This window comes from Peromyscus eremicus, chromosome 3, assembly GCF_949786415.1.
Source record: "Peromyscus eremicus chromosome 3, PerEre_H2_v1, whole genome shotgun sequence".
Taxonomy (NCBI): Eukaryota; Metazoa; Chordata; class Mammalia; order Rodentia; family Cricetidae; genus Peromyscus; species Peromyscus eremicus.
This window is the reverse complement of record NC_081418.1, coordinates 138,372,420-138,514,490: the sequence shown is the minus strand read 5'-3', so window position 1 is coordinate 138,514,490 and position 142,071 is coordinate 138,372,420. Positions and strand designations below refer to the sequence as shown.

The following is a 142,071-nucleotide window of genomic DNA, read 5'->3' as shown; positions in this document are numbered from 1 at the left end:
TCTGCAGCCCAGGCTGTCCTTGAACTCACAGAGATCCACCTGCTTCTGCCTCCCAAATGCTGGGATCAAAGGTGTGCATCACCACCGCCACCTAAATGGACCTCTTAGGAGATGAATTTTCAATCCCTTGCTTCAGTTAAGCTCCCTCCAGATCGCAGCAGCCTCTCAGGGGAAGACAGCTGGGTCTGGAATATTGGCTTTTCCCCTGTTTGAGGGAGGACGATTTCCTAGGAGTCCTTTCTGGAATGTCTAATTTGTTCTTGATGTGTGTTTTCCCAGGAACAATATTTTGTTCTGGTCAGAATTATTCTTAGTGTCTCAACATGTGTAAAAATATGACTTTCCAAGGTTGACTGAGTTTAGAATTTGGACAAGGTGAATTTTATTTAATTTCATTTGTAATTCTAGCTGCTTGGGCTGCTAAAGCAGAGTGAAGCTGGTCTCAAACTTACAACAGTCCTCCTGCCTCAGCCTCCCAAGTGTGGGGTCATTTTCTGGAAGGAAAGTTCGTACAAGCCCAGATCAGCCTGAGCAACATAGGATGACACTATCTCATTAAAACAAAACAAAACAAAAAGTGATTAAAGCCAGGAGAAGTTCCAGGATAGCTAGGGCTACCCAGAGAAACCCTGTCTCGAGAAGAAAAAAGTTAATTTGCATATTAGAGTAAATACTGTAATAACCAAGGTTTTGTAACTAATACTTTGTGGATGAAAATAAGCATACTGCTTGTTTACTTCAGGATGTGACTGAGGATTGCCTCAGAAACTACCATAAAAGAAACCTTGATGGATGTGTTGTGCTTGTCTGTAACCCTATCCTTGGGGGTAGAGATAGGAGACTCAGGAGTTCGAGGCCAGCCATGGCTCCATAATGAGTTTAAGGCTAGCCTGAGCTACATGACTCTCAACAAGAAAAGGGGGAAATACATTTTGATTGATAGTTGCTGAGTTCAAGAGTTCTGGCTAGCAAAATATAATTTTGTATAAAATTTAAACATAGAAAGAGGTAGCACATTGGCTGTACTAGGGTTCATCAGTATTCAGCTCTCAAGTGACATTTAATCAAGGACTCTGAGTTATTTAGCAGTACTCGAAGTTTAATAACGTGTTTAAAAACCACCCTTACCACGATAATAGACTCCTAACCCCATGCTGACTAATCAGAGGCAGCAGACACTTCTTACCTGGTAGATGCTGCGGCATGGCTGAAAGGCTACACTTACCCATTTAACTGGCAGAAGAAAGCAGAGGAGGAAACCAGAGAACAGGGAGGAAGCTGGTGTCCTGGCAGTGGGCAGCTTGGCCACATCTCTGATGCGGATAGTCGGGATAGACTCTAGGTTCGTCACCACTAACAGAAGTATGCACAGTTTGCTTGAGACTTCAAACCAAAGTTTGATTTTAAAAAGTGTTTTTTAATCATAAGATAAAACCCTGCAAAAAGCATACATCATCACCCTCTCTTGAAATTATTTTTTTGTAATTAGTCAAGATAATCAGAAGATTCTTCCTAACGGGGATTTCAAAAATTCCTGATAAACCTCTATATTCCTACTCTGCTCTCTTTCTCTCTCCTCTCTCTGCTTTCTTTCATTTAAGAAATGCATGACTTTCCGGGCGGTGGTGGCTCACACCTTTAATCCCAGCACTCGGGAGGCAGAGGCAGGCGGATCTCTGTGAGTTCGAGGCCAGCTTGGGCTATCAAGTGAGTTCCAGGAAAGGCTCAAAGCTACACAGAGAAACCCTGTCTCAAAAAAAAAAAAAAAAAAAAAGAAATGCATGACTTAAACATTGATTTAAATGGTCTATGTTCTGTACACCATGCACCATTTACAAGGTTTCTATGGTTAGAAAGTCCTGCTGTTTGAGTTCCTTTTGAATTCTGCTTTTCTTTTGAGCGTTCCAAGTGTCTTGGGTCTTCTGATTGCTGTGCAGGTCAGTGAAGGGCTCAGCAGATCATTGTTTTGGAAGTTGATCTGTCGTAGTGAAAACAAGAATTCCCAGAGAAGTGCGCAGTATTTCTCCTGACACCACAGCTGTAACATAAACACAGTATAAAAGATGTGGATGTCGGCTGGGGAGGCGAGGGTACCGGGATGCCTGTGCTGGCACAGGCCACACCTCCTCCCCAGCAGAGCACATACATTTTTTAAAGGACACTGCTCAGAGTCCTTTAAAAAATTATGTATTTTAATTTTATGTGTGTGAATGTTTTGCACGCGTGTATGTCTGTGTACCATGTGAGTGCCTGGTGTCTGCAGAGCTCACAAGAGGGCATGGGGTCATTTGGAACTGGAATTACAGATGGTTGTGAGCCACCATATGGTTACTGGGAACTGAACCTGGGTCCTCTGTAAAAGCAGCAAGTGTTCTTAACCACTGAGCCATCTCTCCAGCCCCAGTCCTTCTTGAGCATGTTCTGGAGTTCATGTCATTAATGGCAGTAATGGTATGAGTTTTAGATTTCTAGCTTATACAGCAACATTTCTGCTTTTTTTCATGTTAAAAAGCAATTATTTGGGGTTGGGGATTTAGCTCAGTGGTAGAGCGCTTGCCTAGCAAACACAAGGCCCTAGGTTCAGTCCTTGGCTCGGCTGGGGGTGGGGGGCACAACTATTTATTTTATTTTATTTTTTTAACAAGGCCTTGCTATGTAATCCCGGCTAAATATTGTGCTCAACTTGCAAATACATCTATGTGAGAGACTTGCAGAATGTGTGGAGGGAGCATGTGTCCGTTAGTGAGGTGCCCAAGTAGATAAGCTTGTGACACTCACATTGCTAGTTCCTAGGTTCCTAGACTGATACTCTTTTAAAAAGACTTATTTATTTTTATGTTATATGTGTGTTTCGCCTGCATGTATGTATGTGCACCACATTCATGCCTGACACCCTGAGAGACTGGAAGAGGGCATTGCATCTCCTGGAGCTGGGGCTCTAGGTGGTTAGGGGCTGCCATGGAAACTGTCTGACCACATGTACACCATGGCATGCAGGCCCAAATGCACATACATACAAAATGTAGTAAAACTCAAAAAATAAAATCAATATTGTGCCGTGTGTGTGTGTAGGAGGGACAGCATGACTGTTGAGGGAGAGCGGTTCTACTGGCAGATCTGTTTTTAAATACATTGCTTTTGTCCTTTCTGTATATTTTATGCATCAGTTTAGTTGCGTTTTTTTCCTCCAGTAAGAAAACAGTTCACAAGGAGGCGTGTGTTGTTTGATCTCAGCGAGGAGGCCACAGGAAGCAGGCATGGTTATTTATACTGGCCTGCTGTTGGTTGTTTGTGTTTGTCTCTATGCCAACTGCCGGAGAACCTTCCAGGAGGCCCTGCTTGGGCTCCTGACTCTTTGTAGGCATCTTTAGATCGGCTCCAGGCTTCTGTGTCCATGTACTGGAGACTTGAAAGGCCTCTCTGTTTGACATTTCGTTGTCTAACTTCCCTTAGGAGGGTGTGAAATTCAGAATGTCCTTGGTAATTGAAAGAATTATAGAAGAGAAGGAATCCCTAAGAAACAAAGACCAGGGCTGTGTGTGGGCCGAGAAGGAATCTGTCCCCTGTTGTCTGTGCTGTGGGTGACTTGTCTTTATTACTGCTTCTGCTTCCTCTTCCTGTGTCTTGCCTGGCCTCTTGGGTTCATCTAGACTCCCTTCATGTCTATTATTTGCTTAGTTTGGGGTTTTTGTTGTTGGAATTTTTATTTTGTTTTGGGGAGACAGTGTCTCATTTATCCCAGGCTAACCAAAATGACCTTGAGCCCCTGATCTTTTTGCCTCTACCTCCAGAGCCCTAGGATTACAAGCTTGGCCACCACACATGGCCTTGTGAGAGACATTTTTTTCTGTCAAAGGTCTGTCTCAGCACTTGGGAGGCAGAGGCAGGTGGATCTCTGTGAGTTTGAGGCCAGCCTGGTCTACAAAGCAAGTTCCCCGGACAGGCACCAAAACTACACAGAGAAACCCTATCTCAAAGAACCAAAAAAAAAAAAAAAAAAGGTCTGGCCAGACAAGGGTATTCCCTGAACTTCCTGCTAGTTGTCAGATTCTGAAGTCAAGTTCCCACCAATGGGGTGAGGCGTAATCTTTACCTGCATCGGGGATAAAAGACAGAGGCCATCTTGGCCAGGTGTGCTTGCTAAGTGCTTGCTGGCACACACGTTCTTTTTACAAAAGGAAATTGCCCTCCTGGGTTGTTTTTGTTTTGTTTGTTCCTTTGTGCAGCACCCAAATTATTTGTAACAGCCCCATCCGCATGTCTTGTCAGTTCACCCACAGCCAAGTTTCCAGAGGTTGGTCATAAACATAAATTAATGAAGCTAGCTGTGTGTTGTTTAAGAAAGTATTCTTTTTTACACATGTCAGGTAGTATCTCACATGATACCTGCCAGGATCCCTTGGCAATGGGAATAACAGAGCATGAATCAGTGGTTGGAAATACACAAAGCGCTGGTACATTAATTTGAAAAGCATATGGAAATTTTCAGAACTTAAGAAGGGATTATTAGGAAAATGTAAAGAGTCATGTCTGGAAAGAATACAGGGTGTAGGATTCGAGAGCGACACTGAGATGGACTGTTGGGGGTAAGAAGTTTATTGTCAGAGTAATTAATGCCACGGGCGGACAGAAAGTCAACAGTGCAGCAGGGACTCTGAGGGACTCAGGCCCGTGCAGCAGAGTTGGGGTCCTTCCTTACAGATCTCAGAGGGGCCTGCTGGCAGGCTGTCTGGCATTCCCCAGCAGGCAGCAGGGAGAAGAGAATGTGTCGGCATATTGTAGTTCTTTGATATGTCTGGTTGTCCAGTCCGCCAGCAGAAGGTGCTTACTTGGGGAACTAAGAAACCAAGTACCTGGAAGTCTGTTAGCTGGAGATTCAGGGGATGGTCTTAGGAGGATGCCCGCCAGTTTCTGTCTGACTGGGGATTGGGGGGGGGTGACTGCCACAGGTACTGTGTCCTGAGCAGCAGCATGGTCTGGATTCTGAAGAGCTGGAGAGATGGCTCAGTGGTTTACAGTGCTTGCTGTGCAGGCCTGGGGACCTGAGTTCAGATCCCCTGGCACCCGTGGAAAAGTCTGGAAGTGACCGTGCACGGGCCTTTGTCTCCGACATTATATAAGGAGACAGGGAGGATTGCTGGGGCTTGCTGGCTGCCAGCATAGTTGCAAATTCAGTGAGAGACCCTGTCTCGAGGAAGTAAGGCAGAGAGTGAGAGAATGGGACACCAAATGTTCTCTGGCCTCCACATACATGTACACAAGTTCATGCACCTATATATACATAGGTGCATAAACCACATGGGTGCGCCCCCCCACACACCCGAAAAAGCTGTATCTACTTTCCTAAAGTGTTCATTTTCTTTAGATTTCCACTCATTGCCCATCTTACCCAGGTTAGAGGGATACTGCAGGTCTGTGGGGTGTCAGTTATTTGCAGGTGGCCTAGTGTTCTTGATTACTACTGAAATGTAAAGCGACAGTCACCTTGAATACATATTTCAGTGGAGTAGTTGAGAGCACAGAGCAGGACCAGAATGCCTGTCTCTTATATCCCACAGTTGCTGCTTAGTGATTGTAGAACCACATAGCCCCGCTTAGATGTGTCTCAGTGTCCTCAGAGAGCCCGTACGAAACTGGATCCCTGAGATCCAATGTCAAAATCACAGGCAGGGGAGTCTGATTGCTCATCTCAGGTATCTTCTGCATGCGTTGATTGATGGTCATGGAGACATAGTGCAGAATAATCAAGTTCCCTTCCCAGGATAGGCCAGCAGTGTAGCTGAGGCTGGCCTTGCACAACACAGAATCTCCTTAGTGTGCTGGGGTGTAGGCTTGTGCCACCACACCCATTCACATACTACGTTTGCCTTTTCTTTCTTTTTTTCTTTTTGAGACAGGGTCTCTATATATCCTGGCTATCCTAGAACTTGCTATGTAGATTAGGCTGGCCTCTAACTCACGAAGATCCTCCTGCCTCTGGATGCCACTCCTCACACAATAGATAAGTAAGTGTACTAAGAGTCATTTTAAATGAAAACCTTTTCTTTTGTCTTTCCCATAACATCTTACCAGTACTTCCTTGGTGCACACCAAGCGGTTTATTTCTCATAAGCTTTGTCACTGTGGCTTCACCCCAGTGTATTTCTTGCATTTAGTGTCCAGGATAAGCCATTCCTTCTCACTTGTCTCCTCACTGTTCATGTCTGAGACTGACAAGCAGCGTTTGTGATCTTCAGGACCAGTAAAGGAACTATTTGCTCCAGTCCCTCCTAGGAAAGCCATGACTGGGTCTCATGGCCCTCACTTTCTGCAAGCCTTATCCTGTTCCCTTCCTGCAGAGTAGCTTTGCTCTCCCCAGGACCTCAGGGGCTTGCTGAGCCTCTCCATCCTTGACTGCAGCACTCAGTCACTGGGCATCCTTCTCTGGTGGAGCAATCACTCCTGATTGTTCAGCTGCACTGAGCTCCCGAGAACTCGCAGGGACTGTGCGTGTGGCCTCGAGGTGGGGGCAGTTGAAGATTAGTGAGTGAAACAGGCAAGCTGTCTGTCAGGAAGTGCTCCACAGCAGCAGTAGAAAGGAGAGAGGTCTCCAGTGATGGAGCCACCTCACAGTTCACCCTCTCTCAGCTCCCCGGAAATACCCGAGTATAATTGGTTGTAGTATTCAAGGGCAAGCTGGCCGTGGTGGTCCACTCCTTTAATCCCAGCTCCAGGGAAGCAGAAGCAGGCAGATAAAGGGCAGAGGAATTGATAAATTACTCAGGCCATAGTTACAAAATAAACATTTATCAAAATATCCTATTTTGTAACTCTTACTGTTTTATTTGGAAAAAAATTGACTTTTGCATCTCTGCCTTTCCCTAGCTCACTAGCCACACCCATTCTTCCTAATAACTCTGTCTATCATTATTACTTAAAAGAAAGAAAGAAATTAAATTTGCAACGAAAGTTACCAAAAAAAAGTTCAAAGGTAACCTTTGTCCTTCACCCCATTTATCTCTCATCTAATAGTGGTCCCTCACATTAAAGAACAAACAGAAAACCCCAAACATTTAAGCTGGGCAGTGGTCAGGCATACGCCTTTGATCCCAGCACTTGGGAAGCAGAGGCTCGTGGATCTCTGTGAGTTCGAGACCAGCCTGGTCTACAGAGCGAGTTCTAGGACAGGCAAGGCAAGGCTTTTACACAGAGAAACCCTGTCTCGAAAAACAACAACAACAAAAACAAAACAAAAGAACATGATGCCTCAACACCTCATTACTAGACATCTTAATTGAGTGTTTGGCTTGGTTGTTTAGACAGGTTTTACTGTGTAAGTCTAGGCTGGCCTCAAGCTGGAAGAGTCCTGGGAAGCACGATGCCCAGCTTGGCAATCTTCACCATAGTTAAGTTCTCACTCAGCTTTCTCCTTTACCACTCCCCTCTGTGGTCACCAACCATCTTCTGTGAAGTCCTGTGATGTGAACGTGTGTGTCCCATACCCTTCCGCCACAGTTAGTCAAGTCAGCAAATTTATGGTCTCAGGAAGTGGGGCTTTGGGGAATTGAGTAGGTCATAAGGGCAGAAGCTTCCAGAGGATGTAATAGAAAAAGAAAGAAAAGAAACTGTTGAAGTTGTGGGGCTTGGGGCTGGAGAGAGGGTTCTGCCATTAAAAGCACATTTCAGTTTCTGCTAAATGAGAGTTTCAGTTTACTTTTTCTTTATTTTTTCAGGGCCTTGTGCATGTTAGGCGAGCACTCTGCCACTGAGCCCCGTCCTCTGCCTATGGTTTGATTTAGAACAGCTGTAGCTATGATGCGTACGTGTTATAGTCCTACAGCGTCTATTTTCTGTTCTGTTCAGGTCAGAATGCTTTCATGATACCCTGTTATTTACATCTGCTCAGCTTGCCCAGGCTTGCTGGAAGGAATTGAATGGTGTCTGGATTCGGCCTTGAAGACACGCCCAGCGTGCTAACTCTTAGAGAACCTGAAAGGACTGCTTGAGGCTTCTGGGGTGTTCAGTCCGAGTGTAGCATTGTTGAGGTTTCAGCACTTGGGAGGTGTGGTGAGGAGAGGGGATGGTCTTTATCCGTGCCAGGAGGCAACACAATTTTAATTTAGTGTTGAGGACAGAGAGTGAGAGCTTTGAGCAAAAGCAGGTTTGCAGCATTGGTTGGGAAATACTGAGCTGTCGCCTCAGAGTCTTTTCTCCTGGTTAACCCTTTCCCAGAAATGAGCTGCAGCTGGGAGGAGGGGCTGGTATTGTAAGTGCTCCATGGTTTTCTTGTGTGTTCCTTTGTTTAGTTTGTTCTGCAGTGCTGGGTTTGAACCCATGGCCTTATGTCTGAAGCCTTCTACCACTGAGCTATACCCATAGCTAGGTTTGTTCTGTCTTTGAGACAGGGTCTTATTGTATAGTGCTGATGACCTGGAACTCACTCTGTAGACCAAGCCAGCCTCAAGCTCACAGAGATCTGCCTGCCTCTGCCTCCCCACTGCTGGGATTATAGGTGTGTGCCAACACTGCCTGGCCTTTTTTTTTTTCTAACAAGAAGTCTGTCTCAGAGCTGGGAGTGTGGCTCAGTGGTAGATTACTTGCTTAGCCTGCCCAAGGCCCAGGATTCAATCCCTATCACTACCCCAAACACTAGATGGATGGATGGATGGATGGATGGATGGATGGATGGATGGATGGGTGGGTGGGTGGGGGTGGATGGATGGGTGGGTGGCTGGGTGGGTACATTAAAGGGGAGCCTGGAGAGATAGTTAAGTGGTAAGAGTACTTGCTGCTCTTCCAAAGGACCTGAGTTCAGTCCTGCCAACACCCACATGGCAGCTCACAACCGCCTGTAACTACAGCTCTGGGGATGTGATGCCCTCTTCTGGCTCCCAGTGGTGTCAGTCTGTGTATTCCTTAGTATTTCTCTGCAGAACAAATGTTACTAATGCAGACCTAGTTGATTTTGAGACACCATGACGCCCCAGACTGTCCTCAAAGTCAGGGCCATCCTAGCTCCACCCCTCTGGTACTGGGATTGCGGGTGTGAGCTGCCATGTATGGCCCGGATGGCAGATCTTAGGGAAGTCAGACAAGGTTAGTAGCTGTGACACCCAGACCCTGTTTCTTTCTCATAAAAGTAGCTCCAAAAAAGAGGTAAATTAATCTGATTTTTAGGTACAATTTGGACTCTAGCTGGTCTTTGTTTGTTTGTTTGTTTTTTTCAAGACAGGGTTTCTCTGTGTAGCTTTGGAGCCTGTCCTAGAACTTGCTTTGTAGACCAGGATGGCTCGAACTCACAGAGATCCGTCTGCCTCCAGAGTGCTGGGATTAAAGGCGTGCGCCACCACCGCCCGGCAACTCTAGCTATTAAACTTTGGCATGACTCTCCAAGCCTCTGCTTCTTCATCTTCAGTATGAGAAATCAGTCCTGATTAATAGGGTTGCTTTAAGGAATCAACAAAAGAAGACACACACAAAGCACTTAGGCCGAGTTGTTTTGGAACAGGAGGAGTATTGGTACACAGTTTAAAACAAAAAGAAAGGGCTGGGTGTGGCTCACTGCACAGGCTTAGAAGGCTCAAAGCCCTGGGTACCATCCTCAGCACAAAACAAAATGGGAGGAGGGAGGAAAGAAGGCAGAGAGGGGAAGACAAAGAAATCTCCTGTGCATGGGTTTGTGTTAGCATCTTCTTCTTTGTAGACTCTGGTTTCCTCTGGGCTTCTAGAGCCTGTGTGGTAGTGAGTGGGCCTGTGTGGTAGTGGGTGGCCTGTGTGGTAGTGAGTGGGCCTGTGTGGTAGTGGGTGGGCCTGTGTGGTAGTGGGTGGGCCTGTGTGGTAGTGGGTGGATCTTGCTTGAGTGTAGGCAACACCTGGAAACAGGCGCTTCCTCTAAGGCAGAATCCATTGTTTCCAGTTAGCCCAGTGAATGCGTGTATGGAAAACACGAGATGGACAGGCTTTTGGAAAGACTGTCTTTATGTGCTCTCTTCTTCTGTTTTGAGACAGTGCCTTTGAAGATGAGACACTGAGGCTTCGACAGCTGAGGCTGGACAATCAGGTGAGTGGGGCTCCTGGAGGACCGCACTGACTGGAACCAACATTCTCGGCTCTGAAGTCATGACAGGTTCTCACAGAAAGATAGGAGCGCAGGATCGCTCATGGCTACTCATTAAACAGTGTGTGAACTTAGTTGCCGAGCCAAAGCTCTGGGCTGTGGCAAGAGCAGGGTGATTTGAAGATGGTAGCTATAAACTGGCTTTGTTAATAATCATTGAAAACCTCCTGGCACCTTCTACAAGAATAAAAGAATGTTGTAGCTGGGCATGGTAACACTAACTGGTAATCCCAGCTCTAGAGAGACTGATCATTGCAAGTTCAAGGCTAGCCTGAGCTACATAGGGAGACCCTACCTCAAAACACTAAAATAATGACAATAATAAATAAATAAACAAAAGTTGTATTGGCCTGTTTCTTGTTGCCATAACAAAATACCCGAGACTGGGTACATTATTTTTAAAAAGAAACCTATTTAGCTCACAGTTTTGGAGGCTAAAGTCTAAGATCTAGCAGCTTTGTTCGGTGTCTGGTGACGCCCCTGTCTTAGGTTGCTATCGCTGGGATAAACACCGTGACCATATTCATCTTACAACTAAGTACACCATGAAGAACGTGCACTGTGGACTTGCCTAAAGCCACATTTTATGGAGGCATTTTCTCAGTTGAGATTCCCTCCTCCTACATAACACTCTAGCTTATATCAGAGTGACATAAAATCAGCCAGCACAGCCCCCTTCCTTATATCACGGCATGCAGAGAAGCAGCAAGGGAAATAGCTGTGTACAGAAGAGATGTCACATGACAAGGCAGGAAAATAAAGATTTTTTTTTTTTCTTTTTGGTTTCTTGGTGGGTGGGTGGGGGGGCATAGCAGGCCTTGGCTGGCCTCAAACTGCAGAGATTCACCTGCCTCTGCCTCCTGAGTGCTGGGACTAAAGGCGTGTTCAACCACACCCAGCTTTTTGATTCTTGAAATAGGTTCTCACTGCTGTTGCCCACCAGGGGCCTCAAATTCATGATTCTCCTGCCTCCACCTCCTGAGTCCTAGGTTTATAGAAGTGGGCCACCACAGCCAGGGCTACACAGAGAAACCCTGTCTCAAAACAAAATTTTGGCCTGTGCTTGTTGCTGTGCTGTTAAATTTTTTAATAGTGTTATTCACAGTTTTTTTTTTATATATACATTTCATTTATTTAATTTCAATGTGGGAAGGCATTGGGTTTGTGAGATGGTCTGGTCTCTCCCTGCAGCCCAGGCTGTCCATAGACTCCCAGCAGTCTTCCTGCTTCAGTCTCCCAAGTTCTGGGATTGCAGGCTTGTTCCACACCGCCTGCCTGTGTTTGTTTCCTTTACTGGACTCATGGAATAAAATCCAAGGACAGATTTTATTTATTTATTTATTTATTTTTTCGAGGCAGGGTTTCTCTGTGTAGCTTTTCGCCTTTCCTGGAACTCACTTGGTAGCCCAGGCTGGCCTCGAACTCACAGAGATCCGCCTGGCTCTGCCTCCCGAGTGCTGGGATTAAAGGCTTTTTTTTTTGATTGACACATAGTAATTGTACATATTTATGAGGCACTGTGATATTTCATACCCTGTTTGTTTATTTGTGTGCTTGTTCCTGTATAAGGAAATAAGAAGGCCATCTTTGGGTCTCAGTCCTCACCTGTCTCCTGTCTACCTTGTTTGAGACAGGGTTTCTGGATGGCATAAGCCATCTAGCCATCGAGGTTAGCTGGCTCAGGATTTCTGCAGAATCGCCTGTCCCTGCCTCCCATCTCCCCATATGGACACCCTAGGATTACAGACACTTGAACTGCATCTAGATTTTATGTGAGTTCTGGGCATCTGAGTTTAGAGCAGACTTGCCTAGCAAGCACTTTTACCCATTGAGGCATCTCCCCATCCCATCCCCCAGTTCCCCTTCCCCCCATGAAGAGTGAGAATGTGTGTGTGTGTAAGTGTTTATTTATTCATTTGTTTTTAGTTTTTTGAAACAGGGTCTCTCTTTGAGGTCCTGGCTGACCTGGAACTCACTATGTAGGACAGATTGACCTTGAACTCTCAGAGCTCTGCCTACCTTTGCCTCTCAAAGTGCTGGGATTAAAGGCATGGCCAGCATGCCCAGCTCCCACTAGGTATATTTTTGATGATCATTCCATCAGAATTCCCTAGCCTAGGGACACACAGCAGTCTCTCATCACACGTTTGAAGGGAGGGAGGAGTGTGCAGTGCTCTGTAGTAACGTGCTGTGATGATGAGGCAACTTAGAACTAGACCTGACATCCATCGCCTTCACGTTTGCTTTCTTACTTGATTTTTTTCAACATTTGTCAAAAACATTGAATCATCACGTGAGGTTGTATGGGATCCACAGTGACAATACTGATGGCATTACCAGCAAAGTGAGTCTAGCCAAGACAGTGGTGAGTTCTGAATCTAGTCAACACCTGAGGACAGGCCTGGGGAGAAGGCCCAGGGTGTGGGCTGAATCCTGCAGTACAGTTGCCGTGGTCACCAGTGCATCCAGAACTCAGTGGTGGGAGGAGGGCGGCCGCAGAGAAAGAGCAGGTCACATGCAAAGCACAGAGGCAGAGCCAGCAAAGATGGGATGACTCTTTCCACCGTGGAGGTCAGCAAGGACCAGTCCCCGTCATGGATACCAAACAGGACAGTATCTCTCTTCAGCCATCGATTATGATCCCTTTGATCTTGCCTGAGATTCCCCTAGAATCTTTAAAAATTACCAAAGGTTAGTGGAGCATGCTGGTGCATGCCTGTAATCCCAGCACTGAGGAGATAGAGGTGGGATAGTCACAGGTTCAAAGCCAGCCTCAGCTGCATAGCCAGACCTTGTCTCTAATACAGAAATGGTGTAGCATTTGCTCATGGCTTCTGCCTGCCCTTTGTAGGCTTAAATCACCCCTAACTTCTGCAAGACTGGGTACAGTGCAGATGGGATGCTGAACCACTTGAGTTCCCACTGATGCAGGAGGCTTCTTTGTGGTCTCCAGCACTTACTGGCTCCTGACATCTCAGTGTGTGTGAAGTGGCAGCTGGTTTTCATCTCTCTAACGACTAACAGTGCTAAGCTGGTCATAGTTTAAAACAACACAACAAACAACAACAACAAAAACAGACTCGTCTATGTGACTCTGGCTGTCTGGAATTCCAGTCCCAGGAGGTCTGCCTCCCTCTTCTGAACTCTGTGGGTACCAGGCATGCATGTGGGCATGCATACATGTAGGCAGATTATGCACAAAATAAAATAAATATAATTTAAAAATGGTATATGTGACAGTGCTGTCCTTTCTATCTTACTGGGACATTTTCTTCATATCCATTATGACTTCTTGCCTGACTTTCTTACTTTATCTTGCTGTTGTTTTGGTTTGGTTTGGGGGTACTTAATCTCGCCCTATTACCCAATCCGGCTATGAACTCCTGAGATTAGTGTCCTCCTGCGTCAGCCTCCCGAGGAGCTGAGACCAGTGAGTGGCACCGCACTCAGTGTCCCCCCCCCATAACCATGACTTTACACATGTGTGGTGTGTAGGTTGGTTTTGGCTGACAACACAAACAGGAGTCATCAAAGAGGGAACTTCAGTAGAGAAACTGCTCCCATCAGATTGGCCTGTAGGTGATGCCATCCCTGGATGGTGGTCGGGGGTGTAGAAGAGAAAACTGAGCCAGCCGTGAGGAGCAAGCCTGTAAGCAGCGTTCCTCCGTGACCTCCTCTAGTTCTTTTCTCCTCTTTCCTGTCCTGACTTGCCTTTTCTGGAGGATTGTAAATGGAAATGAAGCCTTTCCTCCCAAGTTGCTTTGGCTCATGGTGTTTATCACCACAACCAAGCAAGCGGTCTGCAGGGTTGCCCCCAGCCCCGACTCTTTATCTTGCTTTTACCTGTAAACTCACTTGTCCTCTGCTCGGAGTGTCCCAGCTACCTTTACTTTCTTCTCAGCTCTGGCCCAAGTTCATTTGATTTCAGCTTTTGTAAGGTGAACAAGAATGCAAAACTGAGGTTGAGGGTTGGGGATTTAGCTCAGTGGTAGAGTGTTTGCCTAGCAAGCGCAAGGCCCTGGGTTTGGTCCTCAGCTCCAGTAAAAAAAAAAAAAGAAGAAGAGGAAGAAAACTGAGGTTGGCTGTGGCAGTACATCCCAGTAATCCCAAGATTTGGGAGGTTTGGGCAGGAAGATCATTAGTTGAAAATCAGCCTGGAATACATAGGAAGACCCCATCAGTAAAGAGGAAAAACCCTGCCTGAGTGTTTCCAAGACCAAGCTGGTCTCAAACTCGATCCGCCTGCCTCCTACATGCTGGGATTAAGGATGTGCACCACCATGACCAACTGGAGTGTTAGTGTTTCTTGTGAAACAAAAAGGAATTCGCAGTAGTTCTTAGGATTAGGTTTGTTTTTGTTTTTGTTTTTTAAAGCAGTCTAAGCTATTCCAATATGGTAGGCCCCTTGCTGTAATACTGAATTTTCTCCCTAGAGGGCGCTGCTGGAGAAGAAGCAGAGAAAGAAGCGCCTTGAGCCACTTATGGTACAACCAAACCCAGAAGCCAGGCTGCGACGGTTAAAGCCGCGAGGTGGTGAGGAGCACACGCCTCTGGTGGACCCTCAGACGCCTCGAAGCGATGTTATCCTACATGGTGTGTATTCAGACAGTGCCACATCTGGCTTAAGTACAATTTTCACAGACCCGAGATAGGGCAGGAGAACGCTGATGTGCACAAAAACAGTACTGGTGTTCTTCCTAAGTACCTTTATAATCTTTATAATCACCTTCTGGGTCTTTGGGGGAAAATCGTGGAAGATGCCTTCAAGTTCATGTCCACCCTAGAACTATTGATTTTGATGAAAAATGAATGGTTCCGTCTAAAATGAATGAATGAATTCTCAAAATTCTCAAGGTGAATGAAAACTCTGCCCCTGAGCCACACTCCCAACTTCTTGGTCTCACTCCTAGTTCTGGAGTACAGCTTGAGTAGCCAAGCCTGTTAATAGAATCGGTCCTAGTCCTGGACAAATGTGCTTGTGACGTTAAGGAAGGAGATCTGAGATGGCTGGGCAGCTCTTGATTCTGACCACATCCCCCAAACCACCAAGCTCAATTCTGGTTCTCTCTCCCTCCCTCCCTCCCCTTCTCTCTCTCTCCCTCTCCCTCTCCCTCTCCCTCTCCCTCTCCCTCTCCCTCTCCCCCTCCCTCCCTCCCTCCCCTTCTCTCTCTCTCTCTCTCTCTCTCCCTCTCCCTCTCCCCCCCCTCCTCCTAGGCATTGATGGTCCAGCTGCTTTCCTTAAGCCAGAGGCTCAGGATTTGGAAAGCAAGCCTCATGTTCTCTCAGTGGGCTCCCCGGGCTCCCCTGCTCCAGAAGAGGGCACTGAAGGAGGTGCAGATGGGGAAAGCCCTGTGGAGACTTCCCCGAAGCCAGACCTTCAGGAGATTCTCCAGAAACACGGTGAGGATGATGCTGAGTTTAGGACGGGTGACCTCCTTTCTCTCGCTGGTTTATAATCTACGTGGCCCAGGCTTGCTCCGTGTGGCCTGGGGTTTCAGCGTCTTTGACATGTAAATGGGGATGCTTGGCGACTAGTCACTTACGCTGCTGTCTGAGGAAACAAGGTAATGAAATACAGAATAGTCATTATAGATGACTTTCCCTTTCTTTTGACAGAGAAACCCTGTAGACGAAACTCTAAACAGTCTTAGTAAATAAGAAACACAGCCAAATACAGAGGTAATCGCCAAAGAGATCAGAGTAGTAGCCACGACTAACTGTAGCTTACCACCGACCGCACAGTAGCTTCCACAGAGAGATTTCTTCCTGCCTGACTTGTGTTTTTAATTGCCTTTCTGTTCTGCCTTCTTATTGGCTCTAAGCCCAGCCACATGACTTCCTGGTCACTGCCTGTCTATACAGACCTCCAGGTGTCTATGGTTGGTACTGGGATTAAAGGCTTGTCTCACCACGCTTGGCTGTGTCCTTGACCACACAGAGACTCTGCCTGCCATGTGATCGGGTTAAGGGCATGTGCTACTACCACCTGACTTCTGTTTAATGGCTATTTGACCTCTGATCTCTGATCTGTATGTATTTATTAACATACAAATAAAATATCACCACAAAACCCTGTCTCGGAAAAGAAAGATTTCATAATGAGATCAGGTGCCTGTTTTTGCCTCCCCCTACCCCAACCCCCACCCCCTGTTTTTTTTTCCTTTTTAACAAGGCATTGCTATGTGACCCAGGCTGGCTTCCAACTTGAGATCCTCCTGTCTCAGCCTCTTGGATGCTAAGACCATAGACATTGCCACTGTGCTTAGCTGTGTCACTGTCCTTGGAGTGAGGACAGTGGAGGCCAGGAAGGAACGCTGTGTGCCAGATGCTTGCATTACCAGCTCCCGCCTGGGGGATCTGCTGCCGCGTGGTAAAGGAGTTGGACACTGAAACAGGTCCATGCATTCATCCACTTAGAAAGTAGCTTCCGAGAGTCAGCGAGATGGCCTGTTGGTTCAAGTTACCTGCTGCCAAGCCCCATGGCCAGAGTTCAATCCCTGGAACCCCATAAGGTGGAGGGAGAAAATTGACTCTTACAATTCTCCTCCATACACACCTGTTAACTAAATAAATAATTTTAATTTTAAAGAAAAAAAAAAGGCCAGGCATCAGTGGCACACGCCTTTAATCCCAGCACTCGGGAGGCAGAGCCAGGCAGATCTCTGAGTTCGAGGCCAGCTTGGTCTACAGAACGAGATCCAGGACAGTCACCAAAACTACAGAGAAACCTTGTCTCAAGGGAGGGGGGGGGGGGGAAGGAAAGAAAGAGAACAAAAAAAAGGCTCTGAGGGCCAAGGAGATGGCTCAGTGGGCAAAGTCATTTCCTGGCAGGCCTGAGAACCAGAGTTTGAACAGAACCCATGGGGTGGAAGACAGGAACACTCACAGAATAAACAAGTTAAAATGTAATCTTTAAAAGTTTAAAAAAGACAATGAAAATGGGTTCTGAGTGCATAATTGTATGAGCGTTATTCTCATAGAGCATTAATTCTGACTGAGGCTCTGTGACCTGGGGAATGCAGCTCCGTTGGTGGGGTACCTGCCTAGCCTGCGTGAAGCCCTGGGTTTGATTCCCAGTACTGGAGAAACTGTAGAGACACATGTTTGTACTTCCACCGCTCAGAAGATGGAGGCAGGGCATTCCTTCAGGGTCCTTCTAGACTGTATAACAAGTTCAAGCTATCCTGGACTACATGAGACCCTGTCTCAAAAATAAGTAAATATGGCTTTGTGCTAGAAATAAAAAGGTGCAGAGAGTCCCTGGAGAGCAGCTACCCAAGGTTGGGTGGCTTGGCAAGCTGCCCAGAGGAAGTGCAAGGGCCTGACAGCACAGGAACTGGCCCGTTGAGGCAGCAGTAGTGGGGCATGGAGCAGGGTGTGAGAGGGTGGGTAGGACGAGCCTGGAGGGCTTAGAGGGGCTGGTTCTGGGTGTAGAGATGTAGGGGCATGTTGGTGCACACCTTTACTCCCAGCACTTAGGGCGGCAGAGGTAGGAGGATCTCTGTGAGTTCAAGGCCTGTCTGGTCTACACAGTGAGTTCCAAGACAGCCAGGACTCCATAGTGAGACCCTCATCTCAAAAGCAAATAAAGAGGACGCTAGTTTCATTGAATGTAAGAGGCTATAGCAGGACTTTGGAGTTTGCCTTAAGCGTAATAGGAGGTGGTTGTGGTGAGACAAGGTCTTATGTAGCCCAGGCTGGCCTCAAGCTTGTTGTATAGCCAAGGATAGCCTTGACTTTCTGATCCTTCTGTTCTGCCTCTGTCCCCTGAGTACTGGGATTATACACATGTACTACCATATCTGATTCCAGTTAGCCAGTCATCATTACATTTTTATTTGTGGTGTGTGTGTGTGTGTGTGTGTGTGTGTGTGTGTGTGTGTGTGTGTACACGTGCCACAGCACACATGCGGCAGTCAGGCATCTTTAGGGAGTCAGTTCTTTTACCCCCCGAGCCACCTTGCTGGGAATGTTTTAAGCAAGAAAAATGTAAAAGCTCTTCATTTCCAGGATGATCTTCTCAGACCCCGCTGGCCGTTGCTGACAGTGTTTCCTTTTCTGCCAGGCATCTTGGGTAGCGTGAACTACGATGAGGAGACTGACAATGAGGAAGAGGAAGGGGACAATCTCAGCTCCCCGTCAGCTCAGTCAGAAAGAGAGAGTTCCGCAGCCAGCCAGAAAGTAGCCTCGGTATGTTGTCCTTTGCAGCTGGTGTGGTGATCCTCAAACACGGGAAGTGTTCGCACTGGGGCTCCTGATGCGCTCACTGTGTGACTATCAGATTGCCTTTGGGCGAGGACGGAAGACGGGGAGGATTTTGTCCGCTGAGTGTCTGTTGCAGGGGATGAAGTTTGCACCCGATTCTGGTTGTTGACATAAAACCGTTTTCAGGAGACAGGGGCTTCTGGTGTCACAGCCCAGCAAGGGGATGCCCAGCTTGGAGAAGTGGAGAATTTAGAGGACTTCGCATACAGCCCTGCCCCTCGGGGTGTCACAGTGAAGTGTCGGGTAACCAGGGATAAGAAGGGCATGGACCGTGGCCTCTTCCCTACCTACTATATGCACCTGGAGAAGGAGGAGAATCGCAAGGTATGGGGTCCATCCTAGGCCGTTTCCTTCCTTCTTTTCTTCTGGTCTGGCGATGAAACATCATGCACACTAGGCAGGCACTCCTTCAAGCCACGCCCTTACCCCTGAGATGCTCCTGGGAGGACAAGCCTGTTGTGGGAATTGGTTATGCCTGGGGAGTCCCACTGGTTAGACTCCATCAGTTGAAAGTGGGTTATGTACCCCGAAGTCCTGTTCTAATGTCATTAGATCAGACCTAGTCATGGGCAGGACCTCTAGTTCCTCACCCCTGCCCACCCTCTAGAAAAACTTCTGTCCATAATGTAAGGAAGTGGAGCCGGGCGCGGTGGTGGCGCATGCCTTTAATTCCAGCACTCCCGAGGCAGAGGCAGGTGGATCTCTGTGAGTTTGAGGCCAGCCTGGTCTACAGAGCGAGATCCAGGACAGCCAGGGCTATTACCTAGAGAAACACTGTCTTGAAAAAACAAAAACAAACAAACAAAAAAATATAAGGAAGTGGAGAAGTGTTTCCATGTGCTAGGATGGCGCTCAGCTCTCTGCACAACGGGAGCTGCCCCAACCACTGAGCTGACCCACCACTGAGCTGACCCAGCAAGAGTGTAGGTGTATGCTTGTTTTCTTCTCCCTCCCTCTTTTCTTTCTTTGTGTGGCATGTCATGTAGTCCAGGATAGCCTCAAATTTGGACTGAGGGTGACTAGCTGGATGAACTTCAGATCCTCCTGCCTCGGCCATCCAAGTGCTGGATCTCCTTTGTTCATGTATTTTATTCTGTGGTTCTTGTTTGTCGGTTTTTTGAGGCAGGTTTTCTCTGTGTAGCCCCAGCTGTCCTGGAACTCACTCTGTAGACCAGGCTGGCCTCAAACTCACAGAGATCCACCTGCCTCTGTCTCCCAAGTGCTGGGATTAAAGGTGTGCACCGCCATGCCTGGCCTAAAATTGACTTCTTTGCACATGGTAGATACTGGTAATCATTTGTGGTCTCACTGGACTTGTGTTTGACTGACATTTTTCTTTTCTCAGATATTTCTTCTTGCTGGTAGGAAGCGGAAAAAGAGCAAAACATCCAACTACCTGGTCTCCACAGACCCGACAGATTTGTCTCGTGAAGGGGAAAGTTACATTGGCAAGCTCAGGTGATGAAGCCTCAGGTCACCAACCTAGTCTTTCCGTAATTCCTGTAATTTCAGAATAATTGCCTTTTTCTTTCTTTTTTCCACCCTGCCCCCACCCCCATTCTCTTCTCTGTTACTAGGGATTGAACCTAAGGCCTCATACATGTTAAGCAATTGCTTTACCACTGAACACATCCCAGACCTTTGCTATTGTTTTTTTGTTTGTTTGTTTTTAAATGATTCAAATACATAGATGTGTTAATCTTAAAAAGGAAAAAGTTGGGGGCTGGAGAAATGGCTCAGAGGTTAAGAGCACTGGCTGTTCTTCCAGAGGTCCTGAGTTCAGTTCCTGACAACCACATGGTGGCTCACAACCATCTGTAATGAGATCTGGCGCCCTCTTCTGATGGGCAGGGGTACATGCAGATAAAACACTGTATACATGATAAATAAATCTTAAAAAAAAAAAAAAATGAAAAAGAAAAAAGTTAGCCGGGCAATGGTGGTTTATGCCTTTAATCCCAGCACTTGGAAGGCAGAAACAGGCGGATCTCTGTGAATTCAAGGCCAGCCTGGTCTACAAATCAAGTTCCAGGAAAGCCAGGACTATTACACAGGGAAACCCTGTCTCAAAAAACCAAAAAAGAAAAAAGTTAAAAGAAAATCTTGAGGCCAGGCATAATGGCACACACGTTTAATTCCAGAATTTGGGATACAGAAGCAGGTGGATCATGAGTTCCAGGCTAGTGATAGAGAGACCCTGTCTCAATAACTAAAATAGTAACAATAATTTATTTTTATTAAATTATTTCTTAATTGTTAATAAATTATTTATTATATTCCTTTAAATAAAAGTTTAAAAGAAAGAAAATCTTGGGCCAGGCATAGTGGCTCATGCCCATCCTCCCAGCACTTAGGAGACTGAAGCAGGAGGATTTTGCCCACAAGTTCAAGACCAGCCTAGGATGTAGAGGAAGACTCTATCTATCTAAACAAATAAGAAAGAGGAATCTACGCCCTTCCTTGTGATGTGAGGTCTTTGAAAAGATGGTGTCCGTGCTGCTATTTGGCTAGTGGGCAGACAGGTGTCCCCTGTCCTTGTCTCAAGAGGAAACTGCAGATCATCATGGTAGCTTTTTCTCCTGATACCAGATCCAATCTCATGGGGACCAAGTTCACAGTGTATGACCATGGTGTCAACCCAGTCAAGGCCCAGGGTCTGGTGGAAAAGGCCCACACCCGCCAGGAGCTGGCCGCCATCTGCTATGTAAGTGCCTCCCGGGGCCCCTCCTCTGCCCTCCTGTGCGGCCAGCCAGGCCCAGAGCCAGCTCTTCTTCTTCTCTTGGTGTTTCTCCGATCCCCTTTTGGGAGCTGCCATCCTTTCTTGCATTTGAGTTTTAATTGGGTTTGGATCGCCAGGTTCAGTTATGGTTCTCCACTAGGCTCCCTTCTCTTTCCCTGATGCTTACTCTTTGGCCAGAGGCCGTAATAAACAATAGGTTACAATTAAAGCCATCTCCTGCATTTAACCTTTCCCTTCCCTCCTTTCTCTCTCTCTCTTTCTTTCTTTCTTTCTTTCTTTCTTTCTTTCTTTCTTTCTTTCTTTCTTTCTTTCCCCTTCTTCTTCTTCTTCTTCTTCTTCTTCTTCTTCTTCTTCTTCTTCTTCTTCTTCTTCTTCTTTCTCTCTCTCTCTCTCTCTCTCTCTCTCTCTCTCTCTCTCTCTCTTCTTTCATAGTTGTTGTTTTGGTTTGGTTTTTTTCTTTTGAGACAGGGTCTTCTTGTATGTCCTAGCCTTGCTGCATATTCCAGGCTGGCCTCAAACTCCCAGCCTTCCTGCTTCAACCCGCTGAATTCTGGGATTAAAGGTGTGTGCCACCACGGCTGGCTTTCTTTTCTTTCTTTCCTTCCTTCCTTGACAAGGCTACTTTGCCTAGGCTAGCCCCAAACTCCTGGGCTCAAGCAGTCTTCTTACTTCAACCTCCCAAGTGCTGGGACATGTATGTGCAGCGTGTGCCGCCACGCCTGACTTCTGGGTCCAATTCGCAGTCTCCGTTTAGCTCCAGCAAAGAGTTGAAACTGGTTTCGGGCTCTCGAGGCTGGCAGCATTTTCTGTGCCAGAGGAGGTTTCCTGTAAAACATCGGGGTTTCTTCCTCCCTTCCGTTTCCAAATTCTGCCTTATTTTACTGTCTTTCAGGAAACCAATGTACTGGGTTTTAAAGGTCCTAGGAAAATGTCTGTGATCATTCCGGGGATGAATATGAATCATGAACGCATCCCATTTCGGCCGCGAAATGTAAGTAAAGTGAAAATAGATCCACAGTGAGACCAGGTCTCAAAGGCAGAAGAATTATATCCCATCACAAAGGTCTCTAGAAGACAGTGGGGTTGGGGATTTAGCTCAGTGGTAGAGCGCTTGCCTAGCAAGCACAAGGCCCTGGGTTTGATCCTCAGCTCAAATAAATAAATAAATAAATAAATAAATAAAATAAAAAAATTAAAAAATTTAAAAAAAAAAAAAAAAAGACGACAGTGATACACCGTGAATACAGTAATACCGCACAGAAGAGACCAGTTAAAAGAAAAAAGCAGGGCTGGGCGGTGGTGGCGCACGCCTTTAATCCCAGCACTCGGGAGGCAGAGCCAGGTGGATCTCTGTGAGTTCGAGGCCAGCCTGGGCTACCAAGTGAGTCCCAGGAAAGGCGCAAAGCTAAACAGAGAAACCCTGTCTCGAAAAACCAAAAAAAAAAAAAAAAAAAAAAAAAGAAAAAAGCAGCCGGGCGGTGGTGGCGCATGCCTTTAATCCCAGCACTCGGGAGGCAGAGCCAGGCGGATCTCTGTGAGTTCGAGGCCAGCCTGGGATACCAAGTGAGTTCCAAGAAAGGCGCAAAGCTACACAGAGAAACCCTGTCTCGAAACACCAAAAAAAAAAAAAAAAAAAAAAAAAAGCATTGCTTCTTCTGAACCAGAGCCACTGCTCCAGATCCTCAGGATGGGAAGGATGTTCCAGAGATGCTGACTTGAGAAATGCTAGCTGGCACATCAGAATCTTAAAGCTGGCCCTGTAGAGATGGCTCAGCAGTTAAGAGCACTGGCTACTCTCCCAGAGGACCCAGGTTCAGTTCCCAGCACACATACAGGGTGGCTCACAATTGTCTGTAACTTAAAATTAAAACAAAGATCAGTAATTGTTTTTAAAGTAGAAAAAAAGTTACAAAGAATCCCAAAGCTTGTTCTGATGTTTGACTTCAGTTTTCTGTTGGTGTTTCAACCTTTTCTGGAAAGCTCCACCTTCTGACTCTCAGAATTGTGAGGACGTGACAGTCATTTTCCCTCCACACAGGAACATGAGAGCTTGCTTTCAAAGTGGCAAAACAAATCCATGGAGAACCTGATTGAACTGCACAACAAGGCCCCGGTGTGGAGTGACGACACCCAGTCCTATGTCCTCAACTTCCACGGGAGGGTCACTCAGGCGTCAGTGAAGAACTTTCAGATAGTCCATGGAAATGACCGTAAGTGCGAGGGAAGGGCTAGGTGGGACTGGGAAAGGTACTCTGTGTAAACTTGGAAATGAGCTCTTCCACTGTGGCCTGCCGGGAAGCCATCCATGCCTGGAGGAGTGGCTAAAGAAACCATACCAGCAGGGAGTGACTGAAGAAATGAACTCTGAAAAGACAGAGCCACAGGGCCAGAGGAGTGTGAGCATCTTTCTGTGGCATAGCAAAGAACTCTTAGGTGAGGCCATTTAGGACCCAGGAGCGAGTGACCCCAGTGAAGCCAGCCAGGTGACTCCCTCCAGCTTCGCTGGGCTTTCCCCTGTCCTCCACGTTAGTCAGGAATAATTTCCCAGTCTGTAGGGAGAAGAACAGAAGTAGAAACTTCCGGTTTTACCTTTTTGAGACAGGGTCTTGCTATGTAGGCCCAGCCGGTGGAGCTGTGATCCTCCTGCCCCATCCTCCTGAATTCGGGGATTACAAGTGTATGCCACCACACCCAGCTACAAGCTCCCTACTTTATTTATTTGTTTGTTTGTTTATTATTGTGCGAGGAGTGGAACTTGGTACCTCCCATGTCCCAGGCAGGTGCTATACCGCTGAGCTGCTTCCCATCTTCTTAGTTGCCATTTTATTTTATTTTTTAAAGGTTTATTTATTTATTATGTGTACAGTGTTCTGTCTGCATGTGTCCTTGCAGGCCAGAAGAGAGCACCAGATCTCACAGGTGGTTGTGAGCCACTATGTAGTTGCTGGGAATTGAACTCAGGACCTCTGGAAGAGGAGCCAGTGCTCTTAACCGCTGAGCCATCTCTCCAGCCCTTAGTTGCCATTTTAAAGAGTTAGTCTGCCCCATCCCCAGTACCCCCCACGTTAACCTCTAACATGTTCGTTTCTTTCTGTTTCCAGCTGACTACATAGTCATGCAGTTTGGACGTGTGGCTGATGATGTGTTCACACTGGACTATAACTACCCACTGTGTGCACTTCAAGCCTTTGCCATCGGACTGTCCAGCTTTGACAGCAAGCTGGCATGTGAATGAGAAGCAGCAAGTAGGAAACTTCCACACCACAGAGCCTTCAGGAGCAGAAAGCAGCTGCCCTTGACCTGCCCCAGCACAAGAAGAGCAACAGTCTGCTCCTTTCGGGGATGATCGAGTGTGTGTGAATGTGAGTGTGTGCGTGTGCGCGTGTGTGCATTTATACACGTGGACGCATGCTTGCACACACTCGTTCATGCCTTCTCTGAGCTTCAGAGACCACATGTGGTCTTCAGTGGGTGAGCGATGGCTTAAAGCCCCGGGAAGTGGACACCTGGGCACACTGGTGACTCCTGACTGCACAACAGACTGTGACAGTGTAGCTTCCCTGTGCTCAGGCACTCCCAACAGAATCAGGTTCTCATATTAAACACTTGGGCCTCCTTTTTTGAAGACCCTTTCAAAAAGGGGCTGTTCCCTTGGATGCCTTTGGCTTCTAAGACAGGAGCCTGCAGACTTTCCCAGCCAATGGTCTGACAGCGTCTCTTGCTCTGTCTCCAGTTAGCATCTTTAGCACAAAAACAGCCATAACCAGTTGGTGCACAAAGACTGTAGCTGTGTCCCAATAAAACTTTATTTACAAAGTGGGGCATTGGCCTAGTTTGGCCCGTGACTCTGGTTTGCCAGCCTGCCTCAGTGTGTCCCTATACTCTGAAGCTGGAGCGTCTTCCAGAACGTAAGTAGAGACACGGCACGGTTTGCTCTTTAGGAGCAGCAGACTGACTTTATTTTTATTTTTTGTTTTGTTTTATTTTTCCCGAGATAGGGTTTCTTTGTATAACAGCCTTGGATGCCCTGGAACTCACTCTGTAGACCAGGCTGCCCCCGAACTCACAGAGATCTGCCTGCCTCTGCCTCTTGAGTGTTGGGATCAAAGGCGAGTACCACCACCACCTGGCAACAGACCGACTCTTTAAGAGGTACTTGTGCTGAATACACTCTTGATCACTTTTACCTCATGGTGATGATGGCTGTAGAGTGTCACCTGCCATCAATGCTAGGAAAGCTCCACTCAGTGGTCATGTTTTCTTTTTCTGGGTCATGTGGCACTAGCTTGTTCCTGGGGTCTGGGAAGGCTCTCATGCCCCAGCCTCCCTCTTCCATGTCCTTAGAGCAGGGTGGTAGGGAGCGATCTCAGCAGAGTGACTGGCCAAACCTCTGAAAGTCTTGCTCTCCAGAGTCTTAATCTAGTGGAAGGGGAGACAGGATTGCTTCACTGACACCCCACAGGCCTCACCGGGTCAACGTTGTCCTCTGGCCTTCAGCCTGGCCCACCAGTGCAGACGCTCTCCGTCACCGAGGCTTTGAGATCATGAACACTTGCCTGCAAATCATGACAGATTTCCTCCAGTTCACCAGCCCAGGATGGACCTGAACTTGAGAATTCCAGAACTCTGGCCCTGCCTTCAGTGGTGGTCCACTCCCAGCTGCTTCCCAGTGTGGGCAAAAAGTTGCTGGCTACAGCTCCATGGTCCTGCCTATGTGGAGGAGGTCCCTTCGCCCCTGCACCCTGTTGCTCCCTGCTCAGTATCAGACCTCTTCATGATGGCGCAAGATCTGGGAAGTGGAGGCCTGTGTTCACCCGGTGTCCTGTCTCTCCCTTCAGATGTCACTGGTTCTGCCTCAGGCATGCTTCCCACCAAGTGCCTTGTTCATAAACGTGCTCTGAAGCCTGACACACCTCTGCCACCCGCTGTCCCTGCAAGCCACCTCTGTTAAGCAGAAAGTTGTTCGTTTGTCTCCAGTTAAGTGGTGGGGGGGCCATGGACCACTGGTTCTAATCTTTCTCTCTGGCTTGGAGAGCTCTATACTCCCATTCCGTGGGCTCTGCTTGAATGTGCAGGTGATCGGTTTTACACAAATCATATTTATACCTTTTGTATGCCATATAAATAAAGATAATTTATATAAAAAATAACATTACACAACGTCGCCTTCTTCCCAGAATCCCATCCCTTGGGCTTCCTTTTGCTGTGTTCTGTGGGAATGTTCTTCAGTTCTTTGAGCCAAGTAGCAACAGAGTTTGGTCCTGGGGGCGCCACAGCCTGAGAAGAAAGCTGTCTAGGAGAGAGTGTAGACGAATCATCCCCAAGATCTTATCAAGATCTTAGAGCTCTATGTGGATCAAGGAACTGTGAGCAGAAGGTTCAAGGGGCCCTCATGAGCCTGGTTGCATCGTCTTGGACACCTACGTGGGTCAGCCTCCAGGGTCTTTTGTTGGCGTTCTTCACTGATTTGGCAAAACACGTGGAGTGTGTAACAGTGAAACAGACCCACCTCCTCCTTGAGTGGTTTTCTCTTTCTCTCTCTCTCTCTCTCTCTCTCTCTCTCTCTCTCTCTCTCTCTCTCTGTGTGTGTGTGTGTGTGTGTGTGTGTGTGTGTGTGTGTGTGTGTGTGTGTGTGGTGTATTTTTAGATAGAGTCTTGTGATCCAAGGCTGGCCTGGAATTCACTGTATAGCCCAGACTGCCTTTGAACTCACGTCCCTCCTACCTCAGCCTCCCAGGTGCTGAGACCACAGGGCCATGTCACTCACTATACCTGCTCTGTTCACATTTAAAGATCACCTCATATTGACAAATAGAAAGAAAGCACATGCCCATAGATCTTTCATGGGCTTCCACTTCCCGTCAGCAATAGAGACAGGAAAAGTCAAGAGCCGCAGCTGAGAATTTCATTCTTAATACCTGGTTTTTCTTTTTGTATAATTTGATGTGACCATGGTTGTGGGTTTTTTTTTTGGGGGGGGGGTGTCTCACTAGTGTTTTGTGTATGGGTGTTTTACTTTACATGTGTCTGTGCCTATGTGTGCCTGGGGCTCACAGAGACCATAAGAGAGCATTGGATCTGCTTTAACTAGAGTTACAGACAGTTGTGAGCCGTCCTATGAGTGCTAAGAACTGAACTCTGGTCCTCTGGAAGCACAGCAAGTGCTCTTAGCCACTGAGCCATCTCCAGCCTCTGCCTCTTGAGGGTTGAGATCCAGATAGAGTCTTAGTAATAGTTTTATTTAACATTTACGGATCAAGGAGTTTTTTTGTTTGTTTGTTTTTGTTTTTTCAGTACTGGGGATACAGTCCAGGGCCTCACGCTAGGTCACACTCTTAGGCAAAAGAAAAGGTCCAAATTGAGCATGTTGACCTGTCTGTAATCCCAGAACTTGGGCTGCTGCTGAGTGAGGAGACTCCAGCTTGGGTTACATACTGAGGTCCCGTGTGAGGTTTTTATTTTCTTTCTTTTTTTTATTTTTAAAATTCAAGGTCTCTAGTCCTAGTTGGCTTGGCACTCACTATGTAGACGAGACTGGTCTTGAACTCAGATCTGTCCCCCTCTACCTCTCGAGTGCTGTGATTAAAGGTGGTTGCCACTACACTCAGCCTCTGAATTTTTTTTAAGACAAAAATCTCATGTTGCCCCAGGCTATTGTTCGAATTCTAAATGGTGTTATAATAAAAAACCCAGACCCAGGTATGAGGGCAAATGCTGAAAGGTCAGGGAAACAAAGGAACAAGCCACACCTCGCCAACTCCACGAATCCCCTGACTGAATGTCTCTGAGTCTCACCCGAAAGGCTCCAGCCGAAAGGGACGCTAATGCCAAAAAGCTCTTAGCTCCTGTCTCCTCAGGCCTTATATACTTTTCTCGGCCCAGCCATCACTTCTGGGGTTAAAGGCATGTGTGCTTCCCAGTACTGGAATTAAAGGTGTGTGCCACCACTGCCTGGCTCTGTTTCTCTCCTAGACTGAGTCAATCTCATGTAGTCCAGGGTGGCTTTGAACTCACAGAGATCCTGATGGATCTCTGCCTCCCGAGTGCTAGGATTAAAGGTGTGTGCCACCACTGCCTGACCTCTAGTTTAATCTAATGGTTTGTTCTGTTCTCTGATCTTCAGGCAAATTTTATTAGGGTACACAACATATCACCACAGGCTATCCTATAACTGTAGTTGAGGATACACCTAACGAACAGCCTCTTTTGTAGGTGGCTGTGTGTATATACATGATCGTGTGCACGTGTGTGCAGTTACACATGCATGTGGAAGCCCAAGGTCAACCTCAAGTGTCATTCCTAAAGTGTCTCATTTTGTGAGAAAAGGTCTCTGATGGGTAATGCTTGGGGAGCGCTCACCAACCTAAGACAGAGCGCCTCTGTGGCCTGGGCAGGTGTCTCCATGACGGATAAGGTGACCTGCTGATGTCCCACGCAACCTAAGTCAGAAGCTCATTTTTTAGTAAAAGGGAGGGCCTGTAGGGCTCTGGCCCCTGTTTTGGGTAACTGTTGCCTTGCTTGCTCACCTTGACCTTGATATCCTCCCTATGCTAATTCCCTGCTGGGTTCCACCCTCCTGAATGCTTAACGGAAGTTCCTTGTCTGTGTATCCTGCATAATGGGCATTAACAGCTTAGATGCAAGATTGTAAAACATCTGTAGCGAACTTCTGCCCTCCAGGGTTCTCCCATTGTGCTGTAAGCCTGTATTTAAGACCTCTTCCCTCTTTCAATAAACAGCATTCGGCATTCAAAAAAAAATGTATACTGTATCAAGCTGATAATAGAAAAGTAAATAAATAAATAAAAATGAAAAAAGTCAGAGGCTCCCAGGCGAGGCTAGACTGGGCGGCCAGCAGCACCAGGGACCGGCCTGTCTTTCTCTGAGAGCTGAGATTACAAACCACAAACCAGGCTGGGCAGATCTTTGTGAGTTTGAGGCCAGCCTGGTCTATCTACATCAGGAGTTCCAGAGCAGCCAGAGCTATGTAGAGAGACCCTATCTCAAAAACAAAAACAAACGAACAACCCCCCCCCCCCCCCGTAAACCTGCCCTTTGGTAGTAAGCATTTTTATCATCTAAGCCATCCCCTCTGCCACCCACTCACCCCCACCCCCGCCCCAAGATCCCAAAATAAACATCTGTTTCACTACGTATATCATCAGTAGGTTGACATTTATCAATTCTTTTATCCTATATGTAATTTTCTAAGGGCACAGGGACATCCACAGGGGAAACACCAGGACACTGCAGGCCACCATGTCCCCAGCCTCTGGCCCCTTTCTGGTCTCCCTTTAATCACGGGTTTACGGCTGTTTTTGTTCTTAAGTCTTAGTCTTGAGGGTCAATGTGGTATGTGCTATCACATGCCTGTAATTCCATCACTCCAGTGACTGAGGCCAGAAAGGGAGACCTCTAAGGCCAATCTGGTCTACACAGCCAAACTAGCAAAAGTCCCAGTCTGCAAAGGACAGAACTCCAGTGCCACACAAGCTTTGCCTTTGCTGTTAAGAGAGAAAGTAAGATGGTTTTGTGGCGCCACCTGGTGCTCAATAATACACATTACAAGTCCTTAAGAGCTCCTGTAACACCACCCTGTCTTATAGAGTAACTTTTTGTTGTTTTTCGAGACAGGGTTTCTCTGTGTAGTTTTGGAGCCTGTCCTGGATCTCACTCTGTAGCCCAGGCTGGCCTCGAACTCACAGAGATTGCCTGGCTCTGCCTCCCGAGTGCTGGGATTAAAGGCATGTGCCACCACCAGCCCGCTACAGAGTAAATCTTAAGGTATGAGAACACCAGTAGTTTGTTTATATATTTGGTGTCAGGGGGATTGAGTCTTGATAGAACTCTTTCCACCAGCTACACTCCTGGCTCTGAATACTTTTAAAATAAATATCAGAAAAAGCAGTTTGTAGAAAAGCAGTTTCCTCTTCTTTGATGTTTACAGTGGGAGACTGCTTCCCTTCAGAGACCTCCCACCTTACCTAGAGATAACTCCTTCACCTCTGCTGTACAGAGTGACAACCTTGGTTCCAGGCTGTTGTGTAGAAGCAAATTTGAAGCTAGCCCGAGCTACATTGAAGTGCCACAAAACAAATAAGCCAACAAATGAACAACTTTTGGTAGTGTGGTGTGGTGGTACACCCTGTGACCCCAGCATTTGAGGAGTGAAGGCAGGAAGATCAGGAGTTCAAGGTCATCCTTGGTACATGAGTTGAAAGCCAATCTGGGCTACATAGTCTATACTGGAACTCACTCTAGGCCAAGCTGGTCTTTTTTTTTTTTTTTTTTTTTGGTTTTTCGAGACAGGGTTTCTCTGTGTAGCTTTGTGCCTTTCCTGGAACTCGCTTTGTAGACCAGGCTGGCCTCGAACTCACAGAGATCTGCCTGGCTCTGCCTCCCGAGTGCTGGGATTAAAGGCGTGCGCCACCACCGCCCGGCTCAAGCTGGTCTTGAACTCAGAGATCTGCCTGCTTTTGTCTCCCAAGTGCTGAGATTAAAGGCGTGCGCCACCACGCCCAGCCTGGGCTACATATTCTAGTTTGCTGTCCTGTTGCTGTGATAAACACCATGGCCAAAAGCTACTTGGGGAGAAAAGAGTTTATTTGGCTTACAAGTTTCAGGGAAGCAAGGGAAGGAACTCAAGGCAGGATGTTGGGACAGAAACCGCAGAACACCACTTACCTGCTTGCTATCTCAGCTCCTTTTTTTTTTAAATGTGCAATAAGATAAAATAAAATAAATAAAATAAATGTCAAGGCCTAGAAAGACAGCTCAGAGCACTTGTAGCTTTTCCAGAGGACCTGAGTTCAATCCCTAGTGCTCACACCTTCTATTACTCCAGTTCCAGGGGATCAACACCCTCTTCTGACCTCAGTAGGCACCAGGAACACACATAGCACTGACCTATTGATGAACCAGCCTGCCTCCATCTTGGGCTTAAAAGACGTCTTATTGTAAAGACAAACTAGGCTCATTCCTGTTTATGATTAAGCCTCTGTTTCTTAGGGACTGGGCTATGCCCACCTATAACCTAAACAACTAATTGTTCTAAACTGCCTGTCCCAGCAACCATGTCTTTGTTTCAGAAAAATATTTATAACCATCTTGCACCCTATCTTTGTTTCAAACGGTTGTTATGACTACCTGTTGTTATGACTACCTTGGTATACTTCCTTGCAATCATGTCTTTGTTTCAGGAGGTCATTAGGACTAACCTGTATGCTTATGTTATGCTCCAGTAATCCTTCCTATTTGCCTGCAGAATCCTCCATTTGGAAACCTCTTACCCCTATAAAAACCCTGTCTTCCTCCTGTCTAGTGCTGACCTCTCAGACTCCACCTAGGAGTTCAGGAATAAAAAGGCCTGTTTTAATCAATTGCTTGCCTAAATTGGTCACAATGGTTTGGGTGGATGCTCCTCCTGCATCTTTGGGATTAACAATATATGCTGGCAAAACACTCATGCGCCTTTTTCTTTTTCTTTTTTGGTTTTTCAAGACAGGGTTTCTCTGTGTAGCCCTGTATCTCATTCTGTAGACTGGCCTTAAACTCACAGAGATCTGTGGGGCTCTGCTGGAATTAAAGTTGTGTGCCACCACTGCCCGGCTATTTTTTTCTTTTTTTTCTTCTTTCTTTCTTTTTTCTCCCTTCCTTCCTTTCTTTCTTCTTTTTCTTTTTTTTTTTAAAGATTTATTTATTTATTATGTATACAGAAGAGGGTGCCAGATCTCATTACAGATGGTGTGAGCCACCATGTGGTTGCTGGGAATTGAACTCAGGACCTCTGAAAGAACAGCCAAAGCTCTTAACTGCTGAGCCATCTCTCCAGCCCCTCTTTTCTTTCTTTCGAATTTCTTTTTTTTTTTTTTTTTTTTTTTAGCAGTTTTCAAGTATGTGACCCAAGATCTGGTGTCCAGCTCTGCCAGGCCTTTCCTCAGGCCCCTTTCATGGCTGCCTTCCCACATAGTTAGCCTGAGCAGGAAAACAGCATAAGAGTGTCCATGGGCAGGCGAGGGGGAGGCTGGTTTTTGTTTTCAAGTAAAATCTGCAGTGGGGAGGGCAGAACCCAGAGCCTCATAAATGGAAGGAACATGCCCTTCCTTCAACGAAACTACATTCCCAGGCCCTTGGCTTCTGGTTTTGGAATTTCTACCTTGTGGTTGGGTGGGATCTATCTTGTTTAGCTGAGGGGTCAGATAGCAAATGACAGGAGGTGTGGGGTGTGGTGGGGGGAGACTTACTCCCACACAAGAAGCAGAAGAGAGGGGGATGGACCAAGTCCTACAATCCCCCCTGGAAGGCACACCCCCAACCACCTAAGGAGCTCCGGTTAGAACTCACCTACTAATGGCTCCACCCAAGCTGGTGGCCAGCCTTTTCTACACAAGGGTCTTTGTGTGCCTGTCATTCAACATCCAAACTGCAGCTAATTAACCTGTCCAATCAAAATCAAACACCTCGTCCTAACACTGGGTTTCCCCTTCACCTTTATAAATAGACATTTGCCTATGGGCCACATCTGTCTCTTCTCTATGCAGAGGCAGTCCTTTGTCCTTCCGGGACAGATATCCCTTCCCCTCTCCCTTGTTCCCTTCCCCTTCTCCCTCATCCTCTCTCTCCTGTCTTTGTCCCTTGGTCCCTGTCTTCTGTCATCTCCTTTGTGAGGAGAACTCAGTCTTGAGGTGTCTGTGCCGCTGTCCATCTCTTCAGCTTGAGAGCAGGAAGCCTGGGAGTGTGGTGGTTGAGAGGAGATGAGGATGAAGGCAAAGAAAGCCAGGAATGAGATGAACTTAAAACTGAGGGCTGGCTAGGTGGCTCAGCAGGGAAGGGTGCTTGCCGCTAAGCCTAACAACCTGAGTTTGATCCCTAGATGCGGTTCCCAAAAGTTGTCCTCTGACTGCCACATGCACAAAACAAATAAAATGTAAAGAAAAACTTAAATTGTTAAGTGTTGTTTGATTTTGGTTTTGGTCTATTTTACATTATCCTTAGTCAGGTATAGGTATTAATAGAGTATATATATATATATATATATATATATATATATATATATATATATATCCACCCCCCCCCCCAAGACAGGGCTTCTCTGTGTAGCTTTGATGCCTTTCCTGGATCTCACTCTGTAGACCAGGCTGACCTCGAACTCACTGAGATCCGCCTGCCTCTGCCTCCTGAGTGCTGGGATTAAAGGCATGTGCCACCACACCTGGCCCCAGTGACTTTTTCTGCTGCAGTAATAAGGCAATACCCTAATAACAGCAGATTAAGGGAGAAAGGACCTATTTTGGTTCACAGTTTGAGGGTCCAGTCCACCATGATGGGATGTAGCATGTGGAGGCAGAAGTTGAGCAGCTGGTCACACTGCATCCAGAGATTAGCAATCAACTCCCCACTTAGGATGTGTCCTCCCACCTGGGGTAGCCCAGTCTACATATTCCCTCCTAGGCCTTCCTAAAGGCTAACCTGCTCTAGATTCTAACCTGCTCTAGATTATCCCTTGCAGGCAGGGCCAGAGGCTAGCCTCTTTGGTGACTCTAGTAAACATTCCAAAGAGATCTAGAAAATGGATAGAAATAATTTTTGAAAAGTTATACGAAGTCCCTTCCTACCCCCTCCTTCTATTCAGTCACTTCCAAGCTTCTCTCTAGTCTGTATCTTTTCAGAGTTGGGGCAAAAATGAACACGTGTGATTTCCCACCCCGTGCTGTGTACTTGGCTCTGTGGCTTGTTCATCCCCAGCTTGTGTTTCCATATTAGCAGATAGAGTCCTGCTAGGCATGGCGGCTTATATCTACATTGCCAGCATTGGGCAGACCGAGGCAAGAAGCTCATGAATTCTGCTTTCACTATGAAGGGAGATCCCATCTTGAAATGAAAAACAAAACAAAAACCATAGTTCTTCCTTACACTGTACAGGCTCCATACTGATCTAGTCAGGGAGTTACTGCAGTTTCTGGTTTTTGTTTTTCCTTAGGTTTTTCTTTCCCTTTTTATTCAATTTATCTATATACTTATTTACATGGTTTTCTGAGACAGGGTCTCATGGACCCCACCCTGTCCTTTGAAGTCCTAAATGTAACAAGATGAATTTTCGAATGGACACATAAAAATTGTACCTAGTTATGGATACTGAGTCACCAGGGCTAACATATCCATCTCTTCTTCAGACATTTATCGTTTCTTGTGAACAGACTGTCAGTTTGTTATGTTAACAACGTTCTGTACATATACACCCACTCCATCACGCAATAACCTTCAATTACACCTTCACCTCATTTTTTTTTTCTTTCGGTTTTTTTCAAGATAGGGTTTCTTTATACAACAGCTCTGGCTGTCCTGAAACTTACTTTATAGACAAGGCTGGCCTTGAACTCACAGAGATCCACTTGCCTCTGCCTCCTGAGTGCTGGGATTAATGTTGTGTGCCACCGCTGCCCGGCTAGGCTCGCTCTTGGTATCTTCCTCAATCCTGAGTTCTCTGCTGAGTTACTCTTAGGATATCTCCCTTTAGATGGTCCATGGCTACGCTGCCAACCAGGATAACCACCGATGCATCTGTGATTATTATTTTTCTTTATTTATTGGTCTTTTTGAGACAGTCATATACAGCCCAGACAGGCTTCAACTGGACCTGACTGTGTAGAACCTGTTTATTTCAATGCAAACAAAATTAAATTCAAGGCCGGGCGGTGGTGGCGCACGTTTTTTTTTTTTTTTTTTTTTGGGGGGGTTTTTCGAGACAGGGTTTCTCTGTGTAGCTTTGCGCCTCTCCTGGAACTTACTTGGTAGCCCAGGCTGGCCTCGAACTCACAGAAATCCGCCTGCCTCTGCCTCCCGAGTGCTGGGATTAAAGGCGTGCGCCACCACCGCCCGGCGTAACAGTCTTTTTTAAATAAGAAACACAGAGCCAAATGCAGAATTAAAAGCACAAGAGGTCAGAGCAATAGCTAAGAGCTAAAAACCCTTTCTTACCCTTCACTGCCGCTGCTGTAATTCCCCTCAGCAAGAGACCTACTTCCTGTGTATCTGTCTTTTTATTGACTTTCTGTTCTGCCTTCTCATTGGTTGTAAACCCAACCACATGACCTCCTCGTCGCTGCCTGTCTATACAGACCTCCAGGTCTTCTATGGTTGGTATTGAGATTAAAGGCGTGTGTCTCCATGCTGGCTGTATCCTTGAACACACAGAGATCTGTCTGTCATGTGATTTGGATTAAAGGTGTGCACAATCACCCGGCTTCTGCTATGGCTTGCTGTTAGCTCTGACCCCCAGGCAACTTTATTTATTAACATACAAATAAAATCACATTTCAGTACAAATAAAATATCACCATAAGTATGAGTTCTGTCCCTGGGACACAGTTGGTGGAAGGAGAAAAGAGACTCCTGGAAGTTGTCTTCTGGCTTCCATGTGCACAAGAAACAAATAATTATAGTTAAAACAATGTAAATGTGTGGCTGAGTGTTTGCCTGCGTGTATGCATGTCTGTACACCATATGCCTGCAGTGCCGGAGGAGGCCAGAAGAGGGCGCCTGGAACTCCTGGAACTGGAGTTAACACAGGGTTGGAAGCCACCAGGCTGGGAACTCAGCCTCCTTCTTCTGCAAGAGCAACAAGAGCTGTTAACTGCTGAGCCGTCTTTCCAGCCGTGTTGTTTTCCTTTCTGAAACAGGGTCTCACTCTACAGCCCAGGCTGGCCTGGAATTCATTATATAGTCAAAGCTGACCTCAAACTCATGGCAATCCATCTGCCTCAGCCCCTGGAATACTGAGATTACAGGCATGAGTTGCCACTTCTGGTATTTAATCACTTCTTTAAAGAATTTTACCTCCGGGGCTGGAGACATGACTTCTTCCAGAGGACTGGGTTCGATTCCCAGTGCGTACATGGAGGCTCACAGCTGTCTGTAACTACAGTTCCAGGGGACCTGACTAACACCCTTACACAGGCAAAACTCCAATGCACATAAAAATAGATAAATATTTTTTTAAAAAAAAAGAATTTTACCTCCAAACACTGTCAGGTTGTGAGGTATGAGAGGTTTGCTCCTCAGTATACAGGGGAGGGAGACAATTTAACCATTAGGACCTGCTGCTCCCGAGATAGTTCACCCAGAGATTATTAATTTTATTATTTTCAGTGCTGGGGATGGTATCTGTCTACAGCCTTGAGCCAGCTAGGTATATCCAAGATCACTGATCTATACCCTCTGCCTAGAAGGCCCCTGCCCTGTGTGCGTGCGTGCATGCATGCGTGCGTGAGCGTGCACGTGGTGTTGGAACCCAGGACTTTGTGTATGCTAGGCAAATGCTCTATTGCCAAGATAAACCTCCAGGTGCATCCTCTTTGAGGAAGCAATAGTAAAAGTAACCCAGGGCTGGTGAGATGATTGGAACCCAGGTCAGGCTTGGTGGCATTGCTATTACCCCTGAGCCATCTTGCCTGTCCTTGTTTTTGAGAAACTGGGTCACTGGGAAAACTTTCCAGACTTACAAGCTGTGACTTAGCAACAGCTGAAGTAAATACTTCGGATAACGAAATCCATGAAAAACCTGGGACTTTCAAATGTTGATATTTCCCAAAGATTCATTTATTGAATTCTTTTAACTAAAAATAACCTCTTTATCAGTGTGTGTGTGTGTGTGTGTGTGTGAGAGAGAGAGAGAGAGAGAGAGAGAGAGAGAGAGAGAGAGAGAGAGACAGAGCGAGAGAGAGAGAGAGAGAGAGAGAGAGAGAGAGAGAGAGAGAGAGAGAGAGAATCTAGAGGCAGAGAGGCACCAGAGCTCCCTGGAGCTGTAGTTACAGGTAATTGTGAGCTGCCTGTCTTTTGAGCCATGAAAAGAAATCTTTTTTTGTTTGTTTGAGACAGGGTTTCTCTGTGTAGTTTTTGGAGCCTGTCCTGGGTCTTGCTCTGCAGACCAGGCTGGCCTTGAACTCACAGAGATCCGCCTGGCTCTGCCTCCTGAGTGCTGGGATTAAAGGTGTGTGTCACTGCCTACCACCAGACACCAAAAGAAACCATAGGAGCTGAAGAGGTGGCTCAGTAGGTGTGATGCTATTCTTGGTTGTCAAGTTGACTACATCTAGAATTAACAAAATAGGTCACAACTATGAGGGATTTTTGCTTAATTTGATTTGGGGAGATCTATTTCTGCCCCCTGGACTCATCCTGTAAACCAGGCTGGCCTTGAACTCATAGAGATCCGCCTGCCTCTGCCTCCCAAGTGCTGGGATTAAAGGTGTATGTGTGCCCCCGCCCTGGCAGGAAGATCCACTCATAATCTGAATCTTTTTTTTTCTTTTTTTTTTTTTGAGGGGGGAGGCTTTTTGAGACAGGGTTTCTCTATGTAGCTCTGGCTTTCCTGGAACTCACTCTGTAGACCAGGCCAGCCATGAACTCATAAAGATTCACCTGCCTCTGCCTCCCGAGTGCTAGGATTAAAGGCGTGCACCACCACTGTCTGGTTCTAATCTGAATCTTTGAGGTGGGAAGAAATACCTCTAATCTGGGCCCTGCCTTCTGCTGGAAGCCTAAATAAGTATCCGAAGAAGGTTTTTGCCTTTTGTCTGCTTGCTTTTGTCTCCCTAGGAAGTGTGTTCTTTCACTGGCATTAGATACTACTCCTGGGGATTCTGATGTATGCCAAAGACCAGCTGAGACATTCAGCCTTATGGACTGAATAACTACTGGATTCTTGGACCTTCCATTCATAGGCAACCACTATTGGATTAGCTGGACCACAGCCTGTAAGTCATTCTAACAAATCCCTTCTCTCTCTCTCTCTCTCTCTCTCTAATATATATGTATATGTGCATATGTATATGTATGTATATATGTATATGTGTATGTATATATACAAATATATAATATATATTTGTTTCCAGAAACAAATCCTTAAAAAAATAAATAACAACAACAATGACAAAAAGCCCCAAATCTTCTGGAATCAACCTGTGCACACTACTCTGAGAATCTGGCCCAGTGGTGGCACATACCTTTAATTCCAGCACTTGGGAGGCAGAGGCAGTTGGATCTCTGAGAGTTTGAGGCCAGCCTGGTCTATAGAGTGAGTTCTAGGACAGCCAGGGCTATGCAGAGAAACCCAGTCTCAAAAACAAAACAAAACAAAACAAAACAAAAAACAAAACCCTAGGAAAAGAGAGAGAGAATCTGCCCTTTTCATGTAGTAAATCATGGCTATCTGGATTATTTAAAATATCATAGTGTAGGAACGAGTGTAGCTCAGTGTTAGAGTATATGGCAGGTCAGGCCCTGGGTTTGATCCTCAGAATCAAACAAAAAAACAGAAAACACTAAAGAAAATACTACAAATTTTAAATATCCCAGTTACTAGCAGCTTCGACCAATTCCATCACATAGATGTGAGTGAATTTGTTCAATAAAGGATTCTTATAAAAATTTTGATTATGACCGAAGTGGGTTAAAAAAACAGAGTTTATTACAGGAATGGAAATAATACCAAACAGCATATGGTAACACTAATTAATATGGTTTTAAAGTTTGACTTGGGGCCTAATCAACACAAATACCCTCTCCACATCAAAACCAGCTCTGACCACAACCACCTTGCCTTTGGCCTCCACCCACTTGTCGGTCTGGAGCGCCAGTAAATGAGGCAAGTCATGGGCCATTTGATGTAATAGGAAGAGCTCTGTGTCTTCCAGCTGGATGTAAACAGCTAAAACAAACATTCCCACCAGCAGATTCAGTCCTGCGGGCCAGTGAAATGGAGGTCCTGTCTTCTAAGCAGAGCAGACTACTTCTGTAAAGTCCCTGTGGGGGATGGAAAGATGGCCCAGTGGTTATTTAGTATTCTTGTAGAGCACCTGGGGTTCAGCTCCCAGCACCCACATCAGGCAGCTCACACCATCACTTGTAACTCCAGCTCCAGGGGAATCTGACGTCCTCTGGCCTAGTGCATGCAGGCACACACACATATACATCAATTAAAAAAAAAAAAATCACTGCCAGCCACCAGCCCTCAGAATGGGCGCACCTGATTAGTTTTCTTTAGCAGAAAGTATTCTGAGATGGTCCTCATCTGCGCAGAAAGTAGAATTCCCGAAGACCTAGAACTCTCTAGAAGCCTGTAAGGGTAGGAACTAGGAAGCTAGAAGACACGCTTTCCCAGCTTGGATCCCCAATGGTCTTGAAGAGAAGCAAGCAAGCAGAGGGATCTCCAAGCATCCTCCTCTGTGCTGTCTGGTCAATTCTCCTGCCTGCACCCCACACTGTCCTGGCCAGATTCCCCTTCCACAGGGTCCTGTTTCCCTGTAGTTCAAATTAACTAATCTTATTTTATTTTTGAGACAGAGTTTTGCAGTATAGTCCAGGCTGGCCCCGAATGCTTGATCTTCCTGCTTTGACCTTCTCAGGCCCTTGCCACCAGACCACCACACCACCGCTGGCCAGAGCTCCTACTTAAGTGTGACGTGGTCAGCTGTCCAGCTGTAGCAGTTTCCCTATCAGCTTAAAGGACAACCTCTAGTCACAGATCACACATGGATTTACTTTTATTATTTCCAGATCCCGAGGCTCTCTGTTCAGTCTCAGGGTCACTGCGTGTGTTTAGGACAGGACATGATGTTCCAGACTTTTGCCTGAGAATTTAATGATACACCAAGTAAGTCACACCTGGGTCTAAGTGGCCTTCATGACGGCCGCGTCTTCAGCGCAGCCTTTACGAGCCTCACAGTCCGGAGCCCACTTCTCTTACCCTTTGGTCCACGCTGGTCTTAAGCTTCATTCTCCCTTGAGCTAGGATTTCAGGTGTGGGCTACCACACCCTACTGCTTGTTTTGCTCTTAATTTTTCACATCAAACATTCCTGAAAAACCACTTGGCAAACTCATGTGTCCTTTAAGAACTGGATTGAGGTCACCTCATAGACCTGGTAGCAAAGACCTGTACTGTAATTCCAGCTAATTCCCATGGCTGAGGCAGGAGAATTGACCAGTTCAAGGCACGCCAGGGCTACAGAGTTCAAGGTCAGTCTGAGTAACTCAATAGACACAGTCTTAAACACCAAAACAAATTAACACTGGGGCCACAGCATGGTAGTAGAGCATTTGCCTAGCATACACAGGGCCCTGAGTGAACCTCACACTGAGAAAAGCCACCCTATGCCTTGAATTCCACTCCTGAATTCATGCTGGACGTTGCGTTATTAAATGACGGTCTTGCTTCGACGGAGAACTTCTTGAGGGCAGAGGGGCCGTTTTCTGCACTCAGTTTGGTGCCAGAGTCAACAAACACTCCACAAAGGTTTGGTGAATTAAGTGGCAGTACAGTTTGCACTTCCCGCTCACAGATACACTGCCTTGCGCTGCTCTTTTCATGTGAATGGGATGTGACCAGGCTTTGTTATGACTCACTGTTTAATAAGCACACCAGCATTTATATATCCAAATGAGGGCTGCTTCCTTCAAAGTCCTCACTTTGTAAGGCTGGATGCTGCTTAGCCCCGTGATGCCGGCATTTCCGCAGACTCTTTGGACCACCTCTCTTGGGTACAGCCGCGGCATTCACAATACTTTCTTTCCAACATTTCCCATGCTACCCTCCTCTCATTTATTACGTATATCTCCATCTTATGTTGTTAGTGTTGGGTAAAAGATAAGATAAATCCGGCAATTTACTGCCTTCAAGGGTTTTCTGTTTGGCCAAGGAGATCAGACAGGGAGAGCCACAGCAATAAAAACTAAATGTTGATGTTGCAAAGATTGTTTGGTTTTTGGAAATAGCCAAATCTTTTCTTTGGTTTTAAGTCTCCCAAAATGACAAGGTGGGTGCTAGAGCTATGTAGTAACTGTAACTGTTTTAAGTCAAATATTTATAAAGATTACTCAGCCCAAGCCACGTGTTTCTCCTAAGTTGATTTGGCACGTTTCTGTAACACCCGGACTTCTAACTTCATGGCGACGCTGTCCTGTATCCTGGGTCCCCAGTCAGTTCCAGCTCTCTGTGAACCCCTGCCGGGACCCTATATCCTTATTCTCGCAGCATCCGGTGAACCTATTAACAGGATAAAGATTCAGGGAGTTACAACTGAGCCCATGACGGGTCTCCCCTTTCCCTGCTTTCTGAGTGACAGTTCTGCAGATCCTGAGGGACACCAAGAGAACTGAAAGGGCCAGTACTGGGGAGGGCTGGAGAGGGAAAGCGGTGGCGGATCTGGGAGCAGAGCCGGGAGTTCCTGCTTCCTGCTCCCGGAGCGAGAGTCCTCGGTAGCAGCCTCGGGGAAGGGAACAGCCCTTCCTGCTCGCGACCGCGTCCTTCCAGGAGCGGCAGCAAGGCGCGCCCCACCCCGGCGGAGGGGACGGTTTTCAGCTGGAAGTGGTGGTAGGACAGCTAGGACTCAACGCCACCGAGGGATGTGGGGAGGCTGGATGAGAGGCGGAAATCGGTAGATCAGCGCCTAGGCGAGTAGGCGCGAGCCGCAGAGGCGCCGAGGGGACCCCGGGTTTTCTGGGCTGTGCCTGGTCCCGTGCTTGCCCGCGGTCCCCTGGGCTCCGCCCCGCCGCGCAGCCCGGCCCCTCTCTGGCCGGGTCTCCTCCCCGAGGTGAGGGTGGCAGCGCCACTCCCTCCGCTCCCTCCCCAGCCGCGCGCGTCTCATTCCAGCGCCCATTCCGCGCATTCCTGCCGGGCTCCTTTGCAAACTCCGGCCCCGGGGGTGGGGACCGCCGCAGCTCCGCGCCCCGGCCCCGCAGCCGTCGCCGCGGCTGGAAGACTTGGCGCCCCGCGCGGACCTGCTGCAGCCGGCCGAGCGCTCCCACCCCGCCTCCCGCACTCTTGGGACCGGTAAGGTTGCTGAGTTCGGAGGATCTCGGTGTCCCTCGTGGTCCCGGGCAGCACTACCGGGCAGAACCCGCGGGGCACGTGCGGGCGGTGGAGCCCAGGGGCTGGGCAGAGCAGGGTCGCCTGGGTTGAAGTATCAGAAATAGGCGATTTAAGAGCCCCAGCCAGGGCTTTTTCTACTTTTCGTCCTGGAGAAGCGAGCCCAGGAGGGAGGTGTATTGCTAGGAACTTTTGCAGAGGTCTCCAGGGTTTGAGACGCTGTTGCTCCCCATGCTGAGGAGTGAGCTCCCAAACTCCAAGGCACTATACCCTAGCAAGCAGCCCAGGGTCGCGCCGCGGTGCACACACATGTCAGCGGGCCCCAGGCACACCCACACACTCCGATTCTGTGAGTGAGTTCTAGCGAGGTCTTACTGTGTCAGCATCCTTAAGTTTTGGGTGTTCCTGAGGGAGAGAGAGATCTGTGCGCGGTGACTCACCTTGCTTTCAGTAGGTGCATTTGTTTGTGCTGAACGTGACAGTGTGTACATTGTACTACATACAGTACACCTTGAAGAGGGTGCTGTCTGAAAACCCTGAGTGTCGAAGTGGGTGTGTGATGCCTCCTCCCCAAGACTGTCCTCGCTCTGAGGATGTTGGTTCTGGCTCTGACTTCTTCCTGCAGAACCGGAGCAGGAGACAGTGTCTCCAAGTTCTTTGTGTGCGGGGAGAAAAATTGACAGTAGTAGTTGGAGGTGCCCCCCCCCCGCCCCCACTCCCCACTCCATCCCTGCTGGGTTGGGCAGAGCTGGCAGGAAGCTGCCTACACCTGCCCCCCTTCCAGGCAGCTGTCTTTCTGAGGGAGAGTGGATCCTGTTGAATAGTGTGGAGAACTGCTGGAAGGCTAGGCAAAGCTGAGGTCTTTGCCTTTAGGGGATAGGATGGGTTTGGGGGAATGTTTGTGGGGGTGGACCCCCTAAAAGGAAGAGACCTTGTTAGATTGTTTTCTTTTGGGACCGAAGTCTAGTCAAGCCTGGCCTGGTATTACTACCCTAGCATAAGTTGACTTTCATCAAAAAAAAAAAAAGCAATGACAAAAAAAATCAACTCTTTTTTGAGACAGACTCAAAAGGCAGTTACCTACCTCAGCCTGCTGGGATTACAGGCCTGAGTCACCAGGCTTAGCTGACCATGTGGGATGTTGGGATGCTGATAGTGTTTCTAAGTTGGCCTCAAGGACAAAAGAGTGTCCATGTATACGGGTCTGAACTACATCTCAGGGTTCGCCTCTCCTTGGACCCACTGGTGGAATAATCTCTCCTTCCTTAGTAGACTATCAGACCTGACTATTCCTTAATAGTCAGGGCCTTGCTCTGTAACCCAGGCTGGGTTCAAATTGGGTGATCCCCTGCCTCAGCTTCCAGAGCGTTGGGATTACTCCCTCACTCTTCACACCTTGCTACACTACCTCGTTTCTGGGGTGGAGACTTGAGCATCTCACTGCGTGAATGCTTCAGTGACAGGGCTGCCTTGGACTTGTTAGCTGGGTCCAGGATATTGACAGGAGCGTTGTGTGAGTATCACAGACAGACTTGGCATTAGAGTTCTCTCTCATTAACACAACAGAGAGATGATGGCTAGGGTTTCTTGGAAGGAAGGAACAGAAAACTGTGTCAGGAGTGGGGCCTCTTGTGTGTATCTTCCCGTCTATCCTGCTGTTGTAGATTAGATGGTCTGCTGGGAAATACCTCATATTCCTAACTGCTCAGGCCATGTGTACTGCTGATTTACAAAAACAGCTCTCCTGTGGTGGAAAATGCACAGGCACGGTGTGTGTGTGTGTGTGTGTGTGTGTGTGTGTGTGTGTGTGTGTGTGTGTGTCAGATAGACCCGGGCAGGACACTCACTCATTACCTTTAAGGCTTTTGGGCTCAGTTTCCTGATGAGTAACATGGTGGGGGTGGGGGTAAGAGGCTGGGGCTGGGGTGGATGGGGTGGGAGGGTAAGTAACTAATACCCGTGTAGAAAACTTGCTCTGAAAACTCAGTGTTTGCAAAGCACCTGATAGCATACCCCAGGGCCCTTGGAAATGGTGTAGCTTATGTTTTCCCAAGCTTGCTGAGGGTCGAATCCAGGGTCTTAATAACACATGAAACTAGAGGGTTTTGAGTGACTGTTTCTCTGAATCCCCCTTAGGAAACCCCACTCTGTTCATCATGTTTATTTTGCCAACATGAATTGAACATTTGCTGTGGGTCCAGTGCCGGGGGGAGGCCTTCCTTTGCTACCAGGTAACGTCATTCTCCAGCTCTCATATTCTCATTTCCATTTTGCCTTTCCCTCAGGGTGAATTTGCTGAGCACTGGTACCCTCTTGGGTACTGTTAGACCCTCTGTCAATGTCCAGCCCCTTTGTGGGGAAACTGAGGCCCCGGGAGGGACCACAAAATGTTTAGAATTGCACATGCCCAGAGTGGCAGAGCTGGGACTGTAACTCAAGCTCTTCACGTTAAAGTCTGTCTCAGGATTTGTGTATCCCAATATCTGAGCCCCCACATCTTAGCTAACTTTGGTCCATCCGGTATGGAGACTGTAACAGTCTGACTTGGGTGGTATCTACCATCTTGTGATGCAGGAAGATGGTTGCAGGCAGGCATTTTTTCCTGCATCCGAGAAGAAAGTATATAGCTAACTACTTTATAGTAGGATATAAGCATGCCAGTCTGGGAGGACCCCGGGAGAGCCTTCTAATATTTCTAATATACTCTCCTTCCTCTAGAGGTCTAAGTATTACTCTACCAGGTGGGGGAAGTATCTATGTATGTATGCGTGTATCTCCTCATCTAGCTATCTGTCCATCCATCCATCCATCCATCCATCCATCCATCCATCTCTGTCTATCTGTCTGTCTGTTTATCTATCTGTCTATCTATCTATCTATCTATCTATCTATCTATCTATCTATCTATCTATGCGTCCATCCACTCAGTCATTTTGCTTTTTGGTTCTAGGAATGAGCCCAGAGCCTCAGGTTTGCTGAGTACCCTGCTCCCCCACCGAGCTTCCAACCCCAGCTCTATCTCTTCCATCTCCCAGGATGCAAATGTCACAGCCTCCTTTGGCCTCCATTCTGTAGTCTTGTGCTGGTGACTGTCACAAAGCAATAACTATTGCCAAACTTGTGTCTCCTCCTTCTCAGGGGAGGTAGAAGACACTGGTCCCTGACTGTGGCCCTTACCCTTCCTGTCGTTGAGGCTGGTCTGGTGGCAGTTGGAACTTCAGGGCTCCTGGGGGTGGCTTTACCTCTTTGCCCCCTTGACCCTTTGTTGGCAGAAGTGGGAACGGGCAGGCAGCTCTGTTTAAGGCTCTGAAATCGGAGCTGAACAGCTGCTCCCCAGCACCCTGAGGGCGGGGGTGTCACCAGGCTCGGGGCCCAGGTGGAGGCTGGGATAGGGCAGGCTGCCTCACTGGGACTGTGGAGGCTCCATCTCCAGAGTTGCCTTGACCTCTGAAATGGTAGTTTTCTCTGCGCCCTTTTTAAGGTTGTGTGTTGGGGAGAGTCTAGTCACACCTGTGTGGTTGTCCCTGGGGCCCTCAGCTGGTGGGACAGGCTCTGTGGGAAATTTCCCACCAGAACCTCAGGCCAAGAAGTTCTGTGCCCTCTGTTTGCTTGTAACACAGGCCAGCTTCCAGAAAGGTAGGAGGATGGGCCTGCTGCTCCCTGATTTGGGCCAGGGTGGGCAGGCAGGCCCCCATGGGTGGGGACCCAGCTTCCTTTGACCCAAACTCAATGGGAACAATAGACTTCAGAGGAGTCACCAGGGGCAGGAAATGGGAGCTGTGCTAAGGCCAGGGTGACCCTCCTGGGGGATGGGACTGCATATCCGGTTGAGTGTTAGGGCCGGTGCAGAGGGCACTGGGGAGGGGCCGAGATGACACATAGGGTGGGCCCTGGGGTGGGGCTCTCCGCCTGAGGGGGCTGTTGACTCAGAGTGAAACCTGAGCAGAAGGACCCATTATCTGGCGCAGCCCTCTGTTCTGTGTCTTACTAGCAACGATCTTGTGTCTGGCAACTTTCTGCCGGGTTCCTGCCAAGCTCACTGGGCCAGAACCGTGCCTTCCCCCTTCCCCTGGAGCCCCCAGGATGGCTTCGTGAGTCGCTTTGGCCAGGATGAAAGACTAGTGTTGTTTCTTCCTGGCTGCCCTCCAACCTGGCTGCTCTCCACCTTGACATTGAGCCCCAAGTGATAGTTGATGGGAGGTGATGTTGGGCAGAGCTCCGGGTAGGGAGACAGAAGCCGTGGTTCACTTGGACAACCGTGAAGAGATTTCTTCAGCCACAGTCAGACCAAGACAGGCAGGGGGAGATTCCTGCCTGAGGCAGGTGGCGAAATGTTCTAGGAGGCTGGACATTTATCTTGCCTTCATCTGTGGAAGGGTGGGACAGATTGTATGGGTGCTAAGGTGTACTTGGCTTTGGGAGAAGTGAGAGTCAGTCAGTCCATGGGGTTTCTCTCTCTCTCTCTCTCTCTCTCTCTCTCTCTCTCTCTCTCTCTTTTTTCCGAGACAGGGTTTCTCTGTGTAGCTTTGGAGCCTGTCCTGGAACTCATTCTGTAGCCCAGGCTGGCCTCGAACTCACAGAGATCCGCTTGGCTCTGCCTCCAGAGTTCTGGGATCAAAGGCATGCTCCACCCCCTGGCTTCCATGGTTTTTCTTTGTGTGAGTTCAGGTTACCCGATTCTCACAGGTTGTCTTTTGGGGTTCAGAGAGCAGCCTTAGGAATGGCCGAAGGATCCAACCAAGAGGTGGTGGGGTAGAGAAAACACATGGTAGCCTGATTTACTTCTCCAAGGGACAAGATGAAGGTTCTGGAAATGGCAGAGTGCTGGGTTTCTTGTTCATCCCTTGCCCAGTTCTAGATCAAGTTTTATTCTATTTATCGGTTAGTTGGTTTGTTTGCTTGCAGTATTGAGACTGGATCCCGGCACCTCATGCATGCTAGGCAAGTGCTCTGACCCCAGACCTCTGTGTCAGAGTTTTGTGCAAAATCTCTACGGAGAAACGGAGTTCAGAGTAACTAGTCTCTAGACTGGATTCAGTCTGTGTAATCTTTGGATGGAGAAATATTCTTTTTCTTTCTTTTTTTTTTTTTTTTTTGTGGTGCTGGGGCTGGAGCTGGGGGCCTTGTGCATGCCAGGCAAGCCCTGTCACTGTGTGACGCTGTAACTCTTCAGTAAGGTTTTTCAGCTGCGTGGTTTTCCCGGGGACAGGAGAAGTGACTGGGGTGTGTGTGTGTGTGTGTGTGGTTGAAGGACTATCCTGGGCACTGTGTGCAGAGCTCACCCTCCATATCCCACAAGGCGAGGGAGCGTTCTAACGGCAGGGCCCACAGCTCTCTAGCTTTGAACTTTCTCTATCAGTCCTGTGGGTGTTGAGGATAGTGAGCAAGCCCTGGATAGCAGAACCAGGTCCATATCATCTCAACTGGCTAGAATGTTCTAGAAGGTTGGAGGTCAAGCAAAAAGAAGACATAATTTTATTTGCCTGGGAAACAGTTTTCTTCTGGTGCTAGGGACTGAACTCTGGGACTGTACAGCTAGGCCAGCAAGCACTTTTCCACGGAGCCACATCCCCAGCCCTTTCAAATGTTGTTGTATTGTTTTCTGAGGTGTGGATCTCAAGCTGGCTTCACATTCATTTTGTAGCTGACAAGGACCTTGAACCGACGTCCCCTGCTGGTCCCTAACTCCCTTATGCTTGTTACAGGCAGGTGCCGCCACACCTGGCTAGGTGACACCTCAGGTGGAACCCAGGGCTTTTGCATGCCAGGCAAACATTCTGCCAAGTAAGCTACATCCCCAACGCTTTTATTTTTTAGAGACAGGCTCGGGTAGCCCAGGCTGGCTCCGCCTTAGTCTATTAGCTCTGGATGAACTTAAATTCCTTGTCTCCCTGACTCTGCCTCCCAAGTACTAGAACTGCTGTTGAGTGCAATGGTGTCCAACTCCTCGGTTGTTTTCAGACAGGGCACACACTGTAGCCCATGTTGGCCTTGAACTCATGGCAGTCCTCCTGCCTCAGCCCCCTGATTATTGAGATTAGAAGGTGTGAGCCACCACAACTGGGTTTAAAATTTTTTTTTATTTTTTTCTTGTTAAATTAATATAGACTCATAGTAAAAAAAAACCTGGAAAATAAGAAGAAAATTGAGAGGAAAAAACCAAAATGGTCCATATTACAATCTAGGGATGAGGCAGTGGAGTTATGAGGTCTCTATTCAGTTCTGTCACACTCTGGCCACAGCAAGAGCCATATCTGGCATTTAAAGGTGGAGAATATCTATTCTGTGAGAATTGTGTTTGCCAGGTGTAGCCCAGTGGAAGAGTGTTTGCCTAGACAGCATAACAGGGCCCTGGATTTCATTCCCAGGACCACCAAAAGAAAAAAGGACAAAATTAAGTTTGCCGTGTGTGTGTGTGTGTGTGTGTGTGTGTGTGTGTGTGTGTGTGTGTTTGGCAGTTTTTGTGGCTTTAAACACATGTAAAATGTCTATTCATTTTCTTCACTGTGTGGTCTGGCGCTGACATTGGTGACTGATGGACAACCCTGCTGCTGCTTTCCATGATGGCTTTGTGGATCTTGAAGAACACATTGTGAACGATCACACACCTATCTCAGCACAGTAGGACTGTGGTTCATCGGGAGTATGTCCCCTCCCCAGCTTTGTGGACCAGGAAGTTCCTGAAGCCACCGGGCAGCATGTGCTTGCCAAAGCTAGGCCCCGGGATGTGGCCCTTGATTCTTCCCTGCACCGTGTTGGTTGTGTATACCTCTGGGTTCCCACCAGTTACACTTGGTTTACTGGCTAGTGCCAGATGAGCAGCTTGGTTCCTTTCTGCATATGTGATCTTGGTCTTTGTTGGAGGTCAAAGGGCAGTGGTGATGCCGAGCAGGAGCAGGCAGCAAGGAAGGTAGGGCTTTTGTGTCTCTCTTTTAAATTTTTAAAAATATTATTGTGTGTATGTGTGGTTTGCCTGCATGTGTGTTTATGCGCCATGTGTGTGCAATGCCCACAAAGGCCAGAAGAGGGGGTTAGATTCCCCCGGGACTAGAGCTATGGATGGTTGTGAGCCGCCTGATATGGGTGCTGGGAATCAAACCCAGGTCTCTGCATCTTTGGAAGAGCGGTCAGTGCTCTTAACTGCTGAGCTGTCACTCCAGGCTGTGGTTCTTTCTGAGTCAAAGTCTAAGGAGCTTAGGCAGGCCTTGAGCTCATTATTAGGCGGCCTGGAACTTTGGATCCCCCTTCTCTGCCTCTGGAGTGCTGGATGGCATTCCAGGCATTTGCCACCATGCCTGCCCAGTGTTTGACTGTCTTAACTGAGGCTGATGGGGGACTGGAAGCTGTGATCCTGGGTGCTGTCACTTATCACTCCTGAAGACTAGCAGCCCCTCTTTGTGGCCACAGCAGAGGAGGTTCATCAGATGCAGAGTACAGCCTTCATCCCTCAACCCTTGGAGCCCCATCTTAGAATCTGTAGGTGCTGTTAGGATGTTGTGGAGGAGGTATCTACACTCTTCCTGCATGGGAAATTGGACGGATGACCTGGGTTCTGTTTCAGCCCTTCTGTGGTGCTGAGCTTAAGAGGTCCCACTCGTGATGTTAGGGGGACTTTCCTACCAGAGATCCCTACTAGAGGGAGGAAGAGCTGCTTTCTGAACTGGAGGTGAGGGTGGGAGAGAGGAGTGTCGGGCTGGTCAAGAAGAAGAAGAGCAGGAAGGTGTGGCAGTTGTTGTCTGCCCCGCCCCCATCTTTGTGTTAGAGTCAGGCCATGCCTTGGTCCTGCTCTGAAGCTATGGTGTGGGGAAGGTGACCCCAGAATGGAGTACTAGTCCAGATGTCACGGGGGAACTACCCAACAGAAATGAAACCTAAGTAAGAAGACGGTGGTAGAGCATTTGGTTAGCGTGCTCAAGGCTCTGGTTCCGTCTTGAGGCTGATTTGGTTCCTAGCACCCACATCAGTACGAGGCCAGCTTAGGCTGTATCAAAAAAGTCAGTGGCTGGGGTAGTGAGCTGCTGGCAGAATGCTTGCTTAGCACGTGAAAAAGCTCTGGGTTTGGCCAGGCAAGATGGCGCCACAGGTAAACGTGCGTGTTGCCAAGCCTGGCAACCTGAGTTCAGTCCTGGGACCTGCGTGGCAGAAAGAGAGAACCAACTCCCACACTTGTTCTTTGGCCTCCACACTCCTGCAAGTGGCGTGCGTGCAGCTCCAGCCCCAGCAAACAAATAAAACAAAATGTAATTTTTTGTGTGTGGTGGTGCACACCTTTAGTCCCAGTGCTTGGGGCAGAGGCAGGTAGACCTCTATGAAGCTCGTGTGTCTCTATATGGAGTTCCAGGCCTTCCAAGGGCTTTATAGTGAGACCTTGCCTCAAAGTCAACAAACAACAAAACGTGAGTCTGGAGAGGTGGCGTAGCTGGTAAGAGCATTTACTGCTCTTGCCAAGGACCCAGGTTCAGTTCCCAGGCCCCCATGTCAGTTGGGCAGCTCATACTCTCTATAACTCCAGCTCCAGAGGCTCCAACATCCTCTGCTGACCTCTGCGGGCACCAAGCACCCCCGTAAGTGCACATACATATACGCAGGCAAAACATTCACACACATAACATACTTTAAATAACACACAAAAAATACTTTAAATATGTAAAAAAAAAATCTCTATGCTACGTCCTTGGTACCTCCTAACATTTTACAATATGTTTTGGCTTATGGCAATATTATATTTTAGCATGTAATGGATAGGGGAAGGTCGGTCAGTGATAGAGAACTTTCCTTGCAAGGCCCTGAGTTCAGTCCCTAGGACTGGGAGAAAAAGTAAAATGATGAACGACCTAGTTGGCATTATTAACAGAGTATTGAAAAACCACATCTCAGTGCTATCCACTGCCTGGGGCTAGTGGGTACTGTTTGCATGGCATAGCTTTCCAGACAGCCTGCTTGAGTCTGAGCCCCTGTCCTGTCCACCCAGGAAGGCCTTCCTTCCTTCCTTCCTTCCTTCCTTCCTTCCTTCCTTCCTTCCTTCCTTCCTTCCTTCCCTCCCTCCCTCTTCCCTCCTTCTTCACTCCCTCCCTCCCTCCCTCCTCCCTCCCTTCTTTCCTTCCTTCCTTCCTTTCTCCTTTTTTTTTTTTTTTTGAGACAAGGCCTCTCTGTGTAGCCCTAGCTGTCCTACAACTCCCTCTGTAGACCAGGCTGGCCTTGAACTCATAGAGATCCATCCACCTGCTGAGTGTTGGGACTAAAGGCATAAAAAGGCATGTGCCGCTACCGCCTGTCCAGAAAGGCTTTCCTAGGGCAGGTTATTTAACTGTATGGTGTGCCTCAGTTTCCCCTCCGCAGAATGAAGATAAAAATGTTCATAGAAACCCATATTCAGTGGCACAAACCTGTAATTCCAGCGTTCTGGATGGAGGCTGAGGCAGGAGAATCTCAGAGTTCAAGCTACACGAGACCCTATCTCAGCCAAAGAAAGGAAGAGAAAAGTCAGTAGCAATTTCACAGCATGGATATGAAGATTAGATGAGTTAATATTTAAAGTGCTTTGGTCCTTGCCCAGCTCCTCCTAAGCACTGTGTGAGTGTTTGTCAAATAAATGACTTACCGACGGTCCTTAGGAACTAGACACGTTGGCATTTTTAAGGAGGGGCTGGTGATATGTTTGGAAGAGTCCAGTTGTGGAGTGGCCTGGGGAGTCCTGGCAGGCTGGGCCTGTGCCCTTGTGGTTCTGCTCTGTGAAAATGAATTCAGACGAGGGACACCATCGTCTGTGGCTGCAAATGAGCCAGGACAGCTCTGAGACGATGGGACAGTCTCCAGTCCTCCGGCAGGTGGATCTCAAGGGTCTGTCCGCCAGGCCTGGGAACTCCGCCGGGGTACGGGAAACACGCCGAGATCCTCAGAAATGTCCTTTATAAACTTGTGACCTCCTGTTGTGACGGGAGGTGGGGTCACCTCCATCACCTTGGAGTTTATGCAGTTGAGGTTAAACAGTTAAGCATACAAGAAGACATTGTATGGGTAGCTTCTAGAGGCACAAGTGACTCATTCTGATAAGGTTAGGAGGAGCCAAGGAAGGCTTCTTGGAGGAGGTGAGGGAGAAGCTTTGAGAATAGGTAGGGCTGTGACACTGCACAGAGAAGGGGACATAGGAGGAAGAAACATCTGTGTAGGTTGAAATGTCATTGTAGGAGGGCTGTTATCATGCAGTTATAAAAGAGGTAGATTTGAGCTGCACACATCAGCCAGGATGTAGGGGTGTGTGTGTGTGTTTGTTTGTGTGTGCGTGTGTGAGTGTGTGTGTGTGTGTGTGTGTGTGTGTGTGTGTGTTGCTGGGGACTGAGCTCTGCCCAGGGCTTACGTTAAATTTACATCAACAAAATGTGCTCTTTATGGTGTACAGTTTATGGTTTCTTGACAAATGCGTGGAGTTGTGTGTGCACATCACAATTAAGGTACAGGACAGTTTCAACCCCCCATATTTCTTCATTTACAGCCATCTCCCCTCCCCCATGCTTGTCTCTCTCTCTCTTTGGTTTTTAGCTTTTGGTTTTTGAGACAGCGTTTCTCTGTGTAGTCTTGGCTGTCCTGGAACTCACTCTGTAGACCAGGCTGGCCTCAAACTCACAGAGATCTGCCTGCCTCTGCCTTCCAAGTACTTTGATTAAAGGCATATGCCACCACCGCCACCCGCCCCATGCTCATCTCTTAGCAATACTGATCTATTCTCTAGTCCTATAATTTTTGCCTTTTCAAGAAAGTCATGCAAACCAAATCACACAGATGTATAGCTTTTTGGGTCTGGCTTTTTTAACTCGCCATAATACCATTGATGGCTATCCCAGCTGCTGCTTTTGCTTACCTTCAGCTGGCTCCCTTTTAGAACTGAGTGGTGTTCCATTACTGTAAATGGATGTACCAAGTGTGTTTGGTCATCTTGGGTTTTCCAGCTAGTTGTGAATAAAATTGCTCTTTAGCAGCATTTTGTGTTTCTGTGTGAACACAGGATTTTCATTTTTCTTGCATTAATACTTAGGAATGGGATGGCTGGGTCTTACATAACAGATAGATATGTTATATGTCTTGAGACTCTGCTATATGGGTCTGGAGAGATGGTTCAGTGGTTAAGAGCACTGGCTGCTTTTCCCAGAGGACCTAGATTCAATTCCCAGCACCCATATGGTGGCTCACAATTATCTATAGCTCCAGACCCTCTTCTGGCCTCCATGGTTGACCAGGCATGTAAGGCATGTAATACTCATACGTAAATTCAGGCAAACACTCATACACTATATCTAAATCTGCCATACTCTTTCTAGTATGCACCATTCTGTATTTCCACTTAGCAACATGTGTGTTCCATGCTCATTTTCATGGCTTGATGTGTCAGCGTGTTGGCTGGTCTTCATTCTACATGCATGTGTACGTGCTTGAGTATGTATCTGTACCACTTGTGTGTCTGGTGCCCACAGGGGCCAGAATTAGCATAAGATCCTCTGGAACTGGAGTTACAGGTGATTGTGAGCCACCTTGTGGGTGCTGGGAACAGAACCTGGCTCCTGCAAGAGCAGCCAGTGCTTTTAACTGCTGAGCCATCTCTCCAGCCCGGTTTACGTTTCTAGTGGCTAGCGATGCTGAACATCTCATTTGCTTATAACTATGGTGAGGGGTCTGTCCAATTTTTACCCATCTTTTCTCTTGTTTTGAGCATGCTTTAATAATCTACTTCCAGGCCCTTTGCCAGGTATATTCTTCTTTTCATTTTGTTTTTGTTTTGAGACAGAGTCTATGTAGTCTGGCTGTTCTGGAACTCTATGTAGACCAAGCTGGCCTTGAACTCACAGGGATCTGCCTGCCTCTGCCTCCCAAGTGCTGGGATTAAAGGTGTGTAACACTATACCTGGCTTGCCAAGTATATTCTTCATTGATTTTTTTTTAAAAGTTTTTATTACTTTATGGACGATGTATGCATGTGGAGGGTAGAGGGCACTATGTGGTCCTGGGTGTGGAATACAGGTCATGAGGCTTGGTGGCAAGTGCCGTGTGTGTGTGTGTGTGTGTGTGTGTGTGTGTGTGTGTGTGTGTGTATGTTTCTTGAGATAGAGTCTCACCCTGTAGCTCAGTCTTCTCTCTTTCTCTTTCTCTCTCTCTCTCTCTCTCTCTCTCTCTCTCTCTCTCTCTCTCTCTCTCTTTCTCTTTTGGTTTTTCGAGACAAGGTTTCTCTGTATAGCTTTGGAGCCTGTCCTGGAACTCACTCTGTATACCAGGCTGGCCTTGAATTCACAGAGATCCGCCTGCCTCTGCCTCCTGAGTGCTGGGATTAAAGGTGTGTACCACCACCACCCGCTTCTCTCTCTCTCTCTCTCTCTCTCTCTCTCTCTCTCTCTCTCTCTCTCTCGGCTTTTCAAGACAGGGTTTCTTTGTGTAGCCCTGGCTGTCCTGGAACTAGCTATGTAGACTGGGCTGGCCTCAAACTCAGAGATCCACTTGCCTCTGCCTCCCAAGTGCTAGGATTAAAGGCGTGCACCACCACTGCCTGGCTTCAGGTTGCTCTTGAACCTTGAACTAACAGCAGTTCTCGTGGTTCATCTTCCCAAGTGCTGGGATTCCATGTGTGAACCACCACTTAAAGAAAAAGATCCCCAAAGGGAGGCGATTGGTGTGAGGGACTCTGAAAGTGAGCCAAGCATGACCTCTTTTCAAGGGCAAAGGTGGGATCCAGGCTGAGGAATGGGGAACCCAAAGAGTGGTCTACGGAGAAAAGATACAACAGTGTGTGCTCCTCCTCTCCAAGGTCTGCTTCTAGCTAAGCATCTGCTGTACAGCTCACTTCAGAGCAAGAGGCTCAGGTGAGCATCCTCTGTGGCTGGCCAGTGGTACCTGGTCCTCCTTCATGCGTGATGGGTTAGGCTAGGCCATCTCCACCCAGAAGAAAATAAGGGCTATTGCCCCAGCCTGCTCCTCAGCCATTTACATGGCCTTGTTTCCAAACTGAATGACCATGTGTTTTGGAATGGGAGGTGGGGTGACTGGCAGGCCTTCAGGGGTGCTGGGTGTGTGGCTGAGCCAGAGGGACTCAGTGGGATGAGTTTTCTGGGTCAGGGTGGATCCTCTGCTTTGGTGACCTCAGTCTAGAGTGTCTTCCTCAGCTCTATCTCTTGCAATGACCAAGACTAGGTAGATGCTGCCTGCTGAGCCCTCGCCTTCCTGTGTACTGGGAGTGTGGCTCTGTCCACATGGTAGAGCATTCCTTCTCCAGAGAGGAATCGAACTTAGTGAGGGGCAGAACTCCAGTTACTGGTTTGGGCTTAGTCTCAGGTCCTAGATGGTCAAGGGCAGCCCTGTATGTCTGGGAGAGTAGTTGAGGGCCAGCCCGGCCCTAAGGGGAATTAAGCCTTAGGGTATGCTCTGTCTATCCTAGGGGACTGCCACCTGATGGATGGGATTACCATGGTCAGCCCCAGGGCTTGGCTGATAAAGACTTTGCATGGAGCTCCCTTGTGTTGAGCTGAACTTTTCTGGGACAGGTCTGTTTTGGGTAAAGTCAGCTGTTTTGCTTAGGTCCTTGGCTATTAAGGACTGTTACCACTTTTGCTTCAGTATGGAAGCCTGAAGAAAGGTCCATAGGAAAGAATACAAGAGTTAAGTCTTCCTTGTTCCAAAATTAACGTTTTTAAAAATAATGTTAGGGTGTGTGTGTGTGTGTGTGTGTGTGTGTGTGTGTGTGTGTGTGTGTTGGGAGAGAGGGAGAGAGAATGCCACAGCACACATGTGGAGGGAGCTGAGAGGACAGTTTTCAGGAGTCCATTCCCTCCTTCCACCTTGGGAGCCCTGGAGATCAAACTCACATTGTTAGGATCGGCAGCGGGTGCCTTTACCCAATGAGCTATCTAGACTTTTTTCTTCACTGTGTAGCTGTGCTTGACCTGGAAATTACTATGTAGACCAGACTGGCCTCAAACTCACAGAGATCCTCCTGCCTCTGTCTCCTGAGTGCTGGGATTAAAGGCCTGTGCTACCACACCCAGTAAGTAGACTTAAAAATGGCGGTTTGAGCCGGGCGGTGGTGGCGCACGCCTTTAATCTCAGCACTCGGGAGGCAGAGCCAGGCGGATCTCTGTGAGTTCGAGGCCAGCCTGGGCTACCAAGTGAGTTCTAGGAAAGGCGCAAAGCTATACAGAGAAACCCTGTCTCAAAAAACCAAAAAAAAAAAAAAAAAAAAAAAATGGCGGTTTGAGGGGCTGGAGAGATGACTCAGTGGCTAACAGCATGCGTTGCTTTTGCAGAGGACCTGAGTCCATTTTCCCAGCACCCATGTGGGGTAGCTCACAGTCCCTTCTTAACTCCAGCTCCAGTGGCTCTGACACCCTCTGAGGGCACTTGCACTCATGTGCACATATCCACACACATACGTAGATGCGTACACACAAATGAAACCTTATGTATCAGTTTGGCGTTTATAGAAGAATCGAGGAGAAAGTATAGAGTTCCTTGATTTATACATCTTCCCTCAGTTTCTTTGATTAGTAATATCTCTAATTAGAGTGGTGCCTGTGTTATAATTGGTGTTAGCAGTCTGTCAGCCTGTGGTTCACGGAAGGGCTCACGCTGGGCTCTGATACCTGGATGGTGGTGTGTACTCGCTGTGGCAGTATCATGCAAGATTGCTCCAGTGCCCTAAAAAACCCTTTTCATCTTTTCTTCCAACCCTAGATAACCTCTGACCTCTCTATTCACCCAGGGAGTTTTTTCCTTCTCTCTTCTTCACTCTCTGTAGTGGGTGCCAGAAAAAAGGCTGCTGTGTGTCCTGCTCTACGATGTTCCACCCGATTCCCTTGAGACAGGGTCTTTCTGAACCTGGTGATAGACAGGTGGCCAGCAAGTCCGGAAGATCTGCCTGTCTTCACCTCCCCTCTGGCTCTGGGAGGCGCGGGTGTGTGGCCATACGTGGGTGTTGGGATCCGAACTCAAGTCCTTGTGTTTTCACAGGAGGTGTCGTCACCCACAGAGCTGTGTCTCCAGCCCCCGAGTTTTGTCTTTTCTAGAAGAATACAGAGATTCAGCCCTTTCAGACGCTTCTTTCACTCGGCGTTCGAATACCTTTCCACGGCTTGATAGCAAATGCCTTTTTCATCACCAAATAATATTCCACTTTTCTTATTGCAAATGGGGCCACTGAAATTCAAAGAGGGCAAGTGTCTGCTTCTGGAGGTTCCGACAGTCTACAGCAAACCTGAGCTTGAGCCTAATTCTTTTTTCTTCCATTACCTGTTCCCAGGGACGTAAAAATCATGTTTCATCATGGCTTCATTACCCGCTGTGGGGCCCCAGACAGAGGGTGGAGGGGTGTGGAAGCCAGTTGCTGTGACCCACTTCCTGGAGGTGTTAGGGACAGGTCTGTAGACACCCACGGCTCAGCTGTTTGGAAAGACTAGCTGGGGTCAGGTTCCCCAACTTCCAAAGAGCAGAGCATGATGGGATGCTGATCTGAGCAGCATGTCCTCACTCACTCAAGCTGAGCTTGGGGCTTGTTTCTTAGGACTCTTATCTCCCTCCTTTTCTCTGGGCCTGGGAGCTGCCCTTCCCACCTCTCCTCTGAGAGTGAGGCTCCTCCCTGACTTCCTTCCCCAAGTGCCTCCCCACCCACTTACTTATCTCCCTTTCATTCCTCCTGATTCACACACAGCCTCCCCCTCCTCGGTCCCTCCCTGCACAGTTGCCGTAACCTCGAAGGCAACAGCCCTCCTTATGCTCGGCAGTCAGGTTTGAATTTGTTTATTTATTGGCTCGTTTGTTTTAGGGACCTGGGCCTCCGCCTCCGTCTGGAGCCTTGCCTCTGAGTAGCTGGAACTTCCAGCAGGCCAGCACACATGGCTAGGGTGTCAACTGAATCCTCAGCACTGGGTATATTTTGGATGAACATGGAGTTCAGAGAGGTCCTGTCAGGCTCTTCTGTTCCAATGCTTCTTTCCTCTAAAGCTTACAGCTTTCGGACGCTTACTGCTGCCTCCCGAGGTTCCCATCCTGTCAAGAGCAAGGCCTGGTCACTTCCTGGGTGGCAGGAAGACAGTGTCTCTGCACTGGGTGCTTGGGAAGGCCGCGACATAGTTTCATATTGTATCCCAGAATGGCCCCGAACTCAGTGGGTAGCCCTGATTGGCCTTGAACTTGGGGTACTCTTTCTGCTTCAGCGCCCGGAGTGCTGGGCTTACAGGCATAAGTCACCACATCTGGCTACAATTTTTGGTGCTAAGGGTTCAAACTCAGTGTCTGGCACACACTAGGCAAGTAGTCAAGGAGCTGAGCAATGGCTGGTAAGATAGAGTTTTAAACTCTAGAAGCGTCTTTAAGTGCACTAGATTCTATCCGAAGCCAGCATGGAGGCCAAGTAAGTATTCCAGTGGTAACTTAGGCACAGGGACGCCTAGGTTTGGTTTGATCATATCTCTGCATTGCTGGGGATGGAGCCATGGGCTTCATGAAAGGCGGGTGCTGATCCACTGAGCCCCAGGCCAGCCCAAGCCTTGATACACACACACACACACACACACACACACACACACACACACACACACACACGAACACACATATTCTAGAAGGCCCCCTTCTTCCCTCTGGCTGGCCAGCCTGACCCTTGAAAGTCACACGGGTCAGTTTTTTCTGGCTGAGTAGCTGGCCTAGCCAAGGCTAGTCCACTTTGCTGGACTGTTTTCTTTCCCTGCTCCTTCTCCTTCCTCTATTCTCCAGGAACCCACGGCAGGCAGGAAACTTTCTTGTTTGGTCAATCTTCATTTCCAAGTACAAACAGGCCGCTCTTCTTTGTCGTCTGTACTTTGGACCAGGTCCCCTGAAATGCCTTCTCAGTCACATCTTTTTTTCCCTTCCTGCCTCTTTTTTTTTTTTCTTTTTCCTCCAGAATCTCACTATGTAGCCCTGGGTGACTTTGAATTTGCTATGCAGACCAGGCTGACCTTGAACTCATAGGTATCCTCCTCTGTCTTCTGGGATTAAAGGTGTATGCCACCTTGCCGGGCTTTTTAACGACTTTTAAATGCCCAGGAATAGAGACATGGTGGTACCTTGTCTGTGATGCCCACACTGGGGTGTGAAGGCTGAGGCAAAAGCACCATAGATTTGAGGCCAGCCTGGACTACGTATAGCAAGACGGTGACTCAAACAGTCCTTATGGTAAAATACAACAGGCCAGGCCTGGTGGTGCAGATCTGTAATCCCAGACTGAGGCAGGAGGACCACAAGTTCAGTGCCTGCCTGGGCTTTACAGTGAATTTGAGACCAGCAACAGCCTGTCTCAACCGGTTAAAAAGGGACTGGCGGGGGTGGGGGTGGGGGTGGGGGTGGGGGCGCGGGCATGTGTGAGGCTCTGGCTTCAATCCCCAGTAACTCAATTAGTCAATCAAATATACTCGTAATGTAAAATTACCCTCATAGCCAAGTTTTTGTTTTTCCTTCCCTTCCTTCCTCCTCCACCCCATCTCTTTCTTTCCTTTTTGGATACTATGTAATCCAGGATGGACTCTAGAGCTTGCAACATGGTTCAGGCTAGGCAAGAACTCTTAGGGATTTTGCTGCCTCAGTCTTTTTTCCAAGGGTGGTTTGAGAGAGGGTCTCCTGTATAGACAAAGGTCTTTGAGCTCACTGAGATCTGCCTCCCAAGTGGTTAAAGATGTGTGTCACCGTGCCCAGTCTACGTAAGTGCTGGGGTCACAGGTGTGTACTACCACTTGACCCTACATGGGGGTAGTAGCTCTGGCTGAGTTTCACAGGCTGGCCTGCACCTTGCAGTCCTCCTGCGTAAGTCCCCCAAACCCTGGGATTGCCAGCGTGTGCTACCTTGCCCAGCTTTTCATGATGAATACTAAAACTGTTTTTAGTGTGTGTGTTCTGCCTGCACGTATGTCTGTGCACCACATGTGTGCGGTGCCTGCTGGAGGCCGGAAGAGGATGTCAGATCCCCTGGAACTGGAGTTACAGACGGTTGTGAGCCTCCATGTGGGTGCTGGGAACCACACCTGGGACCTTTGCAACATCAGCAACTACCTTGACGACTGGACCACCTCTCCAGCCCCTCATCGTAACTCCTTCGGAGTCTGCAGTGTTACGTCCCTAAGCATGTTCACAGCTCATCTATTACCGTCATCCATTCCCGTAACTCTTCATCCTTCCCAACAGAATCTCTGTACCAAAATATAGCCACCATTCCCCTCCTTCCAGCTCGGTAACGTCGCTTCGACTTTCTGTCACTGAACTTGATTGTTCGAAGTACTTCTTGTAAGTGGCCAAAAAACAAACAACGCACTATTTGTTTGTGTCTGGCTTATTCCACTTAGTAAGAATGTGTGCAAGGTTCATCCATGTTGGGCCATGTATCAACTTTTTTCTGACTGAATACTATTCCATCGTGTGGATGTACCACATTTTGTTTATTCATCTGGGCTGTTGTCACCTTTGGACTGTTCTGGAATCTTTGTGCAGGAAGCTCCCCTAGCACACTGGCTGTGGTACTCTCAGGACCTTGAGCTCAGCATTCCTCTTCCCAGGACAGCGCATTTACCTAAGCACATCTAAGCACGTGTTATCCTCCCTAGATACCGCCAAGCTGTCTTCTGTTTTGTTTGTTCTTTGAGGCAAGGTCTCAGACTTGGTCCAGGCTGGTTGTAAACTTGGTGTCTTTCTCCCTCAGCTTCATGAGTATTGATTACACAGCCTCACACTGTCACACCCAGCTGGTCTACTGGCATTTTTTTCCACGGTAATTACGTCTTATAAAGTCACTGAATTAACAAACACCAAACCATTACTCACAGGAGAAACACTGGGCTGCATTCATTCAAGCCTCTGGTCACAAGATTTTTGCCAGCCAATTAATTTATAGGCTTGTTTGGTGGGTGCTTCTGTCCCAAGACACCTTGCTTAATCTACATTGTTGATTCATTAACCGGGAGGCCACGGTAGCAGTACCAGAACTCACGCCTTCAGGAAGCTCATTTATCTAGCACACGTGTTTTCTCCCTCAGGCACATTCCAGCCTCCTGTGCATGGGAACAGACAGTTCTTTGCTCGAGGCTGTTCAATTTTCTTTTAGTAAGAATCATGTAGGTAGTATCAAGCAGAGGGTTAATGGATGTGATGCTATGCATCAGCCATGAAAAGTGAAAAATAAATAAAAACAGTGAAGCAAAATAAGCTCATAGAAGATAGAATGTTAGCACATATATATGCATATACGTACATACGTACATACACACAAGTGTTTATTCATTTGTGTTTTCTCGTTGATTTAGATAGAGACTAGAGCTCACTATATGCCTGGCCAGCTTGAAACTTGACTACGTAGCCCTTGTTCCCAAGTGCCAGAGTTCCAGGTGTCCACACACCACTGTGCTTGGTGACGGGATGTAAATATTTTTAATGCTTTACAGAGAATATTTCCTCTGTGTGTGTGTGTGTGTGTGTGTGTGTGTGTGTGTGTGTGTGATAATAGCTTTTATTGTCTTAATTCACAGCTTGTTTCTTTCTTACATAAGTAATGACTTCTTAGAAATAGTTTGCCTGTTTTCTGTCAATTAAATATTAATACAGTTTGATTCTTTTTCATTCAGCTCAGCTAGTTCACTGAAGTATTCAGCTAAATAACTCATGGTGTGTGTGTGTGTGTGTGTGTGTAGGTCAGAGGACAACTAGGTTCTTTCCCTCTTATCGTGTGGACCCCAGGGACTGAACTCAGGTCATTATGCTTGGCGGCAAGCTCTCTCTCTCTCTCTTTTTTTTTTTTTTTTTGGTTTTTTCGAGACAGGGTTTCTCTGTGTAGCTTTGCGCCTTTCCTGGGACTCACTTGGTAGCCCAGGCTGGCCTCGAACTCACAGAGATCCGCCTGGCTCTGCCTCCCGAGTGCTGGGATTAAAGGCGTGCGCCACCGCCACCCGGCTAAGCTCTCTCTCTTACTGAGCCTTCCCGCTAGCTGGGGTCCACTTTGAATAGTGACGTCAGTGGGGCATGGTGGCTCCTGCCTAAAATGCTGGCATAAAGGAGGCTGAGGCAGGAATAGAGCAAATTCAAGGCCACAGAATGAGATGAGTTAAAACATATGGGAGGGCATGTGTAAGTTATAGAAATACACTGCCATTCTGTACAAGACACACAGGCTTCAGAAAATACCGCATCCTCTTTCTGGAACCATCCCCTAGAGATCTACAGATGCTCTGGTCCCCCAGTGGTGTTTGAGATCACAGGTACCAGAATCTACAGATGCTGTGGTCCCCCGGTGGTGTTTGAGATCACAGGTACCAGAATCTACAGACACTCTGGTCCCCTGGTGGTGTTTGAGATCACAGATATTCTTGAGTAGATGACCCCACCTACAAACCTGGAGAACTGATTGCACTTGATTTCATGGATGGCTCTGGCTCTCCACCTTGCACGTGTCTGACAGAAGAGCATTGAACCAGGACCGTGTCTCACTTGGCTTTGTCTCCAGTGCCTGCCATGTGGTGTATGCTCTCACCACTTATTTTTATGTATTTCTTTTTTGAGACAGGGTCTCCTCTAGTCTACGCTGGCCTTGAACTCTCCATGTCGTCAAGGATGACCTTGAATTCCTGATTCTCTTTCCTCTCTGCCTCTTCCTCACAATTCTGAATAAGTCAGGGGAAGGTAATGGACTGGAACACAGAGATGAGGCATTACAGCGAGGAAGAGGGAGATTTCCCTGGCTCTTCCTGGCTGGGACCCACTCTTCTTCCTGGGAGTACGTCCCTCTGTCGTCTCTGAGACGGATCCAGGCTATGCTAACTGCGAAGCAGAAAGCCCAGGGCTCAGATGTCCAGTCCTAGCCTCAACCAGCTCTGTGGCCATTTGATGGTCACACTTCCCCTCTTAGGGTCTCAGTTTCTTCACCTAACTCTGAACAACTCCAGGTCCCCTCTGCAGGTCTGTTTCTCTCTCACACAAAGGTTGGGGACCAGCGTCTCCCCACTTGGGCTTCTCCAGAGGCCGAGGGGCAGCAGAGCCCTTGCCGATGTCAACTAAAAACCACAGCTCTCCTCTCAAAGGGAGTAAGAGAGAGTTTATTCTGGAGCCATTAATAGTGACCGTGGCCCAGGAACCCAGATTTAAGTTACCCCAAATTCCATGTTCCAAGGTGGAAGCGGTTTCACAGGGTTTTTACAGTTTTACAGAACAAAGCCACGAGTCCAGGCAAGTTTGAAAAGCGTTGGTGAGTACATCACAGAGGCACTACCGTGAAATGGGGGTGGGGGAGCTGGTCTACAGGCCTCAGGTGCCCTGTGATGACACTCTTAGCTCTCGGATTGGCAGATGCTAGCGCTCCGCTAAGTTAATGACTTCTAAAAGGATTCTATTTATGATCACAAATTGTTAGTTCAGATACAGAGTGGGCCAAGGCATGGCTGTTCCAGAAGGCTAAAATGAGACCAAAATAAAGCAATTAGCTTCTGAACCTACAAAATTCCAACCTCTCCACTAACGACATTCCGATAGGTTCATCAGTCTCTGCAGACACAGAAACTCCTTCCAGGAGTTTTTTTGGTTCACAGCCAGACACAGCTTCTTTTCAGAAAATTCATTCACACCGAGAAGGACCAGGAAAGCTCACCATGCACAGAGAGGCTTGTCTAGCTCCTTTAGCCGGCCACCCTTTTCACATCTGATTTATATCCCCCCTGCTATGGTCAGACCATGTCCCCTTCCACTGGTCACATAATAGAAGCTTGGTGATTTGCTGTGAGGAAGAGCCTCTGATCCTGCAGACTGAGCCGGTCACTCACCAACTGTGGGACTTGGGCACAGCAATGCACCATGAAGTGTCTCAGTCTCTCCAGCTGTGAAATAGGGGGGCCTTACTAGGTCAGAGGGGTATCTGGGGTGAGGGACGATGTAGTCAAGTGCCTAGTCCAGCTTGGCACGAAGTGGGTCTAGGAAAGTGTTCCCTGTAGTGTCATATTAAGGTCATTCACTGTCAGGGCAGAACGTGTCCCTCAGTGTCCTAGGCACCTTCTGCAGACACCCAGTTCTTCAGGCTTCTTTGCCATGTGTACTGGGAACAGAGTCGGGGGGGAGACTGGGGAGGCAATCGCTCTCTAACCCAACCCGGCTCTCTCTCATCTAGACTGCCCCCTCCCTGGCCCCGAGTTATTGTTGAACACGAAGACACAGGGGGGGGCGGCAGAGGCAGCACCTGCCAAAGCCAAAGGAGATGATCAGGTGGTGTGTTAGTGTGTGCTACAAGCCGGAGTCGGACCTGAGCCTGTGTGTCACACTGTGATTCCTGCCTGCCTGCCTTCCACCTTCGATTCAGAATAGTCATGCGGTGTGTTGATTGACTGCTGGCAGGGGTTAAATTAGGGCAGGCCTGCCCCCATCAGGGAAGCCTCCTAAATGAAGTTGGGATTCAGTAGGGGAGGGGAGGGGAGGAGAGAAGACCTGGGCTGTGGAGATGGGTCTGAAACAAGCTTGAGATTTTTCTCTCCTCTCTCCTTTCCTCCCTCCCTCCTGAAAGTGGTGGATTGATGCTAGGGCCTTGTGCATGCCTAGGTGCCAGGTAGGCATGCTATCAGCCTGGTTTTTTGGGAGGGTGGGGGTAGTAGTGGAAGTGGTAGACTGGGCCTTATACTGTGGCCTAGCTTGCCCTTGAACCTGTGACAGCCGTCCTGCCTCACTCAGCTTCCTGAGTGCTGGGGTTACCAACCTGCATCACTACCCCCCCCCCCTCCAAGACAGGGTTTCTCTCTGTGTAGCTCTGGCTGTCCTGGAACTCTCTTTGTAGACCAGGCTGGCCTCCAACTCATAGAGATCCACTTGCCTCTGTGTCCCAAGCATTGGGATTAAAGGCATGCACCACTAACGCCTGGCCAATTTTTTGCCTTTATTTTTATTTATTTTATTTTATTTTTTGAGACAAGGTCTCACCCCTCATCTGTGGGTAGCCAGGAACTGACTATGTAGCCCCAGGCTGGCTTTGAACTTGTGATCTTCCTGCCTCTGCCTCCTGAGTGCTGGAATTACAGGTGTGAGTCACCATGCATTGTCTAATTATCTTTCTTTTTGGAGGTAAGGTCACAGTAGCGAAGACTCAAAGCCTCTTCCCTACCCTCCTCCTTGAATGTTTCCAGGGCCACCATACACTTGTGCTTTAGTTTTTGTGATACCTCTGGATGAGTGGACGGTGGGCTCAGTCTCTACAGAGCCCAGTCTGGTAGGAATAGCCAGGGCTAGGTAATAGTCAGGAGCCATTGTACTAGATGGGGCCAGGCCAGTCCCAAATAGTGTCTCTCTGGCTCCAGCTGGATTAGATCAAGGGCAGAGTATCTGGGGTTCAGATTTGTTATTTCTCGTCTGGGTTATCAAACCACGCTGGGAGTTCTGCCAGCCTGGAGGAGAATTCTGTGCTGAAGGGGATTCCCAGCTTGTCCCCACCGTGAATTACTGCAGCTACTCTGTCACCTCCGGTGTCCTTAGGTTAGGGTGGGTCTCCCGGAAGGAAACCTCAGGTTTTCTTTTCCCTCCTAGTTCCAGTCACAGGTTGGTCACTGCAATACAAGGGCTGTTCTAGCGACCGCTCTCAGAGCCCACAGGCAGTGAGGGTCCTGGTGTGGCTGGACCTTTGGCCTGCACCTCCAAAGTTCTTAGAGGCAGTGGCTGCGGAGGAGGCTGGAGGGAACCGTTTCTGTCTTTGCTCTGAGTGACCAGACTCTTGCCTCATTTCTGTGTCACACCAGGCATGTCTTGTAAACATTAGGAGTTTCAATCTCTGTCACGTCCTGTTTGGATTGGGGGCCGTGGGAGTTGGTTATAGATCACATATTGACAGCTCGTGAGTTATCTGCACAGACAGCCCCCAGTGTACAAAGGTCGACATGGGGTTTTTCGGCTTTACAGTGGTGTGGAAGTGATGCACCGTTCAGTAGACGTTGTTCTTTGAAACCTGAATTTTGCTGTTTTCCTGGCTAATGATAAACAGTATGTTCTTGTCACGTGGGGCAGCAGCAGTGAGCCGCAGTGCCCAGCCAGCCACGTGGTCACAGTGTTGCCAGCCTTGCTGAGATGCGGGTATTGAATATATTTCATGGGATGTGCAAAGTCAGAGTGTAAAAGTATGTAGGCAGGGTACAGAGGTGCGAACCCTTAATGCCAGCACTTGGGCACCAGAGGCAGGAAGATCACTATGAGGTTGAGGCCAGCCCGATCTATATAGAGAGTTCTAGGCTAGCCTAATGTTAGTATTCTAACTTAAAAAAAAAAAACAAAACCATATCCCACTGAGGGGCTGGAGAGATGGCTCAGCAGTTAAGAGCACTGGCTGCTCTTGCAGAGGACCTGGGTTCAGTTCCCGACACCCACATGGCAGCTCACCACCATCTCTGACTCTGGTTCCGGGGATCCAACAGCCTCTTCTGACCTTTGCAGGCATCGAGCACACACGTGGTACACATAGCACACATCCAGGCGTCACACTCATAGACATAAAATAAAATCCGAAAGAAATGTTCAGTGTCCATAACTAACCAGGGAAATAGAAATTAAAATTGCTTCGAGGGTCCGTCTCACTCCAATCAGAATGGCTGGCATCAAGAAGTCAGGTGACCACAGATGCTGGTGAGGTTGTGGGAAAGGAAACGGTTCTTCACTGCTGGCAGACGGGGAGATGGCTGCAGCCACTGTGAAGTCAGTATGAAGGTTACTCAAATGCTCTCAAACTCATGATCCTCCTGCCTCAGCCTCCAGAATCTAAGATACAGGCATGCATTACCACTCCCTTCCATTCGGGTATTATTAACTGACTAATAAGTTTACCAGAATGTATCCCATTGTATGTGGGAGAACATCTATGTTGTGAAATTATAGTGTTATTTGTCCTGGCCTAAACAGAGGGAGCCTTTGGCAGAGTCAACTCATTAAGGGTAATCCTGACTGCCTAAGTTCCTACCACCGAGCCAGGAGCAGGGCAGACACCAGTGTCTGGGAGATAATCGTGGTCTCCAGCTGGGGGAACAGGCAAGCTGAAGTGAGATCACAGTCCAGGCCTGGCTTGTCACACCAGCATTATGTCCTGTGTGCTTTGGTGGCTGGGGGAGTGAGGTGGGGCTGAGAGATCTCTGGTCATGTGGGAGGTGGACCAGACACGGAGAGGTCTCAGGGTCCAAGGGCTTGGCTGGCAGATGCTCTACCTCAGAGCTACAACCCCAGCTTCTAGTGGTCTGGTTTGGTTGCTTTCTCAGTCAGACTGTCCTCCTCTCTACCCACACCGTGCCCGCCCCCACGCTCCCCCCCCCAGCAGTAGGTTCTTCATGCATGACTTGCAGGTCTTCATTCTTGTTTCTAGAAGAGCACAGGGTTCTGAGCCTTAGAAAGATCCTAATACAATCTCAATTCCTGATTCTTCTGAAATTTCCTCCGTGGCCAGCACCTGTGGGCCTTGGGGTAGAGTGGCGTGTTCTTGGGGCCTGGTTGTCCCAAGTAGGACATCTGGTGGCTTTTGGGGTGGGGCAGAGAGAGCTAGAAGCCTCCAGGCCAGGGCCTGAGAGCCAAGTCAAGGATTATTTTTATTTCTCTGGCCGTAGCACATGGTCTGGGCAGCAATGGCATCTGTTTCCCACTCTACCTCTCCCCTGGCAGTCCCTGGAGGGTCACTTGAGGGAGGAGCAGGAGGAGCGGGGAGCATCTCTGGGCTGGGGTTGACTCACCCCGTTCTTCTGGCCACAGGGCAGGCTTGTGTGGGCAGTTTGCCTTAGTAAAGGTGGGAGCCGCCAGCCAGTCACAACGGGACCAGGAGCACCACAGCCACACAGGGCCAGGGCCAGCTCACTGCAGTAACGAATCCCATGTCCTAGGGCCTTGCGTGACCCGCTGCCCCACTTTCTCTGGGAGAGACCCAATCTTGGGAACACGGAGTGCAGATCCTCAGAAAACCTCTCCCATGGGGTAGGCTGGCACAGATGGTCTCTAGTTCCCCCAGTTCCGTTCTTCTGGGCTGTCCTGGGCCCAACTGTGGAGTGTAGGAAAGGGCAGTGTTGAGGAGGGCCAGGGCCCAGAGACTATCTCCTCTGGTGGGGGGCATCACATAAGAAGGTACCTATGGGGCTAGCCTCTCTCTCCACCTTGCCCTGGACTCAGCTCAGAGTGTGTGGGTGTGCTTATGTAAGGCCCATGGAGAAAATGAAGTCTGACACCAAAACTAATGGGGCCTTATGCATTAGAAGGTTAATTAATCACGGTTAGATATTAATCTCCATCATTAGGGCTCAAGCTATGTGTACCTGCCAGGCCTGTTTATGGATTCAGATCTTGCACTCCAGGCTGGGAGCTTAAGAACAGTGGTTATTAAACACCCTGTACTGAGCGTCGAGTGGGAGGCAAGCCTGTAGTAGACTGTAACTCCCCCCACCTACTACCCCTCCCGGGGTGGGGGTGGGGCAGGAAACCCAGAGCCTTGTGCTTAGAAGGCAAGAGCTGCCACCTGAGTTATCTCTCTAACCCCGATACCTGCACATGCTTATTGACCACTGGGGGAGCACCATCCTCCACAGAGTGTTTTATAGGGTGTACTTGGGGGCCCACGGAGAAATATGGGGTCCAGGTGTAGAGCGTGGGCCACAGACACCGCCAGCACAGAAAGAACGAACTCAGGTCCCTGTTTTATGGGTGAGGTTCTCAGCAATGATGTGATTTACACAAAGTCGTAGTGGTTGCTGTAGGAGGGGAGCCATCAGTGACCTCTTGTTCTTCACACAGCATACTACCACTTACGACATGAAGCTGGGGGGGCGGGCACGGACAGAGCTAACCACCTTGTTAGAGAGCTCGAGGGTCATGGCAGAATCTGCTTGTTAAGATTTTGTGAAAAACCTTGTAGAAATCTTTGAAATCATAATTTCACTGAATTTTGTGTTGTTTTTATTTTCCCAGTTTTGGTTTTACTGCATAAGCATTGGCTGTCCTGGAACTCTCTGTGTAGATCAGGCTAGCCTCAAACTCAGAGATCCACCTGCCTCTGCCCCTGTCCCTGTGTCCCCCACCCTCCCCCCACTGCCTGGCTTTGCATAGTGTTTGAGGTGCTCAAAGTGAGCATCCTTGTTCTTATCTTTAATTTAAAAGGTATTGCTTAAGCAAGAGACCTATTTGTGTAAGTTTCCAGATGTCTTTGCTCAGATTGAAAAAATTGGTTCCCTTTTGTCTCTATCACTTTTGATTTTTTTTATTCACTCATTTATTAAATAGTTGTTGTTGTAGAAAGGTCTTAGGTTTTTTGTTTTTGTTTTTCAAGATAGCGTTTCTTGTATAGCCTTGGCTGTCCTGGAACTCTCTATAGACCAGGTTGGTCTTGAACTCAGAGATCTGCCTGCCTCTGCCTCCTGAGTGCTGGGATTAAAGGCGTGTTGCACCAACGCCCGGTACCAACACCTGGGTGAAAGTCTTAGGTTTTATCAAATGCATGTTCTAAATTTATGTTTCAGAAATGTGGTCTCTGTTAAATTAGTTATCTTTTTCTTGTAGTGCTGGTTGGCACTTGGGGCCTCCCATGCTAAGGGGGTGCTTTAACACTGAGCAATGTTTCTGTATTAGCTTTTGTTCCTATGTACTCATCTTTCTGCCGGACACGTTGCTCAATCTTTTTTCCCCTCATGGCAGGCTCACTTTTGTATACACACCTCCTTTATTCCTGTTGCTGTGATAAAGATGAATGAAAGCAGTGTGGGGAAGAAAGGGTTTGTTTCCACTTACAGTTTTAGTTCGTCATTGAAGGAAGTCGGGGCAGGAACTGAAGCAGGGACCATGAGGAAGACTGCTTACCCACTTGCTCCCCATGGCTTGCTCAGTCTGCTTTCTTATACACCCCAGGACCACCTGCCTAGGGACAGCACCACCTACAGTGGGGTGGGCCTTCCCGTGTCAATCATTAATCAAGAAAAGCCCCCACAGACTTGCCTACAGGCCAATCTGATGGACTCATTCTCAGCTGAGGTTCCGTTTTTCCAGATGACCCTAGCTTGTGTCAAGTTGACAAAAAGCTACTAAATAGCATAATTCCTTTTTCTTCTTTTTACTTTTCTTTTCTTTTTTCTTTAACATTTATTTTATTTTTAATTATATGAGTTGTGCATGTCTGTGTAGGTGAGTGTAGTTATCCACATAGGTCAGAGGCATTGGATCTCCTGGAGTTACAGGCAATTGTGAGCATCTGGTGTGGGGGTGCTGGGGACTGAACTGGGGCTCTCTGCAAGAGCAGCACGCGCTTTTATGTGTCTGGGTGTTTTGCCTGCACGTGTGTCTGTGCACCACATGAGTACCTAGTGCCTGTAGGGGCAAGAAAAAGGCATCAGATCCCCTGAAACTGGATGACACACTGTTGTTCAGCTGCCATGTGGGTGCTGAGACTTGGACCCAGCCAGGGCTCTTAACCTGAGCCATCTTTCCTTTTAAAGATTTTTAGTACCGTTTCTCTCTCTCTCTCTCTCTCTCTCTCTCTCTCTCTCTCTCTCTCTCTCTCTCTCTCTCTCTCTGTGTGTGTGTGTGTGTGTGTGTGTGTGTGTGTGTGTGTGGTGTATTATGTGTGAGTGCAGACTGATAGGTACCATGGGACACAGGTGGAGATCAGAGAAGAGCTTTTTGCCGGTCTCTGCCTCCCATACCACTGTGCTGGGACCACAGGGGTTTACCGCAGCATCCAGCCTTTTAGAGGATCAAACTCAGGCCATCTGGCTCACACAGCCAGTGCTTTTACCCACTTAAACCATCTCCCTGGCCTGAGTCACTATCTCTTGGTCCCAACTGTGTACTTACACCAGGCAAACTGGCTCCTGGGTTTCAGGGGTTGTCCTGTCTCTTCCTCTCACCTCCAGTGGGAGTGTTGTGATTACAGACGTGGGCGACTTCCTTCAATACATGTATCCAGGGATGCGAACTCCAGTCCTTACACTTGCACAGCAAGTGCTTTACATCCCCCAGCTCGTTTGTTAGGGTTTGAGTTATCCTGAGTCTTTTAGTATTGCCGGTGAAAACCACTATCAGTTTAATATTTCTTTCTGGGCTGGGGGTCAGTACAGCGACTTCTCAGCATGCAAGAGGCCATGGGTTCCATCTCCACACCAGGGGCTCTTTTGTTGTAGCTAATCTACCCGTTTTCATCCTGGATGCTTTTAAGGTTTGTGTTTGGGCATTGTGTTTATTTGAATTTATCCGTCTTGAGATTCATTTTGGTCCCGGAATTAGAGGATTCAGAACTTTCATCAGCGGAGGAAGTTTGCCTGCCAGTTGCTTTCTTTAGCTGTTGCTTTGTTTCATTTTTCAGATCCGCCCTTTCTGGAATGGTTTCTTGTGCTCCTAGGAGTTGAACCCAGGGCGGTGTCCTTGCTAGGCAGGTGCTCTGTCACTAAGCTACGGAAGCCCACCATCTTCATCTTTCGCCAGTGTACAGGCCCCAAGCAGGAAGTATGTTCACATTATTGCACAACAACCTGTATCTCTTAGACAACTCCCCATTTCTCCCTCCCCCAGCCCTTGGCAACCTTCATTGTTGTTGTTTGTTTTTGCTCTTTGAGGGGCCCGCCACCCAGCTCCTGAATAAATCACTCACAGAGGTTTATTCTTAATAATAAATGCTCGGACTTAGCTTGGCTTGTTGCTAGCCAGCTTTTCTTAAATTATCCCCATTACCTTTGGCCTTGGGGCTTTTCGTGTTCTCTTCTGTAAGTCTTACTCTTACTCCATTGCTGGTCGTGTAGCTGGGTGGCTGGCCCCTTGTGTTCTCCTCCTTCTCTGGCTACTTCCTTCTTTTTTCCTTCTATTTATCCTCTCTGTCTGCCAGCCTACCTATCCTTTTTCTTGCCTCACTATTGGCTGTTCAGCTCTTTATTAGACCATCAGGTGTTTTAGACAAGCACAGTAATACAGCTTCACAGAGTAAAACAAATGCAGCATAAACAAAATTAACAAACCTTAAAATAATATTCTACAACACTTCATTGTACCTTATTTCTAAGACTGTGCATTACCTTTTGTGTGTGTATCCATACTGTCTTGTCTTTTCTATGACTGGCTTGTTTTTTCTTTTTTTCTTCTAGAGCTGAGGACCAAACCCAGGGCCTTTGCTCTCTACCACTGAGCTAAATCCCCAACCCTGGCTTGTTTTACTTAACACAATATCATCAACACTCATCCATGTTGTAGCCTGTGGCAGGGTTACCTGCCTTTCCAGTGCTAATAGTAGTCTGTCTTATACCCATACCTCATTCTGTATTCATGTAGGGATGAATGCAGGATATCTTCTATTTTTTGGCTGTTGTGAATAGTGCTGCTATGAACATCAGTATACAGATGTCTCTTGGAGCTCCTGCTTTCAATTCTCTTGAGTATATGCCAAAAAGCAGGATGGGTGGATCATATTACTATATTATTACTATTATTATTATTATTATTGGTAGTGCTGAAGCTAGAACCCTCAAGTATACTCAGGGACCCTCTATCATTGGGCTCCACCCCTGGCCTTCATTTTAAATTTTTTGAGGATTTTGCATACTGTTTCCATGGTGTTTTCACTGTTTCACCTCCTCCATAATATTTAAGATCCTTTTTGCCCAGGGTTTATTTGGTATCAGACTAAATCTGTCACTCTGCCTTTGTCTCCTCCTTCCCAGCCTTGTGTGTGTTCTTAGAGGTGTAATCAGAGGGGTCTTTTGTGCTCATTGGACAGTTTGGATGCTTGGTCTGCTGCAGGGAAACAACCTGTTCAAGCGTCTCTGACTCCTGAACCTCCCAGACCTTTCACTTTGTTCCCTAAGTAACTGGTCTGGTACTCGAGCACTCTCTGGGCATCCTGTGTCCTGCAGCCTTCATGGTCCTTCTACCTCTTACCTTTGCCTTGTTTCGGCCCTAACAGGTCCAACGGGCGCTCCTCCAAGCCGAGCCTTGGAGGGCAAGGCCGGCACCATTACCTCCAACGAGTGGAGCTCTCCCGACTCCCCCGAGGGGAGCAGCATCTCTGGGGGCAGCCAGGCACTGGACAAGCCCATCGACAATGATGCAGAGGGTGTGTGGAGTCCAGATATTGAGAAAAGCTTCCAGGAGGCAATGGCCATTTACCCACCCTGTGGCCGCCGCAAAATCATCCTGTCGGACGAAGGCAAGATGTATGGTAAGGAGCCTGTTGGAGCTGGGCAGAAGCTGGCCTTGTAGCTGAGCAAGAATGGACACAGTAACCTTGGGTTCCCTCCAAATGACCTCCTGTGGCTTCTACTAGGTGCACAGCACTTTCTTCTGTCCTGAGTTCCAAGCACCTGAGTAAAGCTTGGGAATGGATGAGGATCGGGGAGGGGAATCTGCTGAGGAGACTGGGGGCTAGTAGAAAAAAATTTTCCTTTGTTTGCTTGTTTGTTCGAGGTAGGGTTTCTCTGTGTGGCCCTGGTTGTCCTGGAACTCACTCTGTAGAACAGGCTGGTCTAGAACTCAGAGATCTTCCTACCTCTGCCTCCCAAGTGCTGAGATTAAAAGTGTGCGCCACTACTGCCTGTCAGTAGAAAATTTTATGAAGATCACTGTGGGTGGAATAGTCTATCTCCACAGGGCAGACTAAAAATCCCCCCTTCCCCTCTCCCTCTCTCCCTCCCTCTCTCCCCCCTCTCTCTTTCTCTCTAACACACATCATTATCATCATCATCATAAGCAAATGCTTGATCTCCATGCTGTCAACCTTGGATGTAAAGGTGACAAGAACAGGGGAACTTCACCTGGGAGTGTAGCTCTGACCTCACATTATGAAATGGCCTGAGTTTAATCTCCAGTACCACAAAAAGAAAGGAAAAGGAGCATGAAGGGATTCATTTGGGATAGGATTCCTCCTGCCCCCTCCTCCCTCATTCATGCATCCAGCACACGCCAAGCATTGTGGGTGCCAGGCATCGGTACAGCAGGTGTGGTCCATGTACGTGGAGTGGGGAAGCAAACACAGGTACAGCTAACTGTTCTCTAAGGCAGGCCGTGAGGACCCACCCCCTTCAGCTTCTTGAGTGACCCGGGTGTGGAATACCACATTTAGCAGTCACATGGAGAGGACCAGCAGTCTGTATGAGGCCTGTTGACTTTGGAGGAGAGGATTCTGGGAAAGTAAAAGCAGACCCAAACTGAACAGCTGCTGCAAGGCCTGGGTCAGGATTAGGTCAGGCTTCCACTCCCGCCGGAAACACCCTCATGTCCCCATGCTCTAAACAGTATGTGGAAGGGTGGGCGTCCCAAGGTCTGATGAAGTCAGGACAGCAGAGGGCCTCTGCCCGGTTCCCACCCCAGCTGCCACCCTTTCCCCCACGTGTTTCCATTCATGAGCTTCTCTTCCCCTCTCCCCCCAGCACAGGTGCTTTTCAGCTGTTGGAGGGCCCTGTGTGGGGACTGAATGTATTAGTTCCCTAGGGTGATTGACAGGTTCTTACAAGCCGGGTGGCCAAAAGCAACAGTAATGAGTTGGGAGTAGCTTTGGGGGAGAGCGTGATCTTGGCGTGCATGGCTCAGGCATGAAGGTGGTATGCGGAGATACCATTTTATTTATTTTTATGTGTATGTGTGTGTGCCTGAGTGTGTACCCGTGCACCACATGCGTGCAGTGCCCATGGAGGTCAGAAGAGGCATCAGATCCCCTGGAACTGGAGTTGCCAATGGCTGTGAGCTGCCACAGGGGTGCTGGAAACCAAACCTGGGTCCTCCCTCTGCAACAACAGCAAGTGCTCTTAACCACTGAGCCATCTCGCCAGCCTGCCTCTTACCTTCTTACAAAGACACGACTAGTCACCGGGTTTAGGGTGTGCCTTAGCCCAGTATGACCTCAGCTTACCTAGCGTACCCACAAACCCCTGATTCTAAACCTAGGGCATGTGTTGGTCTGTGGCGCGGTTCAGTGGTGGAGTGCTGGCCCAGCATACATGAGGCCCTGGTCCCGTCCCCAGCATCACAGACCAGGAAGTGGGCCAGTGCTGAAGCTACAGGTGTTAAGTTCTAGGGGGTTACTCCTCAGTGTTCCTCAGCTGACTAAACTGAAATCCAGTCCCGGCTCTGGGGGCAACAGAACCTGACAGTTCTTTTTTTTTTTTTCCTTTTACATAAAGTCTTCCCCCATGAGACCAAAACAATGCTTCCCTTCCCTTTGCTTCTTGGGAAGTAAGATCCTTTCACATTATGCGCCCCCTTCCCCGCTTCCACAGACACCTGTTAAAACTGCTCCCTCCCCAGCCCTCCGTTCCCAGAGTCTCTCAGATACGGTGAGGATGGCAACCTCGGCTCCGATCACTTCTTGTTCTAACAGTTGCTCCCCCAGGGAAGCTTCCTAGAGGAGAAAGCTGACCTAGGGAGCTCCCATAGATGCCAGCTGGGGGCAGTGCTTTCCATGGGGTATCCCCCCATAGCTGCCCCAGGGCTATGGGCTCTCTGGTGGAGAGCAAGGTAGATGGCAATCATAAGCTCTCATGAAGGTAGGGAAGGGCAGGAGGTATGCTGGGGAGGTGGGGATTGTATGACTGCAGAGTCTGTCAGCACCCTGGTCTGGAAGCCAGAGATTGTGCACGGGACACTGAGAAGGAATCACTGGGTGAAGAAGCAGACGAAGTGCAGAAATCATTCATTCAGCAGGGAGCAGGAGCCGAGGGTGCTGCAGGTAACTGAGAAGGCCCTGGGGTGGAGCCACAATGTGTACAATCAATATACTAAGCCAGGCGTGGTGACTGCTGTAGGGTTTCTGTTACTGTGATGAAACACCATAACCAAAAGCAAGTTGGGGAGGAAAGGGTTTATTCCACTTACATGTCTACATCTCTCCAGTAGGGTGGGAACCTGGAGGCGGGAGCGGAGGCCATGGAGGGTATTGCTTCCTGGCTTGCTCCACCGTGGCTCACTCAGCCTGCCTTCCTTTTACTTTATTTTATTTTATTATTTTTTTTAATTTTTCAAGACAGGGTTTCTCTGTGTAACAGTCCTAGCTGTCCTGGAACTTGCTTTGTAAGACTGTCCTCGAACTCACAGAGATCCGCCTGCTTCTGCCTTCTAAGTGCTGGGATTAAAGGCGTGCACCGCCTCAGTCTGGCTCACCCTGCCTTTTTATTGGACCTAGGACCACCAGGCTAGGGGTGGCCTCACTGACAGTGGTCTGGGTCTTCCCCTGTCAATCACTGATTAAGAAAATGTCCTACAGGCTTGCCTACAGCCCTATCTTTTTTTTTCCCCCCCGAGACAGGGTTTCTCTGTGTAGCTTTGCACCTTTCCTGGATCTCGCTCTGTAGACCAGGCTGGCCTCAAACTCACAAAGATCCGCCTGGCTCTGCCTCCTGAGTGCTGGGATTAAAGGCATGCACCACCACTGCCCGGCTACAGCCCTATCTTAAGAAGGCGTTTTCTCAATTGGTATTCCCTCCTCTCAGAAGACTCTAGCTGTGTCGTTAATATAACAGCTAGCTGGCACAGTGGCCCATGCCTGTGCCCAGCACTCAGGAAAATCAGAAGTTTGAGGCCAGCCTAGGCTATACAAGTCCCTGCCTATAAAAAAAAAAAAAAAAAAAAAAGTAACTGGAAAAAAAGAGTCTGGAAAGATGGCTCAGTGTTAAGAGCTCTTTCAGAAGATCCAGGTTTGGTTTCCAGCCCCCACATCAAGCAATTCACAACTACTTGTAATTCTAGTTCCAGCAGATCTGAAGCCCTCTTCTGGCCGCTGTGGGCACGGGTACACATGAGGCGTGCACACACACACACACACACATACACACACACACACACACACACACACACACACACACACACACACACACTCTTCTCATTTAAAAAAAATGGCCAGGGAGATGGCTCAGCAGGTAAAAGCATTTGCTGCCACAAGCCTGGTGACCCAAGTGAAACTCAGGTGAAAAGTCACGGAAGGGCTGGAGAGATGGCTCAGCTGTTAAGAGCATTGCTGCTCTCGCAGAAGACCAGGTTCCGTTTTCAGCATCCACATAAACTCCAGTTCCAGGAGGCCCAGCACCTCTTCTGGCTCCAGCAGGCATCAGGCATGCATGCAGTACTTGCCTGTACTTGTAGACCAAATACTCATATACATAAAGTAAAAGTAAAACAAGTCTTTCAAAGTACATAAACTTATTTATTTATTTTATATCCCGGCTGCAGTTTCCCCTTCCTCCTCTCCTCCTAGTCCCTCTCCCCTACCTCCAGCCACCAACCCCTATCCACTCCTCCTCCATTTCTATTCAGAAAAGGTGCAGGCCTCCCATGGATATCAATAAAACATGGCATATCAAGTTTCAGTAAAACTAAGCACCTCCCTTTTTATTAAGGCTGGGCAAGGTGACCTAGTATGAGGAGTAGGGTCCCCAAATACATGTCAGAGATAGCCCCTGTCCCCACTGTCAGGAGTCCCACAAGAAGACCAAGCTACACAACTGTAACATCTATGCAGAGTGCTAAGGTCAGTTCCATGCAGGCTCCCTGGTTGTTGGTTCAGTCTCTGTGAGCCCCTGTGAGTCCAGGTTAGTTGATTCTGTGGGTTTTCTTGTGGTGTCCTTGACCCCTCTGGCTTCTAGAGTCCTTTTTTCCACCTCTTCTGCAGGATTCCCCTAGCTCCACATAATCTTCGGCTGTGGGTCCACATCTGTAAAACAAATCTTTTAAATAGTTAGATGAACTGGCCTGCATCTGTAGTCGCTCTCCTATGGCAAGATGGGGAGGTCATTCAAAAGCAGAGATGAGAGACGTTCCCCTCCTCGAAAGCAAGGTAGAAGGCAAGCACCAGCTCCCCAAAACTGTTCTCCAACCTCTACATGCACACCAAGGCATGTATGTGTTCACCCTCCAACCCCCCCCAGATATGGGTGTGTGTGTCCGTCACACCCCCAGGCATGCTCATGCATGTGCACATGGGCTCTCTCTCTCTCTCTCTCTCTCTCTCTCTCTCTCTCTCTCTCTCTCTCTCTCTCTCTCTCTCACACACACACACACACACACACGCACACGCACACGCACACGCACACACACACCAACAAAAACACACTAAAATGTATTTAATTGGCTCTGGGGTCTGGGGTCTCTGGCTGCCTGCTGTGGGTTTAGTGACATTCTGTTGTTGTAGCCGCCACACTCTTCACCTACAGAAACTGTCATCCCAGAGTGGAACTCTGTACCCCTTAAACAGTGGTTCCTTCCCACCCCCACCCCCCACTTCTCTCTTTCACAAGGTCTCATATGTCATCCTGGTTGGCTTGGAACTCATTGTGTAGGCCAGGCTGGCCTTGGGCTCATAGGGATCTACCTGCCTTTCCCTCCCGAGTGATGATGGGATTAACTGTGCACCACCACGCCTAGCAGATAGGTCCTTAGGCAGCTGCTGCTTTTCTTTCTCTGTGGATCTAACCATTTTAGGTCCCCCATCTGAATGAGATAATGTAGTTTTCTTCTTCTTCTTCTTCTTCTTCTTCTTCTTCTTCTTCTTCTTCTTCTTCTTCTTTCCTCTTCCTCTTCCTCTTCCTCCTTCTCCCTTTTCCTTCTTTCCTCCTCCTCCTTTTCTTCTACTCACTCGGGATCATGCTCATGTTGTGGTGTGTGTCAAGAGTTTCCATCCGTTACACGTAAGTACCGTACATTCATCACTTAAGCTGATGCTGAGATTTCTCTAGTGATTGTGGGTAGCTATCTCTCCCTACTTTACATGTAAAGATGTGGGGGTTAAGAAGGTCTCTCAGGTAGTGCGCAGAGCAGGGCTAGCCACCCCCACCCCTTGCCCTCACTCTGAACTCCTTAACTGTCCTTCCTGGCCCTGCCTCTGCCTGGCCTTGGGTCAGGTGGGTCAGTCTCTGGACAAGGGGACAGGAGCGTCCTGCTCCATCGGATGACTCACCTGGCCTGCGTGAAGGCTGGTCTCACTGTGAGCCAGACCCGGCTTACCCTGGTCTCTTCTTACCAGCTTGGGGGCGGCCAGCACAGCTGGGAGGTATAGATAGCTCTGAGCTCACTGCAGTGTGTGGGGCAGGCCCCCTGGGAGGCTGACTCAGACCTCCTTTACCTCTGGCTGTGCTCCTCTGCTCTTCTCATCTTCCCTGAGGGACCTGTTGTGCCCTGTCCTCACCCCTAGTCAGCTGCCAGCATGCCCAAGAGCCCCGTCTTTACACTTCCTGCATGCGGAGATCATTTCCCAAGTGGACCAGCCAGTGGGGCCCGTAGTCAGCTGACAGCAGATCCTAGAGTTGGGGCCATGGCCTTTAGTGTGTTGAGGATGGGGATTAGTCCTGTTACCAACTCAGGCCACATTACACCAGAGCAGAAGCCACTGCCCAGAGCCAGGCAGACATGCAGATGACATGCAGAGCCGCAACACAGATTAACACCTGTTATTTCTGAGCCGAGGCACCCATACTTGTTGGCTGTGGCCCCCCACTTGAACACCTCCCATCTCTCCTGGACCAGCTCCCGTGCCCGGGGTGCTAACCTCCTGCTTGCAGCTCCTGCACTTTTGCTGTCTCTGTGTGACCCTCACTCTGTTATTGCCCGTCCTCCTCATGCTGACCTCCTTTGGCTAGCCTGGCCGCAGGTCCCTGGGATCAGGGAGTAAAGAGAGACTTCTTCACTCTTGGCTACATCCGCCCTTGCCTTTCTTCCTCTCCTTGACAGCCGAATTCAGTGGTCACTTTCTTCCTCCTCGCTGAGGCTGGCTCCTTAATTCTTTGCATCCGTTCTTTCTAGTCCTAGCCTTCACTTACCTGGAGGTGGCTCTCGTGTGGCTGTGTCTCCCTGCCCCTACCTTCATTCCCTGTCTCTTGGATTCTCTGCTGTGTCCCTGGCCTGCCTTTATGTTAGTCTCACGAAGCATCCATCTTGAACCAACCGGAGTAGGGGGCCTGGGGAATTTCCGTCCTCCATGACTTCATGCTAATGAGATAGACAGGAGAATTACCTTTTGTGAGTGACCCAGACAGGCACGTAGGGCGTAGCCAAGAAACTAGAGAGGGCTGGGTTGTCTTGGACATTTCTGGAGGGAAATGGAGTCTGATCTGGGGGTAGGGGTAGCAAATGTGCTCTGGATGAAGGAACTAGAGTGCTGCACCAGCTCAGAGGATTTGACATGGTGGCTTTGAGAGACCCACGTAGAGCATCTAAATAAACACTTATCAGGAAAGGACCACTCAGGTAGACAGAAATGAGTGACACACCTGTTGAGAGGGAGAATCTGGCTGGGCCTCGGCAGCTAGAGTCTTGTCAAGACTCTCTTTCCTGAGGGATGGGGCAGAGCCTGGGTGCTCAGCCTGAGCCTCAACCTCCTTCTCTGTCTTTAATGCCATCACATCATTCCTTGGTTTCCTAGCTTGCTTTCCATTGCTGTGGTGAAGCAACTTAGGAAAGAGTTGATTTGACTTTCAGGTTCCAGTCCATCATCAAGGGAAGCCATGACAGGAACGCGAGGCAGGCGGAACCGTGAGGCAGGAACTGAAGCAGATACCATGGAGGGATGCGGCTTACTGGCTTGCTCCTCATGGTTTGCTCAGCCTGCTTTTCCATACAGCTGAGGACCACCAGTCCATGAGTAGTAGCATTACCCACAGTACAGGCCAGTCTGGTGGAGGCAATTGTTTTCAGTCACAGCTCCATTTTCCCAGACAACTCTAGCTGTGTCAAGGTGACAAAAAGCTAAAAGGATGCTGGGGCTTTGCCCTTTTTGTTATTATTGCCCTGTGTGTTTCCAGCGCTTCCATGGTCCTCTTAGGCCACCACCTCTCTCCCGCTTCTAGAGGCCTGTGGAAGGCTAGGTTTCTTCTACCTATGTCGCCCCGATGGCAGGTGTGATCTGAAGCAAGACTTAACCTAGCCGAACGTTGTGTTTCTTCTCTGTAGAATGCGTAGGTAATACAGCCAGCCCCGAGGGGAGTGTTCTGATTTCCTTTATTTCGTGGCAGGAATATGGATGTTAAGCTGTTTGTATGGGCAATGGTCAGGACTGTTAAATATATTCACCCTTTTTCTTGATTTTTTTTTTTTTTGTCTTTAAAAATCATTGTTTCAGGGGCTGGCTCCGTGGGTAAGAGCGCTTGCGATGCAAGTGTGAGGACCTGAGTTCAAATTCTAAGCGTCTATGTACAAAGTCAGACATGGCCACAAGTGCCTGGTGGGTAGAGACGGGAAGATCGCTGGAGCTTGCCAGCCCGTCTCCATATGCATTGAGAGACCCTGTCTCTAGGGAGTGAGGTGGAGAGTGACAGGGAGGGACATCCAGCATTTGTGTCTGACCTCTGTAGTTGGGTGTACACACCCGCGTGTACATAACACGACATTACTATTTTGAATTACACTTCATTGGCTTATTTTGTGTGCTCGTGTGTGTGTATGCTCACGTGCCCTGGCATGTGTGTGGAGGTCAGAGGACAGCTTTCAGGAGTCAGTTCTCTCCTTCTACCATAGGGTCCCGGGGATCAAACTGAGATCCTCAGGCTGGAAGCAGACGCCTTTACCCACCAAGCCATCTACCTCACCAGCCTCCCACCCCCAAATTAGGTTTTTATGGTGCTGAGGATGGAACCCAGAGTCTTGTGTATACTTGCAAACACCTTAGCACCGAGTCCCAGCCCCAGCCTGGTACATTCGTATCATTGTGCAGCCAACATCACTATCCATTTCTAAAACGTTTTCATCACCCTCGAATAGAAGTTGTACCCATCAAACTATAACTGCTCGTTATTTGGGGCCTTAGCAGCCATGATAGCAACATCTTTCCTTTTTGGTCTTTCAAGACAGGGTTTCTCTGTGTAACCCTGGCTATCCTGGAACTCTCTCTATAGACCAGGCTGCTCTCGAACTCATAGAACTCATAGAACTCATAGAGATCCACCTGCCTCTGCCTCCAAGGCGTGCGCCACCACCACCCAGCTGGAACTTTCGTGTTTTTGTGTCCTTTGGCTGTTATGGCACTGCTAGTGAGCATGAGCGTGTCAGTGTCTGAGCCCTTCCCTGCAATTCCTTTGGGAATCCAGGAGAGGAAGGAACTGTTGGCTTCTATGGTGATTTTTTTATGTTTAATTTTAAAAACAAAAGGCAATGTTTAGCTGAGTGTAGTGGTGCATGCCTTTAGTCCCAGCACTCAAGAGTCAGAGGCAGGAGGATCTCTCTGTGTCTGAGGCATGCCTGGTATACACACGGAGTTCTAGGACAGCCAAGGCTACATAATGAGGCCTTGCCTCAAAATGAACAAACAAACAAATAACAATGTGCCGGGTGGTGGTGGTGCACGCCTTTAATCCCAGCACTCGGAGGCAGAGCCAGGCGGATCTCTGTGAGTTCGAGACCAGCCTGGTCTACAGGGTGAGATCCAGGACAGGCACCAAAACTACACAGAGAAACCTTGTCTCGAAAAACCAAAACAAACAAATAAATAACAGTGTTTACTATCATTTTCCTTTTGCTGTGATAAAATACTCTGACAGAAACACTTATGGGAGAAAGTTTGTTTGGCCTAAAAGTTGAAAGTTACAGTCTACTGTGGAGGGGAATCATGTCAGCAGGAGTTTAAGGCAGCTTGTGACATTATGTCTACAACTAAGAAGCAGAGAATGGTGAACTTCTAAATTGAAAAAAAATTGAAGTTTTATTCTATGTATGTGGGTATTTTTCTATGCACTATATGCATGCCTGTGCCTATGAAAGCCAGAAGGAGGGCATTGGTCTCCCGGGACTGGAGTTCCAGGTGGTCCTGGGCAAGCATGTGGATGTTGGGAATTGAACCTTCATCCTCTGGAAGAGCAGCAAGTGCTCTTAACTTCTAAGCCATCTCTCCAGGCCAGAGAATGTGTGTGTGTGTGTGTGTGTGTGTGTGTGTGTGTGTGTGTGTGTGTGTGTAGGGGGGTACAGGGTGGGGGCGTTCATGTCGTGGCACTCTCATGGAGTTCAGAGGATGACCTGCAGCTCCCACAGGTTGCTGGGTTTCCTCCTCTACCATGCGAGTCCCAGGACCCGAGCCCTACCGTCTCACCAGCCCCAAGAGCGGTGAATTCTTGTGCTTAATTTCCCTTCTCTCCTTCCCATGTTTCCAACTCTAAGGTGCTGCCCTTCTAGGGTGGCTCTTTCCAACGCAACATAATCAAGATAATTCCTCACAGGCAAGTCCTGAGCCAGACTAAATCTAAGTAAATCCCTCTCGGGTGTGCCTGGTGGCACCCTCCCCAGTGATTCTAGATCAAGTTGACAATAGTAACCGTTTCCCATAGCGAATGTCCCACTTTATACCCACCCCCACCCCGGCGAGGCAGAAGGTTCCAGTCTTTCCACATGCTTGCCAACCTTGTTATTTTCCCTTTTCTGTTCGTAGCCGTGCGAGTAGGTGTGAGGTGGTGTCTTGTGACAGCGATGCTCAGTGTTGCTGAATACCATTTCACAGGGACACGATCTCTGATGCGACTGTGATGATGAGCGCCCCCCAGAGTTAGGAGAGGGACAGTGCAGAGAAGACGTAGACCTGAGAGCAAAAGTCCTTTCTCTCAACAAGCTCCATGTTTAGTGGGGACTGTGGCACGGAGCTCCACCAAGGAACGTGAAGGCCCAAACCATCAGCTGAGGAGTGGAGGTGCGAATGGGCATACGTACCTGTTCAGGGAAAGCTCTTGGGGTGCCAGCCAGCAAGGATGTCACCAGAAGTCTTGGGGCCCATTCAGGGATGACAGTGTTAAGTCCCATGGCTGTGGTCACTTCTCCACAAATAAGCTCCTCCCCTAGCCCTCTGACGTCAGCGGCTCTTGGACAGATTCTCCTGCCATCCAGACTAGGGCATAGCTTCTCCTTCCCGAACCCTAGCCTACAAGAGGGAATGATAACACAGAGCTCAGAGAAAGGGCTGGCTCTCTGGAAAGACCTCAAGTGGGTTCTTTAGATTCTCAGCCCATTTCGATGTTTAAAACTGGTTGCATTCATTATGACATACAGCAAGATAATATAATAGGATAATAAACAGGAACACCAATTAAGAGAAGGGCCTGACAGTCTGGGGAAGCATGGCTGACCGTCCTGGCCTCCCGCTAAGCAGCTGGTCCTTCACTTCCTTGATGCTGTTTTTATGGCGCTGCGAGAGGGCTGGTGTGGAGAGAACAGACTGCCTGCCCTGCCTCCGGAAGTGAGACGCACAAGTGACCGTTCCAAGCAGGATTTTGCAGATGGGACAGCAAATCTAGTGGAACTGTGTCTAGGCCCAGGCCCAGGCTGATCGGTGCAGTTTGTGGGAAGCAAAGAGGTCATGAGAAGACGTGGTAATTCCTCATCAGAGGTCCCCACCCTCAGCCTGAGGTCAGGCCGAGGCACTCCCCACTTCTTCTTGGGCAGTCGTTCCCATGGTGGGCCATGGATCTGAGCTGTGTGTTCTAGCTGTTGGACACATGTTCTCTGACAGATGGGTCTACCATCTGTCTGGTGGGGATATCCTTCCCAGCCCCTCCCAGGTCCTCTCTGGGGTGGGCCAAGACCACCTGCCACATTGCAATGTTCAGCTGCTCAGGGTCTCCTCTGAAGGCCAGGGTGGGCTCCTGCTTCCCTGGCTGGTGAGCTCAACTGTTGAGGGGCCGAGGCCTACAGTTGTACAGCTGGCAGCAGGCCTGGGATGGGACATGTGTGTCTTTTTCTCCCTCTGAATTATCTGGACTTTCTGTCCTGTCCTCCCTCTTTCCCTCCACACCCCCTTCCTCCTTTTGTCTCCTTTGGTGGGAGATGTTTTTGAGACATACCACTATATAGCTCAGGCTAGCCTTGAACTCACTGTAGCACAGGCAGGCTTCCAACTAAAAGTCCTCTTGACTCAGTGCTGAGATTGTGGGTGTGCTCCACCACTCCTGGTGTTCCTACAGATTTCTTCTTGCCAAGGCTCCTTTTCACTAGCTTGACATACATGGAAGTTCCCTCTCCAGGACCACATTCCTGCCTCCCACCCCCACCGCCCCACATGCTTTTCATCCTGCCTAGCCATTTCTTCTCTGCCCCTAAGTAAATCCATAAATAACTAACTCTTTAAAATGAAACCAACAAGAAAGGAGAAATAAAAAAAAAAAGAGGGTCTGAGGCCAATCTGCATAAATTTTGAATCTCAGCTACTTGTGAATAACTTACCAGACCTCCCCATCTGTAACATGGAGGTGACATACCAGCTGCACGGAGCTGTGTGAGGATATAATGCAGGAGTGCCAATACAGCTGTGACTCCGTATCTGAACTTGTGTAAACACTTCTGCTGATACTGTGGAGTATCTGGTTACTGCTGATAACCCTGCAGGAGTCAAAGGGAAGAAGTAGCTCTGTGTATACTGGTGTGAACTGGGTAACAACCAGTCCTGGAGGCAGTGTGTGGCTGCAGTGACCTTTCCCATGTGACAGGAAGGAACTCTGTTCCTCTTGGCTCCAAACACCCTCAGAAACTCCACTTCCATGCTGGGGCATTCACCTCCGCCGGTGTCTCCTATGGCAGGAGGCTGATGGCCTGAGGTGAACAGCACAGAGACAGGAGAATGCAAAGTTGTGAACAGCATGCTGAGCAAACAGAGAGGACTGGGCACTCTGTGACCAACCCTTAGCCGTGGAATTAAAAAATGGCAGCTCATAGGAGAGAAGGGAGAATTTGGGCTGCTGGAGGCCAGGGAATGTGGAGATGGTGGTCAGAGGTTCAAAGATCCCACTGAGCAGGAGGGAGCTTTCCAGACCGATTATACAGCTTGTGCCTCAGAATTAGTGAGAGGTATTTTTTCTCTTTTTAGATTATTGGCTTGGGGTCTTGTTTTATAGCCCTGACTGCTTTGGAAATTTATGTAGTCTAGTCTGGTCTTTAAACTCAAAGTGCTCTTCCTGCTCCTCTCTCTTGAATTACATACTTGGCTAAAAAATTTTTAAGGAACCAGGGGTGGTAACACACTCGTCATACCAGCACTTGGGAGGCCTGAGGCAGCATCGGCTTTCTGCACTGAGTGCTCCCCTGGGCTTGGAAGAGCATCTCAGCTAGTTAGTATGGTGGCCTGTCCTATAAGAGACATTTCCCAGCATCCCCTTGGGCCTGGTCAGTGCCACAGGCAAGTGGCCTGGACAGTCATCACTCCTATGTCTGTTAATGGATAGTCTGAGTGAGATTTTTTTTTTCCAGCTTGTTTTGTTATTTAGCAAATAGGTGGAGTGACCAGACTGTTACAGAGAGGTGGACTTACTCTGATTGTGTGAGCTGACATTACAAGATTCTCTGCTGGCCTTGCTGTGGTCCTGAGAATGACCCTGAACTTTTTTTTTTTAAAGACAGGGTTTCTTTGTGTAGCCATGGCTGTCCTAGAACTCAGCTCTGAAGACCACCCAGCTCTGCCTCCTTAATGCTTGGATTAAAGGTGTGCACCACCACTGCCCACCAGACTCTGAAATTTGTTTTGTTTTGTTTTGTTTTGTTTTTTGAGACAAGGTTTCTCTGTGTAGCTTTGTGCCTTTCCTGGAGCTCACTCTGTAGCCCAGGCTGGCCTCGAACTCACAGAGATCCACCTGGCTCTGCCTCCCGAGTGCTGGGATTAAAGGCGTGTGCCACCACCGCCCGGCACTTCAAGGCATCTTGTTGGAGTGTCAATGACATGTGCTTAAGGCCTACATGGTGATAAGTTTGGGCAGATGTGGGCACCTGTGAAGATGTTGCCACTATCAAAATAGTAAGCATCCATCACTGTCCGAGAGGTTAGCTTGTTTTTCTTTCAGTGTTGATGACAGAACCTAGGGCCCTGTGCATGCTAGGCAAATGCTCTACCACTAAGGCACACCCCTAGCCAAGAATTTTCAGGCCTAATTTTGTGTTTGTAGTCTTTGCCTTCTCATTCTTTTTCCTAAAGAGAGTCTCCTGTGTTTTAAATGCCTTTAGCTCCATAGAACTCCCATTGCTTATATACAGAAAAAAACTCGTAAGATAAAAAGTGCCTTGGGAATTAGGAATAGTCTGAAGGCATTGCTTGACTTCATTTAGCTCTCCTATTTGTCTCTGAACCAGTTTCCTGGATATTTGATCTCCTTATCATTCAGTTCTCTTTCTTTTTGTCTTTTGTTTGTTTTTGGTCTTTCAAGACAGGGTTTCTCTGTGTAGTCCTGACTGTCTTGGAACTCACTTTGCAGACCAGGCTGGCTTTGAACTCAAGAGATCTGCCTGTCTCTCCCTCCCAAATGCTGGCATTAAAAGTGTGTGCCACCACCACCTGACTGCCATTCGGTTCTTTATTGTTTGTTTAAGAGCTATTTACTGCCGGGCAACAATGGCATACGCCTTTAATCCCAGCATTCAGGAGGCAGAGCCAGGCGGATCTCTGTGAGTTCAAGGCTAGGCTGGGCTACAGAGTGAGATCCAGGACAGGCACCGAAACTACACAGACAAACCCTGTCTCGGAAAACAAAACAAAACAAAACAAAAACAAACAAACAAACAAAAAAGAGCTATTTACTGAGAACCTACAGTGTACAGGCAGCTTTTTCAAAAATGTATGTGTGGCATACATGTACGTCTGTTTGTTTCCCTGTGTGTTGATATCAATAGTCTTTACTGATCACTCTATTTTGTTCACTCTCATAATTGGACCCAGAGTTTGCTGATATGGGCTAGTTGAGCTATCCAGCTTGCTTCCGGGGTGCTCTGTGTCCACCTTCCAAGCCACCAAGCTTGCCTGGAAGTTATATGGGTTCTGGGCATCCAATCCTCTCACATGGGTGTTTTATCCACTGAATCATCTCCTCAACCTTCCAGGGAGATTTCTAGGTATCTGATAGAGACAAAAAATAAACCCCTGAGTGCATTCTCAGGGTGCACTTTCGGGGGGAAAGACAGTACCCAGAATATCAGTACATTGCATGGTATATGGATGAAAATGGGAATTACAGGAAGGGTAGGCTGGGATGTGCTGGTGGGAGGGCCATCCTTGCTCTCATATCGTGGTCAGGGAAGATGTTACAGACCATGGCGTCCCTCTCCACCCAGGCCATGAGACCATTCCAGACACTGCCAGGAACATGAAGAAGGTGAGGTTCTCTGGTGGAAGGATGGCCAACACAAAGCCTAGTGGGCAAGTGGGCCCAGCATGTTCCAGGAAGCAGCTCAGAATGGCAGATGGCATCAGAGAAGTGACTGACCTGGTGTGAGGGTGGAGAAATCCTTCGTGTGTGTGTGTGTGTGTGTGTGTGTGTGTGTGTGTGTGTGTGTCTGTCTGTCTATCTCTGTGTGTGTGTGTGTGTGTCTGTATGTCTGTCTATCTGTGTGTGTGTGTGTGTGTGTGTGTGTGTGTGTGTGTATGTGTCTGTGTCTGTGTCTGTGTGTCTGTGTTTTGCAGGCTCCTTGTGTCCACTAGGAAAGAGCTCTGCTGCTGACTCCAGCTCCCTTCACTCTTCTTTCCCCTCCCAAGTAACTCTATCTCTTTTTTTTTTTTTTTTTTTTTTTTTTTTTTTTTTTTTTTTTTTTTTTTTTTTTTTTGGTTTTTCGAGACAGGGTTTCTCTGTGTAGCTTTGCGCCTTTCCTGGGACTCACTTGGTAGCCCAGGCTGGCCTCGAACTCACAGAGATCCGCCTGGCTCTGCCTCCCGAGTGCTGGGATTAAAGGCGTGCGCCACCACCGCCCGGCGTAACTCTATCTCTTATGTTGCTTAAGCTGGTGTCCAGCCCCTGGCAGGAACAATCCTGCTTCTCAGCTTCCCAACACCGCTGAGACTCCAACACCGCCACTACACCTGGCAGAACTTGGACTTTTCCCCTCTGAGGAAGACGGGAAGCCAGGGCAGTACTTTTTGGATTTTAGTAGACATGTCAGCTGCTGGGCCGAGAATAGCCTGAAGCAGGGAGCGAGGTGGAGGTGACTAATAATCCAGGCCAGAGCATGGTAGCTTGGACCACAGAACTGAGGTGGGGAGAAGAGGCCTAAGGCCTAGTTCTGGGAATATTTCGAAAGTGGAACCATGGTAGACACAGTCTTTCCTTCATCCATGCTTTGATTCCATTCACCTGGTGCCAAACACTGGAGACGTTAACATATTTGTTTTATGGAACATGGTCTCGTTATGTAGCCCAGGCTAACTTGTAACTCCTGATCCTCCTGCTTCGTAAGTGCTAGGTCACAGGCATGTGCCCCCACCATTCCCAGCTTTGGAGGTGCAGATTGGAGTGAGAGCAGCCTGAAGCTTGAGTGTATTCTTTTGCTCTGGTATACTGAGAATCTAAAGGGCACAGATAACTCATGAGCTGCCAAGGTGTGAGAGAGGAGCAACCCAAGAGCTATTTCCCAGATGGTCCCTGAGGTTCCTAACATCCCCTGCCAGGTTGGCTACTTTTTTGTCAGCTTGACACAAGCTAGTCAGTCATCAGTGAAGGGAGTCTCCATTGAGAAAGTGTCTCCTTAAGATGGACTGTAGGCAAGCCTGGAGGCATTTTCTTCATTAGTGATTAATGTCCTCCAGGATCCTGCCCTGTTTGAGTTCCTGTCCTGACTTTCTTTGATGATAAACTGTGATGTGGAAGTATAAGCCAAATAAATAAACCCTTTCCTCCCCAAGTTGCTTTGGTCATGGCATTTCATCACAGCATGTAACCCTGACTAAGACACCTGCCTTCCCTGTCCCTCCAGCTATCCCACTACTAACGCTGACAATCGCCACCATATCTCCAGGCTTGGATTGGCCTGCGGCTCCCAGAAACCTCTTCTCTGTCACCCCAACTTATCCCCAGCCTTCGTCTCTGAACTCTGATCACTTCTTTAGGCTAAGAACGTATTCTCCTTCCTGAGGAAGAGACTGATGGAGCTACAACAGACTTGTCCTCCTGCTCCTCATCCTGCCTTTAAGAAAAAAAGTCTGGGTTTTCTCTGTAGCCCAGGTTAGACTCAAACTTGAGGCGATCTTCCCACATTGGGCTGCTAAGTGCTCGGATGATAGGTATGGCCACCATGCCTGGCCATTGTTCTCTTCTTATTTAGCTAGTATTAAGCTCAGCATCCTAAGGCAGTAAAAAAAAAATCTGTGTGGTCAAACATAGAAGAAAGACTTTAAGCTAGCTTAGAAGAAGGCTGGGTGGAGGTCCATGGAGGAAGTGACTTGCTGTGGTCCTGGAGTCCCTTTGTAGAGCTGCAGGTTCAAGCCTGGCTCCCTAAACCCCACTTTGGTGGTCCTTATTCTGTAACCAAGCACTGATGACTTAGGCCTCATCTTTCACAGCTGCAGCACAATCGCCTGTAGTTAGACGCAGAGTAGAACTGCTGGACATTCACCTACGGAGTGCATTTCCCTGGAAGGCTTTGGGAAGAGACATCTTTCAGGACTCACGCTTTTAGGTGCAGACCGACTCACAGAGCACCCGGGGGCCTGATTCTCTACTCCTTCTTTCCTTGGACACAGACAAGCTAGTGCTCCCCGGCCAGCACATCTTCCTGGCAGTTCAAGGCTCTTAATTTGGACTTGGCCACGGGGAAAGGTCAGCGTGGGGGCCAGCCTGGCTTCGACCAAGCGCTCTAGTTACAGCCCAGGTGGCAGGAAGCCGGTTTGCCTCACCTGCCCTTGCAACGGCAGCTTCCTCACATGGCCACTCCAGCCTCAGCTGACAGGGCAGGCCTCTGCTATGCCCTCTGGCCTAGATATAGAGCAAAGAGGAGACAGTTTCCTCTCCTTCAGTCCTCCCTCTCACTCAGCTGATGCCTGCCTTCCCTTCCTTCCTTCCTTCCTTCCTTCCTTCCTTCCTTCCTTCCTTCCTTCCCTCCCCCCCCCCCCCCCTCTCTCTCTCTCTTTTTGAGACAGGGTTTCTCTGTGTAGCCCTAGCTGGCCTGGAACTCAGAAATTTGCCTGCCTCTGCCTCTTGAGTGCTGGCATTAAAGACGTGCGCTGCCACCACCACCAGGGCATCTGATGATCTTTGTTCTTTGTTTTTATCCTACCCAGTGGCCGAGGTCCCACTGAGGCCCACTGTTCCCCAAGCCTGAACTCATCCCTCATGCTCAAACACATCTGTTTCCAGCATACATTGCTCCATTGTGTGGATATATGCCTCCTAACCTAGCCACTGAGTCTGTTTAGCAGACAGAGGTAGGAGAATCAAGGACGGACATATTTCCTGGCCAGTCAGGGCTAGATAGCAATACCTTTTCTCAAAAAAAAAGCAAATGAATACACACATAAAGCAAAGTAACAACTACAAAAACAGGCTGAGGATGTAGCTTAGGTGGGAGAGTGCTTGCCTAACATGCACAATGCTCTAAGCTTGGTTTCCAGAACTGTATAAAACCTGGCGTGGGCACATGCCTATTATTCCAGCACTTAAGGATCAGGAGTTCAGAGTCATTCCCAGCTACATAATGAGTTCAAAGTTGGCCTAGGCTACATGAGACCCTGCCTCAATACTAATAAATAAGAGTAATAATAATAACCCAATAAATCTTCTTTGATCTCACTTATAGTAATAGAGGGTGTGGCTGGCTCTTACAGTCTTTGAGAGTCCTGGGGACACAGTATAGCCCCCAGGTGGTGGCTTTTCAGATGTTAGATGAAGCCTGCCACCTGCCCTGAGGCAGAGCCTTGAGCTAAAGAAGTTGCCTGGGTTTTGGTTTTGGTTTTGGTTTTGGTGAGGCCTGATTTAGAATTAAGGCCTTGTACCTGCTAGACAAATCCTCAACACTGAGCTACATTTCCTGGGAGCCTTTTCCGTCTGAAGAGGCAGGCCTCCTCCCTGGCATCTATTAGAGTGTCAGCACCATGCCTCTCATGGCCCTGTTGCCCACCAACCATCTTGAAGTTCCTCCTCATTTCCAGAGGCAGCAGAAACTGTGGTAGTCTCCTAGGCAAGGGCCAGGTACTCCCCACATAGAAAGCCAGGGAGGGGCCCAGGTGTTTAAGGAGCCCAGTGGAATGAGGGGCAGTGGCCCATGTGTCCTGATTCTACTATTGCCATCAGTCTGTCCAGTAAGGGTGTAGTCTCTTCTCACTACTGGGATATTCCTGTGCTCCAAAAAGGGCAGGAGAGAACTTACAGAGTCCTTATCCCAAGTCCCACCCAAGGTGGACAGAGTGAGACGTTCACCCTCAAGCACTCCTCACTGAGAGGTTGTGGGTGTTTCTGCAGGTCGGAATGAGCTGATCGCACGCTACATCAAGCTCCGCACAGGGAAGACCCGTACCAGGAAGCAGGTGAGGCCAGAAAGGTTGCCCTACCCACCACACCTGCTCCCAAGGAAGTGGGAGGGGTACCCACTTCTCTGGGTTCCCTGGTCCTTCCCCTTCACTAGACAGTCTAAGTCCCTCTCCAGGGTACTAGGGGGAAAAGCAGATCATTGATGTCACCCTGGTACAGTCCTGCCAGGCTCAAGGTGAGCTGGGGCAGGCAGGAGTGAGCTCCCCACAAAGGCTGAGAGCTGGGGAAGCGTAAGCTGTCTGGGAGGTAGGGACAGGAACTCTCTCTTTCTGCAACAGGTCTCCAGCCACATCCAGGTGCTTGCCCGTCGAAAAGCCCGGGAGATCCAGGCCAAACTCAAGGTAAGGAAAGCAGTGTCAGCAAGGAGAGAACCTTGGGACTTGGGGTGCAGTGGGGGTGAAGTTGGGACTCTTTCCAGTTGAGAAAGTCAACCCAGTGGGCTCAGGGGCTCCCACTGTGCTGAGCCCATGTCTTTTTCCGCCTAGCCTGTGGCCTCACTGTAGATCCATGTATATGGATGGCAGTCTCCTGCTGGGCCCTACCTGGGATTTATTTAGTGCAGAAGCCCAGACTCAGCATTTCTGTTCCCTCTCTGATCTCTGAGAGGGCGGTTCCATCCCCTCCCCAGATTCCCCTCAGTATAAAGTCAGTTGCAGGTTGGTCCCCTCGGGAAGACAGTCCCCCAGGACTGTGGACCCAGCGCCTTTTGGGGAGCATTAGGAGGAAGTGAGCTCTCCATCAGGGAGTTAGTTCTTAACCGCAGGGCCTGCCTGGCCACTTGGGAGGAAAGTCTAACATTTGAACCCTTGGATTAGACCAGTAGATACATCTTTATTGAAGCAAAGAGACTCTCATTTTATTTTTCTTAAACAAAATCTCACCTCAGTGTGCCTTCCAGGAGGTCATTCTGGTTGTAGGCAGTTTGGCAAAGAGTAGACCAGGACTTTCCCTACCTGCACACCAACTTCTGAGCAGCCTCTCATACCTAAGGAAGAACCCTGTACTACCTCAGAGCCCAGTTTAAAAACTGCTGGACTGGACTGGATGACCTCACACTGTCCTGTCCATCACCTTTTTTTTTGGGGGGGGGGAAGGGGGCAGGGTTTCTTGTGTAGCCCAGGCTGTCCTGGAACTTACTCTGTAGACCAGGCTGGCCTCGAACTCACAGAGATCTGCCTGCCTCTGCCTCCCGAGTGCTGGAATTAAAGGCGTGTTCTACCACCATCTGGCTTGTCCATCACCTCTTATCTGATGCCGGCCCAGAGGTAGAACCACTGACCTCTTCCTCCTAAGAAGGCACTCCCACTGTCCTCACATTTCCGTTCTTCCTGTCTTCAGCCCAGCTGTCCTCCACACCCCGTAGCTGTGGCTGGGCACCTCCATCCTTTGTTCCCAGGACAGCTGGCCTGCCTGCAGCTTGAATCCCTCCCTGGAACACCCCTAGTCTTAAAGAGTTGCTTGTTCTCCATGTCCCTCTCTGGTGACAGCAAGGACAGAGTAGCTATGTTAGGTTTAGAGTGTCTGTCTAGGGGACTGCTCAATTCCTTGGGATGTCTCTACCATCCATATTTGCTTCACGGAATCACGTGTCTGCTTGTAACTTGAGACGTGAGGACAACAGTCAGTGGACCTCTAGTCAGGCATCAAGAGGAGCCAGAAACCTCGTTTTGTTTTGTTTGTTTGTTTTGTTTTGTTTTCCAAGACAGAGTTTCTCGGTGTAGCTTTGGAGCCTGTCCTGGATCTCGATCTCTAGACCAGGCTGCCCTCGAACTCACAGAGATCCACCTGGCTCTGCCTCCTGAGTGCTGGGATTAAAGGCATTCACCACCACTGCCCAGCCCACAAACCTCTTAAAATACCCAAAGTGTCATGTATCTGTGTCTTCTCAGAAACTGGCCTGAGGACTCTGTCCTACTTTTGAGGCTCCTGGAACCACAGTTATCAAGCTCTGGGATGGACAGTAGGGTGGTCAGAAATCCTTGGGCTTGTTGTACCCCAACTCCGTCTCACGGTCAGGTCCTGCACCCTTCGTGAGCCCCATTCAGTAATCTCATCTAGAAAAGGACAGGGTGATGTGGCAGGGTGATAGGTAGGTAAGGCCCCCTTGAGCTGGAAAATACACGACTCCTGACCCTGCCGTCCGGCCGCTGATGTCATCCTTACGATGTCCTTTCCCCTTCCTCCTGCCTCACATATTGAGGATGTGGTTTCCTGAGCCCTGCCATTTGTTTAGATTAAGGATACAGGAAGGGACACATGTTGCTGGCATGGAACGGATGGAGCTCTCTGGACTCGGGGTGCAGTTGTTAATCTCCACAGCCTTGAGGATGTGGCCTGGCAGGTCACCTCAGGGAGAGGCCTGCCTGGGAGGGCTGGCCTAAAATACCTTTTCCTCCTGGAAGGACGTGACTTCAGTCGTCAGAGACAGCCACAGAAGGACAGTGGGCAAGGGCGCCCGTGACAAACCTCCCCCACTCACTGCTCTGAGAGGGAACAAGCCCAGAACATAGCATGGCTTCCGTGTCCTCCACAGTGAGTGCTGGCTGCTGCCGCATCCTAACACGTTTCCACTGCCCCTTTGGATGGCATGGCTCTCTCTGTACCAACCTGGAATGTCTTTGTCATTTTTTCTGTGATGATCGAAAAATTCCTCAGACTGGGTAATTACAAAGCAAAAAACAAGTCATGATTGTATATGCCGATAGTCTTATCAGGAGGCTGGGGCAGAAAGATCACTCATGCCCACGTGTTTGACAACAGCCTGGACAATATAGGCAGACTCTGTCTTTAAAAAGAGGGACACTGGGCATGATGGTGTGTGTGTGTGTGTGTGTGTGTGTGTGTGTGTGTGTGTGTGTGTGTGTAATCTCAGTTACTTGGGAGGATCCAAGTTCAAGGCCAGCCTGGGCATTCCGGTGAGACCCAATCTCAAAATTTTAAACAAAAAGGCACTGGTGGTATAGTTCAGGGGTGGAGGGCTTCTATAGTATGTGTAAGGCCCTGAGTTCAAGCCTCAGCTTCATGAAAACAATGGATAGGGGCTGTGGATAGAGCGAATGCAGTGGTGGAGTGGGTACCTAGCATGTGCAAGGTCCTAGGCTCAGACTCTACACACACACACACACACACAAAAATAAATAAATAAAAGAGAGAAAGGTTTAAAGAATAGGTGCTTGTGGGACTGGAAAGGTGGATCAGCGGTTAAGAGCCCTTGTTGCTCTGGCAGAGGACCTGGGTTCAGTTTCCATACCTATATAGTAAGTAGCTCATAACTGTAGGCACATAACCACCTGTGACTCTAGTTCCAGGGGATCTGACCCCCTCTTCTGGCGTCTATAGGTACCAGGCATGTGCATACTGCACACACATACATCATACATACAGGCAAAACACTCACACACATCAAACAAATAATTAATAGAAAAAGGAATAGATGCTTCTGTGGCCTGCAGTGTGAAAACATGGCTATAGTATCTACCAATACCTGTGAGAGCTATCTTCCTGCATTAAAAGATGGAGAAGGAGACCACCACATGGAGAGCAAGCTAGCACAAGTCATTCTTCCACTTTTTGTAGACCGCTAATGCCATCATGGGGACTCACCCTTGTGACTGCATCATCATCTTCCAAGAGTCTCATCAATCTATGAATTTAGGGGAACACTTTTGAGCCACAGCATGGATCTCTCTCTCTCTCTCTCTCTCTCTCTCTCTCTCTCTCTCTCTCTCTCTCTCTCTCTCTCTCTCTCTCTCTCTTCGAGACAGGGTTTCTCTGTGTAGCTTTGGAGCCTGTCCTGGAACTTGCTCTGTAGACTAGGCTGACCTCGAACTCACTGAGATCCACCTGGCCCTGCCTCCTGAGTGCTGGGATTAAAGGCGTGCGCCACCACCACCTGGCTTAGACCACTCTCTTAAGGCTAAATTATCTGAGCCCCAGTTCTTCACCTTCTAAGAGGGATCCTGCTGATCCTCTACTCTCCCAGGGGTCAAAGTGCATTAGCATTTCTCAGGATCCTCAGTATGCTGTCTCAGGCCACACCTATTTCTAGACTTCTCCTGAGTGCCTTCTGGGTAGACACCTCTTGAGCCTCAGTACTACCCTGTATCCATCCTGCCTCAGAGCTGCTGTGTGGACTGAGGGAGATTATCCTGCAGACTGTTAAGCTACAGAGGTATCTGCCAGCCTTAACTCTTGTCTTATTCAAGGCAGACTTAGGTCTATCAAATTTTCATTCACTGTGAAATATTGATTCACTAGGCTCTCCATTTTATAAAGATTGTAACCGGGGCTCTGGGTTCAGTGGTAGAGCACATGCTTAGTATGCTGGGTTCCATCCCAACACTAGAAAGAGAGAGAGGTGAGAGGGAGGGAGGGAAGGAGGAAGAGTGGTCAGTCAGGCAGTCTGACCTAGTCCCTAGCCAGTTTTATTCTTCCACAACAGATGAGGAAGCTGACCAGAGAAGCCAAGTCCCCTGCTCAGTTACCAGCATGTTAGTACGCCACAAATTTAACTCTGGTCCCCAGCTCTGGCTACTGGCACTGGACAGCTTTTCCGACCCTAAGGCCAGATCATGCCTCCCCTGAGCCTGGCTGGTGGCCCTGCTAAGGTCCTCCCTTCCCATGTCTCCCCAGGACCAGGCAGCTAAGAACAAGGCCCTGCAGAGCATGGCTGCCATGTCGTCCGCCCAGATCGTCTCCGCCACAGCCTTCCACAGTAAAATGGCTCTTGCCCGGGGCCCTGGCTACCCAGCAATCTCAGGGGTAAGTGGGGCAGCCCAGAGCAAGAGGCCAACACAGCTTTCCTCCTACCTTCTCTTCTGCAGAGCTGGGCACAGTGGCCGGTCTCAGTCCCTCTGTCTGAGCTCTCCCAGAGCCTGTTCTAAACCATGGCTTTCCTGGCGGTGGAGCCACTGTGTGAGGGCCTTAGCAACAACACAGCGGGCCTTGCAAGAGGCTGCTCTCCTTAGCTGGCCAGATGAAAACTGGCTTAGTGTATAGATGAGGAAGCAGAAGTCCAAGGACTGGAGACGAATCCTGAGGCTTTGACACAGCGCCATGGAGTCTGCACATAGCCACCATTCACCCTTGACCCTGCTCCTGCTCAGCATCCCAGCAGAGCCCACCTTCCGTGTGGAGAGCTGATGTCTAGGGACAAACCTGTGCTCAGATTTTGATTCTGTCAGCCTGACGACCAGTCTCTTAGCCATGTCCACATTGCCATGCTTTTGGAATGTTCCAGAAACGGTCCTCCTTCCCAGTCTTGTCATAGATGCCCCACTTGCTCTGTCTGTCCTCACATGTGGGGAAGGGACATGTCTTGAATTCCACAGGCCTTTCCACCATCGTATTTCACAGGGAGTCTTAGAAGGTACTAGTTGTAAACAGATAGGACATAAAATGATTGTGTAGACACTCGGATTACATCATTTTTGGTATTCGAGGTAGGAGCCATGTACCTTATGCAAGCTAAGCACGCGCTCTACCACTGAGCTCCTGGGTAGATTTCTTGACTTTAGGACCTCAGAACCTTACATGCTGAAGAGCCCTGTGAGTCTCGATGGGAGGGAGAAAGGTGCAGGGCCAGCAAGTCTGGCTCTCCCTGTGGAGCACAGGGAAACACTCCGTGGTGTGGCTGCTGCCTGTTAGCATCAGCCAGTTAAACAGAGGCATTGGCTTTTCCTCCTCCCCCCACTGCTGGAGCGGCCTTTCTTTCTCCTTTTACACCCAGAGGCCTGCGCGGTCTCTCCCTTACAGACTTCCCACAATCCCCGTGGGCTCTGGCCCTAGGCATAGCACAGCCGAGCTGAGTCTATACCTTTTACCTCCACAGTTTTGGCAAGGAGCTTTGCCAGGCCAACCTGGAACGTCCCATGAGTGAGTATGGTTTGATTTCCTACCCCTCACTCCCTGAACTGGATTTGAACCCAGAATTTTAGGAAATGGAGCCTGGCTTCGGGAGGTGGAGCAGGGGGAGACGGGCTACAGTGTGAGACCGGCCTTTCCAGGATGGCCATGACCTTAGGACAAAGGCTTTACTCCCAGACAGATGTCACCTATTAGTCTGCAGTGTCCACACTTGGAGTGCATGTACTGAAGTGCACATCTGTACAGGATATAAGAGAGGCTCTGAAGCTTGATACCCAAAGAGACATCTGCTTGCCCGGGGAGAGGGTGTGAGGTGGATTGCTCCAACACATGTATTGCTTCCATGACTCAAACACCAAATCTGAAGGAATTGGCAGGGGTGGGTCCTAGAACCCAATGTCTGCTAAGGCCACCAATGGCCAAGCCACCAGGGCTACCCTGCAGCTCTTCCCTGTGGCTGATGCCTCCTCTCTCCTTTCTCCCACAGTGTGAAACCTTTCTCCCAAAACGCCTACACCGTTCAGCCTCCACTGCCTCTGCCAGGTAGGTAGATGGTGCACGATTCCCTACGTGTCACACCCTGTGACTCCTGCCTCTGGTCCCAGGCTCTCAGCACCTGGGACCCTGTTAGATGTCCCAGGCTCACACCTCCTGTTAGATGTCATGACATCATGTGTCCAGACTATACGTCCCAATTTTCTTGCTGTACCCCATTTCTTTCCTCTGGTCAGCATGCTGCAGCCATGCCTCACAGGTGACATGGCGTTCTGGGTTGACACCACATGCTGTACTTCTTGCCACTTATGCTCAGGGCTGGCTGGGACACAAAACTGGAAGGAAGTGCCTATGTCCCCAGGCCACTCTTTTTTTTTTTTTTTTTTGAATTTTTTTATTTTTTATTTATTTTATTTTTTTTATAGATAATGCTGTCTTTATTTATACATTATATTTTAACAGAGTTTTTTTTTTTTCCTACCAGGCTTACATGAAACAGCTTTATTATTGTCTTCTTTTTTGTCTTTTAAGAAATACATCATAATCATTATAAAAGCCCCCATTGTTCCCCTTTATGCTTCCCCAAATACACCTTCCCATCCCCTACATAACCTTATTATAGACACAGTTCAGTATTTTTGTAGGCTTAACTAAATATTGAGCCAGACACATCCTGTTCCCGCGGCACTTATGTCAGTTGGCAGCTACTTGTGGTTGCAAAGTTAAAAAGTAATAGATACAGATACAGTGATTTAAGGACAACAATATCCAAAGCCAAGCAATTTGTTGATGTCTGCAAGATGTGCTTTTATACAGCTCCCTTTTTTATAAGAGGGTCCCACTTCTCAATATCTCTATAAAAGGCAAACTTTGATAAGGCACTCTTTTCCTATCCTACTATACTATACTTCTTCTACTAATATAAGCTCCTGTGTATGGCAATGATGATCTATCCATCCCACATTTTACATTGCATTTTCCCTCTTGGAGCATATCAGATCCTATATGCTTGGTGTCTAGGGAACTTACTCTTTTTTTTTTTTTGCCAAATGCTGTTTATTGAAGGAGGGAAGAGGTCTTAAATACAGGCTTACAGCACAATGGGAGAACCCCGGAGGGCAGAAGTTTGCTACGTTTTACAATCTTGCATCTAAGCTGTTAACGCCCATTATGCAGGATACACAGACAAGGAACTTCCCTTAAGCATTCAGGAGGGTGGAACCCAGCAGGGAATTAGCATAGGGAGGATATCAAGGTCAAGGTTAGCAAGCAAGGCAACAGTTACCCAAAACAGGGGCCAGAGCCCTACAGGTCCCCCTTTTACTAAAAAATGAGCTTCTGACTTAGGTTGCATGGGATGTCAGCAGGTCACCTTACCTGTCATGGAGACACCTGCCCAGGCCACACAGGTGCTCTGTCTTAGGTTGGTGAGCGCCCCCCAGGCATTACCCGTCTCTGAATACTCATTATCATACAGGCTCAATCGTGTGTGAGCTGCAGAGTTAACTGCTCCCAGGCCACTCTTGTAGGGTACATGTGCTGGCTCTTCAGGCTTCCCTCTTTGCCTACTGCCTCTCAGTTGAGCTCAGGTTTGCAAGCCTAACCCTTCCCTAGCACAGGAGACCCTGCTGGCTGGAAAGTGCTGTTGGCCAATGTGACAGAAGCAGCTTGAAGGTGCTGGTTTGGGCCCTCCCTCAGGCCTCCGTGGACCAGCTCTGACCATCTCTTGAGAGGCTTCTTCAGCCACTTCCACACTGCAGTTCAGGCCAGGCTTTCAACCTTCTTGGGAGAGTGACCAGCTGTGACATTCTGGCCTCTCAGGCTTTCCTGCCACACCTGGTGTCTGCTCACTGCTTCTTTCACCCCCACAGGGAGCATGACAGAGTTGGGGCCAGTCCTCATGTCCTGTTCTCTTTTCTGTTCTCTTCCCTCTGTCCACGCTGATGCAGTCTGTACTCAGACCCTCCTAGTTCTCGCCTGGATCACTGCAGTGGCTTCTTAACCGGCTCCCTGAGATTCTCAAAGCATCTCTCACCATGTTATTTCCAGGCTTAACATGCTTCCTGGAACCCGTGGTGCCTTCATGATGAGATCTGAGCTCTGCAGTAGATCTGCAGGACTCCTGAGACTCAGTTACTGTGTTCCCTGGTCCTGTCCACTGTGCTCCCTGCTCTGCCTCTGGGCTGTGACTAGATTGCTCCTCCAGGGCTGTGGTTCCTCCTACCTGCCCCACCCATGTCAGGTGCCTGCTGTTTATTAGGTACCACCTTGGACTCTGCAGACCTCTGTCTATCAGGGGTGTCCTTCATTGCCATGTCTGTTTGTGCCCCCCCCCCCAAGCTGGTATCTGCATATCCTTGTGGGTTTCCTATGCTGTGTACACAGCAGTTCCTGGTGTACTGGGGCTGCAGGAAGGAAGGGAAGAAAGATTGGGCAGATGCGCTGTGCATGGGCTGGAGTGTTCAGCATGGTTGCCCACTCTTCTGAACTGGTCTTTTTTGGTCTCCTCTTTGTTTTTTTTTGTTTGTTTTTGTTTTTGTTTTTTGTTTTTGTTTTGTTTTGTTTTGTTTTGTTTTACCCTGTGCCTGAGTTCACTGCTTCTGCCCAGGATACTAGTGGCCGCCAGGCTTCCAGAGAGAAAACTGGATTCATGAAGACCTTGCCTCTACTGTGCCCCCTCTGTCCCACCCTTCTTCCACAATGAAGAAGAAATGAAAAACTGCCAAACTCAGTGGCAGAGAGCTTGCTTGCCTAGAGTGTTGTCAGCACGAAAACCACAGCTCTCCTCTCAAATGGAATAAGAGAGAATTTATCCTGGAGCCATTATGAGTGACCATGGCCCGGGAACACAGGTTTAGGTTACCCCAAATTCCATGTTCCACTGCGGAAACAGTTTCATGGGATTTTCATAGTTTTACTGAACAAAGAAAGTCATACATCAAGGCAGTTTTAAAATTGATGGGTACACCAGAGAGGCGGGTACAACGAGATGGGGGAGCTATTCCATAGTCTAAGATGCCATCTGATGTCACTCTTAGCTCTTGGATTGGCAGATGTTAGTGTTTGGCTGAGTGAATGGCTTCTAGGAGGATTCTATTTATTATCACAAGGTGTTAGTTCAGACACAGAGTGAGTCAAGAAATGGCTGTGCCAGAAGGTGAACACTAGCCCAAGATAGAGTAATTAGCCTTGGAACCTATACATTTCCGATCTCTCCATAGTACTGAATTCCAATCGGTCCATCAGTCTCTGCAGACTCAAACTCCTTCCAGGAGTTTTTTGTTCACAGCCAGCCAGACACAGCTTCTTTTCAGGAATTTTTGTTCACATTCCTTGCTCCAGGCAGGGTTCCATCCCCAGTGTTACCAGGAAAGGAATAAAAAAAAAAAAAGATTGTAAAGCTGACAGTTTCCCAGCCTCACTTAATTCAACCATTGGCTTTCCTTGACTCAGGAGTAGAATCCATCTTGTTCGCCAGCACCCCTGGCTGACCACGGAGCCCGTTTCCTGCCACCAGTTCAGACCTGCTCTTCCGAGAAGTCGTGGCTTTCCAGATTCCCTCAGCTGGTTCCCAGCCACCCCCACCCCCACCTCAACACACACACACACACACACACACACACACACACACACACACACAGACACACACCTTGTCTTTGTTGCTTCCCAGCTTGGGGTACCTTTCCCCATCTTCACTCAGGACTCCCCGCTTGAACTTCAAGACTTCCTTAAGTCTCACTTCGATTAGCCTCAGGGGCACCAAGAAGTCTTCTGTGGTGCTGAGGGCACACTTTATCAGTGCTGACCTAGGCCTGCATTCACCTATGTTGTAGGTGGTGTTCTATGGGTCAACTAGGAGCCTCCAGGAAGCTTCCTGCTCCCAGGCCTCAGAATCACTGTGCTGGTTGATTCAGCTGGCTATCTTCCTGCCTGGACTAGCAATTGCCCTAGGGCAAGACTCCTGCAGTGCCTGTCCTGGCAGCTTTCCAGGCAACCTCCTGGACCGTTCAGCATGCATCTGCCTTGAGCGTGGGCCTGTGCAGAAGCCTGGCCCCACTGGGCTGATCATGTACAGGCTCTGTCCTGCCACTGGGCACACTTTACACTGGTGTTATCCGGCCCTCACTGAGGATATCGACGTGGGGGACAAGCAGGGGCAGGTTCCATGTGTCTCTCTCCCTTCATATAGGCTTTGAGCCTCCTGCAGGACCTACCCCATCGCCCTCTGCACCACCAGTTTCCCCGTGGCAAGGCCGCAGTGTGGCCAGCTCCAAGCTCTGGATGTTGGAGTTCTCCGCTTTCCTGGAGCGCCAGCAAGATCCTGACACGGTAGGTCTCCCATGTGCGATTGTCTTACCCCAAGAGAGGCCATTTTAATCTCAGAGGCTCTGCCACTGCTGTAGGGCCCCAATCCCACAGGCCCTGTCCTCAAAGTAGGCCTCCAATCCTGAAGTTTCTGTCCCCGTGCTATTCATGTCCCTGCCACTGGAGGCCCTGTCCCCATAGTAGTAGGTTCCCGAGTACCCACCCTAATAAGTGGGTTCCCACCCCTGGAAGTCCCGCTCCATAGGAGACCCAGCAGGCCCAGAGAGCTGACCTTCCATCCCCCCACCTCCTCTGGCTTTCTTACCTTTCTTCCCCCTCTCCCCTCAGGGCTTAATAGATTCCTTGTTCTTCTCTGCTTGCCTGCCCGCCCCCTCCTCGTTCGCTCTGTTCTTCCCCTTGCTCTCTGTAGGTCTCCCACCTCAAACCTTCTTGGTCTCTTTCTCCCTCTCAGCTCTCAGGTTTCTCCTATGTCTCCTCTTATTCTAGTGTCCTTTCCTCCCAACCCCCCCTCCCCCCCCCCCCCCCACTCCTTGGCTCTAAGGGGTATTCAGGAAGCAGAGGAGTCTCTGGTGTGTGTGCTCCACATCCTCTGGGAAACTAGCCTGGTATATAGCAAGTTGCCCCTGACCCATCTTTTCTCCCTTCTCCCAGTGAGGAAACTGAGGCCCAGAGAGGTAACGTGATTTGCTCCAGGTCGTAAGTGAGGCACGCAGTTGAGCTGTCTCTACCCCACCCTTTGGCATCCCCTGCAGAGCAATTGTTCTTCCGTCCACAGTACAACAAGCACCTGTTTGTGCACATCAGCCAGTCGAGCCCAAGCTACAGTGACCCCTACCTCGAAGCCGTGGACATCCGCCAGATCTATGACAAGTTCCCGGAGAAGAAGGGCGGCCTTAAGGAGCTGTTTGATCGGGGGCCCGCCAACGCCTTCTTCCTTGTGAAGTTCTGGGTAAGCTCCGGGCCTCTCCTTCCTTCACTCCGTGCACTAAGATGGTGAGGAAGCTGGAAAGGAGGAGGCGAGCATGCAGGGAGGCGAGGGGTACGCGCCAGAGGCCACTGCTGCTGGGAGTGCCAGAACGTGGCAGTGAGATCGTAGAGCTGCGGCAGATGATGGAGGACCTTTGTTTCATTTCTTCCTCCCTCCTTCTGACCTCCTTTCTTCTTTCCATTTCTTACTGTGCTGGAGATAGACGACATTGCCTCCAACATACTAAGGTAGGACCTTCCTGGATCCCACCCTAGCTCAAGAGGCTTTTTTCTGATGGTGGCTGCGGCAGGGTTCTGATCAGGATCTGGGGCCTTAAGGAGGTGGTAGTGTTGAGGGAAAACTGAGGAATGAAAGTCCACATGGAACTGTTGGTTCTGGGCCTGGTTCTCCAGCTGTGAATTTTATTGGGCTGCACAGAGCTATGAAAAGAGGAGTGTGGCTAAGGATGTCACCTGCTGTAGCCCAGGCTGCCCCAAAGGAAATACCCATGTCTGTCTCCAACAGTCCTATCCACAGACTTGTCCTCTGCCGCTGTCCTCAGTGAATGTTGGGTGCCTAGAGCCAATCCATAAGGCGCTCTCCTCTGAGGCTAGGAGGCACAGAACTGCCCTTACAGCTTTCTTCCTAGAACACTCAGAAGGGACACAGGGGAGACCAGGACAATGGCCAGTAAGGGCGGGAAGTCCTTCAGGTACCTGACTGAGCTTCAGACATGGAAGTTTTTCCACCTCTGCTTCCAGGCCTGGGAGGCCAGTGCTGACTTCCCGCTTCCCCGGCTGCTGCTAACCCCAGAGGACCACCCAGGTGCTTTTCTTTCATGTATTTAGTTTGCAGTGTTGGCGTGCCTGCTGTTTAGCTGCTTGTTTTTTAATTTTGTAGCGCTGGGGTTGGAGCCATGGATCTTAGCCTTGGTTGACAAGCGTTCTACCATAGAGCTGCACCCCAGCCCTACAGGGCCCCTCTTTCTACCTCTGCCCCAGATTGTCTCAGCCTAATGTGCTCCCAAGACTCTTGGTAATCTGGAAGCTTCTTGTTCTGGAAAGAGCATGTTGACAGTAAACGTGTATACAGTATTCCAGCTGGCGGTTGGGCCCTGCCTAGGAATGCCCCAGCTCCACTCTGCCTACAGCTAAGGCAGCTCCTGGCTCTCTGCAGATTCCAAGTGCAGCCTTTAGGGGCCCTGGGCCTTACAATGTGTACATTTTCTTCTATGATTGCACAGCTAGTTCTTCTCCAAACAGGATGGCGCCTGGACCTAGATTCGAGGTAGGCAGGATTTGCTAGGCAGAGAGGAGAAAGGCTATTTCTTCCCAGGCAATGTATGAGCAGAAAAGGCAGGAGGGAGCAGGGACATTTGGAGAAAGGTATGTGAGAAAGAATAATAGGAAGCATAGAAGTAGCTGGGCAGTGGTGGCGCACGCCTTTAATCCCAACACTTGGGAGGCAGAAGCAGGCAGATCTCTGTGAGTTCAAGGCCAGCCTGATCTACAAATTGGGTTCTAGGACAGCTAGGGCTGTTGTTACACAGAGAAATCCTGTATTGGGGGGGGGGGGGGAAGAAAGCATAGCAATTAAATTAAGGTGAGTTGGATGCTAGATCTTTAAATTAAATTCTAGGACTTAAATTAGTATGGGATGGAAAGCAGGGAATGTCTTTTGGGGGAGGGGTGGTGGGGATCAACACAGGGCCTTGTAAGCACATGCTCTACTATTGTGCTACACATCATTCCATTGATCTTAAATAAGTGTGGTCATAGTTGTTAATTCCAAGAGTCTTTAAAAAATTTTAATGATTCCTTTTTATTTTATTTTATTTTTTTATGAGCATTGATGTTTTGCCTGCATGTATGTCTGTGTGCGAGTGTTGGATCCCCTGGAACTGGAATTACAGAGAGTTGTGAGCTGCGATGTGGGTGCAGGGAATTGAAGCAGGATCCTCTGGAAAGAGCAGCCAGTGTTCTTAAACTCTGGGCCATCTCTCCAGCACCCAAGAGCCTTTAATAATGAAAAACATCGGATTCTTGTGTTAATGCCTTCCTAAGTCCCAGAGTGGTAAATTACAATTTTCTTTTATTTTTTTTTAAAGATTATTTATATGTTTATTCATATATTTTGTGTATATGAGTGCTCTATCTGCATAAACACCTGCATGCCAGAAGAGGGAATTGGATCCCATTATAGATGGTTGTGACCATGTGGTTGTGGGGAATTGAACCCAGGACCTCTGGAAGAACAGCAGTTAAGCTGGGCCATCTTTCCAGCCCACAAGCTTCTTTTATATCCTGTGTTAGCAAATATTTAGGTTGCTGTATTTTGATGTCATGACTAAGGTATTATAAAAGAAAAATCAGCCACGTTACATCGCTTTCCCATCACCTCAGTCTACTCACATGGAATGAGTCATAAACGCTTTACCAAAAGCCATGCAGTGTTTGCATTTTGTTTGACAGTGTAGATTGGTCCCCAAAGAGCCGGAGACCATATTATGACTACATTTCCTTTATTGCGTACCTTTTCTTTTTCCTATAGGTAAGTGGATTTGTACATGTAAATTGAATATTTTTAGATGAAGTTATTCTTAAAATTTTACAGATTGCTCCCTAAGAACCACCATATAAAATTGAGATGGAATATTTTTTTCTAATGCTCCTAGCTGTTATCTTACTGGTCCCTCCTTCCTCTTGGAGAGCTTTTTCCTGGGTGCCTCCATTCCCTGCTCCTGAGTGAACTGGTAGTTACATAGCTGTGAGCCTGAGCCTCTCCTGTGCACTATCAATAGTCTCTGAGCTCTCATAGTTCGCTTAGTGGCACATCCAGCTCATTTGATTGGAGCACATGCTATAGGAAGTTCCAGGAAAAGACCACAAGACCTATCTGTGTCTTAGGGTTTCTATTACTGTTGTAAACACCATGACGAAAAGCAGTCTGGGGAAGAAAGAGTTTATTTCATCTCACAGCTTACAGCCCTTTATCTGGGGAAATCAAGGGCAGGAACTCTAAGCAGGAACTGACGCAGAGGCCATGGAGGAGTACTGGTACTGGTCTGCTCAGCCTGCCTTCTTATAGCATTTAGGACCACTAGCCCAGGGATGATGTTACTCATGGTGGGCTGGGCCCTCCCACATCAGTCAACAAAATGCACTACGGACTTGCCTACAGTCCAGTCTCCCCCTGCCTGCCCCCCAGACAGGGTTTCTCTGTGTAGCTTTTGGAGCCTGTTCTGGAACTCACTCTGTAGCCCAGGCTGGCCTCGAACTCACAGAGATCTGCCTGCTTCTGCCTCTCAAGTGCTGGGATTAAAGGTGTGCGCCACCACCGCCCGGCCCTGCAGTCTAGTCTTAACAGGAATTTTCTCAGTTGAGATTCCCTCTTCCCAAATGACTCTAGCTTATGTCAAGTTGACACAAAACTGACCAGCACAGCCTATAATTGACTCTTCCTGTTTGAAATGTGTGTGTGTGTGTGTGTGTGTGTGCGTGCGCTTATACATGATAGAAAAATCTAGATCAAAAACTATTTTCTCTATTTTTTTGCTTGATGCTAGGTATTGAATGAATGGGTTTTGCACATTAGAGAAGCTACATGCTCTGTGCCTGTGTGCACGTACACACACACATATACATACACACACACATGGAGACAGGGTCTTGCTATATATCTTAGGCTGATCTAGAACTTAAGACCTTTCTGCCTTAGTTCCTGGGTTCTGGGATTGCAAGTGTCCACCACCACACTTGAAGTACAACAGCCATTTGTAAATACATTGCTCCCCTGTCTTCTGATATGTGTGTCTGATGCCATTCTGCTTCCCTATACATAGGGAATTATATGACCTGCTTTTTCATTCTCTGGTTATTTCTGTGTTCTTCCATTTCACATTGATGATCTTTGGGGTATATGTAGTCTTATTTCCCATCTTCGGCTCCGTACTTAGTAGACGCCTTTACTCAGAAGATTAGAGTCTTTCTATTTGGGAATATTTATGCCTCTTATTTCTTTGACCCTTTCTTTCACTCTTATTTTCCTGAATCCCCAAAGCTACCCTACTCCCTGGCTTATTCTCTTTGCTTTTTGCTTTTTTTGGTGGGGGGGGGGGCAGGGAAGTTGAAACTGAATCTCACTGTGTAGTCTAGGCTAGCCTGGGACTCATTATATAGCTCAGGCTGTCCTCAGACTTGCAGTGATTCTCCTGTTTCAGCCTCCTGGGAGCCAGGGTTACTGGTGTGAGTCATCCGTGTGTTTGTGTTTTGTGTCTCTTGTTGGCCTGGAGATCACTGATTAGGCCAAAGAGCCCCAGGGATCCACCTGTCTCTCTAGAGCCCGGATGACAAGTATGGCGCCGAGCCTGGCTTTTCTGTGTGGGTTCTGAGGATTGAACTTAGGCTCTCATTCTGGGAAGGCAAGCCCCTCAACTGTCATTTTTATATTTTCCAGTTTATTTGCTCGGTCTCTGTTTCCAGAGACTTCCTTATTTTGTCTTCTAATTTCTGGCTTAGTACAGTGTTATATCTGAGGGCAGTTTATCCAAAACCCAAAGCATTGATGCATAAGTCAAGTTTTTCATTCCTGTAGAGGACGCCTGGGGGTAGACTCTCCAGGGATGGTCTAACTGCTCTGTCATATCCCCGTAGCCTGAGTCCTCTCTCCTTTTATCCTCAGTATGTGGCCTCTGTCCTCAAGGTCATGGCCACTGGAATTCCAGCCATCATCTCCACGTTGCCAACATTAGGAAAGAATTCTACAGAGTTCCCTGTGGGGTCCTTCTTAAAGTCCTGTGCAGGGTGTAGTTATTGGTGTGGCTGCACCTTGCTCTGATGAACCAGGGAAATGTGAACTCAGTGGCTTCAATTAGCATCACTGTGGTATACAGGCAGCCTCCAATTTCTGATGTGTTTTTGGGAACCCTGGATTCCCCTCCAATGTGAGGTGACCAGTGGCTCTCTCAGACTGGCCCAGCTGCCCTTGGGATGGGATTGGAGTCAGAAGGGGGCCCAGCTGGCAGTGGTAAAGTATGTTTATCAGTATACTACCTTGGAGGACAAGACATATTTAGGGCCCCTTTCACTGGCTCCTGCCTTCTTTTAGCTGGTAGATTCCTTTTATTAATTAATTAATTAATTAATTAAGTTTTGGGTACAAGTTGCCCAGGGCCCCACATATGCCTGGAAGTCACTATATGAAACATGCCAGGTAAGCCCTATATGGCTGAGCCGCACCCCTGTTCAGTTGGTGGCAATAATTTGTATTTTACTAGATACATTTTGGGTAAGGCTCATCTCCATTTTACAAATTGGGGAACCTCATGTTGCAGACAAGGGCTTGGGTCTGAGGTGTTCATTTTGGGTGGGCCTCTATCATTCCTGTGGTCATTCTTGGTATATTCAAGGAAGACTGAAATATCACAGGAACACGCACTTTAGCAGGTCACGTGGGTTCTCATTTGTGAATCTTGCCACACCTTCTAAGGTGGATCTAGTCGGACCTGGTCCTCAGAGGATAAACTATTTTACCAGTTTGCTGTACCAGAACCAGACTACAGACCTTAACAGTATGGCTCTAGAGTCAGGCAGTGGGACCTCCCGAGCAGAATGCCCCCAGGCACAGATTGGCTGCTCATCCTGGTCCTGGGAGAGGTTCTGGATTGTTTGAAAGGCTCAGAGGAATGCCAGTTGTAGCAGAGAGGAGGGCAGACTTAGCTCTGACCATGCTCTCTGAAAGGAGAGCAGCTGGACTTTTTCTGGCTCTTGACCTTTCTCCCAGGAAATACTGGCAAAGTCTTCCCTCCAGGGGGAAGTAAAACCAGAGACTCCTACTACCTTATTGGCTCTTTACTCCTCTGCCTTCCCTCAGGGTCCCCTGTTAGGGAACTGATAGAAGAAGGAAATGTAAGGGCAGCTGGGACACCAGAAGTCTGACTGGGCTGGTCCCACAGACATGCACGGTCATGGCTGTATACACAGCCATGTGGTCATTGCCTTTTATCACAGACTCTGTGGGAGCTTCACAGTGGGTCTTAGACCTGGGGCCGTATGGACTCCTATAGGAGCATGGTGGGTATGAGAGAGACCTCACAGTGTGACAAGACAGACACTCTCCTTGAGAGCTGGATCTTGAGTGAGTCTTGGCTTCTGTGTGCCTCTGGTTTCCAGTTTAAAGGTTAGCGGTTGTTCCTGTGGCCTCCAATCTGGGAACTCAGGGAAGACCTTGTCCTTCCTCAGCTACCAAATGCCATCGCCATAGGGAGGCTGAGCCGAAATCAGGAGAGGCCAGGGCACCTTAGCAGCCACCCTCCCTCGGTCCCCATGTGGGAGGGGCTCAGAGGCAGAACACTGTAGTGAGGAGCATTTGCTAAGAGTGAGAGTCTGGGTCAGTCACGGGAAGTCCCCTGCCCCTGGCCTGCTCCCTCCTCCTACCACGGTCTGCTGTGGGATTGGCCACACACACTTAGGAAGGAAACCTGTCCAGGCAAGAAACTGGCCTGTCTCACAGCCAGCCTTCCTCCTCCTGCCTGTTTGCTCAGTCTGCCTCCCAGGGGCTGGAGAGCCCAGGAGAACCTGCCTAGAGCAGAGGCCACTTTGGTTTCCCCCTGTCCGAGCTGCTGCCTGTACCCCCACGGAGAGTTAGTGTTCACACTGAGGGGCCGTGGTGGTGGTCCTCAGCATGTCTGGGCTTATCCCCAGTGCAGATGGCACCAAGGGGCAGCAGAGGAGGAGGTGGAGCCCCTAAGGCCCAGCTCTGAGAGTGTTCCCACCGGAGTGAGGGCTGGAAATGTAAATCCCATCCCCCAGAAACTGTTGAAAACTACTTGTCCTGGGCAGGGGAAGGGACACCAGTCTGCACACTGGGTGGAGCCGGGTAGCAGGACAATTGGCTTTCTACCATCCAGCCCACAGCTCTCCTCTGGGCCCGACATTCCTCCCAGACACACACCAGCACAGGACAGTCACTTGATCCCTCACACCTGTTCCAGGCCCAGTCCGTGAGCTGCCCACCCTCACGAACCGCTATGAATAGGGTGCCTGGAGGGGGTGGGGTATTCAGAAGCCCGGTCACTGAGGGAGACAGCTGTCCTGGATTACAGCTGCAGGGTAAGGCAGTAGAAGAGTTGGATGGACCCTGGAGCCCAGGGAGCCCAAGGAGCAGCCGAGGCACTGTGGGACGGGTCCTCGGGCGTTGGCCACCATCTCCCAGATCTGTGCTTCACAGGCTCTCAGCAGAGTCTAGGGTGACGTCGGCCCCCATCCATCTCACTAATCTTTCTTTAGTTACAAGTTCTCTCATAGCACACAAATATTCCTTAGCCTCTTTCTGTCCCACAGTGCCCAGAAATGCTGGGCTGTGGCTGGATGAATGTTTTTTTTGATTTTGTTTGTTTGTTTGTTTGTTTGTTTTGCTTTTTGAGACAGGATTTCTCTGTGTAGCTCTGGCTATCCTGGAACTCACAGATCCACCTGCCTCTGCTTCCTGAGTGCTGGGATTAAAGGCGTGCGCCACCACTGCCTGACTATGAATGAGTGTTTTAAAGGGATCCTAGGGTGGGAGGTAATGACTGAAAAGCTGGAATATGTTTGAGATGGAGGGCTTAAGTCGGGGTCAAGAACTCAGGGGTCAGTAACTCTGATGTCCTCTGTCATAGCACCACCCAGAGCCAAGAAGCGGAACAGCTGCATGCAACCGTTATTGAAAGGCCAGATGTGCCAGGCACTGAGTGAGATTTGTCAAGGACAGGGATCTTGTACCCCGTGGACCTTCCCCTAGACAAGTCACATAAGCTTAGGGTGCAGAGACAGGAAGGCTGCTTTTGTGTGTGGCCTGAGAAGCTCTTTGGTATCGGGTCTTCCCAGCATGGTGCACCGAGGGGTCTTATAAGTGCTCCATCTACTGACATTTCTATTTAATAGTTAAGTTGGCTTATAGAAGAAAAAGAAGAAAAAGAAGAAGAAGAAGAAGTAGAAGAAGAAGAAGAAGAAGAAGAAGAAGAAGAAGAAGAAGAAGAAGAAGAAGAAGAAGAAGCAGCAGCAGCCAGAGTGCTTGCTTTCATGATTGTATTGCTTAGGGTAAAATTAAGGAATAAAAGTGAATTGATGGCAAAGATATCACAAAGTCCTGCCACATGGCTCAGTGAGTAAAGGTGTTTGCCATTAAGCCTGATGACATGAGTTCAACTCCTGGAACGCATGTATTGGAAGGAGAAAACTGACTCATGCAAGTTGTCCTCTGACCTCCACATGCACACCACCGTGCATGTGCGAGCACACACACACACACACACACACACACACACACACACACACACACGTAAATACTTTTTAAAAGTGTCATTAAAAGATGCACAAGTTAGATGGATGCCTATAATGCTAGTACTTAGAAGGCAGAAGGAATAAAGTTGGAGGTCGGCCTGCGCTACATAACAAGATCTTGGCTCGAACAAAGACACCATGAGGGTGTGGAGGATCATGTGGTTAATGACTGTAACACTGGTCGGAGCCCTGTGGCCACAGCGTTTGTCATCTGAGTATTGTCACCCTGGCCTCATCCCTCAGTACCTCTACCTTTCCAGGCAGTTGTTTTTGCTACATGGCCCACATTTCTGCCCTACCGTTCTAGTCAGTGTCTAAGCTCACAAACTGTCTCTCAACTTTTTCAGGCCACTCTGACAAACTTGGTCTTCTAGGATGGTCATATGACTTAGAGAAAGCCTGGGTTCGGGTCCTTGTTCACTTCACTTGTCGCAGGAAGACCTTGGACCATGGCTGACCCACATCACAGATGCTCCACACCCCCCAGCTGCCCTCCCCTACAGGATCATGATGGCGGCAGGATGGGGAGACTGAAGCCATTCTGGGTAGGGAGTGGAGGGTGTTTAGTAAGGGGACTAAACATTGGCTTGGATGCTGTTGTAACGGTTTCTTTGTTTTCCCTTCCTCTGAAAGAATGGCTCCATTTAACCCATGCTCGGTGCAGTGAGACATCCTAAAAAATATTTCTGCATTCTATTCCGTAATTGCTTACCTCACTCAGCATGTTGTGTTCATCCATAATGGTAAAGGCTAGTCATTCTCAGTAGTGTGTGTGTGTGTGTGTGTGTGTGTGTATGCGTGTATGCGTGTACGTGCCTGCATAATATGTCTTCTGTGCCACTTTAATTACAGGGTAATTAACACTTCCTTGTCAGTTTACACAAAGATTTTTGCTGTTGAAAGGAAGTAGCCAAAGGAGAGAAAACTAGTGCTTGAGTGTCACCTAGCGGTCATGAGTAAGACTGCTTGTCACTTGTGCTCAAATCTTACCCAGACCTTCCCTGAGTTCTCTGCTGAAGCATTGTGGGTCTCAGAACCTGCCTCATGACTGGCAGCTCACATTGCATTTCACAGTCTGCACCCTGGTCCACGTGCCAGTTACCTCTGCATTGCGTTGTTGATGAAGAAGCCCCACCACGAGTATCAGCCTTCTGGACAGGCGTAGTGGCGCAGGCCTTTAATCCCAGCACTTGGGAGGAGGCAGAGGCAGACTGGTCTACATGGTGAGTTCCAGGACAGCCAACTTCCATAGCAGACCTTGTCTCAGAAAAACAAAAAGGAAACAAAGAATCAGCCTTCTGTAAGTCATCTGTAGGGAAATGGATGGAGTTAGAGATCATCACGTCAAGCAAAATCGGGCCAACCCTGCCAGGTAAACACCTGTTTCCACATACACACAAAAAATATAAATTTTAAAAAGGATTCCTTAATTAAAACAAAGAATATGTTAGGACCAGCCTTTGAAGATGACCTGCTTCAAAGGCTGATGACCTGAGTTCAATCCCCAGGATGTGCATGGTGGAAGGAGGGAGGGAGCCAATACCCAAAAGTTGTCCTTTGGCTCCACATGTGTCCTCTGGCATGGGTGTACTCATACACACAAAATAAATAAGAAAAAGCCCACCCCAAAACAAAAGAACACCCCCAAACCAAAGAGCTGAAGGGGTGTCCTTCTGGAACTTGTTTACCAAGTTCAGCCACATAGGCACTCAGATGACACTGTTGCCATGGTCTGTGGGGACCCAGCTACCTCTTGAGTTAGCAGCAGAACTTGCCATCATCCACTGTTTGCTGGCTTTGCAAGTATACAAAATGCATGAGTTATAGGGTCATGGGGCTTGCATCAAGGTTCTAGAAAAAGCCTGTGAGGCCACATAATGTATAGAAGGGTTGGATTCTCTGATAGGTGTCCCAGTGCCAGCTACACATGAAGGGAACCTAAGTTGCAGTAGAGGCCCCAGGACATTGAAGATACTGGGAATGTGGGATGTCTCTGAAGAAAGCTGCAGGCACCCAGTAGAGCCAGCTCATGGGAGAGGCCATGGCTGCAAATGGCAGAGTCATAGGAGCTGGAATGCCCAAGCTCTTGGAGCTCAGATGTCACCATCAGCCCTGCGTATCAGATATGGAGCAATAGAATTTCATATTGACTTGGTTGAGTTGCAGTCTTTTTCAAAGATTTTTATGTATATCTGTGTATATGTGAGCACACATGTACAGGTGCGCATGGAGGCCAGAAGAGAACGTAAGAGTGTGAGCTGCCCAGCATGGGTGCTGGGGGCTGAGCTCAGGTTCTCTGGAAGAGCAGCAAGTGCTCTTAACTGTTGAGTCATGTCTCCGGTGCCCGAGTTTCTTCTTGCTGCTCTTCTTTTGACATGGAATGTTTACCCGGTTCCAGGATGAATGGGAAGTGTGAGGTTTTTCTTTCTGATTTTTCAGGGTCAGTGGCTCAGATTGCCTCAGAAGAGACTTTGCACTCTGGACACTTCTGACTCCATGTGTCTGTTTGTATTGTAAGATGGACGTGAGCCTTTCTGGGCCAGGGATAGGCTTTGAATCTGCAGGGTCTCCTACATACAGACTTGCGTTTGGAATGCTTGGTCTTCAGCCTGTGGCTCTCTTTGGAAGGCTGTAGAGCTTTCAAGAGTTGTGTGTGGCCTGACTGCTGGAATAGGACACTAGTGGCAAGTCCTTGAAGGTTATATCCACTCCTTCCTGGTCTCGGCTTGTGTTCTCTGCTTCCTGTCCTATGCCGTGTGAACAGCCTCGGGATCATTCTGCCATGCCTTCCCTGCTCTGAGGGACTGAGAGAGCCAAGATAAAAAAAAAAAAAAAACAAACAAAAAACCCTCCCTTGGGTTGTTTGTATGTGGTATTTAGTCACAGCAATTAATTAATTAATACAATATCCAAAGTAATTAATACAATATCCAACCAAGAAGTAATTGCCTGGCTCCATGTGGGCAGCTGTGAACTTATTTCTCATTGTTTGGGAAACAAACCAGAATTACATTGAGTCTGGATGTGGGGGGTGGCAGAGGCTTTATTTTGCTTGCTGTGTACCAATTTTTTTTCTTTTTTCTTTCTTCTTCTTTGTTTTTTGTTTTTTGTTTTGGTCCTTCCAGGCCAACAGCCAGCTCTCCCACTGAGCTGTACCCAAGTCCTGCCCCCATTCTTTTAAAGTCATGTTCTCTCGTCCAAGATGAAGTGACCAGTATCGGCACAAGACACCCCAAGATCAAGTTCTCAGCACAAAGGAGATTTATTTGCCTCAGAGGGACAAAGGGCATGGACAGAGGACAAGGGAGGAGGGAAGAGATATCTGTTCCAGAGGGACACAGGACTGCCTCTGGATAGAAAGGAGACAGACATGGCCCATAGGCAAATGTCTATTTATAAAGGTGAAGGGGAAACCCAGTGTTAGGACGAGGTGTTTGATTTTGATTGGACAGGTCAATTAGGGCAGCCAATGGGGGCTTTTGATTGCTGGACTTTAATATTTGACAGCTGGACCTTGGTAGTCAGCCTCAGGAGGAGGGATTGACCAAATTAGGGAATAGACCTTGGGGGCTAGCGTTCGCAATGTAATCTAATGGTTTTTAGCAAGGCAGAAGGAATGCGGGAGAAGGGCAGCGCCTGCCAGAACCATGTTTATCACACTCAGGCCGGCTAGAGCCCCTTCACGAGAACCTGCACTGTGACCCCAACTGTGTCTTCCTGTTTCTCCGGCAGGCAGACCTCAATACCAACATCGATGATGAGGGCCGCACCTTCTATGGGGTCTCTAGCCAGTATGAGAGCCTGGAGAACATGATCATTACCTGTTCTACTAAGGTCTGCTCCTTTGGCAAGCAAGTGGTGGAGAAAGTTGAGGTAGGAGGCCACCCAGTGGGTGTAGGGCAAAGGGGGTGGCCTGTGTGCTCCCTTTTCCTGGAGCTCTCCTGGGGGCAGGATTGCTGAGGGTGGGCCCCATGTGGCTTCTGCACACCTTCAGGAAGTGTGTGCTTTGGGCTGGGTGTGAAGCATCTAATAAGTTACTGATTTAATTGTCCATCCGTGCCTCAGAGCCCTGGCTGAATTTCCTGGTCAGGATTCCTTTCAAGCCTTTCTTGCAAGCATCCCACATCTTCTAGAGTAAGGCCAAAGCACAGGCTAGCCGAAGGATTTCTCCCCAATCCGTCTGTGTCTGACAGCTGGGCCGGGGGATGGGAGCGGGCTTTCTCAGTCACACAGCTCTCTCTAGGGACAGACAGGTGAGAATGGATGGTCAGGGTCTGTTTGCTTCCCGCTTTTTCCTCCTTGAGTGCCGAAAGCTCATGGAGTCCCTGTTTGTCCAGATGTTTGGGCTTTTGTAAGAGCCTGGTATTTGCTAGGCAAGTACTCTACCATTGAGCTATACGGTCCTTTGTCCCCACCTCCCCCTTTTTGAGACAGTCTTTAGATCCCCCTTCCCAGGCGTCCCAGCAGCACACAGCTTTTCAGTTTTGGAGTACCTTGGAGACGTTACACTTGGGCAGAATTCTCTGCCTCCTTCCCATTCACCCTGTCAAAGGCAGGCAGGCTGGTAGTGAGCACAAGCTAAGAGGACCTGGGTTTGATCCCTGCACACCTCTCCTGACCCCCACTTCCTGGTTGGAGTTGTGTTAACCACCCCTCCACTTATCTCCAAGGAAGTATCAGGTTGTCTTCACCACCCACTGGTCCCAATAGCTGTGACATTCTGCTCTTATTTTGTAATGAAAATGACGAAAGGACCCTAAAGTCTCCACCACAGCATACCTGTGGCCCTAACGTCTGTGACCCTGTGCAGTGCTTAACACTGTGTGATGTCAGGCTGGTCACCGCCTGGCCCACGTGGGTCTGCACTGATGGTGTCCTCTGTACCTGGAGTTGACAGTCACCCATGTCAAACAGCTAGGTGTCAGGCAGGACCTGGGAAGTGACCTTTGCTTCCGGGTCCCAACCCTAGCTGTTCCATTGCCAGGAAGCTTTTGATACATGTTAGCTCCACTGAGCCCCACTCATATAACTTCATTCAATCTTGGGGATGTAATCCAGTAGTGCTCTGTGTGCATGTGTGTGTGTGTGTGTGTGTGTCTGTCTGTCTGTCTGTCTGTCTATTTGTGTGTGGGTCTGTGTTTTGTTCTGTTTTGGTACTCTAGATGGTCTCCAGGGCTTATAGTTGCTACACATCTGCCCTACCCCAGCAAAGGCAGTTTTTACAAAGCTCCCACAGTTATGACTGTCATTAAAATTACCAAGGTTTTGTGATGCTCGTGCCTCTATCCAGCCATGGTCACATGTGCCGTCCATCCAGCTCCTGTACCAATAGCATCCACCACCAAGCTTCACGCATATGGCAGCTCCACGGCACAGGTGCTGGTGCCCTCCCTCACCTCAGCCTCCCGTGCAACTGCCCCAGCTCACTGCCACTACTTCCAGGTCTTTACATTCCCCTCTCCTGGGAGCGTCTTCCTGTCATGTTCACATGGAGAGGCCTGGCTTAACGTCCAGAAACCTCAGAGGGGATGGCTCTGCTCCTGGGCCATCTTCTGCCTCTGCTTCCCATTGGCGGTGAACGGATTTTTGTACATCCTTGCTAAACCGGGCTTGGGTAAGAGGTGAAGGGATTCTAAGCCTCCGTTGTCCCTGGGGTTCTGCAGACAGAGTATGCTCGCTATGACAATGGCCGCTATCTGTACCGCATCCACCGGTCGCCGCTCTGTGAGTACATGATCAACTTTATCCACAAGCTGAAGCACTTACCTGAGAAGTATATGATGAACAGCGTGCTGGAGAACTTCACCATCCTGCAGGTATGAAGTGGAGCAGGTGTCCGGGGTGTAGTGCGTAGGTGGGTGGCACCAAGGGCCGCCCTACCCAGGGCTTTGACACCTCCCCTTTGTCTCACTGACAGGTGATCACCAATCGAGACACACAGGAGACCTTGCTGTGTATTGCATATGTCTTCGAAGTGTCGGCCAGTGGACACGGGGCTCAGCACCACATCTACCGGCTCGTGAAAGAATGAGAGACTTGGAGAACGATGGTGGGGGGACAAATCCAGGACGTGGGGACCTGGGAGGGAACCTTCAGGGATGGCCCCCGGAAGTGCCGAGAGAGCTGAGCAGAGGAGAAAACTGCCTGATCTTGCAGTGCCCAACCCCCAATAAACCCAAGGTGTCGAGTGTTTTCAGAGGCGCTGGTCTGGCTGTATGAGCCCAGAAGGGCAGGGGAGAAGGGGGCACCAGGAAGCAAGCTGGAAGCAAGCCCAGAGATGCCTCCAGATGGTCCAGGAGCCAGAACCCCAGTGGACTCAGCCAGACACTTATCATCAGACACCAAAGCTCAAGACCCAGTGGTCCCTTCTCAGCTACCGGAACATTCTGCTGTTGGTCACACTAGTGGCCCGAGGACAGATGGCATGTGGGTCACACAGCCAGAGACGCTGTGCATGCCCAAGTGTGCACTGTCAGCCTGGCCATGACTGCCTGAGGACAGCTGCAGCAGAGGGCCCCACCCCTGCAAACAGGGCTGGATTTAGATGTGGCTGCAACAAAGTCATTGGCTGGAGACTGGGTAAGAGTTACTCAGGTGGCTCTGCAGTGGCCCTGCATGGGGCGGTGGCTCCAGACAAGGCTTGGAGGTAGCGAGTCCTGCTTCAGGGCCAGTGTGGGTGCTGCTTGGCCCTGTCAGGCTCCTCAGCTTCTCTATTAGTGCCCTTTCCTCTCTGCTCAGCGCTGGTGAGGAGAGGATGTCTGTAAAGTACGTGGGTCATGCCGGGCGGTGGTGGTGCACGCCTTTAATCCAGCACTTGGGAGGCAGAGGCTGGCGGATCTTTGAGTTCCAGGACAGCCAGGGCTACACAGAGAAACTTTGTCTTGAAAAACAAACAAAACAAACAAAAAAAGTAGCTGGGTACTGTGCCAGTTAAATAATCTGGTCCTCAGCCCCAGCCCCTTGCTTCCCTCCCTCGGGAAGGCTTGGATCTGGCCCTCTGCTGCCCTCTCAAGGCTTTCTGGTGTCTGCTGCCCCAGGTGGAGCCTCAGGAAGAAAGATTGAACCTGGGCGTGTTTGTGTGTGCCCAGAACTCAGGGATGTATCTGTGGTGATGCAGAAATGGGCAGGGCAGCGTTGAGGGGATGCTACAGAGGTGAGAAACGAGGGCTCTGGAATCAGTCTAACCTAACTTTGATGTGCAGCCTCTAGTGTGTTAATGTCATGGTGCCTCAGTTTTCCCATCTGTAAAATGGGTATAATACTCACCTACCTCGTGTATGAACGGTGCCTCATATAGTGCTGAGCACACCCACAGTTCAATAAATATGCATCGGTACTACCGTGGGAGCTTTCGGCTCTAGCTGAGGAGCCAGACTCGAGCTATGCACTGGGGTGGGGGGTGATCCTACAGCAACTGCCCTTCAGATAGGGGGGATCCAGGGGTCTCAGGGAAGAAATAGGCCTTGAGGGATCAAGTTCTGAGAGGAGGATGGCTAATATTTATTGATGCTATTTTTGTGGGGTGTTTTGGTGCTGGAGTGGACCCCGGGGCTTGGCACAGGCTGAGTTACTGTGACAGAAGTATGCACACAGCGTAGGGAAGGAGTCTGGCTGCATCTCTCTCAGACGAGAAATACAGACAAGTCACCCAGTCTTTCTGTAGCCCCCGAATTCCCTCTCCTTAGCCCAAAGCAATTTAACCCATCCCTCCCACCACGTTAGGATGGTGGCTACGGACCTGCCTCCTACTGCACTGTGTAGAGATCCTGCTGTCAGAGGGGGTCAAGAGTCCCAGAAAGACTGCTGCATCCCCGGCCCTGCGGCGAGGACTCACCCCTCCGTGTATGTGCAGGCCTGTGTTTGCAGCTCCCTCAAATCTTAGCCCAGGCCCTCTCCCCCTGTGTATGCTGCCTGGGAGCAGCATTCTTGGAAAGCCTCAGCCTCAGACACTTCAGACTTTTAACCCTTTCCTGTGAGAAGCAGGTCAGTCCAGATGTCGGTCCCGGTGTGGATCCTAAGTTTTTCCTGTGCAAACTGACCTCAGTGGCCTCACGGAGACTCACCACAGAAGACAGTAGTCTTAGCTGCCTTTCCACTTGACTCAGTGTGGCAGTGGACTAGGGCGCCTCCACCCCACGCGGTGATACTGTGCTGGCGCCGTGTTTTTTTCTTTTTTTAGATGAGCTCACTCTCTCTGGTCTGGCTAATATTTCCAGTGATTCTCCTGCCTCAGCTTCCTGAGGAGCTGGGACTATGGGTGCTCACCACTGTGCCAGGCAGACCTATTTTGAAGATTGAGAAAGTAAGGCCCAGAGAGCTTAAGGAAGTTGCTTGGGTTGTTGGTGTATTTTTTTTTCTTTTGCTTTGTGAGTAGTTGTTTAATTTCTGAGATGTGGCAGGCCCCGGGAATGTGTCCATGAGCAAGACAGCCAGGGTGGCTATGAGCTTACTTTGGACTAAGGAAGGGGTGCCTGGAGGTGAGTTAAGGAGACTTGTAGGCAGTGGGAAATGCTGTGGAAAAAAGGGTACCAAGGTTAGCGTCACTTTAGGAGAGGCTGCTGAGGCCCAGAATCTGCACTAACTCTTGAACTACACACAAGTGGATCCGAAGGAACATTCCAAGGAGAATGGAGAGTCCTGGAGACAGGGAGGGGATGGGTGTGCCCCGGGGGTATGTTGAGCAACAGAAGTTGGACATACGTCCGGCCAGCATGGCAGGTAGAAAGGCAGGTGGTTCAGTCTTTCGCGTCCCCTGCACTCCCTGTGCGGATGTGGACTTTGGAGTTCGCTCAGGGTGGTAGCAAGGCCTGGAGGTGTTAAGCAAGGGAGTACATTCCTTTGATGCTATTTTTAGAGAACTGCCCTAGAGCTGTTGGAGTCTAGAAAGGAGCAAGTGTGGAGGTTCCTGAACCCATCCAGCACGTTCCCCCGGGCATTTGGGGGTGGAAACTTTGTTTTCTGGGTATGTTCTACTTGGCAGCCATGTGAGAGGCAAGGGAGAGTGGACCAGACAGGGCTACTCATGTCACCAGGCCTGCGAGATGAGGAAGGGTCCCCAAGTCCTGGGAACAGAGAGCCCTCTACCCTGGGAGTGAAAACCCTCCTGGTGTTAACTAGTTAGCAGGAAATGTTGGAAAAATGGCGGTAGGGACAGGTAAAGGGCTTTCTGCCTCACAGGGTCTGACACTAACAGAGCAGATTGTACCAACAAAGTGTCAGAGGAATGGAAAGAACGTGTCCCGACCAGAAAAACAAACACAAGCACAAAACCAAAAAAACCCCAATAACTAAAAATAAATAAAACATAAAGAAGCCCACAAACCCCACCCCACCCCCATGCATAAAAGGAACTAATGTGTTTGTGTGTACAAGTAGTGGTGTCGTAGACCTACAGGTGAAGGGGCCTGAGGTGTGGTCTTATATCTCTGGTCTGTGGTGCACCCGTTCTTTGCCAGGCTGGGGGTTGAATGCAGAAGGGCTGAGGGTAGGCTGTGACAGGAAGGAGCTTCCTGAGACCTTGGCTACCCAGGCAGAGAACAGAGACAACAAAACAATGTAGGCTTCTCTCAGGGGTTCTGCCCAGTGGCCACCTGCATCTGACCCCTGCTGAAAACCCATTTTCTTTCTTAGAGCTATGGTAACAGGGGGCAGCGGCACCTTGGATAACTTGTGATCTTACCGATCAGAAAGAAAATTACCTTTTTCTCAAAGACTTGACTCTATATAGAGAATGTAGTTAACTAATATGCCTAGCCAGGTGCCGGGGTGCATATTCTCCGCTCCAACACACACTCAGGAGGAAATTGAGGCCAGCATGAACTACACAGTGAAACCTGATCTCTGAAATAAAAATTCTCTAAAAATTTGAACTCAGCTTTTGTATATATATTCATGAGTAAGAAAGGGCACAGATGGGCATGGGCCTTTCTAATGAGGCAGAGCCCAGACAGTGGAAATGATGATGTTTTTTACACTCACAGATGTCTGATATTCAACTTTTGGCTTTTGTATTTTTTTCTATGTAAACCCCCTTCATCTCTTCAAATCTTCAGTAAAGTCTGCTACAAACACAGAGGTCTGCGTGCATGTGATTTCTTTGTGCAGGAGTGGAGTTCCGAGACTATTCACAAAGCACACAAACCAGCGATGCACACAGGGCAGGTGCACACTGGGACTGCCCGGTGCTGAACCAAACCAGTGGGAGCAGGAATGGAACTCAGAGCTGAAGAGTTAGAATGCTTTTAAATAGGGCATGGTAAGAGGCTGGCCATTGTTAATACTGTGATCTCGCCCCTTGGGGCCGCCCTGCATCCTGACTTAAAGCCTCGTCTTAAGGAAAAACTCTGCCCCCCCCCACTCCTTCCACTCCCACGAGGTGTGCACCCCTCGACCCCTCTCTTTCCCTCTCTCTCCTATCCTCTCTTCATCTATTATAATAAACCATTTCCGTGAGGATGTAGCATCTGGGTTGTGAATGTCCACCCACCACCACACCCTCATGGAGTGGGTCACCTGCCAGCCTGCTGCTGCATCTGCGTGGCATGCCAGCATGTCTCCTTGCATGCGCAGGATACCCTCAGGGTCCCCGGGTAATAATTCATAACAGCCATCATCCCACAACACTACCAAACACGGAATTTGCATCAACTACTGTTCTGTGCTAAACTGAACTAGTTTGGGGTTCAGAGGGGGCTGATGCAGAACCCCACTTGTACCTGCTGCTCTCTCTCCCTTTGCTCCCTGTCCTGAGCAGGGAGGTAGGAGACCTTGCCTGGATGATAGGGCCTGCCTTTTGGTGGGCACCTTCCTCCCTGGGCCAGACTCAGGAAGGACAGACACCCAGATTGTTATTTGAGTCAGGAGTTGGGTCATGACTGAGAGGAGAGGTGGGGCTGAGAAGAGAAGTTATGGCCAACCCTGTGCTGGGATGCGGTGCATTTACAGACAGGAGGAGAAGCAGGAGTGTGATTTGCTCTCAGTAGTAAAGGAAATGTTTTGGGGTCAGGGGAGGCCTACTGCTACTCACAGGGAGATGAGGATGGAGAAGTGAGCACTTCTGACAGAGTCTGCCACCTCCTTTTCAAATAACAGGACTAGACCCCTCTGTTTTTATCTAGACACGTAGTCACTCAGAAAAACTACATTTCCTAGCTTCCTTTGCAGTCCGATGTGGTTATGTGACTAAGTTTGGCTACTAGAGGTAAGCAGAAATAAAATTTCCAGGAATGACCTAAAAGGGAGGGAGTATGCTCTTTGTTCTGAGGAGTTGTTGGGAATGTGCTATGATGGCTGGATTTTGTGTAGCTACATTGGACTCAGGTGACCTTAGACTGGAAACTACTCAAGATACAGCAGAAAAACAAAAGAGAGTTACACAGCTCTAAGATTTCATGTGAGGGATGGATTTTTATGTTTGTCACTTTCATTATTATAGTTTTTGGAATTAGCAGTCAAACTGAATTCTAACATACAGCAGTGTTCAGTCTGGTAGCAAATTTGGAGGCAGCACAGTTAAGGCATAAAGACTATGATGATGATGATGATGATGGTGGCACCTACCTACACCTTTTGAGGCAAAACCTGCCATCTTGCCTCAGCCTTCCAAAGGCTTCCATCACAGGCATGCACTACCACGCTCCCGCTCTTCCTTGCACTTTTCAGGTTACAAAGCACTTCTAAAACATTTTCTTGCCTGAGGTCCACAGCGGCCCTGTGCTCCTGCAGACATTCTCTTCGTGGATGAGGAGGCCCAGGGAAATCAGTAACTAACGTCAGCTAGTATGGTTTGAATGTGAAATGTCCCTACAGGGCTATGTGTTTGGACACTTGGTCCCCAGCTGGTGGCACTGTTCTGGAAGGTTCCAGAACCTTGCTGGCAGCAGTAGTGTCCTAGAGTCAGGGCTTGAAAGTTCTAGGTCAGCACACTTCCATTCCAAGCTGTCTGTGTCCTCATCTGCCTAGAGGTGACCCAGCGATGTCACCAGCTCCACGGGCTCCTGGCGTGAGCAGTTCTTGTTACCGTATCTTCCACAACAGACTGCAGCCCCTCAGACATACTTTGCTTCTCCTCTTTGGTGTTTTATCACAGTGACCAGGAAAGTTACACACTGGGTAAGTACACTACAGGCCTTTCTATCCCCGCTTGGTCTGGCTCCTCAGCCAGCCCTCGTGAATGCAGGTGGACTGACCCTGGGTGGTCAGGGCTTGCCTTGAAGCTGGCTGTGAGGGTGGGAAGCCCAGAGAGGATACCGTCTAGAGGCAGGAGTAGTTAGTTCAGTAGTAGACAGAACACTTGCCTAGCGTATGTGGCCCGGCCGTGTATCCAGGGAAACAAAACAAAACATTAAAGCAAGATGAAGAAAGCATTTTATTTATTTATTTATTTTTAATTACACTCATGATATTCATTAATTACACTCGTGATATTAATTACATTTGTGGTATTCATTGATTACATTCTCAGTATTCATTCAATAATTATATTTATGATATTCATTAATTACATTAATTATATTGATTTATTACATTCATGATATTATGTCCTGATACTACTGTCCATTTGTGGGGCTTTTCCATCACACAAAACAGATTCTGTACTTAGGAAATCATTGCTCTATATTCCTTTCTTCTCCATCTTGAGATAACATCTAATCTTTCTGTCTCTATGAATTTGTATATTCTGTATATTTCATGTAATACAATTCTATAGTATTTGCCCTTTTTTTAAAATGTAAAAACATTTTATGTACAACTGCAGGAGAAATAATACACAGATAGCTTGAACATAAAAACAGGTTATAATTCGAAAGTCCGGGGTTATTTTAAACAGTGCAATATTTTGGTACAGCAATCACCTAAAGGAAGTCTGCTGCTGTGGAGAGGTGTGGTGCACAGGAGGCTGTGGAGAAGAGTGAGGGAAGGCGACATCAGTGACCAGCTGTATTTGAGGGAAATGTGTTTGCAGGAGTCATCAAATAATTACTCCGAGTCTGCACAGTGTCTTAGGACCTTGCAATTTTTTTTTGTAAGGATTAGTTGTTGTTTTTTTTCAGCCCTCCCCCCCCCCCCATCGAGGCCAAGCTGGGAATTAGAAATTTGCCACCATATTTTCATTCTGTCTTTCCCCTTCAGTAACATTGTTTTGAGACAGGATCTCTGTCCAGGTGGTAGTGGTGTAATTTTTTAATCCCATCACTCGGGAGGCAGAGATCGGTGGAGTGAGTTCGAGGCCAGCCTGGCCTACAGAGTGAGCTCCAGGACAGGCTCCAAAGCTACACAGAGAAACCCTGTCTTGGAAAAACAAAAAACAAAACAAACAAAAAAGACAGGATCTCGCATAGCTCGGGTTGGCTTCACACTCACTTTCTCACTATTTAGCTGAAGATGACCTTTAACTCTTGGCGCTTTCAAAGATTGAGATTATAGATATGTGCTACCACCTTTGCCTTTAGAGATGCCTTTGCTGACTTCTTTCCAATTCCTTTCTTGAAATCCGGCCCCCAGTCCTGAGACCGACGCTGGGATTTGTGTATACCAACTCTTAGGTGAGGGTGTGCATAGACCGGGTGTCCAGGCTTCGAGCTGCTCACCCACGTTCTCACACCCCTTGCAGCCAGCCATGTGCGGCCCACTCCCACGTACTTCCCAGGTTCTGCTCTGAGAAACAAGGAGCTCCAGAAAATCCCATTCTGTCCAGCCCTCCATGGCCCCCCTGACCTTGACTCGCCCACCCCAGCTTGGCTCTGGAGGCACATTAAAGCAAGCCACAAGTGCCTGCTCCCGGCTGGCCTGGGCCCCCCCAGCTGTGATCTGCCCACTTGCTCTCTCTTCATCTCCCTGGTCTGGGATTCCTGGCTGTGCTCCCTGGCTTTGATATTTGCCTCTGCACTCTCTGGTTTGGCAACTCACCACATTCCCCTTGTGGCTTTTGGGGCCTCTGGATTTTGTTGGTCAGCCTTCTGCTGCGTCTCCTCCTCTGCTTTCATGTACCTCCTTGGCCTTGCCTGAGGAACATCCCCCCTGGTTTGGACCCTACCGAATCCTATGGCTAAGCCAGGATTGGAAGTGGCCTCACCGTGGCCTGTAGCACCCTAGTTCTGCTCTTCGCCCTAGTTGCGCCTTGAGGGAAACACACATGCAAACCATCCCAGAGCCCTTTCTGATCGTGCCTAAGTGTCTGGCTCACTCCAGCTGATAAAGATGTGGCTGAGAGGGCTGGAGAGATGGCTCAGAGGTTAAGAGCACTGGCTGTTCTTCCAGAGGTCCTGAGTTCAATTCCCAGCAACCACATGGTGGCTCACAACCATCTGTAATGAGATCTGGTGCCCTCTTCTGGCTTGCAGGCATACATGCAGGCAGAACATTGTATAAATAATAAATAAAAATCTTTAAAAAAAAAAAAAAAAAAAGATGTGGCTGAGAAAAAAACTGGAGCCCCTGCCTGCCCTCAAAGAGCATTCAGTGGAAGTCACACAGTGGGGGAAACGGCAGGTCTAGCCTGTGGACTTCACTCACAAATGGCTGGCGCGGGATGGGCAGGTCTAGCCTGTGGACTTCACTCACAAATGGCTGCCGCGGTATCCATCCCAACTAGTTTTATGGGCTGTTCTCTATTAGATGACAAGGACACACACAATCAGCAGAAGTGAACCAGGAATGACAACAGTCCTAAGATCTCCTTAGATGAAGGCCCAACTGTTGTACCATGTGGGCAGTGGTGGGGAAGTGCTAACTGAGCAATTCCAGGCCTTGTTACCTGGTGGGAAAGAGCCTGCATGTACCCAGGTGGCCACTGGTGAAGGGCAGCCACCGAGGGGGCTTTTTGGTGAAGGATGGCTACTTCTGGGTGGGACTTGTGCCTGCATGACCTGGGACTCCTGGGAACTATCAGGTCTTGCTACCCTCCCCAGTCCTTAGAACTTCACACCTGTAGGTGACTCCTAAGCATGTTCAAGTTTGAGAAGTCACTGGGTTGGACTTTTTAACCAAGCAGAGAAAGGCTGTAGTGAATCTCCTCCCGTGCTTTCTTCTTGTAGACAGAGCAGGGGGTTGCAGTGGAGTACAAGGGCCTCCTGTCTTTGAACAGCATACCCATTGCTGTAAAATTACTTTTCTCTTTACAGAAAGAGACACCAGGGGCTGGAGAGATGGCTCAGTGGCCAGCAGCACTTGTTGCCCTTGCAGAGAATCTGCATTCAGTTCCCGACACCTACATGGTGGTTCACAACCATCCGTAACTCCAGCTTTAAGAGATCAAGACACGGCCGGGTGGTGGTGGCGAACATCTTTCATCCCAGCACTTGGGAGGCAGAGGCAGGCAGATCTCTCTGAGTTCAAGGCCAGCCTGGTCTACAGAGCAAGATCCAGGACAGGCACAAAACTACACAGAGAAATCGTGTCTCAAAAAACCAAAAAAACTCAAACCAAACCAAACAAAAATGAATGCAAAGAAAATTAAATTCCAAGGAGCCACTATTATTCCAAGATTATATTGACACATGATCTTTTTTGTTTGTTGGTTGGTTTGTTTGAAACAGAATCTTGCAATGTAGCCTAGCTGGACTAATTCTCCTGCCCACACTCCAGTGTGCATAGCACAACATGCTTTGCTATATGTATTCTTTTCAACTGTCCAAGTTTAAAAAAATAATGTATATTCTGCCTTCATGTGTGACTATACACCACATGCATACAGTATCCATAGAGGCCAGAAGGCATCAGCTACCCTGGAATTGGAGTTATAAATAGTTGTGAGCCACCATGCGGCTACTGGGAATCAAACCCCCTTATCTGGAAGAGCAGCCAGTGCTCTTCACCGCTGAGCCATCTCTCCACCTCCCAGTCCTTATTTTAAAAAAGTCTCACTCCATTGCCCATGCTGGTCTCATTCTCCTGAGTGCTAGAATTACGAACACCAGCCACCAGCCAGGCTCGGCTGTATTGCTCTGAACCTAAAATTATCAATGGAACTTTTAATGTCTGAAGAGAAGCTTTATACTTGGAAAACGAGACGTGAAGATCTTTGTCTATTGACTTATTTTGAACAACTAAAGGACTGGCCTGAGTTCAATGCCAGCCTGGTCTACAGAGAGAGTTGCAGGACATCCAGGGGGTACAGAGAGAAACCCTGTCTTGAAAAACTGGAAGAAAAAAAAAAAAGGAAAATGTTACAGTGGTCTCAAAGGACACAGAAAAACTGGAAAGATGTAAACACTCACTAATGATTAAAAAAAACACAAAAACAAAGGCCTCTCTAAGTAGGATTACAAGGGGAGTTTGTTGATCTAGTAAAACCTACAATGGGTGAAGAAATACCCAGAAGATCCATTTGAAAATCAGGAATAAAATATGAGGGATCTGCTTTCCATGAAGTTGAACATCCTTCTATAGGTGCTAGCAGAACAGCCAGCCAAGGAAACATAAGTCTAGGACTAGAAAGAGAGAAGCACTGTTCAGCAAGGCTTGAACCATGAAAATGCAAGAGAAATTACAGAAAAGGTTTTGTGGGGTCTAGGGTCATCCAGAGATTCACCAGTCTGACTCAAATTTTGGTTTTAGTAAATTAGAGGTTTTTTATTAAAAAGAGACTGGTCAGGACAAAACCAGAGAGAGTTCTCTAGGTAAGGAAGGCCTCAGCTATTGTTAGCCAAAGAATTATATAGGCAAAACCCAAGAAGTTTTAATTTTGGGGAGCCAAATTAACTCATATTCTGTCTGAGTTAGGGCAAGGTTACTTGATTATGTAACAGATGTCCAGCAGGTACCTCACCCATCCAAGCAAGCAGGCATTTCATACAAAAGAAGAATTTAGCAGTCAATCCATTTAATCTCATTACCCATTACCTTGTAGGAATAGCTGTGGTGATATTTTATTTTATTTGTGCTGAAATGTGATTTTTATTTGTATGTTAATAAATAAAATTTGTCTGGAGATCAGAGGTCACATAGCGAGCCATAAACAGAAGTCAGGCGGTGGTAGCATATGCCCTTCATCCTGATCACATGGCAGGCAGAGTCTCTGTGTGGTTAAGGACACAGCCAAGCATGGTAAGATGAGCCTTTAATCCCAGTACCAACCATAGAAACTGTATAGACACTGTCTGTATAGACAGGCAGTGACGAGGAAGTGATGTGGCTGGGCTTAGAACCAATGAGAAGGCAGAACAGGAAGGCAATAAAAGTGCAGGTTAGACAGGAAGAAGCTCTCTCTGGGGAAGCAATGGTGAGGTGGTAAGCTAAGGATAGTCGTGGCTATTCGCTATTTCTCTGATCTCTTCAGCTATTACCTCTCTATTTGGCTCTGTGTTTCTTATTTAATAAGACTGTTCAGAAATTCGTCTACAAATAGCTGAGGCACTGAAATATTTTGCAACAATCAGCAACTTTTTTAAGACTAGCCTAACTATTGCAAAATATTTGTTTATACTGTATGAAGATGTGTCATTGTGATTGATTTAATAAAGAATTTAACAGCCAATAGCTAAGCTAAGCAGGAGAGATAGGATTTCTGGGGAGAGAGAGAAAGAGGAATCTAGGCACTTGAGTTATGCCAGAGAGATGCCAATGGGACACAGAGGGAGTTGGACATACAGAATGAAAAAAGTAAAAAGCCACATGGTAAAATGTAGATTAATAGAAGCAGGTTAATTTAAGTTATAAGAGCTAGTGGGACAAGTTTAAGCTAAGGCTGAGCTTTCATAATTAATAAGTCTCCGTGTCATTATTTGGGAGCTGGCTGGTTATCCCAGGACTTGACCATTGTCCCAATTTTCTCAGGGTCCCCTAAAGATGCCATCACCCCAGACAACAGGAAGCAATCTAGAATACATGACACCCACATTCCCAAGAGGTGGGGTGGGTGGTTTTTGGCCGTTTGATGCATTATGGATGTTTATTACCATTTAGGGGGGTTGGTTGCAAGTTATTGTTGGTCACAGTCAGTGAAGAAGCTGAGCAAAGGAGATTAGATTCAGGGATCTCATTCTAACAAGAAAAAAGGGGATATAGAAATGACAGGATATAAAATAAAATAAAAAAGAAATGACAGGATAAAAGGGTAGATTATTGAATCTACTTTTAAACTAAAAAAGCAACTACTAGTCTTAAATATTTTACATTAGTATGGATTTTTGTATATTGATACAAATTTAAGGTTATTTTTGTTATACTGTATATATGTTTCTACTTTTGTTTAAGGTATTGTACCTATGCAGTTCATTTAACAATGTAATGTAAATTTCTAGTTCTTGAAAACTATTATTAAAAACTATTTAAGATAATTAAGAAATGCAGGTTTAGTAGTCTTCTATAACAATCAGACTTGTAGTCATGTTAGGTATGTTTTCAAGGTCAAACAGAGATATAATTTAGATAGATAAGTGGTCTTCAAACACTTCAGAGATCTACAGAATATGGCATTTAAGATGTTTTAATAACATAAGGCTTTTCATGACAGTGAGACATGTCTGCTCCTAGCAGCACCAATTTACTTCAAGAAAGGATGATGGGTATCAAAGAACCTCCATATGGAGTTTGCTTTCAGTGTGGCAAAACTAGCCATTAGGCAGGAAACTGCCCTTGCCTTGACTGCTGACAGTATGCTGTCCAAACTGGACGAGAAGGACACAAAAGAAAGGACTGCCAATCCTTGCCAAGACAAGGTAGGACAGTCCTTCAAAATTCCTGCTTCACAGAAAAGTGTGTCAGATATTATAGCCTGTAGGCTAAAGATGAATGTCCCAACATTGTAGAGGAACTTTGAGTGACTATCCAGGCAGCCAGCTGTCTGCCATTTCTATGGAAGTTGTTTGCTTTGCACTTCCTGTTTACTCAGGTAATATTATTTCCTTCTCCGATCTTTGGTGGGGTTGAAGACTAGATAATTATAGTTATAGTTTTCCTTGTTGCCAAATTCAGAAAGAAATTTACATAAGAGATGCAATTTATAAGGTTGAGAAACATAAAAGCTTAAGTTGTTTATCTAAAAAATGTTTTAAGGTCTAAGATATTTTTAGGATGCTAATGCAAATTACATCTGTAACTCCAGCTCCAACTTAATTCTTCCTACTGTTTTCTAGGGACGAGTTCAGGGCTTGTGTTATTGCCAGGACTGTCCCCAAGGTCATGATGTGTCTTTTTCTCAACAAATCCTATTGACAATGCTGAGATTTTTATTTACTCTCTTATGGCAACCTACTTATCCTTGGTGTGTTGGGACCTGTTGTGCAACAGTGTCCTCCAAGATTGAATGAAACATTCCACCCTGATGGGAAGCTCCTTAAGTGGGAAGACAAACAACTCAAAAGAGCTTAGAAAGTCCCTGAAACTGACATGGAGGAAGCCCACTCTCTTTAATGTAGTCCTAACCTGGGGAGTCCTGCCCAATGCCATCTACAGGCTGCATGTAACTACTGCAAGCTTAGAAACCGCTGTTCAACCCACACAAGAACACGTGTTCAAAATACATTGTTTTAATGATGGATTTAGTTTATGAATTGTTTCAGTGTTGGATTTAGTTTATGAATTGTTTCAATGTTGGATTTAGTTTATGAATTGTTTCAATGTTGGATTTAGTTTATGAATTGTTTCAATGTTGGATTTAGTTTATGAATTGTTTCAATGTTGGATTTAGTTTATGAATTGTTTTTGTTTTCTTCCCCCACCAATGACTGTTTATGTTTTCACTAACTCATTTGCAAACCTTGGCAGTTGTCATTTTTCAATATTCTGTAATTACCAATTCTATTCCTTGTGTGAACTGTTTATTCCTGGAAGGAATGCCCATTACAATGTCATTCCCTGCTGAAGATCAGGAGGGACATCAGCAAGAAGAGGCAGGAAGTATTGACTAGCATCTCTAATGCTGGAGTTGTATCTGTGAAATTGAAGCTGGAGGTGTTTTTTTCAAATATATTTTTTAAAGCTTGAAAATAGTACAAGAAAGGACAATGAATTGCACAAACCGATGCTTTTCTGACCCATCAAACTCTACCGGACTTGCATAGGATGCAAAACTGTTGAGAAAAGCATCATGGTTATTTAGAGACACATTCTTTCCCAGAATTAAGGAGACTTGCCTTAGTTTTTGGAAGTTGATTACAAGTAACTATAATGGTAAGCATCCATTTTTATCCCAGGTCTCATTGAATCCAAACCTTAGCTTTACTAGGGCTATATTGAATTATTTGAAAAGTTTTATTCAATTTAAAGTGATGTTTTTTTACTTAATTCATTAGGTTAATATTGCTGTATCCCATTCCCACTGTGGAAGTGGGGATTTAGGGTTGATTTGCTATTTATACAATAATCCATTTTACATGTGATAAATTGTATTTAACTTTTCTGTTCATTGTCTTACAGTTGTGTTTATGCAATTTTTATTTAATAAAGTTTAAAGTTGTTCAGAACATATTTTGCAAGATCTTGTACCCCCTGGTTTGTTTTTTTTTTTTTTTTAATGGCGTAGTAATGAAATCTAACTGTGTGATGAAACCTGGAAAGCAGGTGCCCAGGGAATGACCTACCAGCTTAAGCCATCCATACACTGTGCACATGAGTGACTGTTGTTCTGTTCTGGGCCTCTGCAATGAAGTTAGGCTATTTCAGAGAGGATCTGCTCCCTTGTCTTGGGTTGTAGAGGGAGGATATATGTGGAGCTTAGTTGAGCAGAGTTCAGCTTGAGCCCTGTAGAGTTGAAGCGATGGGCAAACTTAATGTAACATACATAGGGGCATTCGTCATTGAAGCCGCTCTTTCTTATTGTAAATGGAAACTCAGGTCCACCGCTCACCACTCTACCAAAAACCAAGAGACTGATACTGGTGTCTTTATCATTTTGCCCAGATTCAGGGAGAGAAAATTTCTCAGTTCACTTTTGATCTATGCATCTACACATCTCTCCTTTTCTATACATCAAGCAGCTTGATGATGTACAGAAAAGACAACACAGAGTTGGGGAAATGGCTCAGTTGGCAAAGCACTTGCCATGTCAGTGTGAGGAGGATCTACACCAAGGGCTCACTTAGGATCAACCGTGATGAGTGGCTATGAGACATCCGAGCCCCGTCCTTTGTGGCAGAGTGGACTTCATCTTATCTCTTTCTTCCACCCACCTCCTTCTGCAAGTGTATATCTCTAATCAATTCCTCGAGGACAGAGGATCATGGAAATCCGTTAGAGGGTCCTCTGAACCTTGGTAACATCCAGTATCGGCAGTGTCTGTTTTCAAGTGCTTAATGTGTATGTTTTTCAAAAGAGCATTCCATGAGCTGGAGGGACGGCAGAAAAACTGAAGCTCAGTGGTAGATGGGAAGGCTTACCCACTTACCATGTGTAAGGCTGTGTGTTCAATCCTCAGCACCTCGAAAAAGAAGAAAAAGAAGAGTTTGAAAGGGTAACATATACATATTTGAAGGAAGTTTTTTCAGTGCCCAACAGGTAATTAATAAATACTACAAACTAAAATAATTAAGTCTAATACATGGAAAAACGCAACATACATGTCAATAAACAGACCATCTAATATATAAGTACTTAACAAAAAAAGAAAGGAAGGCGACAAATAAAAAGAGGTCTGAATGCTGGGTGGCGGTGGTGCACACCTTTAGTCCCGGCACTCGAGAGGCAGAGGCTGGCGGACCTCTGTGAGTTCAAGATGGATAATCATGATAAAATATTTAGAAACCAGTCAGTTATTAAGAAAACATCAGTATAAATGTGTGTTTACACAAAACACAGCATACATTGCAGAGAGAGTTGAGCTAAATTTAAAACTAAATTAATGAGGAAATTAAAGAAGAGAAAGGTACATTTCATGATACTCAGATAAAGAAGAGCTTCTGAAGCACTAATATATATCAGAAATTACAAAAAAAAAAAGAGAGAGAGTGATGCATTTGGTGCTATTTAGGAATTTAAAATTGATGTATATCAAAAGACAAGCACTAAAGAGCAAACAATATCAAAATTTATAGCAATTGTGGTGGAAAAATATCTATTGTAAGTTAGTGAGGATAGAGTCCATATAAATCAATGAACCTCCTCTCCCCAAGAAAATGAACAAAAATACACAATTCACAAGTAATATGCAAATACTCAATAAGCATGGGAAAAATAGAAACACAAACAGAACAAAGCAATACTCTTCAATTTATACACAGGTAAAGCCTCTCAAACAATTACAAAAAATCTCTAGGTCTGTTTTCTTTTCTGTGTGTAAGTGTTTTGGCTGCATATATGTATATGTACCACATGTGTGATGACTACCTTCAGAAGTCAGAAGATGGTGTTGGATCCCTCGGAACTGGAATCATGGGTAACAGCCATCTGGTCCCCAGGTTCTGGGAACCAAAACTGTGACCTGTTGCAAGAGCCACAAGTGATCTTAACTGCTTAGCCAACTCTCTTCAGTCCACCCCCGCCCCAGTAAACAAGTTTTAGAGAATACTCTTGAAAATGTTCAGCTAAGGGCTGGAGATAGAGCTCAGTGGTAGCATGCTTGACTAGCATGCATAAAGCCCTGTGTTTGATCCTCAGCATACATAAACCAGGCAGGGTTGTATGTTCTTATAATTCTACCACTGGGGCTGTAGGGGCAGGAAGATCACAGAGTTCAAGATCATCCTCAGCTGCACTGTAAGTTTGAGGCCATCCTGGGATACATGTGTATGCTTTTCTCTGAGTTTTTATCATCAGCAACAATATTGCTGTGAGCCCACAAATACACCATCAGTGGTGCTGGGAGCTGGAAAACACGAAGGATATTTTACAGAAAGCATAAATGGCACAACTGTGTTCTGACATCATAAAATAATTTATGTTGAGGAGGTTATTTCTCATAGCCTGTGTGGCTAATGCCATTAACACTCTATTAGACATCTCATTTAATATCCTGGGTATACCCCATGCCAAATCGCAGAGAAAGAACATCTGGATTGGTGGACTGAAGGACACTTGTTCATAACACATCCTGTGAGCCAAAGAGCTGTCAGGGTATTCCAATAATCAAGAAACATCTGGAAACTTGCTGACGTCTCTAACTCCAGGATAAGTCCCAGAGAGGCCCCTCCATGAAACCAAAGACTGCAATGTTATTAATAGCAAGGTCTGTGCAAAACAGCACTGAGCTCTGGCCGCTAAAGAGACCCACAGATGGGTACCTTCGGTGGGTCACCAAGCTGTAGCTTCAAAATGCTTGTGGATTTGGCACTCCGTGGGGAATGTGTAGCAAATGGCCAACTTCCAAGCAGTTGAACTGCAGGTGGCTCTGTTCCTTCACACCACTTCTCTTCATGCTCACTTGGTGTGCCATGTGATGTCGCTTGCCTACAGTAAAGGTAACGGAGTCTTTGCAAGAGCAGAGAGGGGCTGCCAGTGTAGCTATGATGTTACAGTTACGACTTACATGGTCCAGGAGGTCTGGCAGGAGCTTCACAGTGAAACCCCTCTGCAATGGAATCAGTTCCTCATCCTTCCAAAGTAGCCTGTCATGGATTTCATAAGGCCAACTAGTGATGTGGGTGGGGCAGTGATCATTGCTGGGCCTGAAAACCCAGCAGGACGCTGGCCGCCATCAGAGGCTGAAGCTCTTGCTATGCAAGCACGAGGACTTGGGTTTGGATCCTTAGTATTTGTGGGAGAAGCCGGGTGTGGCAGCAATGCCTGTGACCCCAGGACCAGGAGGCAGGGATAGGAGGATCTTTGGGACTTGATGGTCAGCCAACCTAGCCAGTCAGTGAGCTCCAGGTTCAATGAGAGGCCTTGTCTCAAAAAATAAAGTGGAGTCCTTAATCCCAGCACTCAGAAGGCGGAAGTAGGCATATCTCTGAATGTCCCAGGCCCAAATGGTTTATATAGTGAGTTCCAGGCCAGCCAGGGCAACACTGAGAGGCCCTGCCCCCAGGCTCAGGAAAAAAAAAAAGCCAGGTGGGGTAGGGTAGGGGGAGCAGTGGCAATGGAGTCTTAGGAAAGTAGAGGAAGGTTAATGGTTCTGATGATGTAATGATGAGCCAGGAACTTACCAAGCATCATTAAGAGGCATATTATGTTTAAGCACTATAAAATATAAGGGCAAGTATGACATTGACCTCTGACCTTTCTTTACACATGCATGCATGAGTGTGTGCCCCTGCACACACATATACATATATACACATGCACAAAGACATGGACTCCAGTAATTTGTGCACTGTGAAGTATGCCAAAGCCAACACAAAATGGTATTTAGTATATGCTCTCCACTCCTGTCTGTGATCAAGACACAGCAGGGATCCTACGTTGTACAAATCAAATGCAAGTATGCCATTTAAAACATAAAGCAGGCTGGGTGGTGGTGGTGGTGGTGCACTCCTTTAATCCCAGCACTCGGGAGGCAGAGCCAGGTGAATCTTTGTGAGTTTGAGTCCAGCCTGGTCTACAGAGTGAGATCCAGGACAGGCTCCAAAGCTACACAGAGAAACCCTGTCTCAACCCCGCCCCCCCCCAAAAAAATTAAAAAATAAAATAAAACATAAAGCAAAGTAAGACGGAGACTGGAGAGATGGCTGAGATGGTTACAGAGGATAGAGGTTTAGTTCCTAGCACCCACATGGCAGCTCACTACTGTGTGGTTGATATATAGTACACCCCAATAAACTTATCTGGGGGGTCAGAGAACAGAACAGCCACTAGATTAGACATAGAGGCCAGACAGTGGCGGCACCCATGCCTTTAATCCTATCACTCAGGAGGCAGAGATCGTCTGGATCTCTGAGTTCAAGGCCACACTGGGAACAAAGCCAGGCGTGGTGGCACACACCTTTAATCCCAGCACTTCTGATCTCTTGTCTTTGCTTAGGAAGGACACACGCCTTTAATCCCAGGAAGTAATATGGCAGGACACAGAAAGGTATATAAAGTATGAGGAAACAGAAACTTGCTCTCCTGAGGCTGAGGAACAGGAACTAGAGGCCTTTTAAGCAGTTCAGCTAAGACCCTTCCAGGTGAGGACTCAGAGGCTTTAAGTCTGAGGAACCAGAATCAGCTGAGAAGTTGGAGAGGTGAGGTTGGCTGTGGCTTGTTCTGCTTCTCTGATCTTTCACCATTCACCACAATATCTGGCTTTTTATTAATAAGACCGTTTAGCAATTCATGTCACACTACTGTCTTCAACCCTAGTTCGAGTGGAGCCAACGCCAGCCACCTCTGCAGGCAGTTGCAAGCACCTGTGTGTATGTAGTATACAAACATACTCAGGCCACACACGTGAAATAAAATTAAATAAATCTTCAGAAACAAAAAGCAAGATGAAAGCTCAAAAGGGGAACAATTATATGTCTTATAAAAGAGCTGGTTTTAAAGCAGGACGTGGTGGCCTCTGCCTCTAATCCCAGCACTCGGGAGACACAGACAGAAGAAGCAGATGTTCAAGGTCATCTTCTGCTACGCACTGAATTTGAGTCTATGTCAGGCTCTGTCTCAAAAACAAACAAACAAAACAAAACAGAGCTGGAGAGACAGTCTAGCAGTTAAGAGCACTGGCTGTTCTTCCAGAGGATCTGGGTTCTATTCCCAGCACCCACATGGCAACTCACAACTGTCTTAACTCCAGTCCCAGAGGATCTGATGCCTGCTTCTAGACTCCATGCGCATAAACACACACATAGGGAAAACACTCTTAAACATTAAAAACATAAATAAATAAATAAATAAATAAATAAATAAATCTTTAAAAAATAAAACAGGATAGAAAGATGGCTCAGCAGTACTCACTCTTAACTGCATTTTTTGTGCAGTTTTGCTGTATATAATTAAAATGTTCTACTGTAGATATGTATTACTTTGCAATGAGGAACAAATTTTACAAAAACAACTCTACAAATGACTATATATTATCTACCTTGTGCTTGGGGAAACAACGTGGCTAAAAAGAAAAGACACAAATATGTTTTAAAATAGGAAAGTAAATACAATCTTCTTGCATATACAGACCAATACTCTTTGCAGAGCTCCATTGAGGACACACCATCCACACTCCTTAGGTTCCTTGGAATAAGCTGAGGTCTGCAGCCGACATTGCTTACACAAACATGCCTTAAATGCTGTGTTTTCTATAGCTCACGCACTAGGAAACCGAAGGATCTTGTCAAAACCATTGTGCAACAGGTTTCCTTGAGATTTGTCCTCATTTAAAATCTGCCTGTTTGGAAAATTCTTCTCCCACTCAACATCAAAGTCATGACTGGGTTCAAAGTTCACATGCTCTGACACTCAAGCAGCAATAACCTGAAACCGACAGACGTGGAGGACAGGGAATGCTTTCTTAGGGCCCTACAAAGACAACAGCATCTGCGCACCCAGCTCAGCCTCGGTGAGAGCTTATGTTGCTGTTGGACGTTTGGAACAGCACTGCTGTAGGAGCTTTGGAACCAAAATGTCAAACTGACAGAAGGAGATGGATAGATAGGAGCTGGGAAAGACAAGGAACAGAACTGCAAGATGACCTGAGGCTGATGTAGTTAGCATATTACAGTTCGACCACTCAGCCCTGCAAGGCTGAACAGGATGACTGCTTATTTTTTTCTGCTTTATTCAAATTGCATGTGCATATCCTTTGCTTTGTACAATTTGCAATTCCTATCATGCACCTGACACCATGGCACATCAGCACCCCCGACCCCTATCAGTGTAGGAAAAGGAACTAAACTCTATTTTGGAAAATCTCAACCCATTCCTGGATTTTCCCACTTTCCCTTCACTTCAACTCACAAATAATCCCCCACCCCACCACCCCTGATCAAAGTTTCCCTGTAAGATGATCTACCCAAAATTTCAAGATGTAACTCATTTGAGAGACTTCAGCCTCTGGAGTGGGTACTTTTGTCCTGTAACAAACTTCTCCCCAGTTCCTTACTTTGTCTCATCTCTGGATTCTTTTTTTTTTTTTTTTTTTTTTTTTTTTGCATCAATCGACCTTTAATGTCCAAAATAGGCGTGGATGCAGAGCATAGATGTAGCAGGGTCTCAGCCCCTGCACCAGAAATGAGAGATGAACAAAAACTAGACACTTCCAACTGGCCAGAGTCTTGGAGGGCAGGGAGAAACACACATCTGGACATTCGTTAAGAAAAATAAAACCTAAAATCAAACATTCAATCTTGTACCCAATGAAAGGTTTGAACAGGGAACTCAGTCACTAGTTCCCACCCTCCCTGCCAGCACTAAAGAGAAAAAAAAAAAAAAAAGCTCAACACACACTAAGGGCTTAGGAGGAAGGGACATTCTCCTGCCTTCCCCCACCCTCAAGGATAGGCTGGGGGAAAAAAGAGCTAGATTTCCCCACCCCATACAGTGTCAACCCTACTCCATGTTCTGAATGTGATTCATTAGAACCAGCAGCTCAATTGGCAATGACAGTCCCCACCCACCCCATCAGGTCAACAACAGCCGAGGTTTCCCTTGCACTCTCTGGAAGGTCCTCCCACTCACAGCCCTTCTCCACCTCCTGACTCACGAGCTTGTTACTGTACTTCAGACCTGTTCCAAGGAGCCCCTCTCGGTCGGCCCTCACTTCTTCCATTCCCACTTCCCACAAGAGGCCGGGACCAGCCAAGAGTTGTCCCTGCCCCCAGATCCAACTCCAGGGCAGATGGCAGTATGGCCATCTTGTCCTGGGTGACCTTCTCAAAAACTTCCCCAGGAACAGCCAGCCACAGGGCAAAGCAGGGTGTCCATACTAGATGGCTGAGGGGAGGAGGATGGTGTGACACCAACCTGTCCTCACCCCAACAGGTAACATAGAAGCCCACTTGGAACTAACTGTGCCCCCTACGTCCCCGTACACCCTACAGAGTCCACCTATCCTGCCCCTCCCCTCTCTTCTACCCCAGACCCACCCCACACACGCACACAGACGAACACAAACACACAGGAAGAATCAAGGGGACGCTGATTTGGTTTGATTGTGAAGACCTAACTAAGGAACTACAGTCACCAGGAGTTCCCTTGCCAGCCAACAGGGCTGCTCTAAGAGAACTGAGGCATGAGAAGAACCGAGGGCTAAGCGGGGAGCGGAGGGCAGAAGGGAAAGGGGAAGAGTCAAGTTAATCCTACTCCCCACAGCCCTCCATGTCACGGTGGCCGGAAGAGTAAGGAAGGGAACCCACAAAGACACAGCCCTTACTTAGAAACCCTGACAGACAGACAGCAAGACGAGTCTGCTCCCCAATCCCACACCACAAACACATCTCAGGGCTCTTAAAGACTGCACCCACCCACCCTGCCCCAAGCAGAAATAAAGTCACAGTTCAGTGGAATATTCTCCCTGGTACTAGAGCAACCCCCCCCCCACCCAACTTCCTATCCCTCTCCTTGCCAATCCTACCACTGTCCTCACAGCCTCGGCCCCTCCTCCAGCAGCATCACCCCAGGAAGAGGCAGCTGCAGTGAGGTCTCCACCTCCAGAGACCTGGGTCTAGCCCTCAGCCTCCTAGTCTCTCTGGCTTTGCTGAGGGCCTTTGATTTTATACAGGGAGAGAAAGAGAAAAGGAGGGTGGGAGAGACTTCCTAGTGCAGTACAACCAAAAAAATATGTTTAAAGTCTTAAAAAAAAAATAAACATAAAGCAGCCTTCTTCCCCAGGCAACTAAACAGAAAGAAGTTTGGTTTTTGTTTACTGCGACACACACATGAAATCGAGTATACAGTCCATGCAGTAGCACAGCCCCAGTGCAAAACAGTCCCAGCAAGGCCGCCTGTGGGCCACCGCTGCCGCCGCCGCCGCCACTGACACCCTCTCCTCGGCCTCCTAGCCTGACTTGAAGAGGATGGCGACTTGACCCAAGTAAAAATAGATGAAGTGCTTCGTCTCGGGTGTGACATAACTGCCAAAATTCCGGCCCACGATGCAGTGCCAGGTGGGGTTATAGTTCTTGTCAAACTCCTTCTTGACATAGGCAGCAATGTCCTTCTCTATGTTGTATTTCTCCATGGCCTGTGTGGCGCAGTTAACGGCATCCTGTTGCATGTCCTCAGACATGTCTGCGTTCCTGATCACTGCCTTCCGGTCAGACATCGTGACACGTCAGGCAGGGCGAGTCCGCACAGGCCCCTGGGGAGCAGCGCTGGGCTGAAGCAGAGCGCGGGGCAGGAGGGGCGGTGTCCCCCGGGCTCGTCCTGCAGCAGCAGCCACTGCCGCCGCGGTGTCCGCCTGCTCCCCACAGCCCCGGAGCAGAGCGCTGCCGCCGTCCACCCTCCCGAGCTCCCCCGGCCGCCCGCGCTCCGCCTCGTGCCGCCCAGCAGCCCGCCGGTCCCCGCTGGTGCACTCTCGCCGTCCGCTCCGCTCCGCCGCTCTGGATTCTTTTTTTGATGGGGGCAAGGCATACCGGGAACAGGTTTCTGTCTGGTCTCTGTCTTTGAGGTCTTCCCAGCCTATGAAGTCTTCTCAGCCTACCCCCACACATAAGGCTATCTATCATTTATGGCAATTCCTTGAAGGTACAGGAGCTCAAATGAAACACAGTGAAAATGGCAAATTACAAAGGATGCACATAGCCTGTTTTGCTCTGAGATGTGTACTTTTAGTAATGGAATTAGTGGTAAACAGAGGACTTTCTTCATATCAAAGCTGTGCCGCTTCATAAGTGATTTTCCATAGGCAAATGGAGCTGAAACAGAATTACTGCCTTCAGTAAGAAAGGGAAATCCTTCAGCTTGGTTGCTACACCAACAGGTATACATATTTCCATCCTTACCTAAGGAAATAAAAAATGCTTACCTACTTCCAGGGATACTTTTCTTCAGAGAGTACCCCTTCAGGGCTCCCCACTCAGTTTGCATCTAAGACGCTCAGAGAACACCATTTTTCTCTTAGTGTCTGAAGCAGGCCCTGTTTTTAACCAATTAATCTCGTATGATTTTACTATCTGGTGGAGCAGCCAGCAGGACATACTCCTGGCGCTATCTGAGCAATCTCCTGAGTACAACTTATTTTT

The 142,071-nt window shown here is 48.2% G+C and overlaps 3 protein-coding genes and 1 long non-coding RNA gene across 4 annotated transcripts in view; 2 read left to right on the top strand and 2 right to left on the bottom strand.

Moving 5' to 3' along the window:
• The window catches only part of Tulp3 (TUB like protein 3), a 32,158-nt gene extending 7,679 nt beyond the window's left edge, over nt 1–24,479 (top strand). Inside the window, exons 2-11 of the mRNA XM_059258664.1 lie at nt 9,988–10,039; nt 14,530–14,689; nt 15,311–15,496; nt 18,162–18,286; nt 18,488–18,685; nt 19,707–19,819; nt 20,951–21,065; nt 21,994–22,092; nt 23,140–23,311; nt 24,203–24,479. Of these exons, the coding sequence (XP_059114647.1) occupies nt 9,988–10,039; nt 14,530–14,689; nt 15,311–15,496; nt 18,162–18,286; nt 18,488–18,685; nt 19,707–19,819; nt 20,951–21,065; nt 21,994–22,092; nt 23,140–23,311; nt 24,203–24,336 (1,354 nt within the window). The 3' untranslated portion in view covers nt 24,337–24,479. The remainder of the gene's footprint in view (nt 1–9,987; nt 10,040–14,529; nt 14,690–15,310; nt 15,497–18,161; nt 18,287–18,487; nt 18,686–19,706; nt 19,820–20,950; nt 21,066–21,993; nt 22,093–23,139; nt 23,312–24,202) is intronic.
• A 9,404-nt stretch (nt 24,480–33,883) lies between these two features.
• Nucleotides 33,884–119,481, top strand: Tead4 (TEA domain transcription factor 4). Its single transcript, XM_059257125.1, has 14 exons — nt 33,884–33,925; nt 41,412–41,505; nt 41,751–41,930; nt 72,874–73,128; nt 92,063–92,127; nt 92,410–92,516; nt 96,739–96,892; nt 97,962–98,005; nt 98,484–98,539; nt 102,681–102,820; nt 103,593–103,766; nt 115,838–115,978; nt 117,769–117,921; nt 118,023–119,481. Exons 1-14 carry the CDS (start codon nt 33,884–33,886, stop codon nt 118,134–118,136), a joined length of 1,719 nt encoding a protein of 572 aa, XP_059113108.1. The 3' UTR covers nt 118,137–119,481.
• A 5,008-nt stretch (nt 119,482–124,489) lies between these two features.
• LOC131907437 (uncharacterized) lies at nt 124,490–134,599 on the bottom strand. The gene is made up of 4 exons (XR_009378402.1): nt 134,369–134,599; nt 133,431–133,463; nt 132,628–132,787; nt 124,490–125,003 (listed from the first exon to the last, which is right to left on the bottom strand). It is a non-coding gene; the product is annotated as an uncharacterized LOC131907437 (long non-coding RNA).
• A 6,229-nt stretch (nt 134,600–140,828) lies between these two features.
• LOC131906126 (dynein light chain 2, cytoplasmic-like) lies at nt 140,829–141,207 on the bottom strand. The gene has a single exon (XM_059256918.1). The coding sequence runs from the start codon at nt 141,150–141,152 to the stop codon at nt 140,886–140,888; it is 267 nt and encodes an 88-aa protein (XP_059112901.1). The 5' UTR covers nt 141,153–141,207; the 3' UTR covers nt 140,829–140,885.
• Nucleotides 141,208–142,071: the final 864 nt, after the last annotated feature.

Coding starts and splice junctions, on each gene's coding strand:
- Tead4 (XM_059257125.1), top strand. CDS start 33,884: ATGGCGGCTTATATCTACATTGCCAGCATTGGGCAGACCGAG. Junction 33,926..41,411: donor CCAGCATTGGGCAGACCGAG/GCAAGAAGCTCA, acceptor GCGTCCTTCCAG/GAGCGGCAGCAAGGCGCGCC. Junction 117,922..118,022: donor AGAACTTCACCATCCTGCAG/GTATGAAGTGGA, acceptor TCTCACTGACAG/GTGATCACCAATCGAGACAC.
- LOC131906126 (XM_059256918.1), bottom strand. CDS start 141,152: ATGTCTGACCGGAAGGCAGTGATCAGGAACGCAGACATGTCTGAGGAC.